A 144179-nucleotide genomic window follows, 5' to 3' on the forward strand; every position below is an offset into this window, starting at 1 on the left:
CCTATACATAATAGAAAACAACACAAACTTTTCCCAGAAAGAAGAATGTCATAAATATGGCGTCCAGGAACGAGAGACGTTCATACAATCCTCTCTGACCACATCCTCGGCAACCACCATCATCCTCATACACACAGGTACAAACGACCTCAGAGCTGAGCAGGAGAGAGTTGGTGGAGCAGAGGAGAGTTGTGGTGTGCAGCTCTGTCAAAGCCTGGGACAGTATGTTGTCAATGGTAGGACACGAGGGGCTCTTTAGGAAGATACACATTTTGTTCACCTCTTGGGAATAGTAGAGTAGATTACATTATTACAGATTTAGACCCTTTCTCTCTCAGTGCATTCACCGTTAAACCACTAACCCCTCTGTCTGACCACAGCCAAATCACTGTTCATCAGAAGGACACAGCATTGCACACTCACACACACACACACACACACACACACACACACACACACACACACACAGCCCAGTAATCTGCACAACATCCACAGACCATACAGATGAACCCAAAAGAGCACAGAAGAGTAATGGAATGCAATCGGGCACCACGACATTCAAACACTTTTAGACACCTTTCTGGACGCCACATACACTCATAGTAACGAAGGCATCAGTGAGGCACCTAAATAATCTAAATACAATCTTTAAGAAAACATCGGAAAAAATTAGGAGAACATCCAAACAACACTAACATACACCTTCTTTACTGTGAGACATTAAAACTATATAAACTCTCTGTGCTCTCAGAACACAGAAAAAGGCACAGTACACTCACAAACAACTGACACTCATTCAGGAGTCAAACCAAAACAAACCGGTTCTGGGAAAACTGGAACAACCTTAAAAAAAGATACCACAGAGAATGTGGCGAGACAAGACTGTGAAATCTAGACAAACCACTTCCAAACACTATTCAAAAACATAGAGACAGCTTCAAATCCACAGCAGAATCCTATCAACCAAAAGCTTGAGCCACTAGAACTGACTATTAAAGATAATCAAAACCCCTTAGACTCCTCAGTTACTGAGCAGGAACTCAAAGAGAACATTAACAACTAAAACCGATAAAAGAAAGCGGGCCTGACGGCATACTCCATAAAATGATCAACAGTTCAAGTTCTAAATTCCAGTGGACTGTTCTGAAGTTATTTAACATGGTTCTGAGTGTGGGTTACTTCCCTGAGATCTGGAACCGTGGACTGATGACACCCATCTTTGAAAATGGAAATAAATTCGACCTGAATAATTACAGAGGCATCTGTGTGGACAGTAACCTGGGGAAGCTGATGTGTAGCGTCTTAAATTCCAGACTTTTAAACTTCCTTATGAAGCACATTGTCATGAGTAAAAGTCAAACTGGATTTTTACCAAATCACTGCACCGCTGATCACATTTACACCCTACACACACTGATTGATAAATACGTTATCCAAAATAAAAACTACATTTTTGCATGTTTTATTGATTTCAAAAAGGCATTTGATTCAGTTTGGCTCCAAGAATGTTTAATGACCTTACAGATCAGGAATGGGCAATTTTTTATCTGAAGGGCCACACTGGGATTTAACAATCAACAGACGGACAGAGACGTGGGTGATTAATTAATTGAATCCTTTATTTATTTAATTCAATCATTTAATTATGTGAATGTTTATGCGTGAATGATTTCTTAATGTATTTCTATTTATCTTTGTTTCTGTTGGTGTATCGCAGTCTAAACAAAACCAACAGAGTTTAAAGCAGCACTTTCAACAGAAGTTACCGGTTTATGTGTGACGTCAGTCGAGTGTTTAGATCACACCGGGGTGATCAGTGACTCCAGAGGAGTAGCAGCACTCAACCTAGTGACAAAGGTGACGAACTAATAACTGTAGACAGACTCGGCTTTAACAGGGGTCAGTAGTGTTTAACGCGCGCCATCTAGTGGACTCAGTTAAATGCAGGATACTGCAGGAAAAATATTAAATTTATGTTTTGCGAAAATGTTGTAAATACTCAGAGGGCAGGATAAAGCAGCCTAATGGAGCAGTACTGTCAGATCTCAGGGAAATAAACACATTTAGATTAGTGTCGCTAGTCGAGTGAAGGAGACACGAGGAACGAAGACGTACGCTGAAGAGGACATTCAACGACACAGTATAGAACGCCATTGGGCTCTAAACGTGTGAACACATATGGAACGCCAAGAGGGTCAAAAAACGGCAAAAAAGACGTGTTTACTTTATAAAACGCCGAAAAATACGGCGTTTCTCCCGGCGTAGCGACGTTAATTACGCCGTGAAAGTATAAATACCGCCGTCTTTTACGCCGTTAAAATACCAGGGTTCAAAACGGCGTTTTTTACGCCGTTCTAAAGCCAAACCGACGGCGTTAAAAGCGGCGTTTTAAAATAAGATAATGAGCTCCACCTGCCGGCCATGAAAGCCAATCCATTTGAACTCCAATTGTCCAATCACTGACTGAGAAGATCAGACCAACTCAGTTCACTACAGAACTCAGTCATTCTGGATGGAGTTTATTATTCCAAATGTTAAAATATACATTTTAAAGATTTATCTCTCTTATTATTAACATTTTAGTAACATTTTAGTATTTTGGACAAAAAAATAAATATATATATATATTTATATATATATATATATAATCAAGCACATATTAAAAAAGCGTGAAATGAGAATTCAGATATGAAATATACTGTAGATACATTAGCTACAGTAGATGATATGATGCAAAGCATTATACTGATGTACTAAGTATTCAGTTTGCAAAATATTGTGATTTGTGGTTATATGCAACAGAAATGTTGTCTTTTGAACAGCAGATGTCAGCAAAAATGTCAGCGTGTCTGTAGTCACCTGGTTGGACGCATTTTAATTGGCCAGTGAAGCTAGTTAGCAAGTTTCACATTTAGCTTAACAAGAAAATGGCTAGACAAAACTTTATTTTGCGTTGTAGGCGGACTCTGAATGACTGCACTCGGGTCCTTTTAAATGACAATCCTGGACGTGATGTACTTCAGTCAACGTTAATTAGGTATAGTTCAATCCCCATGCAGTTAAACTTTACTTTCCTAGAGTTTGTATTATGCTTGTATTGTGCAATGATCTGTAGAGGTGGTACATTATTATGTACAGATGTAGCTACGTTATTAAAGAAATTCCTAAAATGCAGGACACCATGCTAAAGAAAAGCAATTTCACCTGGTATGACTGCTGACCCAACACAACACATCCTATTTAAGACAATTATTAGCTACGAGCTAGTAGTGGGACACGGTATTTCGGTGTTAGATGTGGGTTGGAATTGAAACATGCAGAAGGTAGATCTGTTCCCACATATTGGTCAACATGTATTACAATTTTGTTTATTTTTTATAGAATGGAAACCATGAAAAGGAGCCTGGCCTGGGCCAGGGAGAGACTGGTAAGCATTCCTGCAGCAGATCGTCTAATTAACGACATCACTGAATACTGCCAGGTGGTTCGGGAAAGCATTCAGCACCCACACCAAGGTACTGTTTAAACATTCTCATGAATAGCCATAATATTGTGCTCAGATGAATTAGTTTATTTGATAAGTGAGTGGAGTTTGTCTTCGTGTGTGAATTTGTGACCCTCCAATGAATAACCCAGATGCATGTATTATTGGTGCTAGATGTTTTATACATTAATTTTCCAAAATCTCATGCAATGTCACAATACGTAGTCACATTTATATTAGGACTGAATTACGGCTGACATGTCCACCACTGCAAAGGAAAACTGAAACATTTGTAAAGTCTCCTAGCTCCTCAGTAGAATGATCATGAACACTTTTCACATGAAATTAAAGAAAAAACTTTCATGCAAGCCCAAATATACAAGATGACAAAAAAAAACATAATATTGTTACCTCCAATTCATTTGTTAACAGAATAGATTCAAATTTAGGACAATGAGACATGATAACAGGGCTGTAGCTCATTAATAAGGGGAAACTTTGCATTTTAAATGTGTAATACCACAACCAAACTTTCCTTCTCATGGAGCAAAATGTTTATTTTCACAACTGTACAAGATAATTTTTTTCACTAATATCCTTATCACTCTGTAATATGTTTGTCATAGGTTTTATGTTTTATAGTACAATTTATATGTACAGATAACGACATGCTGAAATATCTGACATGCCCTTTTTTATGTTTACAGTATTGAAGTTTTTTCGTTAATTTAATACTGTTCATAATCTTAGTGCTGTCTAGTCACCATGTTGCTTGTGCCCTTGCTAAAACAATTTTTGTAACATGTTTGGCAAATATAAATTATTCTAATTATGTTTGTGTTATTTTAATGTGGTGTACTCTATGGGGAACAGGGCATCATTTGAACCTGGAAATTAATTTGTGCTATTGTTGCAGCCAGTTCATGTTACCAGGCACCACTGGTTTCTAGTGGCACTAGGGGTCGTCCACGTTACTCCATCACCAGAGACCAGCTGTCATTTCTCAGGTCGTGTGGTTTTACAATGCCACAGAAGGCTGATATTCTGCATGTGTCTTTGAGTACAGTAAAACGCTGTGTGAGGTGTGTAAATATATTTAACTCCTATAATGTCATTGTTGATGTAATGAAGTGAATTGTATATTTAATATGTGCATTATTTTGCCCAATGTTAATTTTGAGAAATACCTGCAGTTTTGTAACTAACTCCAGAGGTGAATATTGATTTATAACTTTTGACCATAAGATCTACACTGACAAAATCCTACTAGGAAGAAGAGAATAGAAACTTGAAATAGAAATATAATGAAATATAACTGAAGTGTGTGTGCATAGGTCTGTATGTATGTATGAAATATTTATAGTTGTATTGTCTCTGGTTTTCAGGCGCTTCAGACTCTCACATTCTGCCTCATATTCTGATATGTCAGACTCTGCTTTGGATAACATGATTAGAGACATAGTGGCTGGTAATGACAAGCTTGGACCAGAGGCTGTTAGGGCACAGTTACGTGTGAATGGAATTCGTGTGCAGAGACACAGAGTGCGTGCAAGTATGAGACGGGTCAACCCTACAGCAGCAGCACTCAGAGCAATGTCTCAGACTCTGCATCGGAGAGTGTACCATGTGGCTGGACCAAACTCTGTTTGGCACCTTGACGGAAACCACAAACTGATAAGGTACATACAGCTTAAAGGCATGATTTTTTGTTAAACAAAACACTGCTTATTTGTGTAATGTACTATTCTTAATTTCTTTTTTTTTTTTTTTTTTACAATTTTTAGATGGAGGATAGTTATTCATGGAGGCATTGATGGATATAGTCGTCTCATTGTTTTCCTAAATGCCTCCAACAACAACCGAAGTAACACTGTGATGGACAGCTTCATAAACGCAGTGGCCAAGTATGGGGTGCCCTCTAGAATCAGAACTGATCATGGTGGAGAGAACAATGCTGTGTGTTTGCTGATGAACATTTTTAGGGGCACTGAGAGAGGCAGTGCTCTTAGAGGAAGAAGCACACACAACCAGCGTATTGAGAGACTCTGGGGTGACCTGTGGAGGGGAATGACAAATGTTTACTATGATCTCTTCAGTTTCCTTGAAAGTGAAGGTATTGTGGATATCAACAATGAAGTACATCTCTGGGCTCTTCATTATGTGTACTTACCCAGGATTAACAGGGATTTGGAAGCCTTTGCCAGCCAGTGGAATAATCATGGGTTAAGGACTGAACGACACCAGAGCCCAATGCAACTTTTTGTCAGAGGTTGCTTGGAACAGCAGGGACAGACAAGCACAGCAATGCATGACCTCTTTAGGTCAAGTGCTTTAACAAGCGAAGGCAATCTGCAGGAGGCACCCAATGCTGCTGCTATGACTGGAGAAGTCCGTACTGAAGGTGGGGAACTTCTAGTGGACTGGCCAGAGAGAGTTACTGTGCCTGAAGTTCATTTCACTTTAAATCCTGCAGACATGGAGTTGCTGGTTTCTCAATTTAATCCACTTGGTGGTTCCAGAGACCAGCTTGGAATCGACATTATACAAAATGTTATCTCTTTCCTGAGATCTGTGATTCAATAAAGATAGACATCAAATACATGTATGTATATGTGTATATATGTTTGTGCATGTGTCTAATCCATGTGAAATATTCCCCCATCATTTAATAGCTCCACATGTACATTTTCATGATCTGTGATTATTATTCTTGTGAACGTTGTTTTTTTTGGTGTTGCCCAGAATAAAACCCACAGAGGGGTCCAGTATTGTGCCCTGTTTTTACCTTGCACAAAATTGAGTACAACATGTTTCTGTAACATAAACATGCTTCTGTAATTGCACAAAGGGATAGTGTGGCTGCAGATTTCCATTGCAACAGAAAAGTATATTTTTTTAATTTTGAATAACTAAAACAAATAGGGGTGGCACGGTGGTGCAGCAGGTAGTGTTGCAGTCACACAGCTCCAGGAACCTGTAGGTTGTGGGTTCGATTCCCGCTCCAGGTAACTGTATTTGAGGAGTTGGTGTGTTCTCCCCGTGTTTGTGTGGGTTTCCTCCAGGTGCTCCAGTTTCCTCCCACAGTTCAAAAACACACGTTGGTAGGTGGATTGGTGACTCAAAAGTGTCCGTAGGTGGTGAGTGAATGTGTGTGTGTGTGTCTGTGTTGCCCTGTGAAGGACTGGCGCCCCCTCCAGGGTGTATTCCCGCCTTGTGCCCAATGATTCCAGGTAGGCTCTGGACCCACCGTGACCCTGAACTGGATAAGGGTTACAGATAATGAATGAATGAATGAAACAAATAGAATGTGGTTTACACTTGATTGATTGTAATGAACATGCAGCACTTTTTTTGGGTAAGTGACACATGCCTTAATAATGGCATCCACCTGGGTAAAAACCCTAGCTAAAAATAGATACCAGAAACAATTTTAAATATTAATAAAAACTTTAATAGATTTTTTTTTAAATCTAAAAAAAAGGCAAGATGAGAAACTGTAAACTGTTAGGTGGACTTGTTACAACAATAACACTGACTTTTTAGACTATTTTGGTAGCATTGTTAAGGCAAATTCACAAATCATATTGACAGTTAGCCAAGCTAAATAAGTCTACTTTCGCAAACATTCATCTAAATCTTCTGCAGTTATAAATGTTATTTTGCTGAAATTTGGTGCAATGTTTGTAAAATAAATTTGTCATGTTCAACAAAATCACAATGTTCTTCAGTTGAAAACAAAAAAAATATTTAACTCCATAATAGAACATTTAAATGTCACAAATTAGCAACTGAATGAAAACACTAAACTTTCCCGAAACCTAGGGATCCTCGTAAAGCCATGTCCATTAGTTTATGAAATTCCTCTTCGTCTGTCATTCCTCGAGGCAAAAACAGACAGCATGCACACGTAGAGGCATATGGTAGCCTCCGGCAACTAGCCTCCTGACCATAAAAATCAATCATGCAATTTTGCTGGATCCCAAGTGGAGGAACAGAGTCTGCACCAGTCACAAATGTTAGGAGGTCTTCAAATGTGATATCCATGTTCTCTTCTGTTGACACTGAGAAAAAAAAAACATGTACCTGCACATTTATATAACATTGCAACATGTATATGGTATATAAAGAGGAGCCACATTAATAGCACAAAACATTAATACTATATGAGCAGTTTATACCTACACAGCCCAATATTCTCAGGACAGTAACATTCCCCTTACTCCTCTTGTAACCAGTATGAAATATTTGGCAATGGGCAAGTGTAAGAATTTAAGCAACATTGTCAAGGGCCAAAGTATTGGGCTCAAGCTTCTGCCAAACTGCTAGACTTGTGGAGTATGACCAGTAAGCAATGGTGAGTATCTACACTGCTCAAAAAATATATAAAAAATAAAAGTGGAAAATCAAATTACAGGCTGATCCAACTTCAGTGGAAATTCCTCAAGACAAGTTAAAATGAGGCTCAGTAGTGTGTTTGGCCTCCATGTGCCTGTCGACCTCCCTACAAAGCCTGGGTAATGGTGAATCTGCCAATCTTGGTGTTCTCTGGCAAATGCCAATCGCCCTGCACGGTGTTGGGCTGTAAGCACAAGCCCCACTTGTGGAGGTTGGGTCCTCATACCATCCTCATGGAGTCTGTTTCTGACAGTTTGTGCAAAAATATGGATATTAATGGCCTGCTGGAGACCATTTTGCAGGGCTCCAGCACTGCTCCTCCTGTTCCTCTTTGCACAAAGGAGGAAGTAGTGGTCCTGCTGCTGGGTTGTTGCCTTCCTACGGCCCCCTCCACGTCTCCTGGTGTACTGGCCTGACTCCTGGTCTCTCCTCCATGCTCTGGACACTGTGCTGACTGACACAGCAAACCTTCTTGCCACAGCAAGCATTGATGTGCCATCCTGGATGAGCTGCACTACCTGAGCAACTTCTGTGAGTTGTAGACACTGCCTCATGCTTCCTCTAGGGGTGAGAGCACTGACAGAATGCAAAAGTGTATGAGAAAAGTATGAAAACAGAAAAGTGGTCTGTGGTCACCACCTGCAGAAACACTCCTTTATAGGGGTTGTCTTGCTAATTGCCTCTCATTTTTATCTGTTGTCTGTTCCACTTGCACAACAGGTGAAATTGATTTACAATCAATTTGGCTTTCTAACTGGACCGGCTGATTTCACAGAAGTGTGAATGACTTGGAGTTACATTGTGTTGTTTAAGTGTTCCCTTTATTTTTTGAGCAGTGTATTAACAGTGATCTGAAGAGGAACACATCACGCACCCAAGAATGGATATATGAGCCTAATGAATATCCCACCTGGTCTGAACTGACAGAAGAGCTACTGTGGAAAAAGTGAGGGAAATTTTTAGTACTGCTTACAGGAAGAATTTATAAGAACATATAATATATGCTGGGTTTTTTGTATAAATATTATAATCAGGCATCACTATTTTTTTTTTTATAACAGACAGTGTACTTATGATTTGAACTGATATATCATGCTCGCCACCCTGAAAATATTAAGTAATATTATTGTAAAGTACACCTTCCAATTTACCATCAACAGCAAAAAGCCACAACATTATACCAAACACCTTAAAATCATCTAAGCCTTGTATATCCACACAGCCCAATACTCTCACTGCTCCAACTACTCCATGTTCTCAAACATTCCTTCTATAAGCAGTATTAATTTGGTCATCAGTTTGTCACCAGTTCAGTCTATAGCAGGTTCAGTCTGTACCCAGTCCAGTCCAACCTGTTGCAAATACAGTCTAGGCTGCTGCCAGTCTGTTTCCAGTAGAAATTAGTACCTCCTTTAAGGGGGACACGAGGTTATATAAGTAAGACATGTCAAACATTCTAATATACAGAAGAACATAGTAAAGACCTTTTGACTCAAACCTTTCTCAGTGTGGCAGTGCAGTAATAACAAAATCCATTAACAACTCAAGTCTTCAACCCTGGTCAATTTACATATTTTGTTTGTTTAATAAACATTTACATCAAAATACGTGATGTTTATATATGTTTAAAACCAAAAATATGAAATGTATAAAGTTTAGGAGACATTACATATGTTATGCTTACATTTTGTTCCCTGTCAGCTTCTGAAAAGAAATACGAAATGTGGACTAAAACTACAATTTCTGTAGTTTGACAAGCATATTTTGACCAGGGTTTTCAAAATGTTTGTATCAGACTGTTGGCTATCATATACTTACATGAAATCATTTACTGAATTTTCTTACCTGTGATACAGATGATGTGTGATTATCTGTTCGTATACGGTAGGCAGGTCAGTCAGTGAAGCTGTGAATATATTTGGTACACCACACTCTGCAATAAAGTCCCCCAGTGTCCTTTTGAGTTCATCAAGCTCATTATGCGTGGTACATACAGCTACCTGTAATATTTATAACATATATATTTTATTAGGAACATGAACACCTAATACTTCATACAGTTCTCTAATCATGCCAATTATGAAGCAGCAGTGCAATGCATGAAATTATGCAATAATAAGTCAGCAACTTAAATTAGTGCTCACATCATCCATCATAGAAAAATTTTTTTGATCTCAGTGATTGTGGTATAATTGTTGGCATCACACGAGCTGGCTTGACTATTTCTGTAACTGCTGATGTCAAGGGAATATATATATATATTTTTTTTTTTTTTTTTTTTACTGTGAAATATTATGTATTTGAAGTATTATAAAAGTAATTACTATATATTTTTAATTTACTAGCATAGACCACGCCCAGAGAAGCAAGCACGTAAAGCCGTGTGATGTTGTTCGATGGGGGGATGGAGTGAGAGTGAAGGGGTATAAATAGAGCTGTGGAAAGGTAATTGGGGCATGGTCTAGCTCCCAAAACTATGTCACGTGGTCACTTCACTCATTAGTAATTGCTAAGATTTTTCCAATATTACTTTAAAGAATGGTGAAAAATGATTTGCCCCATCTTCACAGATAGCCATATATAAATTTTACTCACCTTTTGTAATTTGTTTTGCAACTCCTCATCCTGGAAATTACTTAGGTCAAATGATGAGAAATCAGTCTTCTGGCCACACATGAGTAAAAACAGCTCTCGACTAAGGCTTCTCACACCTGGTCCATTGTGCACAATGGACCAGGCGATGAGTTTGCCTCCAGTATAAAACTTGTTTTGGCTTAATGCCCTTTGGTCATAGCTGAAAAGCAGTTGCCCAGGTTTCCCTACAAAGACTCCAAGTCTCTGCTGGATCTCAATCATAAGTAGTCTAAAACATAATGACAAGACGAATGTATGATTAAAATGTAATTATATGTCATTTATATGCAACAAAATCACTTTAATACTTCATTTAATACTTACCTGAAAAACTCTCTTCTTGGACCTCCGTAGTCCTCTGCCATCTCTCCAACAAATTCAACATTTGGAACTTTATGCCAGTTAAAGTAAGACCTTGAGAGGGCAGTACATGCACTCTGAAGAATGTATTTCCGTCTAACTATTACAGTGATAGTCATAGTTAAGTCAATGTGCTCTTCTCTGAATTCCTTCAAAATTTGAGCCAGGTCTTTTTCATCCTGGAAAAACAGGACAAGAGAATGATGAAACCAATCAAAAACATATAAGGGACTAACTAACTGTGAGGGAGCAAACTAAAACTACAGATGGAGCTAAAACATAAAATTCACCTAGAGACACTTTTGGGTTGCCAATCCACCTAACAATGTGTGTTTTTGGACAGTGGGAGGAAACCGGAGCACCCGGAGGAAACCCACACAGACACAGGGAGAACACACCACACTCCTCACACACAGTCACCTGGAGCAGGACTCTGGAGCATGACCCTGGAGCTGCACGACTGTGCAGCCCAAAAACTCAACATCATGTAGTGAATGTATTCATTTTTTGATAAAACACTAGATTTAGAATTATGTTGTTTTAATCTTAATATATTAAAATTACATAATTTGAAATCATAACATAAACAATAGCAATATTTTGGGTGCATGTACATACATATTCAATAATATTTTGATCTGGAGTTGCCAGGAAAACCTCTTCAATATCAGATCCACATGAGTCCACGTAGAAGTCTTCCCTGAATCATATAAAAAACAAATTTAATTATACTGTAGTATAATTTACTTTTATGTAATTATGGTGAAATATTGATTACCCATGTCTGTACATTTAATTACCAACCTTATCACCTCATTCTGGTCATAGGTAGCTGGTGGAACCTGGCTTAGAGCTTCAGTGGATTGGGGTGTAGAGGGTGGAACCTGGCTAAGAGCTGCAGTGGATTGGGTGGTAGAGGGTGGAACTTGGCTGAGAGCTGCAGTGGATTGGGGTGTACAGGGTGGAACCTGGCTGAGAGCTGCAGTGGATTGGGGTGTACAGGGTGGAACCTGGCTGAGAGCTGCAGTGGATTGGGTGGTAGAGGGTGGAACTTGGCTGAGAGCTGCAGTGGATTGGGTGGCAGTGTTAGATGGAGCTTGGCCTGAGAAACCCTGAAAAAACAAACAAACAAAGATAACAGCAATCAAAACAGCTTCTTCCCACTAGCTGTTAAGACCCTCAACCAGATGTCTGCCTATACCAAAATGAACTATGTAAAATTTATTTCCTTAAAATTAGCTACTGTCATTACATGACAATTTATTACCGTGGGATATCAACGTTCCCAGAACCCAGAATGGCTAATAAATTGATTGCTTTTGCCAGAGATTATCGTGATGCAGTCAGCAATAGGCTACCTGTTGTATATTTCACATTTTCATAAATTCTGTACATGGGTTTAAATCATAGTTCATTTACAGCAGTGTCTATGCATTCTTACTTTATATATAATATATATCATCTCAATATATGTATCTTTTTTATTAGTTCTCTCATATATATATATATACATTTTTTATTTATTTTTATTTATTTTTTTTTATTCAGCTTTAGCATGTTTGACCAATTTTAGAGCTAAGTAAATGTTCTTTGCATACCTTTGGACGAATGTATAATGCTGACCTTCCCAAAGCATTGTTGCTTTGTATTTCTCTAGGACACAAGCTTTGCAGATTTAGAGGAATTATCATTCTTTGACCATTCACTCTGCACAGTTCAAATTCTCCAGGCAGATCAGGGAAATTTTCTCTGAGTGTCTGAAAAAATTCCCTTTCATCTGAATCCAACAGCACAATAACACGACGTGGTGACGTGGAATCTGAAAATGTATTAACACCACATGGAAAACAAAAACAAAGTACTGACAAAGTATTCATACACAGAGCAGATAACGGACATAATCTAAGGCTTTGAGTATAGAATAACAGGTGTGTGTGTGTCTGTGTGTTTACCTCTGTTAGAGCTGTACCATTGGGCAGAAGGATTATGTAAGACAGAAACTCTGAAAGTTATGTCTTCTTGCCCGGTTTCTTCTGCGTTGGCAGATTGGTCCACCACCCTCAGCATTACAAAACATTTCAAATCTACACATATTATGAACATAAAGTTAAAGTTTATAAATAATATGTGTTTAGAAAAAAATGCTTTGATTATATAATTAAGACCAGAAAATGTATTTCAAAATGTATATTAGGTGATATATACGGTGACACTGAGATGGATTAAGCAGCAAAGAAAATGATGATGATATTGGATGTGGAGCAGTCTTTGAGTAATTATGGTTTGTTATCATGTAAATGTTATAAAACTTAGGAATTCTAAAATTTCACTTAATTTGACCTAAAAATATGTCAGTTAAGCCAAAAATCCACCTGGCCAGACATTAGTTCGTTATATTATAAATACCTTTGCAAAAGACTACTCTCTTCGCCTTCTGGAGAATCTTCATTTAAAAGACGATTAAACTGAGCATTCATTCTATCCCTTATATCACTAATTCTCCTTCTGAACTGAGAACGTCTCTCCGACATTTCCACTGCAGTCACAATGAAAATGACAAGAAAAAAAAAGCACGGGTACTCTAGATTTGAAAAAGTTCGGCACTGAGATACAATTTCAAAATAAATTATATTATTCTACGCTGAAATATATTTTAAAATTGTGTGTGTGTGTGTTCAGATACGGCAATTTCTGTTCAAAAATCTTATACAGTCTGATGTTAAACAGATTTGTCTCTGTACAGAATAAATAACAAAAAATATTTTTTTCATGCATTTGTTTTACACTTCAGCCAACATCAACTCCTAGCCAGCAAAATTAATTTAACTTTACATTTTTGGGAATTTTTGGCACTACACAAAAGCAATAATCTGCACTTAATTAATACATTTAACTGTAGCAAAACATGTTTTCAAAGTTTATAACAATCCTTTTGGAGCCAGGATAAAACCACTGCTGATGACCATCTGTCTATCTTTTTTTTCTATTTAAGGCAGTAAGCTGGCTTCAGTGATTAGTGATTTCATCCTAGTCGGTGACAAAAATAATCAAATCTCATGTTAACTATAAAAGTTCCCACGAACACATACAATATGCCACAATGGTAAAACTTTTTTCTAATCTAAATGGCAGCTTCGCTGTTCCACCTCGTGGTTGAACATTGTATCATTCTAATTATCATATATGAAATTGCCAAGTAACAAAATCACTTACAAAACATGTGTCCAAAAACATAAACTTGGACCTTTAGAGGCGTATAAATAGTAAACGATACGTTATATAATAATCAGCAACATGAGTTAGTTTGTATTGAACAATCAGAGAGTTGTTGAATGGAGTAATAACCGGCAGGTGGAGCTCATTATCATATCTTAAAACGCCGCTTTTAACGCCGTCGGTTTGGCTTTGGAGCGGCGTAAAACACGGCGTACTGGAGGTTCAAAACGGCGTTTTTTACGGCGTCGGCTTGGCTAGGGAGCGGCGTAAAATACGTATTTTTCGTCGTTTTATAAAGTAAATGCGTCTTTTAGATGCCTTTTTTTAGACTACCTACCAGTGCTCTAAAATATAGAGAATGTGGACTCCATTACTACATGTTTGTTTTACTATACCTTATGATCATTGTATAAATTATGGTAACTATACAGTGATTCAGTCATGTATTTACTGTAAATTAACAATGTAAAGTTAACATTGTCTGTGTCTGAAACAGTGCCCTATTGCACTATTTTTGGTGCTGCCATTTTGTAGTACTGTCTACTACTACTTGTAGTACTGAAAACATGCGCAGATTTAAGAGTGCAATCTAACAAACCCACAATTGATCAGAAAATATTGTAAAAACGGTGTAACCTAGCAGATAGTGGATGTAAGTATCCTATATGTCATATTCATTTTGTTCAAGTGTACTCTTTCACACACACACATATGTATACACACACACACACACACACATACATATATACACACAAACACACACATACATATACACACACACACACATTTATATATGAGCAGGCATGATGTGATGGTGGATCATTCTCAGCGCTGCAGTGACACTGATGTGAAGGTAATGTGTTAGTGTGTGTGGGGCAGGTACAAGTGGTTCAGACACAGCAGTGCTGCTGGAGTTTTTAAACCCTGTGTCCACTCTGAGACACTCCTCCCTTGTTGTAGATGTAAAGTCAGAGACAGTAGCTCATCCGTCGCTGCACAGTGTGTGTCGGTCATCCTCTAGCCCTTCATCAGTGACACAGGACGCTGTCGGCTGGATGTTTTTGGTTGGAAAACTATTCTCAGTCCAGACACTAAGGGGATTAAAAACTCAAGCAGCACTGCTGTGACTGATCCACTCATACCAAAACAACACACACCACCACATCAGTGTCACTCCAATGCTGAGAATGATCCACCACCCAAATCATACCGGCTCTGTGGTGGTCCTGATCTTTGAAGAGCAGGGTGAAATGGAGATAAAGTATGAAACATGTGGACAACAGTCCCCTGTAAGATCATTAGATCTGATAAAATGGACAATGAGTGCAGACACAATGTAGATGTTCCTAATCTAGTGATAATTCAAACACGGTGGGGTGATTGGAATGACCTCTTCAGAGCAAGAGGAAGAACAACTGAGAGAAATCAAGACCCAAAATAGGAAGCCATTCTCTTCCTTAACCAGGCTTTCAGTAATGTGCAGTACTCCTCTTGCTGTGAGGAGCAGACAGAGATTCTCCTTTAGTGAAAGTAGACCTCAGCAGTCACAATATTCTTCATTCTTTATTTTGCTCTCAATTGTAAAGTATCCCTGGGTATGTGAAATGCGCTATTTAAGTGTAACTTGTTATTATTAATAATTATATTATTACTACTACACTAGCAATACACCAGTCACTGTCCAGTCATTGTTAATTAAAAGAGAAGCAATATATAAAAGAAAAGCAGCATAAAGGAAGCTTACTTAAATCTCTACAAAACAAATACAACAAGACTATTTTTCTCCAAAATACTAAAATGTTAAATAATAAGAGAGAGAAATCTTTAAAATGTATATTTTAACATTTAGAACATTGGAGTTCTGTAGTGAACTGAGTTGGTCTGATCTTCTCAGTCAGTGATTGGACGATTGGAGTTCAAATGGATTGGCTTTCATGGCCGGCAGGTGGAGCTCATTATCTTATTTTAAAACGCCGCTTTTAACGCCGTCGGTTTGGCTTTAGAACGGCGTAAAATACGGCGTCCTGGAGGTTCAAAACGGCGTTTTTTACGGCGTTTTGAACCCTGGTATTTTAACGGCGTAAAAGACGGCGGTATTTATACTTTCACGGCGTAATTAACGGCGCTACGCCAGGAGAAACGCCGTATTTTTCGGCGTTTTATAAAGTAAACGCGTCTTTTGGATGCCGTTTTTTGACCCTCTTGGCGTTCCATAATCACATGCGCGTTAACACGTTATTAAAAATGTGCGTGTTAACACGTAAAACTTTGTCGTGATAACGTGACGAAAAATGACACGTTTACACGCTTCTTAAGGTTTTCGCCAATGGGAGGCCTCAAATCCGGGCGTATTTACATATTCATGATATGATTTACATCACACACTGTAACTGACACAAAACATAAATCCTTTGTGAACGTAGTCCCTACATTTCATCTGAATTATTCATAACATAGTGAGCGAAGCACTGGCCTATAGCTACGTTGAGCCCTACGTGAGCAGTGTGAAGACAGCAATACTAGTAAGCTGATCCCCACAACAACTGGAAGTTTATTTTTCACAATTAAAGACTCTGGTGTTTAATACCTTAGCATTTGTAAATATGCACATTATTATATAACTTCATTCATAACATGCTCTAAAGCTTTTCATAATTTTATATCAAACAAACATCACTATTCTCTCACACTGTGTGTGTGACACATACTGAGGCGTAATTCATTCACATTGATAAATTATGTGCATTCCTTTAATAGCATACTGCTAAACAATACATTGTTAATACAAACCCATAGTGAAATTAATTTTCCAGATCCTCCTCTTTCTGTAAACATGTATAATATGTTTAAAGATGCATTAAGTTACTCATGTTTTATTGAATTATGTGTATCTACTTCTATATATACATTAAAATGTGAGAGGTTAAATCTTCAAAATAAAACTGAACAAAAAAATCTGAATTAAAAAAGGGCTTTTTTCAGCAGTAAATTCTGTGGGGGTTGAAGTGAGGGGTTTTTATAGATATAAATGTATTATATTTATATATGTATAATGTTTTTACAAACATTTTTCAGGATATTAAACACTGGAATGTTTCCGTTATTTGGCAAGTTAATGCTTTATGTTGTTTCAGCAATACACCAGTAGGTGGCAATAAAGCCACCAATAAATACACAAACTTAACGTGTTAACACGTTCATAACGCGTTAACACGTAAATACCTTAGCGTGTTAACACGAAATTATACGCTGCGTATTAACACGGATAATCCAACACGTTTAGAGACCAACGGCGTTCCATAGACACAGACACAGGAACCCCAGCAAAAACACAACGTTATAAGAAAGTAGACAACGTTGTGACAATGTTGTAAGATGGTGGAACTGTCAACATTATCTGAACAAAGTTGTCACAACGTGGTCACAACGTCATTATCAAGTAACGTTGTTGTATGGTATAATTATCACCTACTGGCAACTTAGCAACATTCCATGCAAAATATATTTTTTCCACAGGCAAAAATTGCTTTGTATTGGACAGTCTTTGGTGGTTTTTACATGCCATGTTTACCTTCCAAGCACACATACCAACAGAACTGCTGGTGTCTTACCTTTAGAGGTGTACAAAAGAATTTAAATCTGCTTATGACTGGACATTTGCTTTGCCTCAAACTCAAGTATGAGATCAAACTAGATTCTACCATTACCTGCCACAGCACATTTCTTCCAACAATCCTGATATATGAACCCTTAAATTAATTGGATTTGGCTTTAAGTGGGATTAACATACACTGCTATAGAGAGATTCAAAAGGAACACTTACTGTTGTGACATATAAGCCCCAATATGATGCACATGACATTGGTGGAGACCTATGAATCTAACATAAAATAAATTAGATTGGATTAAAAAAACTGAACTCTCTCCCTTTTTGCACTCGTTACAAAGGTGAACTTGCATGAAATTAAATCCTTCAGCTTCACCAACACTTGGTGGATGAGACTGGTTATACCTTTCCCATCTCATCATGTAGCTGGGAACCTGCTGTCTCCATGAGTACTGTGATAGGGATAAAGGCAATTGTATATTTGACATCAAACGTAAATAGCTCATTTTGGTTTTGCTATTTGACTAAATGACTTAGATGAAAATAGTTAGTTCAAAGATTAAAAAATGTCATTCTGAAATTTTGTGATTTTGTGAAATAATTCATAGATCCTGAACTGGATAAGCGGTTACAGATAATGAATGAATTATTTAATATATTTGATATCAGCAATAAACAAATGATCAAAATAAAGGTCATATTTTTATTTTTTAAAATTTCATCAAAATGCTTTCTCCAAGTTTAACTCAAAAGCAAAAGCTTTTTAGGAGAGGCCTGAAAAAATAAGTGCTTCTCTTATTTCAGTTGGGAGGAATCACAGATGCAGAGGGGAGGAGTTCACACTCAATGTTCAGGGCCTGTAAACTCAAAAAGTACAACTGCTTATTCAATCATGATCAGTTCATGTGTTAATACCTACCGATCAATGTGTACTAGGTGTTGCAAGTGTCTGGAAATATTATTATTACTGTATAATTTGAGTGATGTAGACAAGCTTTGTTAATTTACCACTTTTATTGGGAATGGTGTGGTATAGGGCTGGTCCTCGATTAACTGGTTTATGGTCTAGTCATTGGCTGTGTCAGAAATGGCTCCCTATTTATGTTTTAGGGCACTATAACTCTTAAGTGTCTGATTTGTGAAGTCAAATTTGAGGATGATTTTGAGGGCACTATAATCTCCCAAAATGTACCTGTAATTTATAGTAAATATTTTAGTTTACTACAGCAGAATGTGGACCAAATGCTTCAATAGGTTCTATGTTACTTAACACAGAACCTCTTGAACTTCTACGGACAGTTCAAGTGTCTGAATTAAATTTTGGTTTTAATGCTAATAGTGCTTTACTATATAGTAATATATTAATGAAAAATCTATTTTCTTCCATTTGGAGCCATTTTGTTCACAGCCATTGAATCCCAGCAGAATACTACTACTAGATGCCTGTGTAGTCGGAGTGTGTATAATGTAAATGTTTAGTATATTTTTGTACAATTTCTTTGGTGTTTGTCACATTGCACAAATAAAGCACTCTTTTTTGCACATTACTTCTGAGCCTCTGGTTTGATATGTGCTGATCCACCCTCACAGACCTTGATTGCTAAGCTATATGCAAGTTCGAAATCCTCCATGCTACCACCAATTACCACCTAAAATCCTAAAATATTATTACTAATTTATCATTTTAACTTTGTGCATGTTTTATGTTTGTGATTGGTGCTGTTTTTAACATGTCCCAGCAACAACTGAAAGTCTGTCTGTAAATTAAATATGTTCATCAATCTTTAAATTAAGTCTGCTTTAGTAAAATGTGTTAGATTTGACTGATTGATAAATTGATGTCTATGACAGATTTGTTTTATGCATGATGTGCATGTTTGGGCATGTTTTATTTGCTCGTCAACTAAGAACCTGTGAAGGGAATTTTTTATATGCATGCTTTTTATCCTGTATTAGTGCTCATTGAATCACTATTATTAAATAGTAATCAATAATAATTAGTAGTAATCACTGACAATTAACAGAAGTCTTTGTTTTATATGAAGATGAGCTGTTTTATGAAACGTATGTTGCATTATTCTGTTGTCTCAAAGTGGTTTACTAACTGAGTCTCTTGTAGAAAAAGGAATGTGACAGGAGGATACGGGAGTGAAGCTTGAAAGAGTTACACTTCTGCGTACAGGAGATCAAGGATGTTTTTAATTCTAACGAGCACTGGATGAAGCTGATTCTTAGAACTCAGTTTCTGCACAAAACTGTTAACTCTTTCTTCCCTTAGAGGTGACTCAGTTACAAAATAACTCCTGTTATGATGATGAAGTGCTTATGTGTGTGTAAGGTATAAAAAGAGTTTTTCCTTTTGTTAGAGCATAGCAGAGGGTTAGTGCATGCTTTTAGCTGCTCTCAATAAAGGTCACTCAAAGACTACTTTCAGTCTGTTATTATTAGTTGGTAATTTCCATGACACACCTTATAATTCTGCCTTGTGTTTTCTGGTTCTGTCTGTGTGTGAATTACTTATCTCTTTTGAAGTCAACGTTAAACATCACCAGTGACTGCAAAAGAAATATATCCATATGGCACTATCTGGTAGATCTGCATCAAAAACAATGTTTATTAATGTATATTGTCCCTTTTAAGTAAATAATACAATCACATTGCGGTATTTTAATGGTATTCCCATTCTAAATGTTACTTACATATGTAGCCAGTCAATGTTTTTTGACTGATTTACCTTTTTTTTTTAAGTTAATCTTGAGATGACTCTGCAGATGGTGGAGGAGGACTTGTGTTCATTTAAACAATCAATCAGACCCTATTCTTCTCCATCCTGTCAAACTAATTACACTATTTGGGCTTCTTATGTTCCCTGTAGAGGATATAAAAATGTCATTATTATATTTCAACCAAACCAAAAATAAATAAATAAATAAATAAAAAACTCACACAGAGATAAATATACAACACACAAAGTTGGTGTAAATGGAAACGTCTCACCATTCATCGTTATATTTAAAATGCACAGAGGAGGGGAAATGAATGTTGGTTGGCACAGCAAATTGCTTACATAAAATACATAAAGTGGTGTTGGAGGTTTGATTGTTGGGTCATTCCTACAATTCGGTGCCTTTTGCGTCCCCATTACTAATCACTGTATTTATTATGTAAAAATGTAAACAATATAATTTCTGTAAATTTTACTGAAATAAGTAACTCTTCAAATGTTAAACATAATGCTGTCTACTCCAAAAATATATTTTTTTACAATTTACACTGTTTTTATTTATCAGACACTGTCCACCCTGTTATGTCTAAATACTGTCTCTTTAAATAAAGAGCTGTTTGCATACTGTCAAATTCCTGGAGTTCACAACATATTTTTGAAGGGAAAACAACATGTTAATGTCGGTTTTTCCTCATTTTATCCCATTAGTCAATGACAATATGTCCACACTGTCAGGAGAAATATGTAAAAAGCAGTAATTTATGATTTGAAAATCACCATATTAAACAGCATACAATTCTTTGTCTAATTTTAACTTTTTGATAGGCTGGTATTGCACACTCACTGGATAATTGCTAACTTTATGTCAGAATGTCCACCCTGTTATGAGGTTATTTAATGAGAATAATTTAAACCCTATATTTAATTGAAAATATAACAAAAAGAATGCTTAAATGTTGAAATATTTAATCAATGTTGAGATATTTTAATGTTTATTTTAAACTATACACTCATTATCAAACTTCATGCCAGCAACACATTACAAATCTACAAGTAGAAAAGAAGCCATAAAAGACTGGCAAATATACTGCTACAAAAAAAAAAAAAAAAAAAAAAAAAAAAAAAAGAGAAGCAAAGTCTTTCAAAAATAAAGATAGGGCTTGTTTTACTACTTTGTTGTAGACTGTCCAGTCCAACAATTCAAACATGCTTTGTCTTTGATTTGAAGAGGAGAAAGAAACGAGATGAATAGCTGGAGTGTAGCCCTATCACACATGTTTATGTCTCGCAAAATATATTCAGTTAATGTTCTATGAATGACCGTTATATCAGAGACAGTTCACTGATATTCAAACACAGAAACATTAGACAGATAAGAAAACTGCAGTTTCAGTACACTTCTGCACAGTTTGGGATTCATTAAGGTACATATTACAATGAAATATTTATGTATTAATCAAGTGTACGGTAACAGAAAGCAACTAAAATTGAACCTTTGTAAACCTTTACTCCACTGAATAGCTGTAAGCCAAGCCGTGGATAAACGTCTGAAAAGTTATCACAGGGTCAATTCTTGGAAAAACACAACAGGCACACCGTGAGTATTACTGGTAATTTATGTATCCGAACTGGACACATACAGTAGATAAGGTAAAGACCGTTGCTAGGAACTGTGTTTCACAATTTGATCACATACGGCAAAACAAAATTTTAGAAAAAAAAGTTTACCCAAGTACACTCAATTATATGTCCTGCATTCACAACTCAACTCAAATTAGTCCAAATAAATAGTGCAAGAACTCACTACACCGCCGAGCCCGAGATCATAGTCCAAAGCGGCCACAGTCGATTCATTTTAATACTGACTCTGCCTCACGAAACATGCTCAACCTACAAAAAGTTACAACTTAAAAAAATATCAGTCTCCGTCACAGCCGCTCTGTCCACATGCAGACTGAGTCATATATTAGTTTTTTGTGTGTTGATTCAAAGTTTATTATTTTTACACACGTTGCAGGTGGATTGCCGACTCAAAAGTGACCGTAGGTGTGAGTGTGTGAATGAATGTGTGTGTCTGTGTTGCCCTGTGAAGGACTGGCGCCCCCTCCAGGGTGTATCCCCGCCTTGCGCCCAATGATTCCAGGTAGGCTCTGGACCCACCGCGACCCTGAATTGGATAAGTGGTTACAGATAATGAATGAATGAATGAATGTGCCTGACTCAGCATTTAGTTGCCAAGATAATTAGCAGAGTGTTAGAGTTTAGTTTATGTACCAGGGAGAAAAACACCTAAAAAAAAGGTTTACTTTAAGTTCCACATAATTATTCTAAAGGCACCATTACAAACATCTGATTCAGAGAATACAACAATTCACATTATAATAAATCTAAAGGCAATGCAAACATAGATTTACACATGGATGTGATTTTTTAACAGACCACATCAATGAATATGCACAAAATCACAGGCCTCAGAACAACAGTAAGGGAGATTCTTGACAGTGAGGAGTACTTCTATATTTATGTTTTTCTCGACTCAGTAATAATGACAAACTGTAATTTACAGCTGCCTGTCCATTAGATACATCCCGGGAGAGAAACCACAATTTTAATAACTCAAGTAGTAAGTAGTATATCAAGTCTATTGTATGCAAATGACCTTCTGAATCGCTAATATGTACATCAAACTCTAAAAGCTTTCAAAAAATGTTTAGGATACATTAAACTGTAGGTTGCTGCAGTGTAAATTAAACTGCATTCTGCAATTTCTTTACAGAGAGCCAAGACATCAGACAGTCCATACACCCACAAACTGAACATGAGAGTAAGAATTTATCTGAATTATTTACATGTATGAATCTAATGCATCTTAAATCGGTTATAACATCTGAATAAACGTTTTTGTCAGCAAAATTGCATGCAAGTACTAAACACCTTGACAACTGTTTGGCTTCTTAAAGTTTTTAAATTTAAGACAAAAAAATCCCACTTGCAATTTCACATACAACATTTTGTTAGGAATGATACTTTTTTTGTTTGTTTAAGTTTCAAGTTAGTAAAAAATTATTGTGAGTAATAACCATTTCTTTCTACAACAGACCGAATGTTACACAATTTAATGAAACTGGACACAATAATGGATGTTCAAAAGAAACACACACAACTATTGGAGCAGCTACTTCAAGGAAAAAATAAAGAGGAAATTGCAACAAATGTAATTTCGAAGCCTTTTGACAGTGTGGCAGAGTTACTGTCTTTTGAGGAGAATCTTCATGATGAGTTACAGAAAAAACTAGTATGTACAACATTGCCTTTTTATCAGTATTGTTCATTTGACATGTCACATTAACCTACTTAAAAAAATTCAGAATGGTGTTCCTTCTCCCGCTAGGTCACAATTTTGGAGATGTCTTTGGACAGTGATGATGTTATTCCTATAATCTGAGTTTTAAGAACACAGTACTAATGCTGCCTTCACATGCTAGTCAGAAGACCCCAATTCCCACTTGTGAAGATGGAATTCTAAGCACATCACTTTCTAGTGTTTTGTTTTCGAAGTCTCAGCTGTGCACAAGGCAAACATAGCATTTGCTGCATCAGCTAATATAATGTTAAAAATTGCACCACGTAAGCAAAGTAGTCAATTTGCTTCGAATAGAAAGATAAACAGCATTCATTCATATAGTCAATATACATTATTCATCCTAAGTTATAGTTACATGGATTACATATTAAATAATGTGCACAAACAAACATTAACATCAGCTGCAGTGTTAAAAATACAGAATTATATAATCTAATACTCATTTTGTTTCCTCATCTGCCATGTTAAAAAGTTGAGGGTCACTTCAACTCAGAAACTCGAGTGTAAAAATTATCGCACGAGAAATTACAACTTGAGGGGGGTGTTCGTGTGCAACTTTCAAGTCATAAAATGTATTTATCATTCTGCCAATAGCACACGAAGCTGCATCAATTGCAGTTCTAAAACCTGTGTTTTGAAATAAACAAATATTTTAATATTTGAATAAATTGAAAATGATTATTGATGATTCCTACAATATTTTTCTTTAGGTTGGATGCCTGTTTAAAGTAGGAGGGTCCCGTTTAGGAGAGCTGGTGAGAAAGATGATGAAAAAAGTGTCTTGTACAAATGTATGGGCAGAATGTAGCCTTAAAGGCAAGAAGGGGAAAAGGAACCTAATGGAACTTTCAATTCATTGAGTGATCATCAGTAAGACCTTCCATTTCACTGTGTGGTACCTCATTTAGCAGCATCCTGAAAATCTGTATTTAAGATAATTGTCACGCCCTCGTCCTGTCATGTCTGTTTTCCCCGCCATGTGCTCTCTTAGCACATGGCTCTGTTTGTTGTTGTCCATGTCTCCGCCCATGTCCCGCCTTGCTTCCTCCCCATCTTTATCTGTCTCAGGTGCGTCTCATCTGTGTTGTGTATTTAAGTTCCCTTGTCTCACTTCCTTTTGTTGGTCATTCGTTCTGGTTTCATTTTCCCTTGTCATGCTGTTTTGCTTCCATTGTCATGTTGCTCAGTCCAGTCTGTTTGTCCCTTGCTTCAGTTTGTTCTCTGTCTGGTTCCTTCATTGTGTCTCTCGTTGTCAATACCGTTCAGTGTGTTTAGCTCTCCGTGTTCAGGTTTAGATCTCTGTTTAGCTCTCTGTGTCAAGGTTAGTTTGCTTAGTTTTCTCTGTCTGTTTAGTTATCTCAGTCCAGGTTTGTCTGTATCTGTATCTCAGTTTAGTTTACTCCATGTATTGTCCTTCTGTCCAAGTCTCTCTGTCTCAGTCTTTCTTTTCTGTCGGTTATGCTAGTCTCTTTCTGTTGTGTTATATTTTGTAAATAAATGTCAGTGTGTTTTAGCATGTGCGTCCGCCTCCATCAGTCCGCCCCCCGCGATCCTGACAATAATTCACACTATACAGAGTAATCTAGCCAAACTAAAACTTTACTAACAAATTTCAACAACAGTTAAAAGGGCAAGAATAAACCACTATAAAGTCTGAAAAGTTGCTTTGTGCAATTACTTGTAAAACATGCTGCTGTGATGACATTGAGTAGCCTCAAAAAATCACCAGTATTGCTTTAAGAGGCAGAGTGCAGGAAAAGATTTGTGTACTATGAAATTAAATGTGTACTTACCTGCTGTGATCTAACTAACAGCCCCAGTGATCCTGGTATTTTCTTCAGGTTCAGAAGGGTTCAAGTTGATCCAGGGGAAGTGGGAACCTGTGGAAAGAGAAAAACAGAGTGATTTAGTTAAGACATGTCAGTACTTTAAAATAGGACTGCACTTATAAAGGTTTATAAAGGTTTTGAAATTTATTTATTAATAGTTTTTAATTAAGATGTTAAAACATTAATAGTAATCAATAATCAGTTATAAGACAGACATAAAGGGCAACAGTAACTGGTAGTTTACCAAATAGTGAACACATATCCATCATCAGATGTTAAACATCAGATCTTGCCGATACTGGCCTTTGTCTTTTCCATTCCATTCGTCAGAATGAAGCCTACTGGCTTCATCACATTTTTGTTGGCAAGTTTCACCATTTAATGAATTAACTACCAACAGTGAATTAACAGATGCCAACATAGTGTCTTCTTATACATTAATGATAATGTGGTGTTTAATTTAACATATGAAATGTCTAAATTCACATTCTCAGGTCCTAGCTATTTTCAGTACGTTTCCTGACAGTATTAGACAAAAAAGAGGTCACTGTCACACTCCCTATCTCTGTGTTACAAATGTTTATTCATGACATTTAAAGTGTTTACAACAAAAATTAATATCCATGTAATAAACAGGCAAACTGTTTAAATCTTTATAAATGTAATCTTATTTTAAAGTGGTGGTGATATGTCTTGTAATATTTATGAATTGTACCATTTTGAATGTGTTTGTCCACAAATATGGGAATTATATTGTGGTGGTTTTCCATAAACACATGAAAAAAATTGTTGTTTTTGTTGTTGGAGGAAGAAAAAGAAGAAGATGAAAGAGAAGTAGAAGAAAGAGGAGGAGGGAAACAGAAGAAGGAGAAAGAGGAGAAGAGGAAGAATTGAGAGTGAAGTCTCATGAGTCTGTAACTTGCAGTAAAAGATTAGCTGGTGTGCTGGGAATAGCATCTTATTCCCTCAGAAATAACAATTTTCTTTTGTTGAAAGAGATATGACAACATACTTCTTATTCTTCTGTTGTTCCTTTTTACACTATTTATAAGAGTGTAGATATGTGTGTGTGTGTGTGTGTGTGTGTGTGTGAGTGTGAAACCTAATATACCAAAAGCACTTTTGGACTGTATTTGCGTTATCATGTCCATATTGAGCCTCCAGTACACTGAGCCAACAAAATCACCTAATCAGTGACACTAAGGTGGTGCCGTGGTGTATAAATGAGATTTAATGCAATATTAATTACTTTTTACAGATGCTGCAATGAAAGGAATGCCAGGAGTGACAGAAAGCGACACTGAGCTGCACATAAGTGAAACATTAAAACATGCACCTGCACAAATGAGAAGAAAACAAAGTGTGAGTATATTATTAAGAATAATCATTACTGATAATACCATATTCAGCCAAACAAGGTTAAAAATTTCACAGCAGGAATCACTGAAGCATAGAAAGTACAACCTGTATTATGTGACCAAAGGAGCCTCACAAAGGAAATTCATATGTATTAATTAAATGTTGCTGTTTCTGTATGCAGGCACAACTCGCTGAATATTCCAGGGCTCTGTTTGAGTAATTATAAAGTAACAACAGGGCCCACATATTTTGTTACAATTTACAAAAACAAATTAAACTAGTCCTTATTGCAACACACCAGACACCTGATCAAATTCCTAATGATTATTTGATGAGCTGGATCAGGTGTTTTGAATTAGAAAATAAATGAAACTGCTAAGAGTAATATTACTTTTTTAAAGGAACTGTAAGTAAAAAAACTTAGGGGGACCATACTTACCACCCCCTAAAAGTTACATTTTGCAATGCTGAACCCAAAGGAGCAATGACAGATGCTCTATACTCCCTATCATTGTAAAACATCAAAATGATTTTTTAAACAATCATTTTGAGGTAATTATGTAGTGTTCCTTTAAAAGATGTTCATTAGACGTCTGCATGAAAACACCCAAAACCCAATGGGCGAGATCATACACAATCAGATATGACATGTACTGTTAAATTAGAAACCAAAGAAGACCCAAACCTACTACTCCAAATTAAACTGTGACATGTTGTGTGATCAAAAACAAAACAAAAAACAAACAAAAACGTCCACGGTACAATGCAACAAGCTTAAACCAAGGGAGGATGCGGGTGTCCAGTCTTTCCTTTCTTGGGAAGAAAAGAGGGTGGCCCCCACAATATATCATTAGTATAACATTTTAAATAATGTAAGAAGAACCTGTGCTATTTATAGACACAAAACTAATTATTTTTATGCCTTTACATCACCCCGTCATATGCATATATTCATAGAAAATATTTTGCTAACGTGAATGTGTCTGAAAATGGTTACTGTGTATTTGTGATACAGCCAACAGCACAGCATTTACAAAGACCATTTTAACAGTCATATGAATAAATTAATTACAATCATATATATATTATCCATACAATAATTATATAATAAAACAAATCACAAATATATAATAATATAATATGTATAATCATTATAAATGTATTTATTTTTAAATCTGAGCTAAAACGATTTCATTTCGTAAACCTATTATTATAATAATCACTCAGTTCCACCAGTTTGACCCAGTTAAAGTGGTTCATTATAACACAGAGCGATTGGTTCGTGAGGTAGGTCTCCTCATGTAATGGAGCCTTGTGGAGGCGAGGAGGTTTGCATAAATTAATAACACTGAAAAAGCAGAATGTTTTGCTGCCTGGAGATTTAACTACTTTCTTCACGGTTCTCCTGGCAGAAAGGCTTTGGGAGAGGTGACAGAATGAACCTAGCCCCTGTGACCTGCATCCAAGTAGCTGTGAACCTCTCTGTCACAACGAGCTTCAGCAGAGGGAATGTTTCTCACCATACACCTGTTTAAGACAAGAATTCATAAAATGCAACCAATACGCAAATATACTATTAGAAACTGGTAGAACATATGACGCCTTTTCATTTTATCAGAATATAACGTGATTAAAGCAAACACAACGGTGCCTACAGCGGGGCTGGGGTTTAAAAACTGACAGGAGGCCGAGAGGTGGGGGTTATGCGGAGTGGGAACTAATTACATGTGAAACCTAAGAAGTAAATGTGTCCTTCCTACCTTTCCCTCCCGCTGCACTCTCCCTGACGAACAGAATCCGCACATTCAACCCTTTACGATTCAACATATTGAATGAATTATGAATTTTCGAATAAAAGTGAAATGCCAGACTAAAAACAGCACTTTCAACAAAAGTTAACAGTTTTTGTGTGACGTCTAAACCCAGCCGAGTGGTTACAACACTGGCGTGATCGGTGACTGCAGGAGGTAGATCTAACAGACTCGGCTTTAGCAGAGGGCAGCAGTGTTTGGGACGACATCTAGTGGCCTCAGTTAAATGCAGGATATTGGAGGGAAATTTTTAATGAATGCGGTTTTAGGACAGTTTATTTATTACTGAGAAGGCCGGATAAACAGCCCAATCATTGACCTAAACAGATAAAATGTTTAAAGAATGCTTCATACCACTGATTGTATGTATATTTCTCTTTCAGACTTCCGGCATCACTGTCTGCACAGCCCCCACAGTTAAGCAGTTCACATCTGTCCTGTTGTTTTACAAAATCCTTTTTTTGAAGTTGATGTTAATAAATACATAAAAGAAAATGAAATTAAATCATTTAGTCGTTTCAATAAATTCTTCTTGAGAAAAACAACCTGCTTCACTCTAGTTACAAGATATTTGCTCATTGCTTTACTTGTTTTATCCCAGCTCCATTGCGCTTAGACTACTGTGACAGACGACAGCTTCAAGGCAGATGACACACGACCAAATCACATCAGTTTCTTCACACACAACAACTTTCAGTGTACACATGTGATTAGACCATAGTGGTAATACCAATATTAGAATTGAATACACAAAAACCGATGAAGATGAAAGTATAATTACTCTGGTGTATTAATAATAAATAACAAAATCGATTAATAAATAGGCATATTTGTGTGTACCAATAATTTTTATTAGTAATAATAAATTGTATTAATAATAATTTTTATTAAGGGGAGGCACAGTGGCGCAGCAGGTAGTGTCGCAGTCACACAGCTCCAGGGACCTGGCGGTTGTGGGTTCGATTCTCGCTCCGGGTGACTGTCTGTGAGGAGTTGGTGTGTTCTTCCCGTGTCCGTGTGGGTTTCCTCCGGGTGCTCCGGTTTCTACCACAGTCCAAAAACACACGTTGGTAGGTGGATTGCCGACTCCAAATTGTCTGTAGGTGTGTGTGTTGCCCTGTGAAGGACTGGCGCCCCCTTCAGGGTGTATTCCCGCCTTGTGCCCAATTATTCCAGGTAGGCTCTGGACCCACCGCGACCCTGAATTGGATAAGCGGTTACAGATAATTAATACTTTTTATTAATGTAAAATATAACACCACATAAAATGCTGTACAACGGTAACAAACAAGGTTACGTTGTGACAACGTAGTGACAACCAAAAAGAAAAACAACGCTGCGGGCACGAACAAATTGTTGTAACAACCTCTCAGAAAGTTAAGTCTAATAATGTTTTCTACGACGAATGCCAGGCGGAGCACTGGTTAGCTGGCAAGCCTGTTAACATCTGCGCTTTTCCTACACGATGTCACATGGCCGTGTTATCATTCAAATAAATTCCTGTGAAATTAAAACTGTGAGAGAACAGCACCTATTATACCGCCTGATCGAGCAATATTCTATTAATGTAAGCAGTACTCATAAAGGAACAGAAGTACCTGATGTGACAGATTATTTTAAGCACAGAATTACAGAAGTGATATCATTACAGAATGTAATTAGTCCCGTTTCACTGAATTTAGTGTGTTCAGTATGTGAAAGTTTGTGTACTAATCATAGGGCTAAATGGTTTTTGATAGTCATTTTAAAAATATTTTTTGCGCCAGCTTTTCTCGGGACATGTTGCATTAAAATTTCTTATTTTAATATTACGTCTTAAGATAATAGTTAAATATCATTTATTATTACTTAAGGCTGTATGTCACAATAATGAAACGTTTATGGGATAGTGTTTGTAGTTTACTAGCTAAATAATTTATCTTACCACCAACGTTTCAAAGTGTATAGTATTCTGCATCATGCCCTTCTCTAGTGTCTCTGCTTTCATTCTGCGAGAGACAAGGTACCTCAGTCATTGCTCAAAGTTCCAGGGAGGATAGCAGGTTCAGTGACTAGGCCTTAAACCTGTGTAATTTAAAGTGCTGTGTTGTGGCACTTTTGTCTACAAATATAACAGTAATATTTTTATTTTTATTTTTTGTGGTTACACTTTGCAGGCAACAGGGAGGTCAAAAGCTATTGTATGGGTGATTTACCAGTTACCAAACAGGGAGACCCTAGCATTGCTACCAACAAAACCTAATATTTGAATCATTATATTAAAGGAAAACTATTTAGGATTTGGGGTTTTTTTGCACCTGGGTCTCCCCCAGTGTAATTCATATTTACAGGACTGTACTGAACCCAGTGGGGGAGGGAGTGGGAGGGGTTTCCTACTCTCCTCCAAAATTTGTAGTGCAGTTTTTTTTAGCAGGGACAGAGGCTCTATTCTCCCTATCACAGCTCAGTGGTACAACACAATGATCTTGAAGCTGTACTTTTAAGGTAATGTGTTATGTAGTGTTCCTTTGATGTGCCGGCAACTTGCTCTTTGTGCAGTTAAGTGAACAACTCAACCTACTGTATCCAACGCTAAAGACAATAAAAGGAGGCTGGCTTCTTTACAAAGCATCAGGTATAGATTTAATATTGGTTTTATGTAGACACTTATTTTCTTGCCTACACCCTTAAAATGATTATCCTTAAATGGTTCTTTATAGAACTGTGTGTGAACTTTGTGTGATTTTTGCATCAGGAAACGGTTCTTCAGACTGATAGAGAATATTATATATGGATGACAGTGAAAGCTTTTGGAAGAGACACTGTAACCATAGCAGAACTCTTTTTAATAAGGTTCCATATCAATCCATAGACATCACTCTCCATCAGTCTAAAGAACCCTTTCACAATGTAATGAACCATCTAATCGTGCAAAGCGTTCTCTTAATGGTTCTCTTAGTTCTGTACAGAAGAGGTTTTTTTTCTTTGCTAAAGGACCATTGAAAAACTTTAGGACAATAACTAATTTTTTTCTTCTTTATTAAGGAGGATGGTGTAATCGGAAGCTTTCTCTTGTGTCCCCAGATGATTGTGGCTATACTGGCAGAATTCTGAAAGCAGCTAGTAAAGGTCCCCTTTATATAACTCCTCTTCAAGAAGTGCTGGACACTAGTCCATTGCCCCCTACTTCTGAAGCATTCAGCAACATGCCAAAAGCTGCATGCCAAAAAGTGTGAAACATTGTACCCACTCCAAGTCCTGAACACGTAAAGTCATGTGAAGTCACAGTTGAGGAAGCATCTGACAACGTAGACAGTGATGTTAATGAACCAAATGAGAACAAATGTTAGTGCTTTTTGTATAGTTCTGAAATCACAGTTGTGACAATGTGAATTGTGTGCTTTTATTTTCTCAGCACCTATACATCAGACCTGTCCAATATGCTTGAAAGATTTCCTTTCTGAGGCTATTGAAATACATGCAAGTTCATGCGATGAAAGGTATTCACAGAATTATTAATCAGAACTGCATCTCCATTTTTGTAAATCTTACTTGATTTTGCCTACTTCCCCATAAATACAACATTTTCTAAATTAAATTGGAGTGGAATAGGAATGGTAAAAAGTTACATGAAATGTAATTTCTACATTTTAATGGATTTCAAATTGTTACCTTTTTGGTTATGTAAGATTTTGTTCTGATAGCAACAATGTATTTTCCCCCTTTTTTAATTTATTTATTTTATTTTATTTTTTTGCTCTGTTCTTTCTAATGTACTTCTGCTGATAGTTCAGAAGTTGCAGAAGAAATATTGCCCAGCTGTTATTCCAAACTTCTGGATGGCTGGTGCTTAATTGTATTACAAATTAAAAGTACTCTTAATTTTGTGTATGTTATACTGGTCATTATGGGGTGTTTGTGTTTCCCAATTTCCCAGTCTATAGAGTGGCAGTCAATCCCAGACCCCATCAAAGCTATATCACAGTTTCGAGAGACACAACTTAGTAATCATGCTACACAGGCACCCTTGAATCTACACATGGATATGAGGAGCACCCCAGAGGAACGAGATAGAGCTTCTACAAGTAGACTCATGTGGAATGGGCTCGACCTTTAAACTGCAGACTGGAAGGTACATTGCATTTACAGTAGGAATAAGTTGTTAAAGAATGCATGTTTTGTTAATAAATGAAATCATTTTCACAGGTGATTGTGCTGTTGGGGAGGGTGTTACATGGTTCTTTTTCTCAACCTGTACTAACAGACCGAAGTCTGGGTTTTCTGTGAACTTAGGTAATTCATCCTCATTTTGTAGTAAAGGATAAGAAACAGCCAGTGGGATACTTCAAGTGCTATACATATTACTTTTAAATATTCAACTTACTTTGTTGTATTTTAACAAAAATAACACTACAGCTTGACTGAATTTATTTCTCCATTTCAGCAAACACTGGGGTCACCAGACTTTTCGAGGGAGAGACAGAGCATTTGGTGCCATCTTCCTCCCACTTTCTTGTTGACAGTGACTTGTTTATTGTGGCTGGGAGAATTTTAGGACATTCATTTATACATGGAAGGCCACGTCTGTCTGGTTTAAGCCCAGCTTTCGTATACGTCCTTCTGGGAGGAAATCCTGACACAGCAACTGTGCAGCTAATTGACTGTCCAGACTTGGATATTTGTGATATACTCAAGCTTGTAAGCTAAACCTTCAGAGACTCAGTGTATCGTCATTTCATTGTACTATTGTTAACATTTGTTTGTTACAGTCATTCAGTCAAAATGCCATATCTTACCTTTTTTCTTTTTTTGTGTGTTGAAAAGCTTGAGAAGTTTGAACTTTCAGTGCAAGAAAAGAAGAGAGTCCAGGACTTGGCATATGCCTGGGATCTCCCTGGTGTAACTGATAAAAACAGGAGATGGCTTTTTGAAAAGATCCTCATTCATGCTGTAGGATTTTCACTCATACATATGCATGGATTAATACAGAATTCATTGTTTGTGCTGTATAACACTGACATTTTACCTGTATTGCTCTTTATAATTTTAAGAGGTTATTAGGACGAATCTCATGGCAAATCAAACAAATGAGACGTGGCTTTAAGGAAACCCCAGTGTGGGCTGTTTTGTCCCAATGCCAAGACACTGTGCCTCTGCTTTTCCCAAGAGAACCACTAGAGTGTTTCCCAGAGGTTTTTCCTCTATTTAATGTTCAAAATTAAACTAAACTGTTTTGCTGTGGTTTAAGTTTTTAATGTTTTTTAAAGTATCAAAATATGATCAGTGAGTTAATAGCTTTAAAAATGTATCTTTTGAGATATTCTGAACTTATTTTGAACTTATTTTCTTTTTTTTGTGTAGTTTATCCTTCAGATTGTTTGCTGGCCTGAACGAGTGTCAGGCACGAGGAGGCGGACTGACTGAGGCGGACGCACTCGCTAAAACACAACAAACTTTAATAATGAAAAATAACAAAACAAAGAGACTTTAACAGAAGGACAAGAAACGGGGAGCCAAGCAGGCTAAACGGGTCACGGGGAGCTAAACAAAGCAAACGGGACAGACAGACTAAAGAACGAAATGACAGAGGAAATGAAATGACAACGAGGAAAACAATAACGGAGGAACTTGCAGAGACAGACAGACAGACTTGATAACACGGATGACTTGACACAGTACAAAGAACTAATGACCAACAAACAGGAAGTGCAGGAAGGGGACTTAACTACAAAACACAGACGAGACGCACCTGAGATAGATAGCAAGGGGGCAGGGTAACAAATGACACAGACGAGGAGGCGGAACAAAGGCGGGACTAGAACAACAACAAACATAGCCATGTGCTAAAAGAGCACATGGCCGAGGAAAACAGACGGCATGACAAGACGAGGGCGTGACAGATGCCCCCCCCCTGAACGCGCAACTCCCGGGGAGCGTACACCTAAACCCCCCAGGAGCTGGCACAGGAGAGGGCACGAAAAACAAGACAAGACATCTAACCAACGGGTGACAGGACTCAGGACAAGACGGGAACAGACACTGGAGCTGGGGACATGACAGGAGACCGAACAAGAGACTGGACAGGTGATTTACAAAATGGAACAGGAGACGGGACTAGGGACTGGAACAGACTAGACAGGACGGGAGTGGAAACACAAGGCTTGACAGGAGACTGGGGTTGCACGTTGGACATGACACTGGATGGGAACAGGGACTGGACAGAAGACTGGACAGGTGACAGGAATTGAGACAAGACAGAGGATTGAAACGGGGACTGGACTGAAGACGGGACTTGAGACTGGATAGAGGATTGAAACAGGGACTGGACAGGAGATGGGACTTGAGACAAGACAGAGGGTTGAAACAGGGACTGGACCTGAGGCAGGACAGGTGACAGGACTGGGTGCTGGGAATGGACGGGAGCAGAGACTGGTGACGAGACAGGGGACAAGACACTGGACAGGATAGGAACAGAAACTTTAGACTGGACAGGGGTATGTGACTGGACAGAGGCTGGGTGCTGGGACTGGACAAAAGACCGGACAGAGGGTTGAAAAGGGGCCTGGACAGGACTAACAGGGGACTGGACAGGACTAGGCAGGGGAACAGGGACCAAGACGTTTACAGGAACAGACACAAACACAGTGACAGGGACCGGAACAGAGATAAAGGCTGACATAGGTACTGAGACAAGGACAGAGACAGGGACCAGGACAGGGACACACAGGGGAACCAAAATAACATGGGGGTGCCCAGGACTGGCAAATGTCTGAGGGGAAGTCTGAGGAACCAGCCTGGGCACAGTTCTGGGGATCAGCCCTGAAGTCCTTGGGGCCGTCCCACGGACACGACCAGGAGCGGCCGGGGCCATAGTCACGGGTGCAGAGACGGCCTAAGCCACAGTCAAGGGAGCAGAGGCGGCCGGGGCCACAGTCACTGGGACAGGAGCGGCTGAGGGAGCAGAGGCAGCCGGGGCCACAGTCACTGGGACAGGAGCGGCTGAGGGAGCCGCCGTCACTGGGACAGGAGCGGCTGAGGGAGCCGCCGTCACTGGGACAGGAGCGGCTGAGGGAGCCGCCGTCACAGGGACAGGAGCGGCTGAGGGAGCCGCCGTCACAGGGACAGGAGCGGCTGAGGGAGCCGCCGTCACAGGGACAGGAGCGGCTGAGGGAGCCGCCGTCACAGGGACAGGAGCGGCTGAGGGAGCCGCCGTCACAGGGACAGGAGCGGCTGAGGGAGCCGCCGTCACAGGGACAGGAGCGGCTGAGGGAGCCGCCGTCACAGGGACAGGAGCGGCTGAGGGAGCCGCCGTCACAGGGACAAGAGCGGCTGAGGGAGCCGCCGTCACAGGGACAAGAGCGGCTGAGGGAGCCGCCGTCACAGGGACAGGAGCGGCTGAGGGAGCCGCCTTCACAGGGACAGGAGCGGCTGAGGGAGCCGCCTTCACAGGGACAGGAGCTGCTGAGGGAGCCGCCTTCACAGGGACAGGAGCGGCGGGCGGCGCCATCATGAGGACAGGAGCGGCGGGCGCCACGTTCACGGAGACAGGAGCGGCGGGCGCCGCCCCCATGAAGACAGGAGCAGCTGGAGGCGCTGCTTTCACGGAGACAGGAGCGGCGGGCGCCGCGTTCACGGAGACAGGAGCGGCGGGCGCCGCGTTCACGGAGACAGGAGCGGCGAGTGCCGCATTTACGGAGACAGGAGCGGCAGGTGCCGCACTCACGGAGACAGGAGCGGCAGGTGCCGCGCTCACGGAGACAGGAGCGGCAGGTGCCGCGCTCACGGAGACAGGAGCGGCGGGCACCGCCTTCACGGAGACAGGAGCGGCGGGCGCCGCCTTCACGGAGACAGGAGCGGCTGATGCCGCTTTCACGGAGACAGGAGCGGCGGGTGCCGCGCTCACGGAGACAGGAGCGTCGGGCGCCGCATTCACGGAGACAGGAGCGACGGGCACCGCGTCCACAGAGACAGGAGGCCCTGCTGCGACGTCCACGGAGACAGGGTGCGCCCTGTTAGCCTCACTTCCTTTGTCCTGAAGTCGGAGGCTAACAGCCCCCACCCTTAACCCCCCCCAAAAAAATTTTCCTGGACCTGAGGGGGTAATCCTCCAGCGAGGGGGAGACTCCAGCCCGCTTCTTTCGCCGACTCCTACAACTCGCGCTGGAGCAATCACTCGACTCAAGAATCGACTCCTCCCGAAGGCGCTGAGCCACTGCGGCATATATCTGCTGGAGCCGGCTACTCCATTCCACAGCCCTGTTAAATGTATTTTCAGTGCTAGCTGCGATCCATATATAGGTTGGTCATTCTGTCAGGCACGAGGAGGCGGACTGACTGAGGCGGACGCACTCGCTAAAACACAACAAACTTTAATAACGAAAAATAACAAAACCAAGAGACTTTAACAGAAGGACAAGAAACGGGGAGCCAAGCAGGCTAAACGGGTCACGGGGAGCTAAACAGGGCAAACGGGACAGACAGACTAAAGAACGAAACGACAGAAGAAATGAAACAACAACGAGGAAAACAATAACGGAGGAACTTGCAGACAAAGACAGACAGACTTGATAAAACGACTGACTTGACATAGTACAAAGAACGAATGACCAACAAACAGGAAGTGCAGGAAGGGGACTTAAATACAAAATACAGACGAGACGCACCTGAGACAGAGAACAAGGGGGCAGGGTAACAAATGACACAGACGAGGAGGCGGAACAAAAGCGGGACTAGAACATAAACAAACATAGCCATGTGCTAAAAGAGCACATGGCTGGGGAAAACAGACGACATGACGAGACGAGCGCATGACAACGAGAGGAAGACGATTCTGATTCTGAACATCCACTAGCTACCAAATGTCGCATTTCTGGATTCCTCCAGCAGTTTATTGAAACTGGTAATTTTTGGGAAACTGTCCACTTATGATAAGGCTCTGGTATCATTTAAAAATTTGACACGGGTCATAAAATAACATCAAGTGATTTAAAAACTTGTTCCATTCACAGCATCAGCTGCTGAAGTCAAAAGCCTGCTGAAGTTCTGGACAGGGTGTGAGGTTCTACCTAGAAAGCTCACCTTTGAAATTGTCAAAAGTAGCCTCCCAACAGCATCTACCTGCTTTGAGGTGCTCAAGCTTCCTGGACATTATGAGGACTTTGAATCTTTCAGAAATGATTTACTGTCATGCATTGGTACACATCATACTGGGTTTGGGCTCATTTAGATATAAGTTTTATGTGGGGTGTATTAGTGTTGTCTGTCTTAAATGTTTTAACGACTACTTTTTTTAATTGCCAGCGCATGAAGGACATTGTTTAAAGTGCAGAATGCCCTTTCTGAAAGATGAGTTATTTTTGCAAGGTCAGTTTAAATATTTTTCACAAGCTTACTCATTCTGAAAATGGCAGTTTTAGCTATTAGCTATTTAGCTAAAATAAAACACAAACTCTCACCCGTGTAGCCCCCCCCCCCACCCCATGTGCATTAATGTATTGCATGTAATGGTTTTAAAAAAAAGTGTCTCCAGTCAGAAAAGGTTTAGCTCTAGTTTGATGTCGTGACTTAATTCACATCCATCTAAAAAGTAACAAAAATGTTTTCATCAATTTTTATTTGTGCTCAAACTCTCTTACTTCCACTCAATTTAAATGAGCTGATTACCTGGTTCTATGGTGCAAAGACAACTGAAATATGTATATCAGTGTGTATTCCAGCCCAGGGTTTGGAACAACTGAGTTACGTCAGCTGGGTCTTCCTGTACACTAAGGGCAGAGGACGGTGTTTTTTTTTTTTAAACTTTGTACTCTTATTTCAACTATATTCCAGAGCAGAGGTCCTAGAAAGCCAGAGTCTGGTTTGGGGATTTCCATATTATAACATGCACCAAAAATGGTTTGCGTGGTGCTGGATGTCTCTAGCATGTTCTTGGAGAAGGCACAATCCTGGCAGGACAACACCTTGGTTAGGTCCTTGGACAGTCAATCCAGAATCTTCCCCGTCAATGGCATCAATCTGAATTCCCTAAATATACACAACACAGTAATAACTTACTTGTAAGCGTTAATAATCACAAAAGCACTGAGTTTTTGTTTTTTTTTACCCCCACCCCCCCTTATCACCTCTGACATTTCTGGTTCTCTGATTGGACTCTGCATGAGGCCAAGGTGCCACAGCTGATTTGGCGTCATGTTTTGTTCAGTTCAGATTGGATGGTTATCCCAGCCACCTGCAAACCTGGATAGGTCATCTTTTAGTCGTGGCAGAAATGTGTAGTGAACACAGTAGAGATGCAAGCTGTCAGTAATGTCAAGAAGACCACTGTGGTGGAAAATTAGGACAGAAATAAGAAAGCTGAGTCTCTGAGTCCGCTACCAAATGGGTAGTCCCCTTCTACCCATTTGGTCTCAGGTATCTCCCCTCTGTGGTCTGGAGACAACGATATGTCGATATGCTGTTATTTGAAACACACACACATAAGTCTGCGGTTTCACACAGAATTAGGAATAAAACAATTTCAGTTACACAAGCATGCGTGGTCATTGCTGATTAAAAATATCTTTATTGATTATGAATCATTTCTATTAACAAATTTCCATCACCCAACGTAACCGTGTTTGCTGGGACACAACACTCCAACTAACAACAATTAACAACAAACACGAAGGGCACAAAGGGAGCTTATAATAGAGAGCACATTAGGAACACGTTTGAACCCGGTCACGTGACATGCTCAGGGCTCACAGGTGCAGGGCGTGGCTACAGGGAAAAACATCACAGACTAAACCCATGACTGTACTTCCTGTCAAAAAGGCGCAACTCTTGAGGTGTCAAAGAAAATAAAAGAGAGACTATGCTTGAAAAATAAAAATAAATAAAACAGGACAAAACATAAAAACCGGATTCCAAAAAAGTTGGGACACTAAACAAATTGTGAATAAAAACTGAATGCAATGATGTGGAGGTGCCAACATCTAATATTTTATTCAGAATAGAACACAAATCACAGATCAAAAGTTTAAACTGAGAGAATGTATCATTTTAAGGGAAAAATATGTTTCAAAATTTCATGGCGTCAACAAATCCCAAAAAAGTTGGGACAAGGCCATTTTTTACCACTGTGTGGCATCCCCCCTTCTTCTTACAACACTCAACAGATGTCTGGGGACAGAGGAGACCAGTTTCTCAAGTTTAGAAATAGGAATGCTCTCCCATTCATGTCTAATACAGGCCTCTAACTGTTCAATCATCTTGGGACTTCTTTGTCACACCTTCCTCTTTATGATGCGCCAAATGTTCTCTATAGGTGAAAGATCTGGACTGCAGGCTGGCCATTTCAGTACCCGGATCCTTCTCCTACATAGCCATGATGTTGTGACTGCTGCAGAATGTGGTCTGGCATTATCTTGTTGAAAAATGCAGGGTCTTCCCTGAAAGAGATGACGTCTAGATGGGAGCATATGTTGTTCTAGAACCTGAACATAGTTCTCTGCATTAATGGTGCCTTTCCAGACATGCAAGCTGCCCATGCCACAAGCACTCATGCAACCCCATACCATCAGTGATGCAGGCTTCTGAACGGAGCGTTGATAACAACTTGGGTTATCTTTGTCCTCTCTGGTCCAGATGACATGGCGTCCCAGTGTTCCATAAAGAACTTCAAATCATGACTCATCTCACCACAGAACAGTCTTTCATTTTGCCACACTCCATTTTAAAAGACCCCTGGCCCAGTGCAAATGTCTGAGCTTGTGGAGCTTGCTTAGAAATGGCTTCCTCTTTGCACTGTAGAGTTTCAGCTGGCAACGGCGGATGGCACAGTGGATTGTGTTCACTGACAATGCTTTCTGAAAGTATTCCTGAGCCCATTCTGTTATTTTCTTGACAGTGGCATTCCTGTTTGAGGTGCAGTGACGTTTAAGGGCCCGGAGATCACGAGCATCCAGTAAAGTTTTATGGCCTTGACCCTTACGCACAGCAATTGTTCCAGATTCTCTGAATCTTTTGATGACGTTATGCACGGTTGATGATGATAACTTAAAAGTCTTTGCTATTTTACGCTGGGTAACACCATTCTGGTATTGCTGCACTATCTTTCTGCACAACAATGGTGGAATTGGTGATCCTCTTACCATCTTGGCTTCAGAGAGACACTGACACTCTGAGAAGCTCTTTTTATACCCAATCATGTTGTCAATTGACCTAATTAGTGTTAATTGGTCTTCCAGCTGTTTGTTATATGCTCAATTTCCTTTTTGCAGCCACTTATTGCTACTTGTCCCAACTTTTTTGGGATTTGTTGACACTGTGAAATTTTGAATCAACATATTTTTCCTTTAAAATGTTACATTTACTCAGATTAAACATTTGATCTGTCATCTATGTTCTATTACGAATAAAATATTGACATTTGCCATCTCCACATCATTGCATTCAGTTTTTATTCACAATTTGATTAGTGTCCCATCATTTTTGAAATCTAGTTTGTAAAAAACACAAAAACTCAGAACCAGATCAAACACATACACAAGAGTAAACATGTAACAAAAATACCACCTGAGCAACTCCACCTCTGAGCTTTTCCACTGGAGGGTCCCTACTCGACTCCACTCTACTCTGCTATTCTCCTTCTCCATGAGGTAAATCTGATCCTGGTCCTGGAATTGGGTTCTTTTTTAGTCCCTGTTCTCTCGTGGTTCAGAGCGAGCCGAGTAGGGACTAAACCGTGGAGTAAACCTTGTAGAACACTTATTGACCAGAAAGACAATCTTATCAAAATATTCCCAATATACACTTATTATCTAGTTACCAGTTTCTAATGTAAACAAATGAGCTCCTAAAAGTGCAGAAGCAGGTGCTTTACAGATATAATAATAACCTACAGAACAGCAAAAATGCTATAAACTGACACTGAGCTTTATTTCACAGAATTTAAAACCATGTCACTGAGTGATGACGTTAACAGTCTCTAGTACAGACAAACACCATGAAATATAATGGCCATGTCAAAAATAAATAGGCTTATATTTATTTCAAACTCATAAACATCTCTGTGTAAATTTTATTAGTTTATCTAACTGTTGCCACCATGATCTTTATCATTATTATTACTATTATTATTTTCTTAATAAACATCATTTCAACTGAAATTCAGACACAAGTCACATTACAAATATTTGATCTCGTTTATTGATTTGTTCAAATATAAAACATAAAAAATCTGAAAACATTTCAGAAAATGAAAAAAATCAGACGACAACTGATGCAGTTGAGAAGAATCTTTTCTCAGAAAGAGAAGTGTCCTGATCTAATGAGATTGTCCTTTACAGGGTTTTATTGCAGAGCTCTAATAACAAAACTGTCTGCTCTGCCCCTGACCCTCAACAATCAATATTCATCTGAACCAATATATAATTATTACACAGTGAACACACAGTGATGTTAGAACAGAGAACACTCCTCTCTTTCTATAATAAATTATAAAGAGATTTACCAGTTCATTAAACACATCTACACTGTCAGAAAAACGGTCACTTTGGTGGTACCTTGTGCTGTCTCTGTGGTGGTACCCTCACGGATACGTATTCAGTATCTTTAGTCAAGGAACGTAATCTTATTCTATAACATTTGTAGATTTTAAAGTTGTCTTGATTTCATACGCCCCACTTCAACTCCAGGACTTATATTATGTTCTTTAATTTTACACAGTTCTATAATGAAATGTTACAATTATTCTCTTCTCCTTCTGGAGAATGTAATGTATCTTTAGGGAACACAACTGGACTTTAAAGCCACTGTTGTACCTTTAAAGGTACATTTACACTGTGTGAACCTTTAGTGACCAGTAATGTACCTCTACCGTACCTTTTTTCAGAGAGTGTGTAGTGTGTTGTTTGTGAATTCACCTGGTGACAGTGTGTAGTGAATAAACTACAGCCATGAAAGAAGAGTCAGCAACAATGTACATATCCAGTAAATACGTCTAATATTTATCCTTATTAGAAACTGTTGAATACTAAAAGAAAAGCAACCTTTTTACTTACTGAAAAACGTCTTATTTCACTGGCAGACCATTTGACTTGAATGGAGCTCCATCACTTTAGTAAACGCACACCTATTTCTCCACAGCCCAGTGCTGGGAGACTTTATATCCCTCTTGCTGGTTTTGGCAATAGTCATGATATGACATTTTACGTAGTGTCCAAAATGCTTAAAGCTGCTGAAGTCACTTTTTAAGTAGTGACTACCACATTTTACACTCCTTTCGAGCTCCTCTGCACTGGGCTCATACTCCTCTTCCTTTTCCACTCTCTCCATTATCATCACAATGGACAGAGGAGCTCCTTTTCTGCACGAGGGAGACTTCATACTCTGTTCATCAGAGAAACAGGTCTTTAAACCTCTGAGAGATTCCTTTAGACTCCCCTTCTGCAGCTGGAGCAGCTCCCTCTGACTCTGAGCTCCTTCTCACAGTTCTCTCATAGACCTCCTCCAGAAGTGAGTGAGTCTTCCTGAGCTCTGAGTAATTCTCTCTCAGTTTCTCCAGCTCCATGTTCTTCTCCTCCATCTGTCTGCTGAACTCCTCCTGCATCTGTGTCTTTGAAGCCAAAATGTTCCTGTGGAGTTCAGGCAGCAGGATCTTCATTAAGTTTCTCTCTGCTTCAGCTCTGGCTTCTCCTTCACACGTCTCCATGATCTCCTCCATCTCCTGTCTGTGTCTCTCCTCCATCTCACACCTGTCCCTCTGTCTCTTCTCTTTCAGTCTCTTCACCTTTTCTTCCATTTCTGTCCTTCTCTCTAACTCTCTCTCCAGCTCTCGTTCCAGTCCTCTCCTTTTCTCTTCATCCCTCTCTTCTTTCATTCTTCTCTCTAGGTCAGTTGTTCGGTCATTAAGTTGTTTTATCTCTCCTTCATGCTCTTGTACTGCTCCCTCTATCCTTCTCAGAGAGTTCTGCAGCTCCTTTTCATGTTTTTCCTTCATTTCTCTTTCTTCCTTCACCCTCTTTTCCTCCATTTCTTTCATGATCTTTGTCTCCATTGCTCTGATCTGAGCTTCTGTCTCCAGGTAGATCTCACTGCTGTAGAACTCCTCTCTGTTTCCTTCCAGCTTCTCCAGCAGCTCTGAGACCTGAGACCCCTCTCCACTCTCCTTAATGTTGAGACAGTGAAACCTGTTCCCACATTTCTCCACAAGGCTCTGGACCCCCTGGTTTCCTGGCTGGACAAACTCTTCAATCCTCTTCTCTTGGTCTTCATCAGTGACGGTGAAGAGGATTATGGTGTTCCTCCAGCATCTCTCTCCAAACATCTCCTCCATTTTCTGCAGCATGTCTCTCTCCTCTCCTGAGGTCTGCTTCACTGGTATGACTAGGAGGAAGGCATGGGGTCCTGGGGCCGACAGACGGACACAGAGCCTCACATCCTGTCTCAGCCCGTCCAGAGAGAGTCCAGGACTGAAATAGTCAGGAGTATCCACCACAGTCACCTGCCTCCCAGCCACCTGGCCCTGTCTGCTCTCACTCTGCTGCCTCACTGTAGACGCTCCAGCCCTACTCCTCTCCTCTCGGCCCAGGAGCCTGTTTCCTGCTGCACTCTTCCCACTTCCAGTCCTCCCCAGCAGAACCAGCCTCAGCTCTGATACACCACCAGACTCTGGAGGAGAATCTCCACTCACTGCAGATCAACAAGAATGAAGGGGTTCATTTATTACTGAGGGTGAGAGAATGGTCTGTCTAGAGAAATATTTCAGAAACTATATGAATGTGTGATTATTTACTGTGTGGAGGAAGTCCTTCTTTACTGTTTCTCCTCCTGAGTGGAGCTGGGTCTGGAGTCTCTTCACTGACTGAGAAACCACAGAACCACAATAAACACATGTTCTTACAGACAGTTTGTGGAAAGTTAATGCTGTGACAGTGGTCTAGAAATGAGTGTCTAGTTACAAACACAACTACTGTTTATTTACTGAATTGTGGCTGAATCAAAACATTAAACTCCAAACAGAGCAAAAAATAAAAATAAAAAATGAAACCATATCTAAACAATATATATTTTATAATCAATAACATTCATTTTTTATCATAAGTTGAATCCTCCATTATTTCCTGAACTACACACCTCTGTTCAAATCCATTACACACAGAGTGTATGCAATAAAAACATTGTAGTGAAATAAACATTATGAAAAATTTACTTACGCAGAAAGTATTTGAAGTAACCTGGTCAGTTACTTACAGTCTGGAGGATCCAACTCCTTGCTGTGTCTCTTCCTGACTGGAACTGATGATGGAGGATGTGTTCTTTCCTGCAGCTGCTTGTTTCTCTCCTCTAGAAGTCTCTCTTTCTCTTTAACCTGCTCCTCTCTCTCCATTAGCTGTGTGTGTATCTCACTTACAATCCTCTCCTTCTCTTCAAGCTGTTTGTCTTTTTCACTCACTTCAGTTTTCTGTTCTTCCAGTTGGATCTTCATCTTCTGGAGTGTGGTGCTCTTTTCCTGTAGCTCCTTTCTCTGTGTCTCCAGTTGATTTTTACAGCTGTCCACCTCTTTCACTGTGTCCTCCAGTAGAGACTCTTTCTCTCTCAGCAGTTTCCTCACATTCTCCAGCTCTGTGTCTTTCTCCTGAAGCTGTAGCTGAGTCTCTTTGGTCATTTGTTCTAATTGTTCTTTAGTTTCTTTAAGAAGTTTGTCTGTCATTTGCAATTGTCTGTTTTTTTCCAGTCGTTCTTCATTTCTCTGCTTTAAAACACTCTCTATATCTTTGAAAAGTTTGGCTTCTGTGAAAAACACATTAAAAACACATGTAAATTTCACCTATCTACACAGAAATGTAAATAAATTATCAGGATTAAGGTATGTATAGAATTTACAGCAAATTATTCTGTTGTTCCTTAAATAAATGTAACTTATACTTTAAATAGGTATCAAATTATACAGTGCAATAAACAAATAGAACAAAAAATCATTATGATAAAATGGCTTGTGCATGAGTTTCGCCACATTGTATATTTTTTGTTTTGTTTAGTATCTTCAGTTTAAGCCAGTGGTTCTCAGTCCTGGTCGTGGGTTTTTTCATCTCTCAAACAAGCTCATTTCATCTTGGGAAAGGTTTATTAATGAGCTCATGAGTTGCATCAGGTTTGTTGGGAGTAGAGGAATCTATACAATGTGCAGGCAGTAGCCCACCAGGACCAGGACCAGGACCAGTTAATTATGCAAATACAGGTGCATATCAGTAAATTAGAATATCATCAAAAAGTTAATTTATTTCAGTAATTCATTTCAAAAAGTGAAACATGTATATTATACAGATTAACTTCAAACTGAGTGATCTATTTCAAGCGTTTATTTCTATTAATGTTGATGATTAAGGCTTACAGCCAATAAAAACCCAAAAGTCATTATCTCAGAAAATTTGAATATTATATGTAGTGATGTTTAAATTGGAGTGTGGGGAGCACGGATGAAAAGGTGAAGATTCACTCAGCAAGGAGCAGACAGGACTCAAAAGTAACTCACTCAGTGATAATTTATTCAAAGTAACACATGTGATGACATCACAATCAGAGGGGTACCAGAAAAAGAAAAGAAACATCAGTTTAGGACTAAACAGACCTCATTTGTCCGTACCACAGCCCCCTTCCACCTTCACTGACTATGGCAGCCAATTACTTTGTCGGAGACTGTGAAATTTCAGACACCCTGACTACCCCCACTGTGGGTCTACCACCCGCCTTTTAGTAACTTAGCCCCGCCCCTCTTCTAATTGGGCTAACCCAACTCTGGCTAAGGGGTAACAAATGTAACTGCAGGAGGACATTCATGCACAACAATACAACCGTTGACAAATTTTATATGCCCATCTTATTCCTGCTTCACAGGTGAGTTTTTACATATGTAAATAGTTTTTAACTTGTTTACTTTTTCTCTTTTACAGGTTCCCAGATCCAGCTCCTCCCCTCCTTCTCTATACTTCACCGTGGGCCCTTTGGCTAGTACAAAGAGAGACCAAAAATTTGCCACCATTCCTCCAGGAACAGGACCAGAGACACAAGGTAAGAAATAATACAAGCATACATTCATTAATGTACATTCCACAGTCTTGGTGATGGGGCAGATTCACTGATCTCATCACATTATATAAGAGCAATTAAAAAAATGATTTTTAATACAGAAATTTTGTCCTACTGAAAAGTATGTACAGTACATGATCAATACTTGGTTGGGGCTTCTTTTATGAGAATTACTGCATCAATACGGCGTGGCATGGAGGTGATCAGCCTGTGGCAGGTGGCCAGGTTGCTTTGATAGCAGCCTTCAGCACTGTTGGGCCCGGTGTCTCTCATCTTCCTCTTGACAATACCCCATAGATTTTCTATGGTGTTTAGGTCAGGTGAGTTTGCTGGCCAATCAAGCACAGTGATACCGTGGTTATTAAACCAGGTACTGTTTTTTTTGGCAGTGTGGACAGGTGCCAAGTCCTGCTGGAAAATGAATCTCCATAAAGCTTGTCAGCAGAGGTAAGCATGGGCTCTAAAATGTTCTGGTAGATGGCTGTGCTGACTTTGGACTTGATATAACACAGTGGCCCAACACCAGCAGGTGACATGGTTCCCCAAAGCATCACTGATTGTGGAAACTTCACATCAGACTCATGCAGCTTGGAATATGTGCCTCTCCACTCTTCCTCCAGACTCTGGGACCTTAGTTTCCAAATGAAAAGCAAAATTTATTTTATCTGAAAACAAACTTTGAACCACTGAGCCACAGTCCAGTCCTTTTCCTCCTTGCCCAGGTAAGACACTTCTGGCGTTGTCTCTGGGTCATGAGTGGCTTGACACAAGGAATGCAACAGTTGTAGCCATCTGGGGGGCCATTTGCACCCCAAATTATTCTTTAAGTCACTTAACTTTTGGAATGTGGGACATTTGTTACAGCCATAAAACATTACCGAAATACAGTGCAGCATGTCTCTATGTTAAAAGGCGCATTGGTGGCTGAATAGAAATGCCTAAATGATCCAATATACGAAAAATGACATTAGCGATGAAAAACAACAGTCTGAACACGCAAGTTCCACCGAGATGCCAATTACCAGCCTTACACACCCTTCTGCTCCAGTCTCAACCCCAGCTACTCAGCACTTTAAAGAGGTTAGACATATTTCCACTTGCTCACTGCAGGCATCAGAAAAAGATCCAATTAGTGGCATATAAACCTATCTGAACTTTATTGAGAGTGGGCCATATCTAGCAATAAGATAATTTCCAGTAAAAGATGGTCAAAAGTTTAAGAAAGAATGGTATGAAATTTATAGCTGGCTCAAATACAGCCCCACAGCTGGTCTGGCTTTTTGTTTTGCCTGTCATGCATTTGGAAGCCAGGAGGGCAAGACAGACACTTTTGAAACCACTGGATTTGGAAACTGGAAAAAAGCTAATGAAAGATTCCAAGAACCCCAGAAAAGTGGCAGGCACATTTCTGCATTATTAAAGCTGAAACGATATGAACAGTCGCATAAACCTGGTAATTTTACATCTCAGATCAACTGTGAATATGCGAAAAGAGTTGATGAAAACAGGAAGTAGTGCGGGGTGATATGAGTGCAAATCAATATCATGATTAATTGTAAATTTTACCATGATTATTGAACAATTAATGAATGATTAATGAACGATTATTTTGTTTTTTAATTTTTGAACCTCATAGTTGAGTGATGAGGCGTTTACTGTAAATATGCTCCAGTATTAAATATGGGATATTTTTCTGATGTTGCTGGGAGCTTGTTCCTGTCTTGTATTTTGAGCACTGTCATCTTAATTATAGTCAAAACACAGCACATCCAAACTACAAACTCAGCTTTGAGTCACTACAAGGAATTATATTTTTATTGTACTGGACAAAACTGTTCAAGAAATCCGTGATTTGTTTCAGGAAAATTTCATGGAATGTCTGTATTGAACACCATTCTCAGCTCTAGATCACACATTGAGGAGGACCTGGCCTTTGTTTGTCAATGCTATGGTTTTCCCAAAGAGCAGACAAGTGCAGAACTGTCCTTTTTCAGTGCCATTCCATCAGAAGAAAGCTTCAATCAATGATTAGCACTTTTTAAATCATCAGATCTAGGCAATAGCCTAGTAAACGTGTGTAATCTTTTCAAGTTGTTCCTGACCGTGCCAATGAGCAGTGCATCATGTGAACAGAACTTATTTTGCTTACATCAATTAAAAACCTACTCGAGAAACACTATTGCTCAGGAGAGACTGTCTGACATTGCAGTGCTGAATATTGAGCGGGCCATTCAAGTGAACTTGGAGAAAACAGTCAGTGAATTTGATGCTGTGCCCGATGGGCGATCTCTTGCACTTCACTAAAGCAGGACATCATTTATATTACATATAGTATCTACCTATATACTAAATATCATTTGATAAATGGAGGAATTTTACTTCCATACAAATGTCAGTCATATTATATATAAACTACATTATTTTAATGATGTTGGCTGAGATGTCTTGCCCCCCCTGATATAAGTTTCAAATGTCATATGTATATTATACAGATTAATTTCAAACTGAGTGATATATTTCAAGTGTTTATTTATTTTAATGTTGATGATTAAGGCTTACAGCCAATAAAAACCCAAAAGTCATTATCTCAGAAAATTTGAATATTATATGTAGTGATGTTTAAATTGGAGTGTGGGGAGCACAGATGAAAAGGTGAAGATTCACTCAGCAAGGAGCAGACAGGACTCAAAAGTACCTCACTCAGTGATAATTTATACAAAGTAACACACGTGATGACATCACAATCAGAGGGGTACCAGAAAAAGAAAAGACAAGAATTAAAAACATCAGTTTAGGACTAAACAGACCTCATGTATCCGTACCACAGCCCCCTTCCACCTTCACTGACTATGGCAGCCAATTACCTGTGTTAATATTAAATAAAACAGAAAACCAGATCTAGTGTCTCTTTTATAACTCACCCCTCCTCAAAACAGATTCCTCCATTTTCTTTCTGTCCTCTTCTGTCCATTCTTGCTCTATCTGTAGAAGTGAATGAGAGTGTGAAATGAATGTAAAAATGTATGAAATTAATATTGATGTGATATGAACAATAACTGAGACTCTGTTTAAATCACTGTTGGTGTGTGGGTCTGAATCACTGAGCGCTGAGATCACTAACAGTTCAGACTCTGAGGACTTTCACTGATTTAAACTGAGACTGTGTTTGAAAAACTACAGCATTTAAACCAACAGGAAAGAGGTGGAACAGACAAGCTGTGGAACTACTGCAGCGCCTGAGGATCAGGATCAGTTAGAGAACTCTGATCAGCGTTTACACTAATGACACCCACATCAAACACCATGAAAGAGAAATTAACATCCAACAAACAAAGCACATTCATTTAAAGACTCTGAAAAACACACCCTGCTTAACTTTATATGCTCTAATATTTATGTCCACAGATAATATCTACTCAGTTTATTATAATAAAATGTACTCACCTGTGAAATGACAACTGTATCAGCTAGAGAATCAGATAAAACACAAAATAAGGATGTTTAAAACACAGAATGTACACAAAGAACAAAGAGTTTTTAGTGCTCTGTACTCCAAAGGACAGTATCTGACATCATCAGTTTCTGTCTTAAGCTGTAAATAATGTTGGCAGGTCCATTAGCTATTCTAAAGTGTCCAAAGGCGACAGTGTGTGAGAGAATGTGTGAGTACGTCTACAACAAACAGTCTCTGCATAAACAGCGGTGCCCACACGACTGAAGAAGAATCACACTCATCTGGGAGAACTCCAACTTCCAGAATTCCCTGAGGGTCACATGTTCAAACTGACAGCCGTACAGTCAGAGAGAAGTGTATGATGCTCTGGTTTGCAAGATTACTCATTAATTTCACCTGTGTGTTAGCCTTTATAAACTGTTTATTTTCATCTGTGCTTTGTTTTACCTGTCTCTCGATGCATGCTCTGCCTTTTTTGCAGTCATCTATATATTTATGCAGTTTTACAGAGGACAGTGACCACATTTCGTGTCAGTCACCTTTCATGAAAAAATGAAGATTTGAGAAAGCAAATTGATACAATTTTTTTTAAACTCACCTCTGCCCAGCTGTGGAAGAACATAAAATAATGTGAAGATTTTATGAATGGATTTACATGTTAATTATTATATTTAAATCAGTGGAAAGTAACCATCCAACTTTTCAAAATGAATAAAAACAAAAATACAAAACGGCAGAATTATATGATTGTTATATGTTGTCTATGTTCTCTCTCTCTAGTAATTTATTGTTTATGTGTATGTAGAATATTAATGTGTCTATATGTCATTAACATGTGTCTCTAAGTTCCTGCAGTGCAGTGGGATTATGCAACAGTTCATTGTGAGAAGGAAGGTGGGAGTTGGAAGTTAAAAGCTCTCATTTCAAGCTTTATTTAAGATATGAGCAACTGATGAAACTGGATTTAATGTGAGAGCTTGACTTGGATTAAAACTCTCCTCTGACTTTATAAACTACACAAACTACATCCAGTACTTTCAGTAGAAATACACAACATTCACTTACCGCTGTACATCCCTAAAACAGAGTTAAAAAAAGAAAGGTTATGAAGAAACATTCACAGCTCACATTAAAATAATTGATAATTCATGAAACTGTGAGAAAGTCCTGTCTCTCTTATTTACTGCAGCTCCGTCCGTTAGACTTTCAGTTCAGACCTGGGGTCATCAGTAACATCTGTGCTCTCAGACCAAAATGTTCAGGAGAACAAAGGAAAGTTTAGAAGAACACAGAGAGGTCGATCTGAACCATTTTCACTAAAATAATAAACTGGATTTACAGGAGGTTCAGTGCAGACGTGTTTGAGAACTGAGAAAATGTGGACATTGGTGAATTTAAAGTGAAGGAAAATGGATCATTGAGTGTGTTTACATTAATCAAAGCAGGGAAACGGTTTCGTTAAATTAAAGAGGGATGTTTTCACGTCTAAGAACAAAGTTTAAACAACAAAAGCTATATCTGAGGTGAGCTAATGCTAAAGCTAACACTGGATGCTCAGAGCAATGTTAGATGCAGAGGATGTGCAGGTGCATTGTGGGAAAGAATGTGAACTTGTCTTCATTCTGTGATGGGAGACTTTATCAGGTGAATATTCCCTGAAAGAACTGAGGTCACTGTCTGATTTCTGGATTAAACTGTAATAGATGTGATACGTTTATAAACACAGCAGACATTGTGATCAGTGTGAGGAGGGAGGAGTGATGTACTCACCAAGTATGAAGGATCTGTATAAAAGATAATAACAGAGCAGAGTGTAAGATAAAACCCAGTGAGTAAACACTAGCATCATTTATAAACACTTCTTGTTCCTACAACCACTGACTCCTGTTCCTGAAGTGATTAATGAGCCCAATAGAATTTGTGGCAGAAGTTCCCTGGTGTTTTTCCAGGATTTACACTGATGTGAGCTCCAGTACAAAAAGTTATTGAGCTGAATTAATGTGATTATATTTACGGCAGTTGAAATTTTGCCTCTCTGTCAGATAGTTGTTTTGGGGCTGTGTAATTCTGTGGCTGATTTGGATGTTGAGCTTCTTGAGATTTTCTTACTGAGGCTCAGAAAACAGATCCTTCTTTGGAGAGATTTAGGAAAATGAACATTAAATTTCATTCCTGTGATGAGCATGTGGCTGTTACTTGTTTGTGGGTTTGGTGTAAATATGGATCCCTTCATCTCTGACTGACTAAGAGTGTAATGGAATCGGTCAAATTATTGGTTGTGAACGTGTGTCAACAGCAAGTTTTAAAATTAGCTCTTGACCATTTGTTCAGCTGGATATGTAGGGGTTACAAAAACCTACAGTCATTTATAATTTATAAGGTGGGAAAACACCCTGGAGGGGGCGCCAGTACAGGATAACACACAGACTCACTTCTGAGTCACCAATTCACCTACCAACATGCGTTTTTGAACTATGGGAGGAAACCTAAGCACCTGGAGAAAACCCACACAGACACAGGGAGAACACACCAAACTCCTCACAGACAGTCACCAGGAACAGGAATCAAACCCCCAACCTCCAGGACTCTGGGGCTGTGTGACTGCGACACTACCTGCTGCGCCACTGTGCTGCCCACGACCACTGTACACGTTAATTTGTGTTAATACTGACTTACCACCCACTTCTACTGTACACTCCTCTGTTATTGTTCCATCAGTGACCTGACACAGGTAATGTCCTAAATCTGACAGTGTGCAGTTTCTGATCTGTAAGGAGACGTTTCCTCTCTGCAGCTCCTGAGTGAACAGACTCACTCTGTCCTCGTAGCCCCGCCCCTCTGTCACCTGTCTGTTCTTATAGAGACAAACACACTCCGTCTCCTTAAACCACCTGATCTCCAGGTCAAGAGCACTGACTTCAGGAGACAGGTGACAGGAGAGAGTGGCGGCAGAGCTAGTCTGAACCTCATCACGGGGTCCAATGAGTTTAAACTCTGTGAAGGAAAACACACACCACGATGTTCACAGTTAAACCTGTTACAGGAAACAATAACTAATCAATATTAAACACTTATCAATATCTGGATTTGGCTCACTGTTGTTTGCAGTCGCCATTTTTATCTCTTCATCTCCTCTTACAGCTTCAGGCTCAAGACCTCCTACAGACAGAGAGAGAAAGAGAGAGAAAGGAGGAGAGCTACACAAAAGCACTAAAATACTGGTAAAATTATGCTGCCATTTCAAGCTTCAAAATAAATGTTAAGACATCAGCAGAAATGTTGCAAAACCCCCATAATCCCACACTCAAACTCATCCCGATACTTCACTGCATTATAAACATATAATCCGTCTTTATCCATGCCTACACCAGCATTTTAAAAACCCAAACTACATCATAGTCCTGACCAGAGTCCCATTTTCTCTTTCTATTATAATAAATAGCAGTTTTAGCTGGAACCAACATAAACTATGACCCACAAACAAGACAAAAACGTTCCTCTCTCTGTAAAGGGAGAAATGAATGGAAAAGGGAAGGACTGAGAAAGGGGAAGAGAGAGAGATTGAAAGAATCTGGAAGAAAGAGACAGAAAGAGTCCGTTTAAATGCTTAGTTTAATGATTGTTTTCTCTTATTCAGAGGAAATGGACCCAGATCTACACATAAATGTAACACTTTTCCTCTTCTCAAATTAAACTACACACTACTTTAGGAAATGTTTACTGACCAGCCAAATACTGACCACCTTCCAGAACCTGTTAGTTTCACCTCTGCTGCTCTTTCCTTCGTCCTTCTTCAGAGTCATATCACCGCTTCAGGAGAAACCTGCTCCATTTTAAAGCAGCTCAGATCCGCTCTTTGTCTCAAACACAGAGATCCACAAAAACAAGCCAGAGTTAATCCTTCATCCACGAACCTTACACACACCTCTCTCTCCACTTCAGTGTCCAGAGCGAAGCACACTGCACTCTTTCACTTTCACCTACTGTTCAAGATACACTCTGGGTTACCACATTGGTGGAAGAGTCTCCACAATAACTAACAATTTTACCAAATTCTCCCATAAAAATGAAGATCAGTGCAGTAGTTAGACCTGTGCCCTTTAGTTTCATGGAGTAAAGCAGCTGACGGGTAAATCAGTGTACATTAGAAAACCATGTACCACTTCATCACTGATCATAATGCTCTCTCTCTCACAGAATTTTGCAAAACACCTTTAAAAAAAACATTAAAGAGACACAGCAAAGTAAATGGTATTATCACATATCACCCGTGTGCTTATTTTTATATCTGTGTATAATAATTAATGAAGTATAGTAATGCATCCCAATACCAATACCAGAATTTGTTGTTTCAGACATAAAGAGGACAGGCTGATACTATTGATCTGAACAATGTTGTAAGGAACATAATGGCATTTAAAAATCTGAAAGAAGAAGATAGAATTAACTAATTCATGAAGACAGAGAGCAATTCTGCAACCTCAAATTTTCAGAATAAAGTAATAAATTTTAATTAATAATTAATTATTAATTAAACCCTAAATAAATTCTGTCATTAAAGTAAGAAAAATTCAGAGGTAAAAAAGGAGATTAATATAAAATAATTATAAGAAAAAAGTCTGAATAATTCTAAGAATAAAGTCAGAATATTTAGAGAAACACTGTTTGGGTTATTATCTATTGTAATATTAAGACATGTGTTCTAGCCTCGTGCCCAGTGATTCCGGGTAGGCTCCGAACCAACCGCGACCCTGAACTGGTGTCACATCCTGGCCCAGTCCTGTTTTCCCCACCATGTGCTCAAGTAGCACATGGCTCTGTTTTTTGGTGTTCCTGTCTCCGCCCTAGTCCTGCCTGTCTTGTCTTGTTCTGACGTACCCCTGTGGTCCTGATGTTCCAGAGAACTGAGTATTTTTTCTCTAAATCTATACAATATTATGATATCAGCAATGCACTGCATTCCTCAATTACACTGCAAAGGGTTGTGTCTGTTTCATTAAACCTGCAGCGAAATTTGTCTGACTTATTGTCTGAATTATTCTGTGTTGAATCTAAAAAGCTTCATCATTGTCACAGCTCTGCAGCAATCCTTCATTTCAACAAACCTTCAGGACACTTACAACTTCAGAACATTTAAAATATATTATTTACATTATAACACAAACAGCACCTGTGTGTTCTGTTTCACATGACGACATCATGTAGAAGCTCTTAACTCAACTTTATTTATAGAGCACTTTAAAAAAACACCAACAGTTAAAACAAAGTGCTGTACAAAAAATGTTTATAAAACAAACTAAAAAAAAAAAAATAACCAATAAGGAAAAATAAATAACTTAAATAAAAACAACACTAATAAAATTAATAAAGGAAAAACAAACGTCTCATGCTGAGTTGAAAGCCAAGGAATAAAAATCTTAAACCTGTAGCTGTGCATCAGTTAAACACTTAAGCATTTAATAATTATAGTAGTAGTAGTAATAATAATAATACTGCTCTGTTTCTGCAGTGTTTCTAGTTTGAGAGATAAAAGTAAAGAGGACTAAAACCTCAGCTCCAGACTAAAGAGCTCAGAGTGTGAAATCTTGTGTGTAGTTTGAGACGTGCTGCTCTGGAGCTTTAGAGAACTTCTCCTGATGGGTTCCTCAGTAAGTCTGACTTTCTGATCGTCTGAATCCTGTTTGATTTCTTCACTTCACTCTGTAATAAACACATTCTTTAGCAGATCAATCGCTTCTATTCAAATCAAATTAAATTGATTCATATAGTGCTTTTTACAACTGATTTTATCACAAAGCAGCCTCACAGAATTCCAGTAAATAACCATTTCATTATCAAACAGTGTTTCCTTCATTGAACAACATTAAATATAAACACGTCTCTGCTGTTAAACACGTTAGGACGGTATTCTGATTCTATTAAATGTCACCAGTCCAAAATATTCAGAACCTCTCTCTCTTAGAATCAGTGTTTAGTGTTTTTTGTGTGTGTGTGTGTCTGCTCTGAACACAAAGCACAGCTCAATACATTCACATCCCATCAGTTTCAAAGCAGTTCCACACTCATTTAAACTCACCTCTGTTCTCTCCATGAGTAAACGCCACCTGTGGAAGTAAACAATATGAATGTGAAGATTTAATGGATGGTTTCATAAGTTACTCATTACATTAAATTAGTGGAGAGTAACCAAGACCATTTTCAATAACAGTGACATCACTCCCATCAGAGTCCACACTGCTTTTATCTGTGGGTCTTTTTTTCAGTAAACTTCACTGTTCCTGCGGTGCAGTGGGATTATGCAGTAGTGCATTGTGGGAAGGAAGGTGGCAGATGGAAGTTAAAAACTCTCATTTCAAGATTTGTTTAACCCTCCTGTTGTGTTCCAGTCAAATCAGACCGATTTACAAATTTACACTGAAAAAGTGTAGTAAATGTCATGTGTTTATCACGAGGTTCCATTACTGTGTTCAGACATGGTATTTGAACATCTAAAATATATCTGAAATGATCTAAAAATATCTATCAGTGCATAATATGCAGTTTGACAATTACTAGAATCCATGAAGACAGAGTTATTCCTGTCTTTGTCATGACTATGATATATTCATATTCTGATGAAAACTGCCACATTTGCACTTTTCACTCCTTGAAGTTTAAGAGACAGCAGAATGCTACCGGTGACTGACTGTTTATGTGCCACTCCCAACGCAGTCCATTATAAAGGGATATGAAAGGCTGTTTTAGACCCAGGACGAGAGCTCTTTTGTTTTATACATTATTCTTTCCTGACTATTCACAGGGCAGCAGGTGGTGTCGCAGTCACACAGCTCCAGGAACCTGGGGGTTGTGGGTTCGAGTCCCGCACCGGGTCACTGTCTGTGAGGTGTGTTCTCCCTGTGTCCGTGTGGGTTTCCTCCCACAGTCCAAAATCACACATTGGTAGGTGGATCGTAGACCCGCCCCTCTGTCACCTGTCTGTTCTTATAGAGACAAACACACTCCGTCTCCTTAAACCACCTGATCTCCAGGTCAACAGCACTGACTTCAGGAGACAGGTGACAGGAGAGAGTGGCAGCAGAGCCAGAGTCATATTTATCACCACGGGGTCCAATGAGTTTAAACTCTGTGAAGGAAAACACACACCACGATGTTCACAGTTAAACCTGTTGTGAGAAACAATAATTATATCAAAAAAAAAATATGTGGATTTTTGTCTCACTGTTGCTTGCAGTCTCCGTTTTATCTCTTTATCTCCTCCTAGAGAGAGAGAAAAGAGAGAGAGAGAGAGAGAGAGAGAGAGAGAGAGAGAGAGAGAGAGAGAGATGGTAATACTCAATGCGGTGAAGACCTGAAAGCAAGCCCTTCACTTTAAAGGTAAAGTTACAAACTGTGATATAACTATATTGTTTTTGAGTAAATGGTATCTATTGCTCTTAAAGATGAGTCAAATTTACTGCTTTATATCGTTATATTTAATAAGTAGCCCATACAACCATCTGATATCAGTTCAGATTTTACCACTCTATGTACATGAGATATTGAATGAAATTGCTGTACTTATTTTAAAATATAATTTAATGGAGAATACAATTACAATTGTTTGTGATTGGACGCCATTTACTCAAACTCTATACAGTAGTATATATTTCATAGGTACACAGCATGTTAGACACTGAACTGATATCTGTATTTATTAAGTAACTATTAGAAATGACCGTTTTATAAACCGCTTAAGGGCTTTCTTTCTTCTTCACGCGCACTGAGTTTTACCGCTCAGTGTCTGCGCACAAAAATATGACGTGCGGCGAGTGTAACTGTGTTTCTGAAAAGGCGGTTGATTAAACCGGATTCCCGTTACAGAAAAGAGTAACTTGTTTCTCCGTTAGTCAACGGTGCGGATTGAAACCGAGTCCTACAGCACTTCTCACAACACAACACATCCAACAAATGCTCATCGGAAACTCTGAATGTAAATGTGACGGCATTATTGTTTTTGTCCACCACAGGAATTTGAATCCCAGAAAACGGGAAACTGCTCGGCCTCTGCCGCCCTTCCTTTCGCTCTCCTTCAGAGTTATAGGACTGCTTCAGGAGAAACCTGCTCCACTTTAAAGCAGCTCAAATCCGCTCTCTCCACAAAAACGTAATAATATAATATAATATAATATAATATAAAATAGTGGGAGGCACGGTGGTGCAGCAGGTAGGTGTCGAGGTCACACAGCTCCAGGGACCTGGAGGTTGGGTTCCATTCCTGCTCCGGGTGACTGTCTGTGAGGAGTTGGTGTGTTCTCCCACAGTCCAAAAAACACACGTTGGTAGATGGATTGGTGACTCAAAAGTGTGTGTGTTGCCCTGTGAAGGATTGGCGCCCCCTCTAGTGTTAAATTCCCGCCTTGCGCCCAATGATTCCAGGTAGGCTCTGGACCCACCGCGACCCTGAATTGGATAAGTGGTTACAGATAATGAATGAATAATATAATATATCCACAAATGTAACACGCACCTCTCTCTCTTAATTCCAGCGTCCAGAGCAGAGCACTTGAGTTTCAGTTTCTCCTGCAGCTCAGTCCCGACCCTCCCTCTCCCCACTACATGTTCCTGCAGTAACCGGAGGCTACAGTTTCAGGATCACAAGGGTAGGACCCTGTGTTTTACCCTCTAATGGTATAAACAGGCGAGAAGACTGCAGCTTTAGGACCCCATTAGCGATGTATCTAAAGGCTTATTAAACAGAAAAAAATAATTAAAATATTAAAGAAAAAAATATATATTTTATTTTTAAAAATTGCAGTCTAAAGTGTTATTTATTCCGCCGATATAACTGCATATAATTTAGTTTTAAAGGTTTATTAGACCCAAAAATAAACTTTATCTGCTTACAGTTTAAAGGCTTGTTCCGCCGAATGCTCCTTTATCCAACTTCTTATAATTAATTTTTAAAGGATTTTTCCATGTAGTACTCTATATAACTAGTTTTAAGAACATATTCAACCCAAATACTCCACATTGATATAAAATAGAACGTAGTTGCCGAAGAAAGACTGGAAACTGGAATTGTCTAATTACAAGCCTATTTTTAATCTACCATTTTATTCTACATCAAAAGCTGTGGCCCAACAACTCAGTTCATATCAACATAAGAACCATACAGCTCTAGCAAAGATAACAAATGATTTTCTTCTTGCCTCTGGTTTTGTCACGGCTGAGGGGAAGATGAGGAGGCGGACGTACACACAAGGACTAACGTTTTTGACACAAACAAAAGTAAACACTAAACACAGTCTTAAAACCAACCCGAGCAGGAAAGGCAGAAACATGACCCAGTACAAAACCTAGCCAGGACCAAAAAGGGAACAGCCGCTATCTGGTGTAGACATACGGAAACATGCAGACAGAAAAGCATACATGTATGCACACAGAAACATAGACCACAGACAAGGAACACCTGGGAAGGGTAACAAGAGGGCAGGGACTGAGGCGGGGCTAGGGCGGAGACAAGAACCAAAACAAAAAAGGAGCCCATGGTAGACAAGGGAACAGAAAATACAGAAATGGAGCAGGAAGTGTGATATAACTTGGGCTACTTGAAGGGCATGTGTTGGGGCTGCACGAGGAGCAGGTGCTGGAGCTGCTGAGGGTTCAGAAGGTCCAATGTGCACATTCATGAAGAAAATCCAAAAAGTCTCCTGAAAAAGGATCCTCATGAAATGTGCCCCTGAATTACCCCCCAAAAGTTTCCCTAGACTTGAAGCGGCAACCCTCCTCCAGAGATGGGGAGACCCCAGCACGCTGCTTCCCCCGACTCCTACGGCTTCAGGTTGTGAAGGTTCCTCCTTTACATACCCAACAGGTGTGCCAGGACCTGAGCTGAAAGGAGTAAATAGCTCACCTGTCCCATAGAAGACCCACCTTGTATGACTCACTGCCAAAACATGATCATTTTCAAAATAAAAGTTTGTGGGGAAAAAAAATACTAAACATATTTTGGTTCCAGGTAAGTTACTTTTTATGGTCTCCTCTCTAGTGTTTTTTAGTATGTTTAAGGGCTATTAACGAATGCATTGTCAGTGGTTGTTTTTTATTGAGTAAGCTTTATTGGCAAAACAGAAAGACAGACATAAAACGCTCATTTCTTCTGATTCCTTGTGCCCCATCTGCAATACCTAGCCCCACACTTTGATAAACGCTGCTTTAAAGTAACACAATAACAGTCTTTAATCACAGTTTATTTCATTGCTTGTTCTTTCTGTACTTTTTGTTTGTTCAGCAACATCTCTTAACTAGTTTAATTATAAAATTATATCCAGACAATTCCCAAATACAAACATTTCTTGTTGCCGTTGTTTGCTCTAACCAAAAAAAGCTGTCCTTAAAGTGTAGAAGTAGGTTCTGTATAGAACCAGGGACAACTAAAAGAACAGGTGTTAGATAATTAACTGTTAGAGACTGACTTATTTTTAGAAACTTATTATACAGAACTTTGAACCGGACCATTTAGTGATGACATTTAGTGAGGTCTCTAGTACAGAGGTGTTTCTGCAGAAAAAAAAAACATGAAACATAATGTGTAAAATGGCCACGTAAAAGATAAATATATTTGTATCAAATAGACTCATAAAGCATAAACATCACTGTAATAACTGTGTTTAGTTTACCTAACTGTTGACACCCTGGTCTTTATCTTTATTGCTATCATTATTTTTTGAATAATAAACATGAACATTATCAAAGATCACATTACAAACATTTGATCTCGTTTGTTGATTTGTTCTCATGTAACACCTATAAATATATTTGCAAAAATGTTGGAAATTTACATGGCCCCTGATGCAGTTGAGAAGAATCTTTTCTCAGAAAGAGAAGTGTCCTGATCTAAGAAGATTGTCCTTTACAGGGTTTTATTACAGAGCTCTAATAACAAAACTGTCTGCTCTGCCCCTGACCCTCAACAATAAATATTCATCTGAACCAATATATAATTATTACACAGTGAACACACAGTGATGTTAGAACAGAGAACACTCCTCTCTTTCTGTAATAAAATATAAACAGATTTACCAGTTCATTAAACACATCTATAGTGTAGCTTGTGAATTCACCTGGTGCCAGTGTGTAGTGGATAAACTACAGCCGTGAAAGAAGGGTCAGAAATAATGTTCAGAAACGCTGCCCTGAGGAAAAAATGAAAACATCTGATATCCAGGAAATATATCTATTATTTATCATTATTAGAGACTGTTAGATATTTAAAAAATTGTTCAACCTCTAGATGTTATTTTTAATTGCTTAAGTTATTTTGTGAAAGCCACCGTTTCACTTGTAGATGGTCCACATTGTAGCTGCAAGGTCAGAGACAGTAGCTCATCTGTTACTGAACAATTTGTGTTTTCATCCTCTAGTCACAGGACACAGGACGCTGACCACAGAGCACTGCTGAATATTACTGCTGTGGCCCTGCATAGTGTTAGTCCCCTTTCTACTCTGTTCTTCACTGGTCAGGACCTCCACAGAGCAGGTATGATTTCTGTGGTGGATCAGTCTCTGTGCTGCAGTGACACTGATGTGGTGGTGGTGTGTTAGTGTGTGTGGTGCTGTCATAAGTGCTGTGGTTGTAGAACTATAAAGTGCTACTGTACGGTCAGTGGAGCTGAGAGAATGGACAGTGAATATAGAAACAATGGCTGACCAGTGTAATCTCACATTCTCTTAACATCAGACAACAACTATTTTTATTTAAAATAGTTTAAAGAATTTGTATTAAAATATTTTATTCTGTTTGTTTTTAAGAAAAAAATACAGATGTTTGTAACAAATTGAATAATCATTTACAGATTACAGTTCTGCTCAAATGTGTTTCTCAATCTACATTTTCTGATAAAACAGGAACAAATGTTGTGAGACGTCACATTAATCACAACTCCTAAGTGTCCTTAGTCATAAAGTCATCAATTATGAACTCATCATGAAGTTTCTGGTTAAAGATTTTCATCTGCTTCTTCCACATTCACAAACTGAAACAAACATTTACAGACTGACTTTACAAGAAAGGAACAGATTTAACCGACTTGACTCAAGCTGGACTCTATGTAGACAGAGCCTCTATCATTGCTACTCTGGGCTCAGCTCTGCAGAAACTGCACTATGTAATTCTTAGTGGAGGGTAGGGAACCACCACCCCCTCTCCACTGATTTCAGTACAGTGCTATAAATATGAATTACACTTGGGGGAGCCCCTGGAGAAAAAAAACACCAAATCTTATGTAGTGTTCACGTAAATGATCTTTTCATTTGCATATTTTTCTAAGCAGCATTTGTGTAGATGTGATCTGGACCTAAGCAGTCCCTCTTCTGCATCCTGCCACCACACAATATCTACTCGCAGCAGCACTGAAGCTCTAAATCCAGGCTGGAAAGCAGTGACACTCTTTGAGAGAGCCAGGGGAGAGAGCATTTGTCTTAATAAAACTGTCTCTCTTTCAACAAGCTTGCACTTTGAAATCATATCTCTATGACAATAAGTGTGGTCCAACTCTCCCCTGCTCCTCCGGTCTCCTCGTCCTGTGCAAGACCAGGAACACCCCCCTGTTGCTGATTGGCTGGAGTAGTGTTTTAATGTTCAGTCCAAACCACTTTGTGTTTCCCATTCTTAGGCTTAGGCTTTTTAGAAGGTCACTTCATTACTCCTCTACACTGAGTTCACACGCTCCTCCTGATGCCCCTCTCTCCATAATCATCACAATAAATAGAATAAATGCCTTTGTGCACAACTGAGTATAATTGTTTCATCAGTGAAATTAATCTTTAAACCTGAGATTCCTTTAGACCCTGAGGAATCCTTAATCTTTTCTCACAGTGGCTTGGTTCAAATGGCAGGGCAGGTTTGGTTTCTACTCATTTCTGATTTGAGGAAGAGGTGGTTTAATATCTGATTCAAATCTGTTATCTGGACAGACGACTGAGTTTCACTGTGGAAAGTGGATTTTGTGTGTGTTTTACCATCATGTGACATCCCTACACACTGAGGAAACCCCACCTTCTTCTAAAATTCTGAATAATCTTGAAGTGGGTGTTGACCCATGGAAACTTCATAAACACTTTTAGTAACACAGCCGAATATGTACCTCTTCTATAATAAAAAACACTGTTATTTACCACCACAAACACCTGAGCTAAAGATGAGTAGCCCACTCTGGTCAGAAGACCCTCCACACCCTCACTGTTCCACCTTAAAAGACACAGAGCTTCTGAATGAACACAAACAGCAGGGGGAGTTTGTTTTGCTGTGAGAACTGTAGATCTCTAGAACTGTAAAAGTTTCCTCACCCCAGGACCACACATTCTCACCAGCTGCTGCTCTTTGAGCAGGTCCAGATCTCTTGGTTAACTTTAGTGCACGCAGTGATTTCAGCAACAAACACGACAAAGACCACCTCCCTTTTCTGTTGTTGTCTATTTCTAAAGAACTCAGAACCATGAACACAACTGGTACTTAAATAAAAAGTAAATAAACAATAATTCATGGTCCGTTATCAATGTGGTGATTTGTTTCATTTTCCCAGGTACTGCTCCTCTTAACACCTCCACAGTTGCCTCGTTATAACAACAACTGATGTGGCTATGCACGCACATGCAACTGCTGTCCTAAAATACTGATCAGATTTGGGCCCTTGACTCTTGCAGTTAGGACACTCAGCCTTTGACTTTGAAGCCAAAATATTTCTCCGGATTTCTGGCAGCAGGATCTTCATTAAGTTTCTCTCTGCTTCAGCTCTGGCTTCTCCTTCATACGTCTCCATGATCTCCTCCATCTCCCGTCTGTGTCTCTCCTCCATCTCACACCTGTCCCTCTCTCTCTTCTCTTTCAGTCTCTTCACCTTTTCTTCCATTTCTGTCCTTCGCTCTAACTCTCTCTCCAGCTCTCGTTCCAGTCCTCTCCTTTTCTCTTCATCCCTCTCTTCTTTCATTCTTCTCTCTAGGTCAGTTGTTCTGTTGTTAAGTTGTTTTATCTCTCCTTCGTGCTCTTGTACTGCTCCCTCTATCCTTCTCAGAGAGTTCTGCAGCTCCTTTTCATGTTTTTCCTTAATTTCTCTCTCTTCTTTCACCCTCTTTTCCTCCATTTCTTTCATGATCTTTGTCTCAATTGCTCTGATCTGAGCTTCTGTCTCCAGGTAGATCTCACTGCTGTAGAACTTCTCACCGTTTCCTTCCACCATCTTCTCGATCTTCTCCAGCAGCTCTGAGACCTGAGACCCCTCTCCACTCTCCTTAATGTTGAGACAGTGAAACCTGTTCCCACATTTCTCCACAAGGCTCTGGACCTCCTGGTTTCCTGACTGGACAAACTCTTCAATCTTCTTCTCTTGGTCTTCATCAGTGACGGTGAAGAGGATCATGGTGTTCCTCCAGCATCTCTCTCCAAACATCTCCTCCATTTTCTGCAGCATGTCTCTCTCCTCTCCTGAGGTCTGCTTCACTGGTATGACTAGGAGGAAGGCGTGGGGTCCTGGGGTCGACAGACGGACACAGAGTCCCACGTCCTGTCTCAGCTCGTCCAGAGAGAGTCCAGGACTGAAATAGTCAGGAGTGTCCACCACAGTCACCTGCCTCCCAGCCACCTGACCCTGTCTGCACTCACTCTGCTGCCTCACTGTAGACGCTCCAGCCCTGCTCCTCTCCTCTCGGCCCAGAAGCCTGTTTCCTGCTGCACTCTTCCCACTTCCAGTCCTCCCCAGCAGAACCAGCCTCAGCTCTGATACACCACCAGACTCTGGAGGAGACTCTCCACTCACTGCAGATCAACAAGAATGAAGGGGTTCATTTATTACTGAGCGTGAGAGAATGGTCTGTCTAGAGGAATATTTCAGAAACTATATGAATGTGTGATTATTTACTGTGTGGAGGAAGGTCTTCTTTACTGTTTCTCCTCCTGAGTGGAGCTGGGTCTGGAGTCTTTTCACTGACTGAGGAACCACAGAACCACAATAAACACATGTTCTCACAGACAGTTTGTAGACAGTTAATGCTGTGACAGTGGTCTAGAAATGAGTGTCTATTTACAAACACAACTACTGTTTATTTACTGAATTGTGGCTGAATCAAAACATTAAACTCCAAACAGAGCAAAAAATAAAAATAAAAAATGAAACCATATCTAAACAATATATTTTTTATAATCAATAACATTCATTTTTTATCATAAGTTGAATCCTCCATTATTTCCTGAACTACACACCTCTATTCAAATCCATTACACACAGAGTGTGTGCAATAAAAACATTGTAGTGAAATAAACATTATGAAAAATGTATTTATTGCAGAACGTATATGAAGTGACCTCATCAGTTACTTACACTCTGGAGGTTCAAACTCCTTGCTGTGTCTCCTCCTGACTGGAACTGATGATGGAGGATGTGTTCTTTCCTGCAGCTGCTTGTTTCTCTCCTCTAGAAGTCTCTCTTTCTCTTTAACCTGCTCCACTCTCTCCATTAGCTGTGTGTGTATCTCACTTACAATCCTCTCCTTCTCTTCAAGCTGTTTGTCTTTTTCACTCACTTCAGTTTTCTGTTCTTCCAGTTGGATCTTCATCTTCTGGAGTGTGCTGCTCTTTTCCTGCAGCTCCTTTCTCTGTGTCTCCAGTTGATTTTTACAGCTGTCCACCTCTTTCACTGTGTCCTCCAGTAGAGACTCTTTCTCTCTCAGCAGTTTCCTCACATTCTCCAGCTCTGTGTCTTTCTCCTTAAACTGTTCACTAACACCTTCAAGTCTTTCATTTGTCTCCTTTAATAATGCGCCTCTTTTATCAATCGTCTCTAAATGTTCTTTTAGAACTGTGTCTTTCTCCTGAAGTCTTTTCTCCATCTCTTCCATTTGTATTCTATGATTCTGCTCTAATTCACTTCTGGTTTGTCTCAGTTCATCTCTGACCTCCGTGAGAAGTCTGTCTTTCTCCTGAAGCTGTGTCTCTCTCTCCATTAGCTGTGTGTCTCGTTCTGTTATAATGTTCTGTTTCTCTTTCAGCTGTTTGGCCTTTTCCTCTAAATCTGTAAGAAATCATGAATTCTACATTTTAGATCATAACAAAAACAACAAACATTCCTCATCAACTTTGATTTTGTGACAGTGACCTGCACTAGTTGTGTATTTATTGAGATAAAACACGAAATTAACTCGTGCTTGTGTTTTATCAGAGAAACAATCAACAATTCACTACAAATATGCAATGATTATGAAACTCCATCAATGCTGTGTATAATAGCTCAATAATGAGTGTATTTTCTGGATCTGTAACTGTACTGTACATCACTTTCTCTGAGGCCAGTTCTTTCTGCAATAGTGTGCACTTGTGTCCAGGTGTTCTGACGAGTTGTGCTGCCTTGTCGAAATGTGCTACTATGCAGCTCTGCACATGCTCAGACCAAACTTTTTAATGTTTTCATGTGTTTTTTGTGTTAAATATGTTTTCTCTGGTGCATTACACAATCGTAGTTCACTGTTATTATTAGTTTGAGTGTTCCAAAACTGCACATGAATTAAATGTAAAACACTATAAAACCATTTTGTCATGCCCTGGCCCTGTCCTGTGTCTGTTTTCCTCACCATGTGCTCATTTTGCACATGGCTCTGTTTGTTGTTGTTCTTGTCTCCGTCCTAGTCCTGCCTTAGCTCCACCCTCTCGTCAGTGTCTCCTTTGTAGTCCTGCCCTCTCCTTATCAGTCCCAGGTGTTCCTTGTCAGTGCTTTGTATATATACCCCTTTGTCTGCTGCGCTCCCGTGTCAGTTCATGTGTGTGTGTAGATGTGTGTTTCTGTGCCTCTGTGTCTGTATATTTACTCAGATCTACCCCAGTTCACGGCTCTCTGTCTGTCTTTGTTTAGTTCAGTTGAGTTTAATTCTGTCTGTATTCCATCTTTTCTGCCCATGTTTGTTTTGTATGTATCTTGTTTTCGTTTTGTGAATAAATTCCTTGCGTTCACGTTCACCTCCTCGTCTCCTGCCCAGCCTTGACACATTTCTTATCACCGTAGTAATCTTATAATATCTTTAATGAGGGGATTTGGGCTGTGCATATCTCCTGCTTATACTTCTGTAGGCAGCATCTTCTGATACACTACATTTATCTTACCTACTATTTTATTTAAACAACTGTACGTATAGAAGTACACCATGGCACATTTCGAAAAGAAAGCAGAACCCGTCAGAACACCGGCTGTCCCAGAGGCAAAGAAAACATGTAAAAGTTGTGTAAAGGCCTTGGAGGTCCACCAAGAATGACAGCATTTTAAAACACCCCAGTCACTTCACCTCAACAAAGAACAGTATGCACTGCACATTTACAAAGTTAACCAAAACCCTTCAGAAGTGTGTGGTTTTCTGAGATTTACGACTGAACTGAAAATCACTTTCAGGAATCAGTGCCCAAATATAGTCTCTCATCATGTTCTCACTAAACTGTGCTTGGTGACGGTGTTCAAAGTTCATTACGTCCTGGTGAAAGCGCTTGCCTTTCTCCTCTGAATAAGCTCCATGTTCTCTCTGAATTTATCAAGATGGGCATCAAGGATATGAAGTCTGAGTGACGTCCTGCACCCCACTGCAGCAGAGCTCTTTATCAGAGTCTGAACCAGCTGTGCATAGTTTTCATCAAGTATGCTTTGCAGGCCTCACACATCTTAGCAGATGCTTTCACAGAGAACTTCTTCACTCGTCTTTATGAACTCCCCACATACGTAGCAAAATGCGTCTGCTGAATGTATGCAACCTCTTGATGCCATTTAAATTAACTGTAGCTGTGTGCAGTAGTTCACTTATTCACCACAACATCGAATGAAATGATTAGTTTAAGATGACTGTATTTATACTGCCATGTACACTTCTGGACAGACCCAGAAACCTCTAGATAATTCTGGACAGATCTAGAAACGTCTTGATAGTTGTTACAGTTCCAGAAGCCTTTTGAAATCTACAGTGGTGTGAAAAAGTTTGGGCACCCCTGATAATTATCAGGATTTTCCATTGTGTGTCATTGGTTGTTTGGATCAGCAATTTCAGTTAAATATATCATGTAGCAGATGAACACAGTGATGTTTGAGAAGTGAAATGAAGTTTAAAGGATTTACAGAAAGTGTGCCATAATTATTTAAACACAATTAGACAGGTGCATACATATGGGCACCCCAACAAAAAAAAATTAGGTCAATATTACGTAGATCCTCCTTTCACAGGAATAACAGCCTCTAAACACTCCCTATAGCGTCCAATGAGAGTCTGGGTTCTGGTTGAAGGTATTTTGAAGAATTCTTCTCCAGTTCAGTCAGGTTTGATGGTTTCCGAGCATGGACAGACTGCTTTAAATCACACCACAGATTTTCAATCATATTCATGTCTGGGGACTGAGATGGCCATTCCAGAACATTGTACTTGTTCCTCTGCATGAATGCCTTAGTAGATTTTGAGCAGTGTTTAGGGTCATTGTCTTGCTGAAATATCCAGCCCTGGCACAACTTCAACTTTGTCACTGATTCTAGAACATTGTTCTCAAGAATCTGCTGATATTGACTGGAATCCATGCCACCCTCAACTTTAACAAGATTCCCAGTACCTGCACTGGTCACACAGACCCACAGCGCGATGGAACCACCACCAATTTTTACTGTGATATCAAGTGTTTGTCTTGGAATGCTGTATTCTTTTTCCACCATGCATACCACCCCTTATGTCCAAATGATGATGTTGTAGGTCTTTGGAGCTGGCCTGTGGGTTGACTATGACTGTTTTCACCATCCTTCGCCTCTGCTTATCTGAGATTTTTCTTGTCCTGCCACTCTAGAACTTGGCCTTAACTAGAACTGTGCTTGTGGCCTTCCATTTCCTCACTATGTTCCTCACAGTGGAAACTGACAGCTGAAATCTCTTAGACAGATTTTTGTATCCTTCCCCTAAACCATGATGTAGAACAATCTTTGTTTTGAGGTCATTTGAGAGTTGTTAATGAATCATTTCTCTTAATTGGATTCACCTGTGTATGTAGGTCAAGGGTCAATGAGCTTACAAAACAAATTGTGTGTTCCAATAATCAGTGCTAAAGGTATTCAAATCAATAAACAACAAGGGTGCCCAAATTTATGCACTTGTCTAATTGTGTTTAAATAATTATTGCACACTTTCTGTAAATCCTATAAACTTCATTTCACTTCTCAAATATCACTGTGTTCGTCTGCTATATGATATATTTCACTGAAATTGCTGATCCCAACAACCAATGATTTATAAAGGAAAATCATGATAATTATCAGGGGTGCCCAAACTTTTTCATACCACTGTAAATATATTTTGCGAATATACTTAAAAAATATATCTATTTTAAAATATCATTGCGCTGACCTCAAAGGCAAAGCTAATGGAGAATAATAACTATTTTCTTTTCCATTTTAGACACAAAGAAAAAACACAACACCTGGGAATAAAAAACACACGTATAATTGTTATGAAGTAATTAAACAGGTTCACACGTTCTCCACACTGAGAAACACCATCATAGAGCAGTCATCTCTGTTTTTCAGCCAGTGCAGAAACAAGAGCACTGTTTAGATTCTGTCTCTGTGTCAGGAACGGCGTGTGGAAAAGAGCAGTTAAACACATTCATGAGGAACTAATAACACAGACAATTAATGACAATTATTAGTAATTATTCACAGACATTAATTAACAGTTAATAAATACTGAGATTGATGGATTAAATGGCAAAAACTCACCAGTCTTCTGTGAAGAAACAACACTTCTCAGACTTTGAGTTTGAGTTTGTAGATCAGAATTCTGTTGTGCTGAAATGATAAAGACAGAGCATTCATTTAATCACACAGATATTGTATATGAATATTGAGCAGACGTCAGAACCATATCTCCATTAAAGCTGGATCTATACTCCACAAACACAACACATCTGAAAAGAACAACAGAGAACCTTTCCTCAAAAATAATATTCACATCTGGAATAAAGCACATCTGCATATTAAACATCCTCCTCCCATTTCTCCCACATGGGGTAGTACATGGTGCAGGGGTATATTAAGGGTTAATGAGGAGCTACAGTACCCTGCTCACACTGATATTGTATTAAAGATTCAGAGTTAAAGAGCACTGTATTTCATTTAATGTGGGACTGTGCAGAAATAAAACACACTGGAAACAGTCATTCATACAATATCAGAGACGTCTGGAGTGAAGTTTCCTCTGTGAGCTGTGTTCTGCAAATAGATCCAAAGAACTTTACTGTTAGTTCAGAACAGGGACCTCACCTGTGAGTTTAAGCTGCTGTTCTTTCTCTTCCAGCTCTTTCTGCTGAAGAGTGACTTCAGTTTTCTGTTCTTCCAGTTGGATCTTCATCTTCTGGAGTGTGCTGCTCTTTTCCTGCAGCTCCTTTCTCTGTGTCTCCAGTTGATTTTTACAGCTGTCCACCTCTTTCACTGTGTCCTCCAGTAGAGACTCTTTCTCTCTCAGCAGTTTCCTCACATTCTCCAGCTCTGTGTCTTTCTCCTTAAACTGTTCAAGTCTTCAAGTCTTTCATTTGTCTTCTTTAATAACGCGTCTCTTTTATCAATCGTCTCTAAATGTTCTTTTAGAACTGTGTCTTTCTCCTGAAGTCTTTTCTCCATCTCTACCATTTGTATTCTATGATTCTGCTCTAATTCACTTCTGGTTTGTCTCAGTTCATCTCTGAACTCCGTGAGAAGTCTGTCTTTCTCCTGAAGCTGTGTCTCTCTCTCTTCAATTTGTTTGTCTTTTTTTTTCAGTTCTTCATTTCTCTCCATTAAAAGTCTCTCTCTATCTTTAACAATGACATTCAGTCCCTTTAACTCTGTGAGAAACACATTAATAAAACACTCAGGATCAAACTGGACAGAAAATAAAAGGCAGAACTATCTGTGACTTTTATTTTGTATCTTTTCATTACTCACCCGTCCTCAGAGCAGATTCCTCCATTTTCTTTCTCTGCTCTTCTGTCCATTCTCTGTGTCTCTGTAGAAGTGAATAAAACAGTGTGAAGGTTCATGTATGAAGTTAATATTGATGAGATATGAACAATAACTGAGTCTCTGTTTAAATCACTGTTGAAGTGTGGGTCTGAATCACTGAGAGCTGAGATCACTAACAGAGAATAGAGCCTCTGTTGGGGCTACACCGGGTCCTCTGCTGGTTTACTGCACTAAACAACTTCTGAATCACAGGGCGGGGGGCTCTCGCAAGAAATGTGTAACACTTTATAGCACAAACCTCACGAGTGTTTACCTCTCTACAAGAAGAATCTAGCTCAGTATTCACAGTAATGACATAATAGCAGAGGCAGAGAGAGAGAGAGAGAGAGAGAGAGAGAGAGAGAGAGAAAAAGAGTTTGAGTTGAGTTTTTAACCAAACTTTAATCACTATTTTTTACAAAAAAAGAAAAATCAGGAATTAAATTCAGTCCTTATTTTCAGAGAATAATAAAACACCACCCTCTGTGGTGCACAGAGCCTCATCATAGTCCCACACATTCATAAAACTGTCCAAGTTCTTCATCGTCTCATAAAACAAAAAATCCACTTTGATTCTTGACTGCACCAACCCTTTAAAAATCAGACAGACATCACAATTTACACCAGAGTCCAGTTTTTTCTTTCTGCTAAAATAAATAGCAGTTTTAGCTTGACCCACAATGAAATTTATCAACTGACACTTTCTCCTTTTCCTCTGACAGTACGGAAAACCACAAATAAAAACATGAAGATTAAAACATTCACCAAAATCATGAAAAAGTGAAGTTAAAACCTTAAATAATGCGTTCAGTGTAAAACACTGTGTAAAACAATGAAACACTGTTTCTCTCAAAGAGCAAAAAGGACACTCAGAGGACACAGTGGGGTTTAAAATGAACACAAATGCATTGACAGAGACAATACCGTGTAATATTCTCCACGGCAGATCCCCAGCTGACTTGGTCAATGGTGGTTTATAGAGCGCCCTCCAGGCAGGCTTCACGTCACTGGCAAGGCCAAAATGAGCCCACCAGGTCGGGGGTCTGTTTATCCACCTTGTATAGAGTCCAGGTTTTAAAAACATTGATGTAAAAGAGAGGAAGTCCATAAAAAGACAGTTCATCAGGTTGCACTAAAAAAATGCTCTCCTCCAGGCCCAGTCCACCAGCCTTGCGCAAAACAGCCTTTGCCACGTTCCTCCACAGGGCATGCGCAGGACCGTATAAAACTTTTTGTAAAAACTAGAGCCTAAAAGTTGCCCTTCTGCTCTCAAGATGTATAACACACTGACCCCCCTCATCTCTAGATAAGTATAGGACACTTCTCTTGACCCAGTGAAGTTTGTCCCAAATAAAATCAACAATAAGAGCTTGAATCCCTATTAAAAGGCCCTGTGGAGGCTCCAGGACGGCCAAACAATGCCAGAGGGATGACTCTATTAAATTATTAACTATAAGGGTTCTTCCCCTAAAAGACATGTTTGGTAAAATCCATCTCCATTTACTCGGTCTGTTCTGCACGGCCTGTAACACACCTTCCCAATTTTTCTTTGCAGTATTTTGATTTCCTAAAAACACCCCCAAATATTTAAAACCTCCCTTGGACCAAACTAGTCCCTCTGGCAAAGCTGGCTCTCCACCGCTCCAGTCCCCCACCAGCAAACCCACACTTTTCCCCCAATTCACTTTCACAGAGGAGATAAGAGCAAAGTCCTTAAAAGTGTTGTTTAAAACAGTAATGTCTCCAGCTCCAGTGACTCCTACTACTACATCGTCTGCATATGCAGCTAAATAAAACCGTGGGATGTCCTCAGCTATTTCAACTCCACTGAGGTTTCTCCTCAAATAGTGGAGCATTGGCTCAATGGCCAGAGCATACAGCATCCCCCACAATGAACATCCCTGTCTGACTCCCCTCTGCACTGTGAAAGGGGCACACAACCCACCACTGACCTTCAGTACACTCCCAACGTCCTTATAAAGCACCTTAATCATGGAGGTAAACCCTGGTGAAAAACCAAATGCATCAAAAGTATTCCACAAATATTGATGCTCCACTCTGTCAAATGCTTTTTCTTGGTCTAAGGAGAGGAGCCCAAAAGGGTGCCCCGATTCAGACACATCCAAAATGTCTCTAACAAGCGAGATATTATCATGGATTGATCTGCGAGGGACGCAGTAAGCCTGATCCGTGTGTGTGACCTGCCCCATCACCTCCTTCAGGCGATTCGCCAGGACTTTAGAGAGGACCTTATAATCTACACACAGCAAACTCACAGGCCTCCAGTTTTTAACTTCGCTGAGGTCGTCTTTCTTGGGCAGTAGGGCGAGGACCGCTCTCCTGCAGCTCAATGGCAGTTGTCCTCCGACCAGGCTGTCACTGAGCACAGCCAGCAAATCCCCCCCGACCACGTCCCAGAAAGACTTATAAAACTCAACTGGGAGGCCATCGATGCCCGGAGCCTTCCCTGTTGCCATGCTTTGCAGCGCCCCCTGCAGTTCTTGCATGGTTATCACCCGCTCTAGCTCTTCGTTTTGCTCAGGTGATACCTGCAGTAAGCCGTCATAGAATTGCTGTGAAACTAAACTATCCTCTCTATACTCACTGGAGTACAGCTCTGAAAAAAAACCCACCGCCCGCCTTCTGATCTCTGCTGGGTCCGTCAGCTCCCGGCCGTCAGCAGAGCGGAGGCAGTGAATGAACCTGCTCTGTCCGTTCTCAAATCTGTCTCTGTTCAACCTCCAATTGTCCCAAAACAAACTGAAACAAGTTTTAAAATGAAAATCATCCACAAGAGTTGTGTTAAAATGCCAATAAGCACTTTTAGATTTAACAGAGTTAATGTAAACACTTCCAATCACCAGGGAATGATCAGTGAACCCCACAGGTAAAATACTGCAGTTTTTAAAATCCTGTGACTGGTGTTTAAAATAATAAAACCTATCTAATCTAGCTAGAGAAACAAACCCCTCCCGAGTGTGTGTCCATGTGTATTGTCAGCAGTTACATGTTTATTTCTCCACACATCAGTCAGATCGTGTCTCTCAATTAAATCATTTAAAACGCGTCTGGAAGCAGGATCAGGTTCTATATGGTTCTTGTCTAAAACCGAGGAAGTGCAGTTAAAATCACCCCCTACCACCAGGTAATGATCAGAGTCACACTTCTCTACTGTTTCTGAGAGCTTCGCCAGAAAAGCTCACCTCTCCCTCGGCAGCACAGGCGCATAAACACACACTAAAACCAGATGAACTTTCTCAAACTTAGCTGTTATTTTTAAAAGCCGTCCTTCCACCACTTCCTTGTAATCGTAAGACGGCGGTAAAAGAACTCTTAGAGAAAAGCCCAGCTACTCCAGCAGTGGTGGAACCCCCATGTCCCATCACCACCGTGACCCCCCCGAGATTTTAATGTCACACATCTCTAAAAGAAAAGCAGCTATCAAACACCCCCGCTTTACCCGCATTCTTCTCGGTGAGAGAGGAGTCCGAGGACTCGCACTTGTAATCCGACGATTAATTCTCTGACTCACTCCCCGCCGCCTGTGACTGAGATGGAGACGGAGGCGCTGAGGGTTGAGTTGGCTTAGACTTTTTAGCGCGCCTGTTAGATTTAGCCTTGTTTGCCAGCCTCTTAAACACAGACTCTTTCCCCTTCGCTTCCACACTCAGCACCTGTTCTTCCACCTCCATTTCAGTCACCTGCTCTGCCCCTACACCCCCCTGCTCCTCAGTGACATCCTGACTGTCCGTCTGCTCCTGATCCCCATTCCCTTCACCCTCACGACCACTGTGTCCTTCTCCATCATTCACCCCGAGCCCGTCCGCCCCTCCCGCCCTCCTTCAGCCGAGGCCTCCGGGTGATTCCCACCGGCGGGAGCTGTTTCGGCGCGACTCGGTCCGGGCTGAGGCTCTGCGGCCTTATTCGGACATGATCTCACCAGATATCCCTCTAATCCACATCCAAAACACGTCATAGTTGCAGTTGTGGCAAAAACGGCATAATCAAAGTTGTCAATCCTAAACCTCAAAGCTAAATTTAAATCCTCATCATTATTCTTTAACACCATAAAAACCCTCCTCCTGAACGAGACATGCTGCAGAAATGGAGATTTACAGCCTAAAGGGACTTTATGAATGGTAGAGACAATCTGTCCGTGTCGGGAGGAGCTCGCGCAGTAACATCTCGTCTTTAATAAACGGGGGGACGTTGCTGAGGATAACTTTCCTCGCCGGATTAACGAGGGGGAACAGCGCAGTGTGTGTGTCTTTCAAAACAATGCCCGTTTCTACCAGTGTTCACCTCCTCTACCTCATCCAAGAACAGAACGATGGCCCCATTCATTCTAGAGGCCCACGCATGCGCACAGAGAGAGAGAGAGAGGGAAAGAAAAAGAAAGAGAGAGAGAGAGAGAGAGAGAAAGGGAAAGAAAAAAAAGAGAGGGAAAGAGAAAGAAAGAGAGAAAGTTAGAGAGACACTTTTTTAACTTTTTAGGGTCCTTTTAATAACAAGTGGGGCTCAATAGTCGTCCAAATTCACTTTAGAAACATAAAAACAACTTGGAAACAACACACACTATAAAACCTGGGTATAAAAAAGTGCATGTAAAGGAAAACTGGATAAAAAATTAGTTCTTCATCACATACAGAACACACCCCGCCCCCACAGCACCACACCTCCTCAAACACCTCCAGATTCTTCATGCACTTATAAAAGTTAAAATCGATAAAAATCCTTGATCTCGCAATCACGCTCACAACACCCCGCTCACTCCAACGCTCACGCATGCGCACACACAGAGAGAGAGAGAGAGAAACATGCTTCACTGCAGTTCTTGAAACTTCCGAAAATGAAATAGTTTTTAAAACGAGATAAACCAAAATCTCTAGTGGAGACCAGTTATTCTACAAATAAATGTGAACTGAACAACTTTATTGGAGTAAAACAGTTCAATAAAGAAGAACTAACCTTTGCTGAAAATCGGCTAACTGAAGAGGAGCAAGAACTAAACAGAAGACAACAACTTTGAAACCAGAACAAAGACTTCAACATTTCAGATGCTAAACTTCATTCAAACTACATTCTAAGAACCACTGAGGTAAGCACCTCCAACTCAATAAAATAAACTAAAGGAAATCATAGATAACAGTTAGCTCCTGTGCTAATTTAGCAAGCTACAGAGTGAGCTATGGCTGATGTAACCATGGAGACGCCCCTCCCCCTCACAATAACGTACCCTGCAGAACTGAAAACCTCACAGAGCAGAAAAGCTTTCAAACACAGGGCACTGAAAGAAAATCCAGAAAAACTTTCTCTCTCAGTGCGTTCACCGTCAAACCACTAACCCCTCTGTCTGACCACAGCCAAATCACTGTTCCTCAGAAGGACAGAGACTAACAGCACTGCACACACACCAGGAAATTCAAACACCTTTAGACAACTTTCTGGATGCCACCTACACTCACAGTAACGAAGGCATCAATCTGGCCGTTAGAAACATAAACCACATCTTTAATAAAACTGCCAAAATATGCAAATTAAAACAACCCAAGAACAAACCCAAAAAACCAAAGGACGATCAGTGGTTTGACACAGAATGTCAAAAAATCAGGAAAGAATTAAGAAACCTATCAAATCTGAAACATAGAAACCCAAATAACTCAGATTTACGCCTTCAGTACTGTGAGACACTAAGACTGTACAAACACACACTCAGAATCAAAAAAGCACAACACACACACAACTGACACTAATTGAGGAGTCCATAAATACAAATAGGTTTTGAGAACACTGGAGCAGTCTCAGTAAATCTACAACAGAAGAATTGGTTCAAAATGGAGAGATATGGATCACACATTTCAGATCCCTCTACAGTAATATAACCCCAAATTTAACACCAGATCAAAGGAACATCACTGAAAAATTAAACTTGATAGAACTGGCAATAAAAGACTTCCAGAATCCCCTGGACTCCCCCATTACTGCGCAGGAACTTCAAAACAAAATATCCGCCCTAAAACCCAAAAAAGCAAGCGGCACCGACCGCATCCTGAATGAAATGATCCGGCACACGAGGGAAAAATTCCAATTGGCCATTCTCAAATTATTCAACATGATTCTGAGTGTGGGTCACTTCCCTGACGTCTGGAGTCAAGGTCTGATAACGCCCATCTTTAAAAGCGGAGACAAATTCGACCCTAATAATTACAGAGGCATCTGTGTGAACAGTAACCTGGGGAAGTTACTGTGTAGTGTTTTAAACTCTAGATTATTAGACTTCCTCATGAAGCACAGTGTCCTGAGCAAGAGTCAGATTGGATTCATACCAAATCACCGCACGTCTGATCACATTTACACCCTACACGCCCTGATTGACTCTCATGTTAAAAAGAATAAAAACTAAATATTTGCATGTTTTATTGACTTCAAAAAAGCATTTGACTATATTTGGCACCAAGGTCTATTCTACAAACTTATTGAGAGTGGTGTAGGGGTAAAATATATGACATTATTAAATCCATGTACACAAACAATAAGTGCGGTATAAAGATTGGCAACAAAAGGACAGGGCTGTTCTCTCAGGAGCGCGGAGTGAGACAGGGCTGCTGCTTAAGCCCAACACTATTTAACATTTATATAAACGAATTGGCCACGATTCTGGAGCGTTTTGCAGCGCCCGGTCTCACTCTGCACGACTCAGAGATTAAACTCCTGCTCTACGCAGACGACCTGGTTTTGAGAGAGAGAGAGAGAGAGAGAGAGAGAGAGGGAGAGAGAAAGAGAGAGAGAGAAAGAGAGAGATGTTTGTGTGAATTACACTCAGCAGCAGGTAGGGGGAGCTCATGAGACAAAAAGCCAATTCTTACATTGTATTCCTTTAAAGCGACAGGAAAGGAGAGGCACAGACAAGATATGAACACGATCTGACCCAACAGAGTCAAACTGAGCCAATAAAATCTAAACACAGTGTTTAATACAGACACTGTGCTGTGGTCAAAGTAACAAAGTATTTTGAAGTGAAAAGGAAAATGAAAAAGTGAGAAGAATTATTTAAAGGAGAAATGAACCTCCAACAAACAAAGTACATTCATCTAAAGACTCTGAACAACAACATGCTCTGCACCACTTTATACACTGTTTATGTCTACAGATAATATTAACTCTGATTATTATTAGATATTAGAAGATAATGTGCTCACCTGATAAATGATGACTGTAGAGAATCAGATCAGAGACAAAATTAGAAGATTTAAATACAGAAAGTACATAATAACACAAACAGATTCACCTGTAAGTTCTGTATCACATGAAGACGTGTAGAAGCTCTAAGGAACTGTAACTGAACATCTGTTACTCTCTTAGTATTTAAAATAATAATAATACTGCTCTGTTTCTACAGTGTTTCTAGTTTGAGATAAAAGTAAAGAGCACTAAAACCTCAGCTCCAGACTAAAGAGCTCAGAGTGTGAAATCTTGTGTGTAGTTTGAGACGTGCTGCTCTGGAGCTTTAGAGAACTTCTCCTGATGGGTTCCTCAGTAAGTCTGACTTTCTGATCGTCTGAATCCTGTTTGATTTCTTCACTTCACTCTGTAATAAACACATTCCCTCCATGTTTCAGCCGATCAGTCGCTTCTATTTCATTATTAAACAGTGTTTCCTTCATGGAACAGTATTAAATAGAAACACTGACATAAACACGTCTCTGCTGTTAAACACGTTAGGACAGTGCTTCTCAAACTTTTTACACCAAGTACCACTCATTGTCAAACCACCAGCTCCAAGTACCACCTATGAGTCTTATCACAGCAATACGTGTGTCCTTGGTTGTTCCTCCGCTCCAGAGTAAAAATTACAGAGAGAAAACACATACATAGGTCTAACCTGAACGTTTTAAACACAATTAAACATTTATGAGAACACACAACATCTTTGGGAAAAGGTATTAAACATTTTGAAAGAAAAGCAAAGGAGAAACGAGAGAGAGTTCAGTTTAATATTTATCAATTATGTTCTTTAGGTGAAAACAGCACAGAGCTCTGAGCAGGTCTCACAATGGCTCTCGGCGCTTGTGTTAAACTGTGTTAAGACTCTAATGACACGAAGAATGGCCACAGTTTACCTTCAGCACGTACAGAACACTCGCATTTTTTCTCTCTTTTTGCCTCTGGATGTTGCACTGCTGGACTCTGGAGTATTTCTCAGTGTGTTCTCGTGCTCGGTCTCGGCTTGTTTTCTCATTTCCACTTTGGCCATTTTGTAAATAAAGTCCAAACTGCTCACATCTGTCTCTAGCTTATGTTCAGAAAGTAAGCAGCTGAAACAGTAAGCTTTCTGTACATGGATTTAGCAAAACACTGAGGATCACGGCCCCTACCTGGAAAAAGCAGGAGAACGCCATCTTCCTCACCCTCTTCCCTTATAGACGTAATAAACTATGGTGTATGTGCAGCCCGTGTTTATTATTTTTAACACCAACAAATGTTATTAATGTATAATTATGAAAACTGTGAAAGATTATTAAATTCACACATGAATAATTTAGGTTCAGTTTTAATTAATTCCTTAATTATTAAGTAATAAGTAAATTTGGTAACACATTCTATAAACCCCACATTTATAAGCCTTTATAAGTGCAGTTATAACTGTTTATAACTCTAAAATAATAACGCTTTATTTTACATAAATAATAAACTCCAATAATACGTCAAAAACACTCTTACAATGAGCTATTATTTATTATTTTGCAAGTTATAAACATATAACACAAGTGTCAATATTCATTACACTGCCTTTCAAATGGGTAATGACCTGTGCATAATTATATAGCACCTATAATAAAAATGAATGATTTTAAATGCATTATAAATGTTTAAAATTCCATCATTGTTTACTTAGCTATTCCTCATGTTTTAAATAATAAATAATAATATAAACTGTCAGTCACTTTACTTGAAGGAGTCAGTGATGGCATTTTAAACATTTATAATGTATTTATAATTGTTTACACATTTTGTAGGTGTTTTATAATTCTGCACGAGTCATTATCCATTTAAAGGGTTTTAAAATGAAGAGTGAGACTTGTGTTAATATATGTTTATAACTTACAAAATAAACAATAATAGCTCATTATAAGAGCCACATGAGTCATTACTGGAGTTTATATGTATGCTTACAAAGCATTATTACCATGTTATAAAGGGTTATAACTGCACTTTTAAAGGCTTATAAATAGGGGCTCATAGAAAGTGTCACTGTAAATATTTCGAGGTCAATGGCGTACCACCTCTTACTGCTTCACGTACCATCAGTGGTTCTGATTCTATTAAAGGTGATCAGTCTAAAATGTTCTGAACCTCTCTCAGTATCAGTTTATAGATCAGTTATCTGTGTGTGTGTGTGTGTGTGTGTGATTGTATAAATGTTCTCTCAGTCTCTCCAGGCTGCTGTGAGCTACACACAGTGCAGAAGTGTGTGAGGAAACTCTCTGCTGATGATGTTGAGCTGAACACTGCTCTGACACAAAGCACAGCTCAATACATTCAGTCTCTACAACAAACAGCTTCTTCATAAAGAATCAACACAGCAGCATCAGAGTAGACATTTCTCTTCCACTCAGTTACACTCACCTCTGTCCAGCTGTGGAAGAGAATAATAGAATGTGAATATTCCTTTAATATTTTCATAACTAAATAATTACATTTAAATCAGTGGAAAGTGATGATGACTGTTTTCAAAATGAAATAATCTCTTCATAAAAATACATTTCTACGGAGCCCCTAAAGTCTCATGGTGTAAAAATATTATTTAGAGACTTAATCCGTTCCCTCAGTTTAGACATGACACAGGCTCTGCGTTAGGACACACGTTTGATCTCCTGTCCATTCCTTATTTACACGTTACAGCCATGTGTTAATAGACTAAAACATTAATAGTTCAGGTCGAGGAGAGAGTGAATAAAGGCAGTATTTTGAATCCGACGGGACTCGTTTTTAACTGAGCATTCAGCTGGAGGTGGGACAGTGGGCTCCTGTTGTGTGGCACATAGCCGCAGCTTTAATCACATCTCAGTCTCAAGCAAATTATTCAGTAAAATCCAATCGACCTGCAATTGTCATTGTTTTCAAGAATGAATGTTTAAAACATGAATAAAACCATGAAAAATAAGCGCGCTGTGTAGAGGATTACACCTGTCAGTGCCACTGTAAAGCTGCTTATTTGTAATGATCTGATTAATTTAGCCTATTGCATAGGTGTATGTTTATAACTATTTTCTTCATTCTCTATTGTCTGCAGCAAAGCGTAGCCTACGACATAAAGATACAATACTTTTAATAAACAGATACAAGATGAAGGTGACATATGAAAGCTGGAGCTGTCCTTTTTCCATTGGAGGAGTGTAATTTATGTGAATATTAATTACAAACATACATTGCATGGAGTGTGTTATGGACATGAGAAATTGGGCAATATTCGGTTCTGAGCAGCAATAATGGACTCACTAGGTGTGTAACTGTGTCCTTTTTGTAAAAATCGCGGTCACAAATCCCCGAAGTGTCATATTCTCACACAATGCCCCGTTACATTGAATGAGGTGTCAAATTAAATCTGAGGGTGCCCTCTTGTGGACGATATGAGGTATTGCCTGAACTCATTTTCAGGTTTAACTCTGTCCACAAAAGCCCCGTTAGGTTTTATTTAATTTTTTATGTGGTAATTGATAATGAATGATATTAATGTGTTAGTTATAAAAAGTGGTTGTAATGTGTGAATAAGGAATGGACAGGAGAGATCAAACAAGTGTCCTAGTCATGTCTGTCTGAAAAGGATTGTTAAACCGAGGGAACCAATTACTAAATTGAGGGAACAGATGAAGTCTCTAAATAATATTTTTCCACCGTGAGACTTTAGGGGCTCCGTACATTTCTGATGAAAACTGCAGATTTATTTTGACATTTTATTTGTTGCATTAGTCCTTTCTCTTTGAAAAAAGTCAGTTGAATTACAGCAGAAAAGGAAACTGAATTTACACACAGCTCTAATGTGAACTACACACTGGAACAGAGAATCTGGACGTTACAATGGTCATAAATATGAGGAGTAAGAAGTGAAGTGGAGGAGACGAGAGGATCTCAGGAATCATGTCTCTCACTGATGCTGACACTAATGCAGTCAGACAAATAGTGTGTGAGAGAGTGTGTGTGTGTGTGTGTGTGTGTGTGTGTGTCTCTGTTTAAATGTGTCTTTTGTCCTACTGCTTTCAGTAATGATGATGATGATGTAATTAGTGAAACTGAGGATTGTGATGATGATGTAACGCCTCAAATAATGCATCATCACATAAAATGACTTGGATTAAAACTCTCCTCTGACTTTATAAACTACACAAACTACATCCAGTACTTTCAGTAGAAATACACAACATTCACTTACCAGATCAAACACCTAAAACATCAAAGAGAAAGAAAGATAAAAAGATGAAATGTTAGAGAGAAATGTGGACTGTACACAATATATAAACACTATAGACAATGTATTATTTGTAAAGTGTGAGAAAGTCCTGTCTCTCTTATTTACTGCAGCTCCGTCCGTTAGACTTTCAGTTCAGACCTGGGGTCATCAGTAACATCTGTGCTCTCAGACCAAAATGTTCAGGAGAACAAAGGAAAGTTTAGAAGAACACAGAGAGGTCGATCTGAACCATTTTCACTAAAATAATAAACTGGATTTACAGGAGGTTCAGTGCAGACGTGTTTGAGAACTGAGAAAATGTGGACGTTGGTGAATTTAAAGTGAAGGAAAATGGATTATTGAGAGTGTGTTTACATTAATCAAAGCAGGGAAACGGTTTCGTTAAATTAAAGAGGGAGGTTTTCACGTCTAAAGACAATGTTTTTAAGATGGAAGCTATATCTGAGATGAGCTAATGCTAAAGCTAACACTGGCTGCTCAGAGCAATGTTAGATGCTGAGGAGGTGCAGGTGCATTGTGGGAAAGAAGGTGAACATTCTTCATTCTGTGATGGGAGACTTTATCAGGTGAATATTCCCTGAAAGAACTGAGGTCACTGTCTGATTTCTGAATTAAACTGTAATAGATGTGATACGTTTATAAACACAGCAGACATTGTGATCAGTGTGAGGAGGGAGGAGGGATTTACTCACCCAAGGAACTGTGTAAAAGAAAATAACAGAGCACAGTGTGAGATAAAACCCAATGAGAAAACACTCACATCATTTACAAACACTAGTTGAGAAACAGTCTTTAACACTTCATCTTCCTCATCAGAAATCTCCTTTATTCATCTGTGCTGGAGTTTCTCATCCTTCGCTACTGCACCGTCACCCAATGCTTTCACTACAACTCCATGAAGATGTTCAGCTAAACGCTTAAACCCTAAACCTACAGCAGACTCTCAGCCTTATAGAAATGTTTCTGTTTCCACTACATTCATTACTTCATCAGGTGTTTCTCTCTTAACAGTCCGTCCTGTGCTCCTCCATCAACTACAGTAACGTATGAGTGATAGATTCTTGTTGTGGAGGAAAAGCCGCTCACAGAAACACAAAGCTACAACACTCCCAGAGTCACTGAGAGATGTGGAAGTGTGAGAATAAACAGCTTCTGAGGTTCTGCTCTGTTCTGTAGAAATGTCTTCACCTGGATGAACTAAATGTGTGGGGTTTAGGGAAGTGTTTACAGATGCAGCACAGATGTTGGGTCACAGTTAAATCTGACCTCTACATCAGCGTCCATGCTCCTCTAACAGACTGTGGACTTTATATAAACGTATATATGACAGATACAGTGTGTGGTGTGTTAATGGTCTCTGTGTGTTTTCTCTGAGTGTAAGAGTTTGTTGTGGTCAGCACTGGATTTTAAACTCAATGACCTCATGTGAAGTGAAAGATTTGGGTCTGGGATCAGGAACAGCTCGGCTCTTTTCTAAACTGTGTTAGGAGTTACTAATAAATGTATTATGATTTTAAACATCTCAGTTTAACTCTATAAACTCCTACTGAAAGCACTGTGATGAAAGATATCTTTGAATATTATTCAGACATTTCCCTGTAGTCAGTGTATCTGAGGTTGTTCTGAGTGTGATCAGTAAAATCTAAACTCTTTATTGTACTCTTCCTATAGAAGTCTATATACAGAATTCTGACTGAGTCTCTGAGCCGTGTGGAGATTTCTATCAGAAACAGAGTTACTGTTTATTTTACTGAAATGCTCCGTCTGTCCTTCACTCCACATTAACATCATTTATCCTCTGTGTGATTTACCTCCTGTTTCTGAACACAACTCACTTCTCAACATCTGTGTTTCTCACTTCTGTCTTTTCATGTTTTATTCTGAGATGAGACACTGATGATGAGGCTGAGTTTATACAGAGGGGAGTTCTGAGATACTTACACACTCCTACTGTACACTCCTCTGTTGTGTCTCCATCAGTGACCTGACACAGGTAACGTCCTTCATCTGACCGTGTGCAGTGTCTGATCTGTAAGGAGACGTTTCCTCTCTGCAGCTCCTGAGTGAACAGACTCACTCTGCCCTCGTAGCCCCGCCCCTCTGTCACCTGTCTGTTCTTATAGAGACAAACACACTCCGTCTCCTTAAACCACCTGATCTCCAGGTCAACAGCACTGACTTCAGGAGACAGGTGACAGGAGAGAGTGGCAGCAGAGCCATAGTCACATTTATCACCACGGGGTCCAATGAGTTTAAACTCTGTGAAGGAAAACACACACCACGATGTTCACAGTTAAATCTGTTACAGGAAACAATCACAAATCAATATCAAACACTGATCAATATCTGAACGTTTGGCTCACTGTTGCTTGCAGTTGCCATCTTTATCTCTTCATCTCCTCCTACAGCTTCAGACTAATGACCTCCTACAGAGAGAGAGAGAGAGAGAGAGAGAGAGAGAGAGAGAGAGATTGTCTCTAGTTCATTAAACAAATGTTTATCAGAAAATCTAAATGTAAATTCAACTGCATTATTTTTGTTGCCCACCACAATAATCCGAATCCCCAAAAGAGAAGTTGATACCTCCGCCTCTGCAGCTCTTTCCTTCGCTCTTCTTCAGAGTTATATCACTGCTTTAGGAGAAACCTGAAGCAGAACAAATCCGCTCTTTGTCTCGAACACAACGATCCACAAAAACAAGCCCGAGTTTAAACCTTTATCCACAAATCTTACACCTCTCTCTCCATTTCAGCGCCCAGAGCGGAGCACTGCACTCTTTCACTTTCACCTGCAGCTCACTCTGGGTTGCCAGATTGGGGGAAGAGACTCCACACTAACACTTTACCAAGTCCGGTGAAAACATGGCTATAATTTAATATAATTAATTAAACCAATGGAAACGACGGAATATATAATAACAATATGAATAACATGAATCAGAATGATATAGTGTTGTCTGCAGAGCTGGAGAGTCTTCAGAGCAGGAGCTCCAGAGAGTGCAGTAGTTTTAGAGCTGCGCCCTCTAGCGTCATGGAGTGGAGCAGTAGGTGGGAGCACAGTGTTAATTGAACATAATGCTTCTTTTCTCTGATGGAAGTTTCCCAGTCACCATTTTACAGTAAAACACTATGAAGAAACATTGAGTAGTGATTGTAAGTAGCTCATTTATAAAGAGGGAGAGAGAGTAATTCTAGCCCTGTTTCCAAATTCTTCATTACTTCACATTAAATGAGACCATAGACCATTAATAAATTCTTTAGTTTGATGGAAAGTTATTTGATAAGTAACTAAAGTATGCAATTCTCAACATTACGTTACAAGCAATGATATTTTCATTTATTATTATTACTTTATGATTATTAAATAATTAATCATGATGATCTCTGTGGTCTTTATATTTATGTTCAGGTTTGTTACTGCGGTGCGGTGCTGGGGATAACAGCTGTCTGTGACTGCTCTGTTTGTATTATTCTTCATGTCCTATAGGAAATATTTTCAAACACCAAGTGAAAAGAATTCAGGTCCAGTTTCTTTGAAACAGTCAAGTTTCTCTTCAGTCGTGTCTAAGTTTAACAGCTTCACCAAGTAAATAACATTATCACTGTGCAGGATGTTTTAAATATTGCAGTCAGCAACAAACACTTTTGATCATTTCTTTGACCTTCAGGAACTACACATGAACACTGTAATTATTATTTTAACTTTTAATTTATTCTTTCACTCATTCATCTTCTGTAACTGCTGTAGTCTATCGCTGTGTGTCTGTAGCCTTCCTGAAAAGCACTGGGTTCAGAAGCAGCTCTGACTGGATTCAGTGAACACAGATCAGGAATAAAACCATCACATCATTTTAAAACAGGTGACTTTAATGGGCGTGTACTCACATCACACAGTTTAACATATGAATATTTTTTGTAAAATGTAATAAAAATTGTTTGTCTCACTGGCGATATCCAAATGTAGAGCATGTAAACAAATAAAAATGTATGTACATTACACTGAGGCACTTTTGAGAATTATATGAAAGATTTGATACTAAAAACATTCATTTGTAAATATAAATAGTTTAAAAATAACTCAAATTCTCACAGTTTACAAACAGAAATATTACATCAGAGGAACATACAGCAATATGTTAGAGTTTTCCAGCACCATCTCAAATTCAAACTGAAAAGAATGGCGCTGTTCTACATCCTGCACCTTTAGAGCAGTGTGAACTATGACCTCATTTGTGAGAGCTGTTGTTGTTGTGATTGTGGGAATCACTGAAGAATGACCATTCGTCCGGCTCTTCCAGCTCCACGAGCTCCTGCAGCTGCTGCCCTTCCTCCTCGAGCTCTAGCTCTTCCTCCTCGTGCTGTGACCATCCCACCTCTTAGTCCTCCCCTTCCTCTTCCTCCTCCTCTAATTTCTCCTCTCCCTCTCCCTCCTCTCTGACCTCGTCCTCTGACCCTCAGGCTTGTGAAGCGGTCGTGCAGAGATACTCCAGTCTGGAGATAAATGAAGAAATTAGAAACATGTGGAACACAGTTACAGTGTTCTTCAGGACTCTGATATGAATAAATCCACTCTGATCTCTCTGACTCTGTCCTACTCTGTCTCACTCCAGCCGTACACAGTAATCTGGCTGGGGGCGGTTGTACAAGGTGAGCTGGATGTTTCTAGTGGAGCTGGGTGGTGTTTCTGCTGTTTGTGGGTGTGGTCAATCACCTGGTTGGTGGAGGCTTTATAATTGAAGCGGAGCTGGATGCCCTTGGGTGAAAGTCTCCCTGCAGACAACCTTCCTCTCAGCATCACACCAGCACCACCAGACCTTACCCAGAGAGAGAGAGAGAGAATCTGTAACCAACTTTTGTGATCTTATAAACCTTGTGAACGTAATGTGAAAACATTGCAGTACTCACAGAGTGGAGGTGGGTGATTTGGCGTTGGGCAGTGACACAGTCAGCACTGTTCCAGGAAAGGATGCTGGTGTCTGACTGTTTTCAGAAGAAAAGAGAGTTAGAGGAACAAATTAATTAAAACAGTACTGAATTAATGATGCAGTGCGGAACACTGAAGGGTTTCTGTAGAGATCCACATACCTTCTTATTTTCTGATATCTTTCCAACTTCCCTGTTCCCCTTGTCGCGGCAAACTGAACACAAATTAATCTTTTCAGTTTTCATCAAATCAGATGACACAAAGTATAAACAAAGTGTAAAGCTCCCTTTCTTACTGAGAGTTGTGAATATTCTTCAGTTTAAAACAAGGGTTTCCCGCAGTGATTCACAGTTTTTGCAGCCACCTTGACAACGTCATCCAGCCCCTCCACCCCTGCCCCCATTGTAAACACTCAATAAGAAATCCTTCAAAGTTCCAAAGTACTTTTTGTGTTTTCAGTCACAAACACGTGTTCTGAAGCATCCCAGACAGTGAGCATATATCGGTCTGCTGGCACACCACTGACTGTAGACCACTGCTAGTCCACCATCTGAGCACTCAGATTACTGTCCTGTACAGAACAGAACTCATTTATAATCTCCTCAAACAGATTTTACATTCACAGAGACTTTTATTCTGGAAAACTAACTAATATAAATATCACCAACAACTATATAAGAGAGATATAATAATGTGTATAAGCCTGAGTTTATGATAAAAATGTTGACACTGTGCTGGATTTAAATTATTTACTAATCTTATTTATAAAGAATAACAAAAGAACACAATGAAGGAAAAAATGTAAATTGGACTGTGAATGGAAAAGTGCTAAAATGTAGCATTTTGTCTAAAATTCAGTTTAATCACCAGCGGTCCGCCCAGAAAACGCAGTGCAAAACACTAGTGGACCTCCAACTTTGCCCTCAGTGCTCAGTGGGCCAACAGTGGTCCGCCGTCTCCTTGCCCTCAGGGATAATCCAGCGTTTAAAGCGAGTTGTGTATCGTCTGAGTTTCCCCGCAGCTGTGTGTACAATGTTTTGAATCTGCACTCGATTCACTCAATAAGTCGACTTTTTTTTAGAGATCTTCTAGTTAGGAGAAAGTTGTTGTAGTATGGAATGGCATTGGGCTCTAAACGTTTGAACACATCCACGTGTTAACACAAAATTTTTTGTTGATAACGTGACCAAAAATTACATGTTTACACGCTTCTTAAGGTTTTCGCCAATGGGAGGCCTCAAATCCGGGCGTACTTACATATTCATAATAGGATTTACATCACACACTGAAGCTGACACGAAGAATAAATCCTTTGTGAACGTAGTCACTATGTTTCATCTGAATTATTCATAACATACTGAGCTAAGCGCTGCCCTATGGCTACGTTGAGCCCTACGTGAGCAGTGTGAAGACAGCAATACTAGTAAGCTGGTCCCCATGGCAACTGGAAATTTATTTTTCCCAATAAAAGACGTTTTATGGTGTTTAATACCTTAGCATTTGTAAACATGCATATTATTATATAACTTCATAACATGATCTAAAGCTTTTTATAATTTTATATCAAACAAACATCACTATTCTCTCACACTGTGTGTAAAACACATACTGAGGCGTATTTCATTCACACTGATAAATTATGTACATTCTTTTAATAGCATACGGCTAAACAATACGGTATCAATACAAACCCATAGTGAAATGAACTTTCCAGATCCTCCTCTTTCTGTAAACATGTATAATATGTTTAAAGATACATTAATTTACTCATGTTTTGTTTATTTATGTATATCTACTTCTATATACACATTAAAAACATGAGAGGTTAAATCTCTTTCAAAATGGAACTGAACCAAAAATCTGAATTAAAAAACATTGTTCAGAACATTAAACACTGGAATTTTTGCGTTATTTGGTTAGTTAAGGCTTTATGTTGTTTCAGCAATAACGCCATGTACCAGTAGGAGGCAGTAAAGCATCATGATTCACAAAATACACAAACTTAACGCGTTAACACGTAAATACCTTATAGAACGCCGTTGGGCTCTAAATGTGTGAACACATGTGCGTTAACACGTTATTAAAATTTTGCGTGTTAACACGTACAATTTTGTCGCGATAACGTGACCAAAAATTACACGTTTACACGCTTTTTAAGGTTTTCGCCAATGGGAGGCCTCAAATCCGGGCGTATTTACATATTCATAATGGGATTTACATCATACACTGTAGCTGACACGAAACATAAATCCTTTGTGAACGTAGTCCCTACATTTCATCTGAATTATTCATAACATAGTGAGCGAAGCACTGACCTATGGCTACGTTGAGCCCTACGTGAGCAGTGTGAAGACAGCAATACTAGTAAGCTGATCCCCATAGCAACTGGAAGTTTATTTTTTATTATTATTAATAAAATAATCTGGTGTTTAATAACTTAATTTATAAACATGCATATTATTATATAACTTAATTCATAACATGCTCTAAAGCTTTTCATAGTTTTATATCAAACAAGCCACTATTCTCTCACAGTGTGTGTGACATACTGAGGCGTAATTCATTCACACTGATAAATTATGTGCATTTTTTAATAGCATACTGCTAAAAAAAATATGGTGTCAATACAAACCCGTATTTCATATAAACAATTCCAGATCCTCCTCTTTCTGTAAACATGTATAATATGTTTAAAGTTACATTAATTTACTCATGTTTTATTTAATTATGTGTATCTACTTTATATATACATTAAAAACTTGAGAGGTTAAATCTCCTTCAAAATGGAATTGAACCAAAAAATCTGAATTAAAAATTCAGTAAATTCTGTGGTGGTTGAAGTGAGGGGTTTATATATATATATATATATATATATATATATATATATATATATATATATATATATATATATATATATATATATATATATATATATATATATATATATATATATATAAACCCCTCGTTCAACAATATAATGTATTATATTTAAATATGTATAATGGTTATGTAAAATCTCATAAAAAAAAAAAAAACATTGTTCATTACATTAAACACTGGAATGTTTCCGTTATTTGGTAAGTTAAGGCTTTATGTTGTTTCAGCAATAACGCAATACACCAGTAGGTGGCAGTAAAGAATCATGATTCACGAAATACACAAACTTAACGTGTTAACACGTTCATAACGCGTTAACACGTAAATACCTTAGCGTGTTAACACGAAATTATACGCTACGTGTTAACACAGAGAATCCAACACGTTTAGAGACCAACGGCGTTCCATAATACCTTAGCGTCTTAACACAAAATTATATGCTACGTGTTAACACGGAGAATCCAACACGTTTGGAGACCAACGGCTTTCCATATTGTAGCACACTAGGGGTTTTATTGCTCATGATGTTGTTTACTAGCATTGTAACTGTTATTGCACTTCAACTGCTTTGTTAATTCATAAATAAAGAGTAAATAACGTTAAAAGGTTGTTGCCCTGGTACCACCTTGACTAACCGATTTTCTGCGGGAAACCCTGAAACCTGTGAATCTGAATAACAAACATAAGTCAAACAGGTTAATACTCAAATTTACCCCTCTGTCTAATGTGAATGGCTGGCCTCCTCTCTGATGTCTCGCTGTAAAAGCCTCCCTGAAATATGATTAAAAACAGAAAAACAATGATTTCTTTTTACACTTTTTATATCCAAACTGCATTTCTGGAAAAGCTGGGATGCTGGACATAATGTAAATAAAAACAGATTGCAATGCTGTGCAATGATTAAGCCCTATACATTATAGAAAACAATACAAAGACAACATGTCAATTGGAAGTTTAAGTATATTGAAAGATATTTGCCCATTTTGAATCTGATGTCAGAAACACTCTCCAATAACAGTTGGGACAGGGAACAAAAGACTGGTAAAGTTGTGTAGTGCTAAGAAATTTAATGAGGTGAAGTGGCAACAGGTCAGTGACAGTGACTGGTTTCAAAAAGAGCATCTTAGAGAGGCTGAGCTTTTCAGAAGTAAAGATGGGGAGGTGTTTACTGTGTTTACTTTTTCATTACTGTGAAAAAACTGCAAAGGCAAATAATTTAAAAATTCAAGAATAATGAATCATCCAAAAATAGTAAAGATTTAGGGGATTCAAATATTGGGATCATTCAGGGAATCCAGAGAAATCTCTATATGCAAGGGACAAGCCAAAAAAAAACAGCACTGACTGACTATGACCTTCAGACTCTCAGATGGCACTGAAATAATAACAGACAGGATTCTGTAGTGGAATTCACTGCATGGGGCTGTTGCTAGATCTGTCTAACTAGACACTACAGTTTTATTTCATATAAACAGAGCCTTGTACCTGTTTAGTCCTCCTCTTCCTCTCCCCCTGCCTCTGCCTCTGAACCCTCCTCTCTGAGGCACTGTGCTTTGATCCCGCAGCTCTTCTCTCTAAAATAAAGAGAAACATCACAAAAAACTTTACCGTATTCTTCTTTTGGACTGGTTTTATCATTAAACATATTCATTTTCTTTTTCATATGTGATTTTCGCTCTGTCTCTGTGTGTGAATCCTGTGACCTTTAACACCCATCTGATTTCTGAGGCAAGGGTTTGTGCATCAAGGTGATGGGAGTCCGCTCCTGATTTACTCACTTTTGGCAATACACTGCATCCTGACTCTAACCATGCGGACTAGAGAGACGATAAGACCATTTATAGCCTTTGGGGCCACAGGCTGAGTTTACTTTTGTGAGTCTGTATTTGCTCTGGTGTGTCTGCGTTTACTTTTTTGTGTCTGGATATACTTGAGTGTCTGATGCATTTCTAGGTTTTTGCTGTGCTTCTGGATGCACATTCTGGATTCTGAATGAATACAATTTTTCTATATGTGTTCATTCTTTTTCCAACTGATGGCTTTGTGAAATGTATGAAGTCTATAGTTCTTATGTGTGTAATAATCCAGAGTCTCTCGTACTGACCGTTGTGTTGGCAGCAGTTCTGTTGAGAGGACTTCGGCCACTCCCCCTCAGTATATTTATAAAACACTTTTCAAGAATCCAAAGTGCTGACAATATTAGGACACAGAAGAAATAAACATGAATGGAGTGGAGCAGTAGGTGGGAGCACAGTGTTTATAGAACGTAATGCTTCCTTTCTCTTAAAGAAGTTTCCCAGTTACCAACTTAGGGTCATGCCTCAGATGTGCTCCTGAATTTTCTTCTATTTTTTATTTTAAAATGAGATGAACCAAGAAAATTCCTAGAACTCAAATATCACTAACAGTGAACATAAATTGATCATTATTTCATAATTTAAATTTGAGAGGACATCAATAAAGAATATTATAAATAGCAAATCATAATCTACCAGAACAACACAGGAAAACCATCACCACCCACTGCTCTTCTCCACCGAGCGCACAGACGTGTGGCACACCTCTATCTGTAAACATTATAAATGTGACAAAACATGGAATAAGCAAAGGTCATCAGATTTACATCTTTGAGAACTATGAGAAAGAACCAGATAGAAAATTCCTAACAGTCAACTTCTACCAAAACGGGACAGTCGTAATACAAGGAAACAAAGCTGCACTTACACCTTGTGAAGAGACCTTTCCCTCGCTCAAAGCACAGTGTGAAACTGAGAGAACAGCATATCACAACCTGACTGTCCCATCTGAAACACTCAGTACACAAGGAGAATCACAGCCCCCCCACAGCCACACCACAGCTGTAGAAGACATAGCCCCCAGACCCAGCACTGACCCTTTCCTAGGCCCACACCTCCACACCACTGTAACTCAGCTCAGAGACAGTCTCTCTCTGTTAGAGGCAGAGCTAGTAGGACTGAAGGAGCAGATACAAACCCACAGTTCCACCATTTTAGACATTGGACACCTCAGAGATCAGCTCAGTCAGGCCCAAATCAGCTGAGGGTCACAGTGCAGGAGCTGAGGAGAGACATTCACAGACAGCGTGGTGAAAAAGATGCCCTGAGAAATGAGCTAGCAGAACATAGGACAGTGCTGAATACAGAATTATCAGGGCTCAGACAGAACATACACCAGCACAACACTGTCCTAGAGTCCCTCACAGCACAGCTGCAGTCCCATGCAGCCCCCAAACACACTGCCCAGACGGAACATGCACAACCTGCCCCGAACATCACAGAGACTGCTCCTAGCAGCACTAAACCAGACAACACCCAGACACTGCCCCCACACAGAAAGAACACACTGAGACAGTCTCAATCACTGCCACAGCCCCCAAAAGCAGGCAAAACACCTGTCAGAGAAAACTCCTACTACACCAACCCAAGATGTCAATACCAGCAGATCAGGTGAGTCACGCAGAGACACTGACATCGCGGACCTTATAGACTCTAACAGAAAATTCTTAGAAGAAAATAAACTTTTCCCAGAAAGAAAAACGTCATAAATATGGCGTCCAAGAACGAGGGACATTCATACAATCCTCTCTAACCACATCCTCGGCAACCACCATCATCCTCGTCCACACAGGTACAAACAACCTCAGAGCCGAGCAGGAGAGAGTTGGTGGACTGGTCTCTGGAGCCGCACAGAGAGCAGCAGAGGCTTTTCCCAATGCCAACACTGATGTCCACCCTCCTGCCTCACAAGGACTTTCATCCAGCCACCATCCAGCCCCCATGTAGAGATCTCTAGAGGATGTGCCATGATCCCAACCTGCACCTGACCCACCACTCCAGCATCATTCCCCACCACCTGTATGATCACGTGCACTTCAACAGACAAGCTATCAAGATGTCTGCCAAAACGTTTAAGGGTGTGCCACTGGGTCGACACGTGTCCAAAGCTCATAATCCCATGTACAGTAGAGGAGAGCATTCAACAAAGCAGAGAGCACCAACACACACACTCCCCCGAAGACCACAGCCAGGACACCAGCCACACCACCACAACCTGCCTCAGTCTCCTCAGCACACCCCACCTGTCCGACCTGCACCTCGGTCTCCACCACCCAGACGTTCCATCAGCTCACCAGACCCAACAGTACAGCAGAGCTACAGAAGCCCCACTGTCACAGAAACACAGCCCACAGCAGCAGCGCAGCTAAGCTGACGCCCTCAGAGGAGTCCACACCACTCTAGACTTGGGTGAGGCCAAGCAGTTACTGCAGTGCATCTGCACCAGACTCGAATAAAGACTGGACAACTCCAAATGGGGACAAAAATAAATAAATTAGATTGTATATGAGTTACATTTACATGTTGAAAACTTGTTTTATAAAATGCTAATAGAAATGTACATATTTTCTTAGTTGATTTAATTTCAATAGAAAAACAAAAAAAAGGAAAAGAAACAAAAATGGCATCCCTTTCAAGCTCTATGTGGAATATCCAAGTCTTGAACTCTTCAGCCTTTGGCCTAAAAACTTTAAACAGGGAATTCCAAAACCGCACCAAAAACACTGACATCATCATCCTACAGGAGACGTGGTGCAAGGCTGATGTGGTCACTCACTGTCCTAAAAATTATAGAGAGATTAAAATACAGCCCCAGAAGCTGAGCACAGTACGTCAGGGTCGATTCTCAGGGGGAACAGTTCAAATCTGGTACAAATCAGATCTTCATCAATTTATAGACATTCTAAAAGCAGGTGAACATTAGATTTGTCTTAAAAAGAAACACTATAACTTGCTCACAGAAGGACAGTTTCCTCTCTGCCATTTACACCCTCCTCAGAGTCGCTCTACTACTCCGAAGCTATGTTTTCTGAGTTGGAGAAAGAGACCTGCCATTTTCAGGCCCAGGGAAACGGTGTCATCTGTGGGGACCTGAATGTGAGAACAGGGACACAACCTGACTTCATATACACACAAAATGATCATTTCATAACTGAGAAAATGTCTTTAATTAACAACAGTCCTCTCTATCCCCACAGAAACAACCATGACTTCATAATAAACAGAAGCGGTAAAGCCCTCCTGCAGCTCTGTCAAAGCCTGGGACAGTATATTGTCAATGGTAGGACATGAGGGGCTCTTTAGGAAGATACACATTTTGTTCACCTCTTGGGAATAGTACAGTAGATTACATAATTACAGATTTAGACCCTTTCTCTCTCAGTGCATTCACCATTTGTGATGAGGTCAGTGAATTGGCCCCATCACCAAGACTGTGGAATATACATTAAGGAATGTACACTGGTATTATTACTTACCTTGTGTTTCAGGTCCTGTTCTTGGGGGATTTGCGACGAATTTCCCGTCTCTCTTTGTGCTAGCCGAAGGGCCCACGGTGACGTACAGAGAGGGGGAGGGAAGAGCTGGATCTGGGAACCTGTGAAAGGGAAAAAGCAAATAAGTAAAAAAGTAACAAACTATGTACATAGGTACAAATACTCACCAGTGAATCCGGAATAAGATGTGCCGGGGATATCTGTTAATGGTTATATTGTAGGGAATAAATGTCTTCCTGTAAGTAACTTTGTTACCCCTTTGCCAGAGTTTGGTTAGTCCAATTAAGAGAGGGGTGGGGCTAAGTTACTAAAAGGAGGGTGATTTGGCTGCGGTAGCCAGTAGCGATGGGAATTTCGGTTCTCTTTGGGGAGCCGGCTCTTTTGGCTCGGCTCTTCATAAAGAGCCGGCTCTTTCGGCTCCTAAATGGCTCTTTGTTTTACCGCTTATTTCCACTCGTACAGAACAATATTACCTAGATTTTAAGTGACTATATGGACAAAATATTATTGTTCAACATTAAAAATAATAGAGTTGCAATGGCCAATTGTTTTATGGCTGTATTGTAATAACTCACTGATTGCATTCACACATTCAATGGTATAAATAACTGAATTTTTATTTAAACACCTTAATAAAAATCACTTGTAAACTCTGAAGTATAGCCAATGGAACCCAAAAGGTAGGTATTACAAAAGAGCTTATTAAATTAAATAATAATCGATTTCTGGGTAATAAAATAAACAAATACTCTGCAAAGTGCGAAACAGCAGCATTCAACGGTAGTGATTAAAACAACCACAACTGTCAACAAACATTTAACTGATTTAACATTTTCTTCAACTATTTTTTGGAAGGCAGATTGGCATTCGGGAAAACCAAGTGTCTCAGCTTGGGGGGGGGGGGGGGTGGAGTGTTGGAGCGTGCTTGTTGTTCTCTGATTGGTTGAATGACAAGCCTTAGAAAAAAAATGGCTCGGTCTTAGACGGGAACTGGCTCTCATCGTTCACTTACGGCTCTTTGAACCGGTTCGTTCGCGACCGACACATGACTAGTAGCCAGTGAAGGTAGATAGGTCTGCAGTACGGACAAACTAGGTTTGTTTAGTTCTAACTCGCTGTTTTTAATTATTTTATTTTCTTTCTTGGTACCTCTTATCGTGACGTCATCATGTGTGCTATGTTTGAATAAATTATCATGGAATGAGTTATTTTGAGTCCTGCCTGCTCCTTGCTGAGTGAACCCTCACTTCTTCAGCCGTACCCTCCACACTTCAATTGTAACATCCTTCTCACAAACACGTTGGGACATTACTCGGATTCTGTTAAAAGTGATCAGTCTAAAATATTCCAAACCACTCTCGGTAACAGTGTGTAGATCAAATATTTGTGTGTGTGTGTGTGATTGTAAAAATGCCCTCTCAGTCTCTCCAAGCTGTTGTGAGCACTACACACAGTGCAGAAGTTTCAAGTTACAGCTCAATACATTCAGTCTCTACAACAAACAGCTTCTTCATAAAGAATCAACACAGCAGCATCAGAGCAGACATTTCTCTTCCACTCAGCTACACTCACGTCTGGCGTCTCTATGAGATGACCCTCTCTGTAAAAAGTAAATAATATAATTTGAAGATTTCATGAATAGATGAAGTTTTCAGGGATTAAAACAAAAATATTTTTCTACAGAAACATGTGTAGATTAGCAATTAAAAGTGCAGAGGCAGTGTGTACACACCCGAAACCCTCAACACCAACTGAACAAGTCAGATTATGATATTTCCGCCCCATAGGGCACATAACCATTTCTGCTGTTCTCCAAAACCATCAAGTTGTTCAAAAGTTTTAATCAAACTTTAAATATTGGAATACCAGTAGTGATGTAAGGGAAGAATATTCTTTTGAACAGCTTTTCTGTTATTTACCTACAATACCTGATTTGATTTATGTGTATTTCTTAATCTTATAAACAAAATGTCATGACAAATAATAAACTCTGCACAGATTTTTTTCAGTGGATATGTTTTTTAATTTATTCTAGTTTTTTCTTTCACCTGATACCCATTTCAGGGTTGTTTCTGGTTATGACTCCAGAAGTAGAGGATGAAGTGTAAGAGGCTGGAGCAAGAGGCTCATCAGTAAACTTCACTGTCTGTAAGTGCAGTGGTATTATGCAGAACTGCATTGTGGGAAAGAAGGTGGGAGAAGGAGGGTTAAAGCTCCAATTTCCAGCTTAGTTTAAAGCATGAGTAACTGATGACACTGGATTTTATGTGAGAGCTTGACTTGGATTAAAACTCTCCTCTGACTTTATAAACTACACAAACTACATCCAGTACTTTCAGTAGAAATACACAACATTCACTTACAATTCAATTCATCAAGGAGTAAGAAAGAAAAAGATGAAATTTTGACTGTACACAATATATAAACACTATAGACAATGTATTATTTGTAAAGTGTGAGAAAGTCCTGTCTCTCTTATTTACTGCAGCTCCGTCCGTTAGACTTTCAGTTCAGACCTGGGGTCATCAGTAACATCTGTGCTCTCAGACCAAAATGTTCAGGAGAACAAAGGAAAGTTTAGAAGAACACAGAGAGGTCGATCTGAACCATTTTCATTAAAATAATAAACTGGATTTACAGGAGGTGCCAAAGATGGGGACTTGAGTTGCACTGAAGTTGCTCAAAAAATGACTTCAGACTTGACTTGAGACTTGCCTTCAAATACCACAGACTTGACTTGGACTCAAGATTTGGGACTTGAACAAACTTTGTGTAATGTAATTATTATTTTCTTAATGTGTATCTTGTGTTAATTTGGTGACCTGCGTTCAGCTCCCTCCCTTCCACATTCAGCACATGTGCGCAACAGATATCAGCACTGACCACAACAGCAGCAAGTTCACCTGCTAGAGCTGAGCCTTCTGTTAAATTTGTTTCTAAAATAATCTTCTGTATTAAAAAATGGACTAAGCCTACAGGCTGTATATTTACTTGTAATTGTGGTTAATTAAGCCAACTGCTGTTTATGTTTACTATGCTCTCTGCAGCAAGGCACAACCTTCCAATTAAGAAGGTACTAAGATTTTAGAGACAATGAACCAATTATTTTTGTTTCAATATTCTTATTTGGCGTTTATTAAAAAATAAGCAGCCCATTTAATAGTAAATTAATGTCAACTCACAGTGGTGTAGCAGAAACTGGTCCAAGGCCCCCTCAGCCAAGTGCTAATTCCCCGCATGAGAGTTCACACGCAATGACGCTCTCTCTGTAATAACTCCACAGTTCCACGAGTGAAACTCAGAGCCAGAGCACAAGGCACACAAGCCGACCTGTCACAGATCACGGGGCGGACTGACAGAGGCGGACGCACTTGCTAAAACACAAATACTTTAATCAAAACAAAGAAACCACACAACATGAACAGGAAGCAAAACGAAACGACTTAACTGGGAATAACAAAGACTTGACTCGGAGTAGGAAAGAAACAAAACAACATGACTTAGAAAACAAAACGACTGGAATAGGAAAGGGAAAGAGACAACACGACATGACTGGGCAACAATACAATATGAAATGAACGACAACAGGAAGTGATGGAAGGGGACATAAATACACAACATAGACGAGACGCACCTGGACAGATAACGAGGAGGACGGGTTAACACATGACACAGACGAGAAGGCGGAACAAAAAGCGGGACAAGGACGGAGATAAGAACATAAACAAAACATAGCCATGTGCTAAAAGAGCACATGACCGGGGAAAACAGAGGTTACGAGACGAGGGCGTGACATGACCACTACTTTCTTTTAGTTTCCACCAGACAGTAAACGTGTTACTCAAGGCACAGTGCCATGTGCAATAATCTCCTTTATTAATCAATATAGCCAGTCATGTAAAGTGGAATTAAAAGACATTCATCCCAGAACTTACAATTTTGTTCTTCAAACAATGGGGGGGGGTAAAAAAAAATATATCCATCCATCCATCCATTATCCACCGCTAATCCGGGTCCGGGTCGCGGGGGAAGCAGTCGGAGCAAAGAAACCCAGACCTCCCTCTCCCCAGCCACCGACGCCAGCTCCTCCGGGGGTATACCGAGGCGTTCCCAGGCCAGTCGAGACATATAGTCTCTCCAGCGTGTTCTTGGTCTGCCCCGGGGCCTCCTCCCCATTGGACATGCCCGGAACACCTCTCCAGGAAGGCGTCCAGGAGGCATCCGAACCAGATGCCCGAACCACCTCAACTGGCTCCTCTCGACGTGGAGGAGCAGCGGCTCCACTCCGAGTCTCTCCCGGATGTCCGAGCTCCTAACCCTGTCTCTAAGGGAGAGTCCAGACATCCTGCGGAGAAAACTCATTTCAGCCGCTTGTACCCGCGATCTCGTTCTTTCAGTCACTACCCAAAGCTCGTGACCATAGGTGAGGGTTGGGACGTAGATTGACCGGTAAATCGAGAGCTTTGCTTTTCTGCTCAGCTCTTTCTTCACCACAACGGACCGGTACAGAGCCCGCATTACTGCTGACGCTGCACCGATCCGCCTGTCAATCTCACGCTCCATCTTTCCCTCACTCGTGAACAAGACCCCGAGGTATTTAAACTCCTCCACTTGAGGCAGGATCTCACTTCCAACCTGGAGAGAGCACTCCACCCTTTTCCGACTGAGTACCATTGACTCGGACTTGGAGGTACTGATCCTCATCCCTACCGCTTCACACTCGGCTGCAAACTGGCCCAGCTCGATGAAGCCAACAAGACCACATCATCTGCAAAAAGCAGACATGGGATCCTGAGACCACCAAACCGGACACCCTCCGCCATTTGGCTACGCCGAGAAATTCTGTCCATAAAAATTGTGAACAGAACTGGTGACAACGGGCAGCCCTGACGGAGTCCAACTCCGACTGGAAACCAGTCGGACTTACTGCCAGCCATACGAACCAGACTCCTGCTCTGTTTGTACAGGGACTGGATAGCTCGTAACAAAGAGCCCAGTACCCCATACTCCCTGAGCACCCCCCACAGAATACCCCGAGGGACACGGTCGAATGCCTTCTCCAGATCCACAAAACACATGTAGACTGGTTGAGCAAACTCCCATGCACCCTCCAGGATCCTAGCGAGGGTAAAGAGCTGGTCCTGTGTTCCACGACCGGGGCGGAATCCGCATTGTTCCTCCTGGATCCGAGGTTCAACTATCGGTCGGACTCTCTTCTCCAGTACCCCCGCATAGACCTTACCGGGGAGGCTGAGGAGTGTGATCCCCCTATAGTTGGAACACACCCTCCGATCCCCCTTTTTAAAAAGGGGAACCACCACCCCAGTCTGCCAGTCCAGAGGCACTGCCCCCGATGTCTAGCGATGTTGCAAAGACGTGTCAACCAGGACAGCCCCACAACATCCAGAGCCTTGAGGAACCCGGGGTGAACCTCATCCACCCCCGGGGCCCTACCGCCAAGGAGTTTCCCTACCACCTTGGCCACTTCAGCCCCAGTGATAGACGAGCCCCCCCCCCCCCCCCCCCCCCCGGGGTCCCCAAGCTCTGCTTCCTCTGCGGAAGACGTGCTGGTGGGATTGAGAAGATCCTCGAAGTATTCCTTCCACCGTCTGGTGACGTCCCCAGTCGAGGTCAACAGTTCCCCACCCCCACCATATACAGTGTTGGTGGAAAACTGCTTTCCCCTCCTGAGTCGCCTGACGGTTTGCCAGAAACTTCTCGGAGCCGACCGAAAGTCGTTTTCCATGTTCTCACCGAACTCCTCCCACACCCGAGTTTTTGCCTTAGCGACTGCCGAGGCTGCGAGCCGCTTGGCTCCTCGGTACCTGTCGGCTGCCTCCGGAGTCCCCTGAGCCAACCATGCTTGATAGGACTCTTTCTTCAGCTTGACAGCCTCCCTCACCCGGGGTGTCCACCACCGAGTGCGGGGATTGCCACCCCGACAGGCACCGACAACCTTGCAGCCACAGCTCCGTTCAGCCGCCTCAACAATGGAGGTCCGGAACATGGCCCACTCGGACTCAATGTCACCAGCCTCCCCCGGGATGCAGTCGAAGCTCTGCCGGATGTGGGAGTTGAAGATCTTTCTGACAGGTTCCTCTGCCAAACGTTCCCAGCAAACCCTCAACACACGTTTGGGCCTGCCAGGTCTGTCCGGCATCCTCCCCCGCCATCTGATCCAACACACCACAAGGTGGTGATCAGTTGACAGCTCAGCGCCTCTCTTCACCCGAGTGTCCAGAACATATGGCCGCAGGTCAGATGATACGACTATAAAATCGATCATCGAAATGCGGCCTAGGGTGTCCTGATGCCAGGTGTACTTGTGGACACCCTTATGTTCGAACATGGTGTTCGTAATGGACAAACTGTGACGAGCACAGAAATCCAATAACTGAACACCACTCGGGTTCAGATCAGCGGGGCCGTTCCTCCCAATCACGCCCCTCCAGGTCTCACTGTCATTACCCACGTGAGCGTTGAAGTCCCCCAGCAGAACAATGGAGTCCCCAGAATGAGTGTTCTCCAGCACTCCCTCTAGGGTCCCCAAGAAGGCATGGTACTCTGAACTGCTGTTCGGTGCATAAGCACAAACAACAGTCAGAGCCCTTTCCCCAACTCGAAGGCGCAGGGAAATTACCCTCTCGTTCACCGGGGTAAACCCCAACGTACAGGCACTAAGCCGGGGGGCTATGAGTAAGTCCACACCTGCCTTACGCCTCTCACCCTGGGCAACTCCAGAGTGAAAGAGCATCCAGCCCCTCTCGAGGAGATTGGTTCCAGAGCCCATACTGTGTGAGCCCAACTATATCTAGTCGGTACCTCTCAGGTGAGCCCAACTATATCTAGTCGGTACCTCTCAACCTCGCGCACCAGCTCAGGCTCTTTTCCCACCAGAGAGGTTACGTTCCATGTTCCAAAAGTCAGTTTCAGTAACCGAGGATCGGAACGCCAGGGCCCCCGACCCCGACCACCACCCGATCCACAATGCACCAGACCCGGATTACTACCTCTCCCACAGGTGGTGGGCCCATGGGAGAGTGGACCCATGTATCCCCTTCGGGCTAAGCCCGGCCGGACTCCATAGGTGAAAGTCCGGCCACCAGGCGCTCGCCAAGGAGCCCCTCCCCCAGGCCTGGCTCCAGGGTGAAGCCCCGGTAACCCTGCTCCGGGCAAGGGAGGCTGTGTCCTCGTTGTCTTTTTCATCTGTGTCTTTATGGATCACTCTTTGTCTGGCCCATCACCTAGGACCAATTTGCCTTGGGAGACCCTACCAGGCACCATGAGAGGGTGCAGCTAAGGCAGACAAGAACAAAACAAAACAAAGGGCCATGTGCTTCTACGCACATGACAACCGAAGTAATTCATGACACAGGAAATGTTAAATCATAAGTGATGCTAAACACTAACAACTCCATGGGTCCCAGCTCAAATATTGAAAAATACAGTTGTAAACTTAAATGTTTTTATTTGGATTGAAATATTCTTTTAAAAGTGATCATACAACTAATCAGTTTTGAAACTGTAGATTGTGCTAAAAATTTACAGTACAGTACATGATTTAAACTCATAATAAATAGCAATACAGTGCAGAGGTGTTTGAGACACATTGGGATACTGCAACCTGTAAATAAAAACAAAATGCAATTAGGTGCAAATCAAAAATTCTAATCAAATTTCTTTGTATAGCACTTTTTACAACTGATGTTGTCACAAAACAGCTTCAAAGAATTCCAGTATAACAGAGCTCCCTCAGCTGAGGAAGAAACCTTGGGAGGAACCAAGGCTCACAAGGGGTGACCTATCCTCCTCTGGTCAATCTACTGGTAATAATAATTAGGAGTCTGTGAAAACTTCAGTGTAGGGGCAGCTCCAAGGCACTTGGTGGTGGCTGGGGCATGGGCAGCTGGTCTGAAGCATGGAGCAGGAGCTCAACAGTCATCAATCAGTGTCCAGACAGACAGGTGAGCGGTCGTTTACTCAGAAAAATGTAAAGGGATGGAATTAGTTTTAATCTGTTTGGTGTTTGTAAAGCAGAAAATGTGAACATTTCCAGAGTGTGGCTAATGACTCCGGCAGATCTGACTATCATTTTAACTATATTTTGGCACCTCATTGCATTTTCTTTTTTATTTACATGTTGCACAGTGTCCCAACTTTGTTGGAAATAGGGTCTGTACATCTCTGGGGTTTAGGGGAAGCGTTTCCAGATGCTGTGTGGAGATCAGAAACAGAGTTACTGTTTATTTTACTGAAATGCTCCGTCTGTCCTTCACTCCACATTAACATTATTTATCCTCTGTGTGATTTACCTCCTGATTTTGAACACAACTCACTTCTGAACATCTGTGTTTCTCACTTCTGTCTTTTCATGTTTTATTCTGAGATGAGACACTGGTGAGGAGGCTGAGTTCATACAGAGGGGAGTTCTGAGATACTTACCCCACACTGCTACTGTACACTCCTCTGTTTTGTCTCCATCAGTGACCTGACACAGGTAATGTCCTCTATCTGACGGTGTGCAGTTTCTGATCTGTAAGGAGACGTTTCCTCTCTGCAGCTCCTGAGTGAACAGACTCACTCTGCCCTCGTAGCCCCGCCCCTCTGTCACCTGTCTGTTCTTATAGAGACAAACACACTCCGTCCACTTAAACCACCTGATCTCCAGGTCAACAGCACTGACTTCAGGAGACAGGTGACAGGAGAGAGTGGCAGCAGAGCCAGAGTCATATTCACCACCACGGGGTCCAATGAGTTTAAACTCTGTGAAGGAAAACACACACCACAATCCATCCATCCATTATCTGTAACCACTTATCCATTTCAGGGTCAAGGTGGGTCCAGGGCCTACCTGGAATCATGGCCTACCTGGAATCATTGGGCGCAAGGCAGGAATACACCCTGGAGGGGGCGCCAGTCCTTCACAGGTACAACACAGACACAAACACACATTCACTCACACCTACGGACACTTTTGGGAGGAAACCGGAGCACCCGGAGGAAACCCACGCAGACACGGGGAGAACACACCAACTCCTCACAGACAGTCTCCTGGAGCGGGAATCGAACCCACAACCTCCATGTCCCTGGAGCTGTGTGACTGCGACACTACCTGCTGCACCACCGTGCCGCCCACACACCACGATGTTCACAGTTAAATCTGTTACAGGAAACAATAACAAGTCAATATCAATTTGGACATTTGACTCACTGGTGCTTGCAGTCACCTTCTTCTACAGCTTCAGACTAGTGACCTCCTACAGAGAGAGAGAGAGAGAGAGAGAGAGAGAGAGAGAGAGAGAGAGAGAGAGAGAGAACCAGAAAGAGAGAGAAAGAGATAGAGAGAGAGAGGCTTTTGTCTCTAGCCCATCAAACATATGCTCAGCAAAGAAACCTTTAAATCTAAATGTTATGGAATTTTTGTGCTAATCCATATAATTTAAATGCCCCCAAAGCCATGTAATCCAGGGTTACATAGTGTTCAACAGTGTTTTTTTTTTTACTAAACCCCCCGTTGTGCCGCTATGACTAGCAATCTTGGGGTGCACATGTACCCCACTAAATTCTGTGTATGCTCCTGTAGTGTAACATATACATATATTTTTATAATTTGTTTTATAGCCTTGACCTTATTCAAACTCCTCCAATCTCTGATATTTGACTTAATGAAATTAATTACGATTTATAATTGGCTTAAGCAATTAAAACATTAATAATTAGTTTGAGAATGAATAATAATCATGCTAAATGAGTACGTCAGGATTTTCAGGAAAATAATAAACAAATTGCAAACACTGTGATTTCAAATAATGAGAGTTTTATTAATAAAGAGAAGTATTTAATTAACATAGCACAACCTTGTAATCTCACGGTGTCCGGCAGGGGGAACTGATTCGAGCTTAAATTTGAGCTAGGCGCTTCTGACTTGTGGCTAAAGTTACTAGCTAAGGTTTAATTAATACAAAATTTATCAAGAACTTAATTCGGTTTTCAGCTCTGGAAATGCATAAGTTTAGCTTACTTTTTCGTCGATTTTCACCACTCGTTTGGATGCAGAGGCTCTTTGAAGTCCTGGGAGTGGAGGCGTCTCACTTAGTCTCGCGGTTCTTACCGCAGAAGCATCCAGGCTGAGTTAGCGTGGAGGTCTTTCTTCGTTGATTGAGTTGTCTCGGGCGTACCCGGAGTGTGATGACGCAGGCGGCAGGATCCTCTCTTCGGCCTTCGGTCCAGAGTGGGAGAGTCCAAAATATGGACGTCTTAGACGAAAGGTTCGCTGGTTGCTGCAGTTCCAGAACTGAAAATCGCTTCAATAAACTTACTTATTCTGAGACCTTTTGGTATCTCGGCAGTGTTTCCTTACTCTGGCCACGAATAAGTTCACCTGCTTCGATCAGTCGTGAGATTAAACTTAGATTGGGTTATAAGACATAAACACGATTAAAAGAAAAGAAGATATTCAAATTACTCGACGTATTAGTAAAACTTCATACTCTTAGCTAATTTCGAGACGTCTCTCATAAGCTTTTTCTGAAGTCTGAGATTTTCTCGGATCTCCTTGTTGTTGTTGTCGTCGGCGTCCTCTCTTTTCCGCTTTCTTTCGTGGTTCGTTACTTCTGTCGAGCTCTCGGGACTGAATTCTCGTAACTCTGTTGAACTTCGAACTGAACTGCGTTGGGCTGCTCTGTGTTTTCAAGGCTGGCGTGGTCATGCCTTAACGGGAGGAGTCCTCTTTCTGATTGGACACAAATTCAGTCTCACGTGACTCTCGCGAGGGGGAGAGAGTCGAAGGGGGTTTGAATCATTGATTCACACATAAAGAATATGAATTTCGCGTATCGAAATTCTTATACCTGTTATCAACATATAACAGTGAGTACATTGGACTATTAATATCAGACATTTACATAAGGTTCCATCTTTAGTACGTTGTTTTACGTCCAATTCATGATGACACGCTGGAAAAGTAAAATATTAATCCATTTTCTCTTATTCAGAGGTAGGACTTCTTTTCATGATAGAAACAATTCACAATATACAACATTTCATTAGGAGATAGGCATTCATCTGAGGGTACAGAAAGTGACATTAATACATCGGTTTATACACAAATAATCAGAGTTTGATTATTTTCCGCTATTGTTTTACGGCGACTCCGAGCGAGGCGTAGTTTCGCCAGTGTCCATTTGGTGTCGCTGTTGGTCCATGTGTTGGTTAACGAGAGGTTAACCCGAGTTCAATCAGTTTGACCATCTGGGCTGTCTGTTTAGTGGTTCGAGATAAGGATTGAGACATTGAGGTGCCACTTTGTCCCAAGCGGGATTATAACCCTTCCTTGTGTTTGAGGTTCCTGTCTCTTAAAAGCATTATAAAATTGGTTATCTCCTGAAGAGAGGGGGTCGTTGGGGCCATGTGTTGAAAGTGTCCTTCTCAAGTCCTTTGATGTTTTAGCTTATGTGTGTGTGCATGGTTGTAAAGTCCTTCAACCCCGCAGGTACAGACAACCCACTGGAATGTGACTTGGTCGCAGAGGAACGGTCCTATTCAGACTGGAAAAGTTTTAATTCAAAACTTTTCATTTCTTCATTTCAATCTGTCCAAATATATCTTAGGTCTATACTCCACTACACTCCACTAGAAATATTAATTTAACGAATCCCAACCCACACAGTTTTGACTGTCTTTGGCTCCTGATTCGTACAATGAACTTGATTTAATGTGAAATAAATTTTCATGTTATAAATTTTAATGGTTAATAGTTAAAAATTGATTGAATATAATATATATTTTCTGTATAAAATATAATTTCAGTAGTAAAAAAATATATTTAGCATCTGCCCCAAAACCACATTAAAACCTGCAGAGTTCTGATGAAAACCATGTGACCTGCGTATGGCACATGTCACTTCCTCTGGCGGATGTAATGGAAAAATGCAGATTAACACTAATGAGTAATGTTTAATGTTGTAATAACTAATGATATGGGGTTTTGATTAATCTTAATTAATTCTTAGTCATATAGTAGGCCTTAGTGCTTGAAGTTGTGGTTACGGTGACCTGTGGAAAATTACAGGTCTGAGCTGTTATGTGTTGTCTAATTGTCTGAAGGACATTCTCACCATTTTTCCACCAATAAGGGAATGTTTGGGTTAAAACGTTGCTGGTGTACGTGACTGGGACTCTATATGTATGACTTGATTTGTTTAATAAACTCGTGAGATTAGAGAGAATCTTTGATTGTGTGTCTTATTCCTCTGGTCTCCCCAAAGAATTCTTTGAGAATAGACCTTTCGATTTTCCTTCCTGGTTTCACATAGAGTAATTAAATATTTTCCATAACAATTTGGGGGCTCGTCCGGGATATCTCGTGTGTCTGGTGTCTTCCGGGCGGGGGAAAAAGGCGGATTGAAAAGAGCAAATCCAGCAATCCACCAGAAGCCTCCAGAGTGAGGAGGTGGCTCCGTTCTGGGTCCACCGGCACCGCTGATATTGAATTTGACAAGGGACGCCAGGAGGGAACACCGATTGAACCGCGGTAAGGTGTTGATGTTATGTTTCCAGAGCTGACGAGCTCCTAGGGCAGGACATTCTAATGAGTAAGGTACCTTTAGAAAAAGTCCGCTAGAGAGGGACATACAGGTGACGTCACAGTAATCTCTAAGAGAGAGATTGAGAGAACAAAAAAAAAAAAATGTGTATGTGTGTTGGGTTTTCCCTTCAATTTTGATCAATTCATTTAATTAACTTGAGGTTTATTTTAAAATAAAATTATGGGGTGTTGTAAAAAACTTCCAGAGCCGTTTGTAGCGGACTGTAAGGCGCAACAAATGTGGAAGGGAGAAGCAGATAAAAGAATTCAGAAAAAGAACAGAAATGCAAAGAAGAGAGAAGTTAATGAGGATGTTAAATCAAATGTTTGTGTTACTTCACCAATATCTAACCATTGTGCAAATGTTTGTGATGTTCTTCCATGTACTCCCGTGCCTGTTCTGGCCCCTCCACCCCCTCCTGAGTACGGCCTTTATCCGAAGATCAACTGGGACCTGGACGTGAATCCACATCGCCCAGCGCAGGCCTCAGCACCGCCTCTCCCACCGCAGTCACCTGCAGCTCCTCCACCCGCCGAGACGCAACCAACTTCAGCCTCAGCACCGCCTCTCCCACTGCAGTCACCTGCATTTCCTCCACCCGCTGAAACGCAACTAACCACTCAACAGCTGCAGACTCCACCAAGGGACCCTCCCTTTCAGGCAGCACGAGAGATAAGGGTGAAGGAGGACGAGACGGAGGAGGGAGAAGAGCCACTGTTCCCAGGCTCTCCCCCTCCAGACACGCCTGAGAGAATCACAGAGCCAAGCGTAAAGCCCAAAGCCAGAAAAAAGGAGATTGCTCCACTAAGCATGAAACTCCGCTCCAGGGACAACGACGAGGAGGACGAAATTCCCGGTCTAGTTGAGGCCATGAACCAGTTTAGCATGCCGATGCTTGAGGTTCCGATGGGTGAGACTATCGGACAGGTGTTCAGACCATGGACTTTTGCTGAGATCAAGAGGTGGCCGCTTCTCTCCCCGAGGTTACAAATGGGGGAGAGGAATTCTGCAAAAGCCTCAAACAGTTCTGTGAGACTTTCCGTCCGAGCCTGCATGAGCTGGGAAAAGTGCTGGCCGTACGGATGGGAGTTGACTGGACGAGAGTGCAAGGAGATCTCATGACTGGAGCGGACATTCAACCCAGCAGGACAGAGTTGGGTCAGGCGTATCTCACCAAATTTGATGCATTTTGTGGATGCATCAAAGGGAGGTATCCGCACCAACATGACCCGCGACAAATTGCAGAGGATAAGCAACAACCAGGCGAATCCGCGCGATCATTTCTTTCCCGCCTCCTGGAAGTGACAAAGAAACACGGAGGCGGCGGACCACCAACGGAGGACTGGGAGACTGCGGACATAACAGCCTGGGAAAGCCAGCTGAAATATCACTTCGTGTGCGGATTACGCCCAGATCTACGCGCCTGTGTTGAAACCAACTGTTTAGATGTGGACGTGGGTCAACTGAAAGAGGTGGAAAAGTATGCAGCGCATGCTGAAAAAATTCTGAACGCCAAGAGAGAAAAACAACGAGAAAAGGAGGAGCGCAGACTGGTTGATGCACAGCTGTGCATCCAATAAAACTCCAATATTTCCGGTGAAAAAAATCCGCGGTCCGGGGGAGCCTGATGAATGGAGGTTTGTACAGGATTTACAAGCTGTGAACTCCGCCATTCACCCGCGTGTGCCAGAGGTTCCAAATCCACACACAATCCTATCACAGGTACCTGCAAATAGTACTCATTTTTCTGTAATTGATGTAGCAAATGCATTTTTTAGCATTCCGGTTCATCCGGAAAGCCAGTACTGGTTTGCTTTTTCATTCAAGGGTAAAATGTGGACGTGGACACGCCTGCCCCAGGGGTACGCGGAGTCTCCAACCATTTTTAATGCGGCCCTTAAGGCTGATTTGGAAGATTTTGTTTTCCCAGGGAGAAGTGCACTTGTTCAATATGTTGATGATTTGTTGGTTTGTTCACCTAATGCAGAGACATGCAAAGAAGACACAATAGCTTTGTTGTGTTTCTTAGCAGAGGGGGGACACAAAGTCAGTCAGAAAAAACTCCAATTTGTCCAACAACAGGTGTCTTATTTAGGACATGACATATCTGCAGGGGGGAAATCACTGTCCTTTTCACGTGTGCAGGCAGTTTGCCAAATTCCGAAACCTGTGACTAAAAGACAGCTGATGAGTTTTCTGGGTATGACGTCTTACTGTAGACAGTGGATTCTAAATTATGCAGAGCGAGAGGCACCATTATCTGCTCTAATTCATGGGAAAGGTTTATCCACTCATGACAAATTTGAATGGACTCCTGAAGCTGATTTTGCTTTCACAGATTTGAAGACTGCTTTAACACAAACACCTACTTTGGGTTTACCAGATCCTGACAAACCTTTCTTTCAGACAGTGGATGAGAAAAATGGATTCATGACTTCTGTGTTGCTGCAAGAGCATGGAGGTCGTAAGCGCCCAGTGGCGTATTTCTCTAGTAAACTTGATTCTGTAGCACAAGGGTTGCCTAAGTGTCTGCGTGCAGTAGCAGCAGCAGAGAGAGCAGTTTTAGCTTCCCGAGATCTTGTGTTTTACAACCCTCTGACATTGTTGGTTCCACATGCAGTTTCAATGATTTTGTTGGAGCAGAAAACATCTCATTTGTCAGCAGCGAGATGGTTGCGGTATCATATTATGCTGCTCGATTCACCCAATGTCACTATTCAGCGTTGTACAATTTTAAATCCAGCAACTTTACTCCCTACATCAGATGATGGAGAACCTCATGACTGTTTAGCAGCCATTTCACAGGTGTGTTCTCCCAGGCCTGATTTGACTGATGTTCCAATTCATAACGCTGATCTCAATTTGTATGTGGACGGATCCGCATCCCGTGATGACTGCGGAAAAAAAAACAGAGTGGGATTTGCAGTTGTAACCTTGCATGAGTGTTTGTGTTCTGGCAGGCTTCCGAGTTCTCTATCAGCGCAAGCAGCAGAATTGGTGGCTCTCACGGAAGCATGCAAACTGGCTGAGGGTAAGACTGTAAATATTTGGACTGACTCTAAATATGCATATTCCTGTGTGTTTGATTTTGGGATGATATGGTCCTACAGGAATTTTCTGACATCCACAGGGAAACACATTGCACATCACACATTGGTGGCAGCATTATTAAAAGCACTCCTGCTGCCAAAAGCTGTTGCTGTGATTAAATGCCAGGCTCACACAAAAGACACTTCAGAAATGGCACGAGGGAATGCTTTTGCAGATGAAGCAGCGAAGACAGCAGCTGATAATGACCTAATGTTTTCTCTTTTCCAGGAATCCTGTGTTCCGGAGCCCCACCCTCTCACACTCTCACACACAGAACTAACCTCGCAGGCCTCAGAAGCAGAGCGTTCTGCTTGGCGCAAAGCAGGCTGTATTTTCAAGGACGGAATGTGGCAAGCTTTAGATGGTAGGCTTTGCCTACCCTCTGTTTATTTTCCCTATTTTGCAAAATTGTCTCATGGGAAAGATCATGCATCTAAAGGGGCTATGGTATCTGCAGTCCAGCGAATCTGGTACACAAAAGGGTTCACTATTTTTGCACAAAGATTTTGTGAAAAATGTCTTATATGCGCCCAGCACAATGCAGCTCGAGGCATTAAATTAACACCAGGGGCACATCCTCCACCCAATGAGCCATTTGAACATTTACAGATGGATTTCATTGAACTCAACAAGTGCGAGGGGAAAAGGTATTGTCTGGTGGTAGTGGATATGTTTTCTAAATGGGTTGAATGCTTCCCTACCAGCAAACAAGACGCTCAGGCAGTGGCCAAAGTTTTGATTCAGCACATTATTCCTCGTTGGGGTATTCCTCGACGCATTGGGAGTGACAATGGACCAGCTTTTATCAGCACAGCACTCACTCAGCTAGAAGAGAAATTGGGCATTGATGTGAAACTACACTGTGCATATCATCCACAGAGTGCAGGAGCAGTCGAGAGAGAGAATGCAACAATCAAAAGCAAGCTTCAGAAATGTTGTGTAGAAACAGGGCTCAATTGGGTGAAGGCATTACCACTGTTCTTGATGTATATGCGCATGCGAACCAGAAATAAAACGGGGTTAACACCTTTTGAAATTTTATTTGGCAGGCCACCGAGATGGGGTTTGGATCCACCAGGCCACATGGACGACATGGGACTCTTGGAAGATCACATGTTGTCCTATTGTAAGAAATTACTAACAACTTTGCGTTCTGTTCACTCACAGGCAGCAGCAGCTTTGCCTAAACCATTGGAGGGGAAGCTACACTCTCTAGAACCAGGAGATTGGGTGGTGATAAAGGATCACAGGCGTAAGCACTGGAGGAATCAACGGTGGTTGGGGCCTTTCCAAGTCCTGCTAACTACTGAAACTGCAGTGAAGGTCGAGGGACGCGCACCCTGGATCCACGTGTCGCATTGCAAAAAGGCACCAACCTTACAGAGGGACGTCAGCGACACCGCGAAGCAAGAATGAAAGATTATCAACTGTTAATCATGTGGGTAATGTTGTTGGCACCGGCATTGGCTGGGTCATTTCCAGGTTCAGGCTATCCCAGCGGCACCATACGTTCAGGTACAAATCTTTGGTATCAAAAAGCTAAATATGCTGTCACAACAGCAACAAATTCATCATGTTATGTCTGTATGGGGGCGCGGGACGTTCCAATTATCATGCCATTCCCTTACAATGCTTCCACTTGTGCCAAATACATGAAAAAAATGCATCCAGATTCAGAATGCTTACTGCAGGGGAATAAAGGTAAAATGTGTAAGGATGAACACATCCTAGATCAGTCAATAAAGGGGGTCTTTATGTGTCCTAGAGATTGTGCTCTAGCAGCTGGCTCCAAAACTTTCAACTACTCAGTTATACATCGTGAATGTCCCACATGACTTAAGTCCTTCTTAATGTTGTCCCCTACAGGAATGATTGAAAACCCAGATGATTATGTTGACAATTTGAACGCTCCCTATGAGTGTTACACTAGCAACTTGTCAAAAGATGTAATGTGTGTTGTAGCAAACCGCTTGCGCCCCTGCGCGATAGAAGTGGGACATTTTCCAGGGCATTGTTCCATCATGTGGGTGGTTGATCAAAATCAAAGGGTGTTTCAACTGGGGTCTGATCACACAACTACATTTCAGAACATGTATACTCTCTATCCCCCATGCTACACGCTCCTGGTGACTCAACGGAGACCAAGGGCTGACATATTTTGGCGGTGTGGTAACGGAGGTCGTCTTAGATCGACCCTTCCTTCAAACTGGACAGGTACATGTGCTCTGGTCATGTTGGCAGAGCCGACACTTATTTTTCCTGGATCCAAATTCTCTAACCTTCCGACTAAAAAGGTGATTCACAGGGCCAAGAGAGATTTCTTGGGGGACCGTTTGATCTACTTAGATGCAATAGGCATTCCACGTGGGGTCCCCGATGAATTTAAAGCGCGGAACCCTATAGCAGCAGGGTTTGAGTCTATTTTCATATGGGTAACGATGAACAAAAATGTGGATTGGATAAATTTCATATGGTATAATCAACAGCGTCTGGCTAATATGACTCGTGACACACTGAAAATTCTGGGGGAACAGTTGCATTACACTTCACAAATGACATATCAGAACCGAATTGCCCTAGATATGATTTTGGCCGAAAAGGGAGGTGTATGTCACATGTTTGGTGATCGCTGCTGCACTTACATTCCTAATCACACAGCAGCAAACGGGTCATTCACTGAGGCAATGAAGGAGTTAACAACTTTCACTGAGGAGTTGTATGAATATTCAGGTGTGAATAATGACTGGATGGCTTGGTTTGATTCCTATTTTGGCAAATGGGGAGCATTGGGGCTGAAGCTGGCTGTCGCGGTGATCATTTCTCTATCAGTATTTGCACTAATCGGATGTTGTATTATTCCCTGTGCCAGAAGCCTGATCATCAAAATTATTGAACGAGCTGTTGGTATACAATTCAGTATGGTGAGTGCAAATGTGTACACGGAGTTTGACCCTGCAGCTGAGAAAAATCCGCTGGATGAGATGCCTCTTGAAATGCCCCAGCCACTCCATGCCTCATTTGATGAGGAGTAAATTTTTATTTCATTTTCATTGATTTTTCATTTATTCACTTTTCATTTATAATCATTCAACATGTAATCATATCACGTGTAATCATTTAATATGTGTTTTTTTAAATGCATGAGTTATGATGCCTAGGCTGAAAGCTTAGCTAGTCTATGGTTGATGTTATCTTTTGCATTTTCTTTTTTTTTTTTTTTTAATATTATGATTAAAGATTTTAAATCATAAAAAGGGAGGAATGTAATGGAAAAATGCAGATTAACACTAATGAGTAATGTTTAATGTTGTAATAACTAATGATATGGGGTTTTGATTAATCTTAATTAATTCTTAGTCATATAGTAGGCCTTAGTGCTTGAAGTTGTGGTTACGGTGACCTGTGGAAAATTACAGGTCTGAGCTGTTATGTGTTGTCTAATTGTCTGAAGGACATTCTCACCATTTTTCCACCAATAAGGGAATGTTTGGGTTAAAACGTTGCTGGTGTACGTGACTGGGACTCTATATGTATGACTTGATTTGTTTAATAAACTCGTGAGATTAGAGAGAATCTTTGACTGTGTGTCTTATTCCTCTGGTCTCCCCAAAGAATTCTTTGAGAATAGACCTTTCGATTTTCCTTCCTGGTTTCACATAGAGTAATTAAATATTTTCCATAACAGCGGAAAACTGTTTCTTCTTCATATTATGTACAAAATGTGGAGGATGTACCAATAGTAGATTAATTATCTGTGAACTCTGTTATTGTAATATTGCAGTTAATCTCAAATTCAATAATTAAAAAAAAACTATATATTATGAAAATCCATTACATGATTTTGTGATATGTGGTTTGTGTTGAACACGGAGTCAAAGCACAAAATGGGAAATGTCAGCTCTTTGATCGTCAACTTGTTTAAACACTAACAAAAAAAACATTGTTATTCTGAACATTTTTGTAAATGTTACAAGTGTAAACACAGCAAAAGAAGAAGATGTTAAAGTGTGGGGTATGAAAATAAAAATGTTTAATTTTTAATTACACACTCACTGGAGCACCCGGAGGCAGCCCTCAGGGACATGGGAAGAACTCCTCACCGGCAGTCACCAGGAGCAGGGCTTGAGCTCACAACCCCAGGACCCTGAAACTATGTGATTTCATATATTTTCTTGACTTTCCTCTGTTGGCCTTTCAGGTGGTGTACTATCCTCGTTAATTTCTTACTTAACCGTGTATTGGGATACACAAATCAGTTACTGCTCCAGAACGTTCCCCAGGGCTCTGTTTTTGGGCCCCTGTTATTTATCAGACACGTTTTATTGTATTGTTGTGTTCTGTATTATCTGAACAAACCTGAGCAGAAGATGTTACATTAAGCTTCTGCTGCTTTAATTTAATAAAATACTGTCTGTTATTGTTTCATCAGATTTAGGCACGAACATTTCCATTTAAAGGTTTTAGATTTTAAACTTAAATGATAATAATAAGCCTTGAGCCCAGTGATTCTGGGTAGGCTCCACACCCACCGTGAACCTGAACTGGATAAGCGGTTACAGACAATAAATGAATGATAATAATACTTTAATAACATTAAAATGTAATAATAAAGTTGTTCTCCTTTAGAATGATTGGGTGATATTAGGGCAATGTTTTAGATGCATGTTTTGATGAAATATCTGTTTTTAAAATTCATATCCTACTTTTATGTACTGTTTCTCACCCTCCTCCAAAAGTTACCTAGTACAGTTTCTGCAGTGCTAGACAATATTCTCCCTATTACAGGTCAGTTCAAGGATTTTCTGGGAAGGCTGTAACAATAAGTGCCAATAGAAAGTTCTGTGTGGGGTCATGGTCAGTGTGTTGGATTTCTAAACATAGGTTTGACAATTAAAAACATTTTAGGTTCAAATTCCTTTACAGTCTGGGTTTTACATTCCTTGTTAGGTCAAATACTGATCTTCAGTTATTACTGACATTTATCATTTTAAGTTTACTGATGTATGGTTCACACTCCAGCAGTGCCTATATTAGTTTGTTCAGATCATTTCAGGAAGGGTGCAAAAGCAACATTAAAGGCAACATCGACGATTCTGGGGCACTGCTGTTCTCTGCGACATTTAAGATGGAACAGTGTGTTTGAAGATAAAAACAACACTTTTGTATGTGGCAACAGTTTAACTTTTTATTCACTTTTTGAATTACCACAGAAACTCATTTGTAACTTGAGTTGTTTAGTTTTGTAGAGAGACCTCCAAACGTTGAAAAGCATGAAAAGAGAAGAGGATATTGCTCTGTTCCTGCTCCATAAGTGAGTAACATTGACAAATTTTTTGCTGTTTTGAATTACTTATGGTGGAACTGAAATCAAATTTGTGAAACCACTAACTGCATGAAGTAAATTGGATTTGTCTGTAGTCTTGCTGCTTCTAGGCTGCCTCCATCTTTCAAACACATGACCAGTGTTTCCTCTCATTTTACTCCATCTCTGGTCATGGAGAATTATGGTAGGTCACTGAGACTTTTTAGGTCTGCTAAAATCTAACATTATCTCTGTTCACTTGGTCACTTCTTGGCTGAAGGATGCTTTGTTTATGTCAGCTATTGTGTGTACTGACAAGCCAGTGGTTTTAGTCTGTAGTGTGACAGAGGGTGGATCTGAGGCCGAAACTCCAACAGAGCTCCTCTCTGGCCTGGGCACTTCTCAAAGAGAATATACTGCTATCAGAGACACCATTGGTGACACCCCCTGGACATTTTATTATTTAGTACGGTAAATATATTATAGTTTGCTCCTGTAATAATGTTGTGATGTCTGCAGATATGGAGAGCAGCTGCAGTTCTAGAGCAGACGTTTCAGAACAGCAGCTCCAGGGTGTGCAGTAGTTTTAGAGCTGTGCACCCTCCAGCGTCGTGAAGCTTGAGGCAGTAGGTGGTGACCATTCCTTAAAATGATGATCTCTCTCTCTTTCCTTTCCCTCTCAGGGAAGTTTCCCAAAAAGAAAACTTTCAAACAAACACAGAGTAATGATTGTAAATATTTAATTAATTAACAGAGAGTGTAATTACAGTGTACAGTACTATATTGTCGCTGCAGTTTAGACAGTGTATAATCTGATCTAAAGCACCATTACTGTTTCAGCTCTGCAGTAATCCTTCAATTTCACAAAACACAGTTTTCAATGTACTTTTTGAGATAAAATATTAACTAACTACCACTTCTCTCAAACAGACAGTACTGCTTCACTGTGAGTAAAGCTCTTTAAGGTTTCAGGAGGTTTTGTATTAAACTTCATCTGCAGATATTTGAATATTTTAAAATATTCAGTCTGGTCTCTAACCACAAGAGGGCAGAAGCATCTCAATGAAATGAAGCTTCATTCTAAAGGCTTATTATATCAGAGCTACTGAGGCTTTATTGGCTTTCTTTTTCTGTGATTATATAGAAATAGTGGTGTTTGTTCATGACTGTTTCTTCCTTCAGTAGGTTAGGAATGAAATTACAAATTTTAGTTTTAACAATATTAAAATAATTTCATATTCACACTAAAAGTCACATGGTTTTTATAATCATTAATTAAAAAAAAGAAAAAAAAAGTTCAGTAATAAAAGATCAGACAGGAAATGTAAACAATTATAATAATATAAAGGTAACAAATGTTTTATTGCGAGAGGGTCAATGAGTCATGACCCTGAAGTGTCCTTAGTCACCAGCTTCATGAAAGAACTCATAAAGTTTGAGGATAAAGTTCAAATCTACATCTTGACTTCCACATTTACACGCATGCTAATACTGCTGCTAATGTTGACTGACGGAACCCATCAGTGTTAACGTCCTGCTAGTCTCGCATCGCTAGATTTTCTAGAGTGAGTCTGGTACCTTTCACCACTTAAAGGAATACTATATAAGAATAGTCGTTTTTGTCTCCTGAGCTCCCCCTACCTGCTGGAGAGTGCAATTCACAGTAACAGTACTGTGGTGAAATCAAGTCTCACACCCATCTCTCTCTCTCTCTCTCTCATTTCAATTCAGAGTAGCTTTATTGGCATGACTGATGGAGTACTGAACTGTGAAAGACACAGGATTCTAAAATATAGACTATAATCTTAAAGTAATCAACAAGGTAAAATTATAAAAAAAAATACAAACAAAATATTCATTCATTCATTCGTTGTCTGTAAACGCTTATCCAGTTCAGGGTCGCAGTGGATCCGTAGCCTACCCTGAATCATTGGCTGCAAGTCAGGAATACACCCTGGAGGGGGCACCAGTCCTTCACAGGGCAACACACACACCGGAAAAAAACGGAGCACCCACGCGGACATGGAGAGAACACACCAAACTCCTCACAGACAGTCACCTGGAGAGGAACTTGAACCCACAACCTCCAGGTCCCTGAAGCTGTGTGACTGCGACACTACCTGCTGAGCCATTGTGCCACACCAAAAAAAAATAATAATACTACTAAAAAGGAGATACTACTAAAAAGGAGAATTTTTAATTTGTTGGTTTCTTTCATAGTTTCAAAATTTGAAACAATGTTTTTGATTGTTTTGATAACATTTTTCCCAAACTGAGTTACATTTTTGACAGTTGAGGAGAAAGTGCAGCTCTGTCTCCACCTCACCGCACTCACAGTTACCACACACTCTCTGGCCTCTGGGCAGCTAGGACTGTTTATATCTGCCCTTCTCCACAGACTGTGGTCACTGAGCTGGTACTTGGTCAGGATCCGTCTCTGCTGTGGGTCTCTGACGGTGAAGAGATACTCTGCCAATTCATACTGCCATTTAGGGTCCAGTAACACTCTAATCTAGACTGGGTTCTGGTGTTATTGACCCAGTGTTCTAGTAAGGCTGATTTGCTGTGTTTAATCATTTGGTTCAGTCTGATTGGACTTTGGTCTGAGTCTGTGGTGTGTTAGGGTTTAGTGGGTTAGTCAGAACCAGCTGACAGAGGGGACTGGGTTTAGGGCAGAGCCCTTGGGTTTTCAGTGCATTGTGCTGCAGTGTGACTGAATCACTAGATTTTAGATGGAGCCAGAACTTTAAAGCTCTCTTTTGGATTGGAATAATCAGTGGAAATCGGCCTAATTCTGCCCTGCACTCACATAAACATGACCGGCTCTCGGGGATTCTACTAACACTCTCTCTCTCTCTCTCTCTCTCTCTCTCTCTCTCTCTCACTCATACACCTAGTTATAATATTTTTACATCTGTTGCGAAGGGCTCTCGGGGCTTCAGCTGATGTTGACTTGGCTGTGTGTACTCGAATAAAATGAAGTTGACTACATGATAAAACCCATATATCCCTCATAGTATACACTGGATTGTTATTTCAACCATAAAATGTAACTTTAGTATTGCTCTAGCCAGTATAACCACAGCAGCCGACAGAAAAGCACTTATTACCTGAATCGATGTTCAACGCTAAAAAGTGAGCTAATCTGGCTAAAGGTAGCAGGCGCTACTTGCTCTCTTTCATCAGTAATACTCATAAACCTTATTGTAATACTGTCCTCAACAAAGCTTGGGTTCCCCCGACACTTCTCTAGACATTTCATGTACACAGCTAGCCACAGAAAAGCACTTGTCTAATGTGAAAAAGTGAGCTAATCCAGCTAAAGTTAGCAGCCACAAACCCTGGCTCACTGTTCAGTAACTCTCAAAAACCCGATTATAACACTTATGTAAACAAAACTTATCACTAACTAACACAGCAACACATGAAGGACGCTACATTGCAATAACTTACTACACCAACTTGTGCTCAGAGAGTCCTCCGCCTCGTGATGCAGAAGTTGCTTAGTCCAGTAAACCAGCAGTGGACCCAGCGTAGCAGCCACAGAGCCTCTATTCTGCACAGTGGAACATCACAATAATTTAGATGCTGTAATTTTCAGGTAAAAACTACATAGTGTTCTTTTAACATGGCCAAGAACCTTGTACTACTGCAGGAGAAGAAATTTCCCTGACAGGCTGCTATTTTAGCATGATATTTAGAAGAAGGCAGGTAGCCAAACAGAACGTAACTGGCAGAATCCTGAGACCAACTTAATACACTGAAAATATCAGACACTCTGTCAACTTGTGGGCAGAGTGTCTGTGGCTGAGACTAACGGCCTCTTATTACTGTTGGTGACGTTGAACTAGGGAGCCCTAGGGAGCCCAAATCACAGTAACTCTGATTTACCCTGCATTGTGAACAAAGCCTGGTAAAAAACAAACAAAAGCACAGCAATACAAAGAGTATAACAGCACCAATAGCAGTGGTGGGTTAGACAGTCAAGCCAGAATTAACTCTGTGGTTTATTGCTGCTCACAGGTTTGGCTGCCTAATCTCACCACCACTATTGGTACACTTTATACTCGCTGTATTGCTGTGGTTTTGTTTGTCTTATGGGGTACTTTGTACTATGCTTAATGTAAAGCGACCTTGGGTATGAGAATGCTGCTCTATAAAAATGTATTATTACTACTACTACTACTACAACTACTACTAATAATAATACTAATAGTAATAATAATAATGATAAAAAGAAAGACATGGTTTTCACCACCTCAAATAGGTGAACTAAGGTTCGGCAGTCTATATTTTTTGCAAGGCACCACAGTGCAACTGCTATGTGCTTCCCAACAGGAACACATTATTTTAAATGTGTGTCGCAACAAGCAAATCTCAAAAACCTCAAAAGTTTCCCCAAATCATTTAAGATAGCCTGACCCCAGGATCAAATATTCCCACCAATCACTAATTATGTGACAGGTCCAGATCCCTCGGCTAACTGTATTGCACGCAGTGACTGCAACAACAAACATGGCAGATATCACTGCCTTCTTTCTGTGGTTGTTGTCTTTTTCCAGTATTAAGGAATGGTTACTGTAAGCTGCCCTTAAATAAAGATAATCCACAGACAGTTATCCATATTGGTCATGTGCTCAGTTTTTCATGTATTCCTCATGTCAACATATTTATCTCACTGTGAATGTTTTAGCACACACTGACAAAGTTTACCAGATCAGAAAATATGTGTAGTTCAGGAAATTAGGGAGCATTTAATATTACCATATTGTTGCCATAGCATCTAATGTAGTTATGCTAGCACATTTGACTAATGTGTGAACACAGACACTGGTACTGGTCACTTTTCACAGACTGAAGGAAAAATCAGATTTACCCTGCAGTTTGAACAAAGCCTGTAACAAAAACATTAGACAACTTTCTTTATAATATGGCTATGAGGGGGGAAAGTTATAATCTGCTATTGTAAGTTCTACAGTTGAAAACACTGAAGTATATATGTCAGTACACTGGTCACCAACGGAAAATATTACATTGATTTTATTGGAGCTGCAGACTGGTCAGTGGGTCTGCACAAGACAACTTATCATCTGCGTCGTGGCAAGAAACAACGCATCCAGCCACCACTGCTCCTGGAGGGCTGTGCATTAGCTTCTGCAGCTGGAGTCTTTCTAAGCTCTGAGTAATGCTCTCTCAGTTTCTCCAGCTCCATGTTCTTCTCCTCCATCTGTCTGCTGAACTCCTCCAGCATCTGTGTCTTTGAAGCCAAAATGTTTCTCTGGAGTTCAGGCAGCAGGATCTTCATTAAGTTTCTCTCTGCCTCAGCTCTGGCTTCTCCTTCATACGTCTCCATGATCTCCTCCATCTCCCGTCTGTGTCTCTCCTCCATCTCACACCTGTCCCTCTCTCTCTTCTCTTTCAGTCTCTTCACCTTTTCTTCCAGTTCTATCCTTCGGTCTAACTCTCTCTCCAGCTCTCTTTTCAGTCCTCTCCTTTTCTCTTTATCCTTCTCTTCTTTCATTCTTCTCTCTAGGTCGGTTGTTCGGTCGTTAAGTTGTTTTATCTCTCCTTCGTGCTCTTGTACTGCTCCCTCTATCCTTCTCAGAGAGTTCTGCAGCTCCTTTTCATGTTTTTCCTTCATTTCTTTCTCTTCCTTCACCCTCTTTTCCTGCATTTCTTTCATGATCTTTGTCTCCATTGCTCTGATCTGAGCTTCTGTCTCCAGGTAGATCTCACTGCTGTAGAACTTCTTTCTGTTTCCTTCCACCATCTTCTCGATCTTCTCCAGCAGTTCTGAGACCTGAGACCCCTCTCCACTCTCTTTAATGTTGAGACAGTGAAACCCGTTCCCACATTTCTCCACAAGGCTCTGGACTTCCTGGTTTCCTGACTGGACAAACTCTTCAATCTTCTTCTCTTGGTCTTCATCAGTGACGGTGAAGAGGATTATGGTGTTCCTCCAGCATCTCTCTCCAAACATCTCCTCCATTTTCTGCAGCATGTCTCTCTCCTCTCCTGAGGTCTGCTTCACTGGTATGACTAGGAGGAAGGCGTGGGGACCTGTGGCCGACAGACAGACACAGAGTCCCACGTCCTGTGTCAGCGCGTCCAGAGAGAGTCCAGGACTGAAATAGTCAGGAGTGTCCACCACAGTCACCTGCCTCCCAGCCATCTGGCCCTGTCTGCTCTCACTCTGCTGCCTCACTGTAGAAGCTCCAGCCCTGCTCCTCTCCTCTCGGCCCAGGAGCCTGTTTCCTGCTGCACTCTTCCCACTTCCAGTCCTCCCCAGCAGAACCAGCCTCAGCTCTGATACACAACCAGACTCTGGAGGAGCAGCTCCACTCACTGCATATCAACAAGTATGAAGGGGTTCATTTATTACTGAGTGTTAGTGAATGCAGTATTCTGCATGGAGAAGTATATAAGAAACTTCATGAAACTGTGATAATGTACTTTTCGGAGGAAGGGCTTCTCTACTCTTTCTCCTCCTGAGTGGAGTGGCTGGGTCTGGAGTCTCTACCCTGACTGAGAAACCACACAACTAGAATGAACACATGTTCTTAAAGACAGTTTGTGGATAACTGTACATATAGTGTAAGAATCAATATTGTATTTGTATGGTAATATTAAATGCTCCCTAATTTCCTGAACTACACACAACTTTTCTGATCTGGTAAACTTTGTCAGTGTGTGATAAAACGTTCATAGTGAAATAAATATGAAAAATGTACTTATTGCATTAAGTGTTTTAAGTGACCAGTTCAATTACTTACTCTCTGGATGAATCCCCTGCTTGCTGTGTCTCCTCCTGACTGGAACTGATGATGGAGGATGTGTTCTTTCCTGCAGCTGCTTCTTTCTCTCCTCTAGAAGTCTCTCTTTCTCTTTAACCTGCTCCTCTCTCTCCATTAGCTGTGTGTGTATCTCACTTACAATCCTCTCCTTCTCTTCAAGCTGTTTGTCTTTTTCACTCACTTCAGTTTTCTGTTCTTCCAGTTGGACCTTCATCTTCTGGAGTGTGCTGCTCTTTTCCTGCAGCTCCTTTCTCTGTGTCTCCAGTTGATTTTTACAGCTGTCCACCTCTTTCACTGTGTCCTCCAGTAGAGACTCTTTCTCTCTCAGCAGTTTCCTCACATTCTCCAGCTCTGTGTCTTTCTCCTGAAGCTGTAGCTGAGTCTCTTTGGTCATTTGTTCTAATTGTTCTTTAGTTTCTTTAAGAAGGTTTTTGTTTAGTATCTTCAGTTTAAGCCAGTGCTCTCAGTCCTGGTCGTGGGTTTTTTTCATCTCTAAAACAAGCTCATTTCATCTTGGGAAAGGTTCATTAATGAGCTCATGAGTTGCATCAGGTGTGTTGGGAGTAGAGGAATCTATACAATGTGCAGGCAGTAGCCCACCAGGACCAGGACCAGGACCAGTTAATTATGCAAATACAGGTGCATATCAGTAAATTAGAATATCATCAAAAAGTTAATTTATTTCAGTAATTCATTTCAAAAAGTGAAACATGTATTATACAGATTAACTTCAGCGTTTATTTCTTTTAATGTTGATGATTAAGGCTTACAGCCAATAAAAACCCAAAAGTCATTATCTCAGAAAATTTGAATATTATATGTAGTGATGTTTAAATTGGAGTGTGGGGAGCACAGATGAAAAGGTGAAGATTCACTCAGCAAGGAGCAGACAGGACTCAAATGTAACTCACTCAGTGATAATTTATTCAAAGTAACACGTGATGACATCACAATCAGAGGGGTACCAGAAAAAGAAAAGAAACATCAGTTTCGGACTAAACAGACCTCATTTGTCCGTACCACAGCCCCCTTCCACCTTCACTGACTATGGCAGCCAATTACTTTGTCGGAGACTGTGAAGTTTCAGACACCCTGACTACCCCCACTGTGGGTCTACCACATGCCTTTTAGTAACTTAGCCCCGCCTTTCTTCTAATTGGGCTAACCCATCTCTGGCTAAGGGGTAACAAATGTAACTGCAGGAGGACATTCATGCACAACAATACAACCGTTGACAGATATTAAATGCCCATCTTATTCCTGCTTCACAGGTGAGTATTTACATATGTAAATAGTTTTTAACTTGTTTACTGTTTCTCTTTTACAGGTTCCCAGATCCAGCTCCTCCCCTCCTTTTCTATACTTCACCGTGGGCCCTTTGGCTAGTACAAAGAGAGACCAGAAATTTGCCACCATTCCTCCAGGAACAGGACCAGAGACACAAGGTAAGAAATAATACAAGCATACATTCATTAATGTAAATTCCACAGTCTTGGTGATGGGGCAGATTCACTGACCTCATCACATTATATAAGAGCAATTAAAAACTTCTGGCATTGTCTCTGGGTCATGAGTGGCTTGACACAAGGAATGCAACAGTTGTAGCCATCTGGGGGGCCATTTGCACCCCAAATTGTTCTTTAAGTCACTTAACTTTTTGAATGTGGGACATTTGTTACAGCCATAAAACAATGAAATACTGAAATACAGTGCAGCATGTCTCTATGACACTAGTGGGCAGCCATTAAAAATTAGTCATACGTTAAAAGGCGCATTGGTGGCTGAATAGAAATGCCTAAATGATCCAATATACGAAAAATGACGTTAGCGATGAAAAACACCATACCAGCCTTACACACCCTTCTGCTCCAGTCTCAACCCCAGCTAATCAGCACTTTAAAGAGGTTAGACATATTTCCACTTGCTCACTGCAGGCATCAGAACAGGATCCAATTTGTGTCATATAAACCTCTGAACTTTATTGAGAGTGGGTCATATCTAGCAATAATATCATTTCCAGTAAAGGATGGTCGAAAGTTTAAGAAAGAATGGTATGAAATTTATAGCTGGCTCAAATACAGCCCCACAGCTGATCTGGCTTTTTGTTTTGCCTGTCATGCATTTGGAAGCCAGGAGGGCAAGACAGACACTTTTGAAACCACTGGATTTGGAGACTGGAAAAATGAAAAGATTGAGGGCTAATGAAAGATTCCAAGAACCCCAGAAAAGTGGCAGGCACATTTCTGCATTATTAAAGCTGAAACGATATGAACAGTTGCATAAAACGGGTAATTTTGCATCTCAGATCAACTGTGAATATGCAAAAAGAGTTGATGAAAACAGGAAGTAGTGCGGGTCGATATGAGTGCAAATCAATATCATGATTAATTGTACATTTTACCATGATTAATGAACAATTAATGAATGATTAATGAACGATTATTTTGTTTTTGAATTTTTGACCCTCATAGTTCAGTGACGAGGCGTGTACTGTAAATATGCTCCAGTATTAAATATGGGATATTTTTCTGATGTTGCTGGGAGCTTGTTCCTGTCTTGTATTTTGAGCACTGTCATCTTAATTATAGTCAAAACACAGCATATCCAAACTACAGACTCTGTGTTTCTCTTTGGTACTAGCTGCTCGAGTCGCTTGGTCGTCCTTAGTTTTAGGTTGCATTCATGTGCCAGATAGGGGCAGAATCACGTGACTACAGCTTGGTAGATGCTGACTCAGCTTTGGGTTACTACAAGGAATTCTATTTTGGTGTAGTGGACAAAACCGTTCAAGAAATCCGCGATATGTTTCAGGAAAATGGTGTTCAATGCAGACATTCCACGCCATTCTCAGCTCTAGATCAGCGGTCCCCAACCTTTTTTGCACCATGGACCGGTTTCATCAAAGAATTTTTTCATGGACCGGTGTTGTGGCCGATTCAGTTCCCCGTCCATTTAATGTTTCTTGAGTCTGCGAGAACGCGCATTCAAGAAATCACCCTGCGCGCGACCGAGTGCTACATCTACGGAAGCCGAAACACAACAAAAAGTACTAAATAACGGATAACACAATCCGCTTTGAAAAAAAAGAAGATTTATGCAGACTTTTCTTAATAATATGTTGACTAATATGATTAAAAAAGCTAACGGAATGATTTGTGTGTTTTATTAAGTACAATAAAGGCATTTTATGGAGACAGTGAAATACGATTTTAATATTTTTAAAATGTTAATTGAGTGAATGAAACATTTATGCACGACTGTGTAATAGACATTTACTCAGGGATTATTATCATTAAAATAAAATAAAACAAACAAACAAAAAGGAGGCTGGATTTTAGTCAGGTGAAATAGTCTGTCCAGATCTGTTCCCCCGTCATAATCACTCTAAAGTAATCTTTTGTGATCTAGTACTGATATGTGTGAGACATTTAGTCATTATTAATTAATAAAGCACAGGGATTAATGTAAGGAAATATAAAAACACAGATTTCTGTAGGGGGAACACTTTTAGACAGGATAAAAAAGCTCTGTCCAGATCTGTTCCCCTGTCATAAACACCTTAAAGTAATCTTTTGTAATCTAGTACTGATGTGTGTGAGACATTTAGTCATTATTAATTAATAAAGCACAGGGATTAATGTAAGGAAATATAAAAACACAGATTTCTGTAGGGGGAACACTTTTAGACAGGATAAAAAAGCTCTGTCCAGATCTGTTCCCCTGTCATAAACACCTTAATGTAATCTTTTGTGATCTAGTACTGATGTGTGTGAGACATTTAGTCATTATTAATTAATAAAGCACAGGGATTAATGTAAGGAAATATAAAAACACAGATTTCTGTAGGGGGAACAATTTTAGACAGGATAAAAAAGCTCTGTCCAGATCTGTTCCCCTGTCATAAACACCTTAAAGTAATCTTTTGTGATCTAGTACTGATGTGTGGGAGACATTTAGTCATTATTAATTAATAAAGCACAGGGATTAATGTAAGTGAATATAAAAACACAGATTTCTGTAAGGGGAACACTTTTAGACAGGATAAAAAAGCTCTGTCCAGATCTGTTCCCCTGTCATAAACACCTTAAAGTAATCTTTTGTGATCTAGTACTGATGTGTGGGAGACATTTAGTCATTATTAATTAATAAAGCATAGGGATTAATGTAAGTGAATATAAAAACACAGATTTCTGTAGAGGGAACACTTTTAGACAGGATAAAAAACATCTGTCCAGATCTGTTCCCCTGTCATAAACACCTTAAAGTAATCTTTTGTGATCTAGTACTGATGTGTGGGAGACATTTAGTCATTATTAATTAATAAAGCACAGGGATTAATGTAAGTGAATATAAAAACACAGATTTCTGTAGGGGGAACACTTTTAGACAGGATAAAAAAGATCTGTCCAGATCTGTTCCCCTGTCATAAACACCTTAAAGTTATCTTTTGTGATCTAGTACTGATGTGTGGGAGACATTTAGTCATTATTAATTAATAAAGCACAGGGATTAATGTAAGTGAATATAAAAACACAGATTTCTGTAGGGGGAACACTTTTAGACAGGATAAAAAAGCTCTGTCCAGATCTGTTCCCCTGTCATAAACACCTTAAAGTAATCTTTTGTGATCTAGTACTGATGTGTGTGAGACATTTAGTCATTATTAATTAATAAAGCATAGGGATTAATGTAAGTGAATATAAAAACACAGATTTCTGTAGAGGGAACACTTTTAGACAGGATAAAAAACATCTGTCCAGATCTGTTCCCCTGTCATAAACACCTTAAAGTAATCTTTTGTGATCTAGTACTGATGTGTGGGAGACATTTAGTCATTATTAATTAATAAAGCACAGGGATTAATGTAAGTGAATATAAAAACACAGATTTCTGTAGGGGGAACACTTTTAGACAGGATAAAAAAGATCTGTCCAGATCTGTTCCCCTGTCATAAACACCTTAAAGTTATCTTTTGTGATCTAGTACTGATGTGTGGGAGACATTTAGTCATTATTAATTAATAAAGCACAGGGATTAATGTAAGTGAATATAAAAACACAGATTTCTGTAGGGGGAACACTTTTAGACAGGATAAAAAAGCTCTGTCCAGATCTGTTCCCCTGTCATAAACACCTTAATGTAATCTTTTGTGATCTAGTACTGATGTGTGTGAGACATTTAGTCATTATTAATTAATAAAGCACAGGGATTAATGTAAGGAAATATAAAAACACAGATTTCTGTAGGGGGAACACTTTTAGACAGGATAAAAAAGCTCTGTCCAGATCTGTTCCCCTGTCATAAACACCTTAAAGTAATCTTTTGTGATCTAGTACTGATGTGTGGGAGACATTTAGTCATTATTAATTAATAAAGCACAGGGATTAATGTAAGTGAATATAAAAACACAGATTTCTGTAGGGGGAACACTTTTAGACAGGATAAAAAACATCTGTCCAGATCTGTTCCCCTGTCATAAACACCTTAAAGTAATCTTTTGTGATCTAGTACTGATGTGTGGGAGACATTTAGTCATTATTAATTAATAAAGCACAGGGATTAATGTAAGTGAATATAAAAACACAGATTTCTGTAGGGGGAACACTTTTAGACAGGATAAAAAAGATCTGTCCAGATCTGTTCCCCTGTCATAAACACCTTAAAGTTATCTTTTGTGATCTAGTACTGATGTGTGGGAGACATTTAGTCATTATTAATTAATAAAGCACAGGGATTAATGTAAGTGAATATAAAAACACAGATTTCTGTAGGGGGAACACTTTTAGACAGGATAAAAAAGCTCTGTCCAGATCTGTTCCCCTGTCATAAACACCTTAAAGTAATCTTTTGTGATCTAGTACTGATGTGTGTGAGACATTTAGTCATTATTAATTAATAAAGCATAGGGATTAATGTAAGTGAATATAAAAACACAGATTTCTGTAGAGGGAACACTTTTAGACAGGATAAAAAACATCTGTCCAGATCTGTTCCCCTGTCATAAACACCTTAAAGTAATCTTTTGTGATCTAGTACTGATGTGTGGGAGACATTTAGTCATTATTAATTAATAAAGCACAGGGATTAATGTAAGTGAATATAAAAACACAGATTTCTGTAGGGGGAACACTTTTAGACAGGATAAAAAAGATCTGTCCAGATCTGTTCCCCTGTCATAAACACCTTAAAGTTATCTTTTGTGATCTAGTACTGATGTGTGGGAGACATTTAGTCATTATTAATTAATAAAGCACAGGGATTAATGTAAGTGAATATAAAAACACAGATTTCTGTAGGGGGAACACTTTTAGACAGGATAAAAAAGCTCTGTCCAGATCTGTTCCCCTGTCATAAACACCTTAAAGTAATCTTTTGTGATCTAGTACTGATGTGTGGGAGACATTTAGTCATTATTAATTAATAAAGCATAGGGATTAATGTAAGTGAATATAAAAACACAGATTTCTGTAGAGGGAACACTTTTAGACAGGATAAAAAACATCTGTCCAGATCTGTTCCCCTGTCATAAACACCTTAAAGTAATCTTTTGTGATCTAGTACTGATGTGTGGGAGACATTTAGTCATTATTAATTAATAAAGCACAGGGATTAATGTAAGTGAATATAAAAACACAGATTTCTGTAGGGGGAACACTTTTAGACAGGATAAAAAAGATCTGTCCAGATCTGTTCCCCTGTCATAAACACCTTAAAGTTATCTTTTGTGATCTAGTACTGATGTGTGGGAGACATTTAGTCATTATTAATTAATAAAGCACAGGGATTAATGTAAGTGAATATAAAAACACAGATTTCTGTAGGGGGAACACTTTTAGACAGGATAAAAAAGCTCTGTCCAGATCTGTTCCCCTGTCATAAACACCTTAAAGTAATCTTTTGTGATCTAGTACTGATGTGTGTGAGACATTTAGTCATTATTAATTAATAAAGCATAGGGATTAATGTAAGTGAATATAAAAACACAGATTTCTGTAGAGGGAACACTTTTAGACAGGATAAAAAACATCTGTCCAGATCTGTTCCCCTGTCATAAACACCTTAAAGTAATCTTTTGTGATCTAGTACTGATGTGTGGGAGACATTTAGTCATTATTAATTAATAAAGCACAGGGATTAATGTAAGTGAATATAAAAACACAGATTTCTGTAGGGGGAACACTTTTAGACAGGATAAAAAAGATCTGTCCAGATCTGTTCCCCTGTCATAAACACCTTAAAGTTATCTTTTGTGATCTAGTACTGATGTGTGGGAGACATTTAGTCATTATTAATTAATAAAGCACAGGGATTAATGTAAGTGAATATAAAAACACAGATTTCTGTAGGGGGAACACTTTTAGACAGGATAAAAAAGCTCTGTCCAGATCTGTTCCCCTGTCATAAACACCTTAAAGTAATCTTTTGTGATCTAGTACTGATGTGTGGGAGACATTTAGTCATTATTAATTAATAAAGCACAGGGATTAATGTAAGTGAATATAAAAACACAGATTTCTGTAGGGGGAACACTTTTAGACAGGATAAAAAACATCTGTCCAGATCTGTTCCCCTGTCATAAACACCTTAAAGTAATCTTTTGTGATCTAGTACTGATGTGTGGGAGACATTTAGTCATTATTAATTAATAAAGCACAGGGATTAATGTAAGTGAATATAAAAACACAGATTTCTGTAGGGGGAACACTTTTAGACAGGATAAAAAAGATCTGTCCAGATCTGTTCCCCTGTCATAAACACCTTAAAGTTATCTTTTGTGATCTAGTACTGATGTGTGGGAGACATTTAGTCATTATTAATTAATAAAGCACAGGGATTAATGTAAGTGAATATAAAAACACAGATTTCTGTAGGGGGAACACTTTTAGACAGGATAAAAAAGCTCTGTCCAGATCTGTTCCCCTGTCATAAACACCTTAAAGTAATCTTTTGTGATCTAGTACTGATGTGTGTGAGACATTTAGTCATTATTAATTAATAAAGCATAGGGATTAATGTAAGTGAATATAAAAACACAGATTTCTGTAGAGGGAACACTTTTAGACAGGATAAAAAACATCTGTCCAGATCTGTTCCCCTGTCATAAACACCTTAAAGTAATCTTTTGTGATCTAGTACTGATGTGTGGGAGACATTTAGTCATTATTAATTAATAAAGCACAGGGATTAATGTAAGTGAATATAAAAACACAGATTTCTGTAGGGGGAACACTTTTAGACAGGATAAAAAAGATCTGTCCAGATCTGTTCCCCTGTCATAAACACCTTAAAGTTATCTTTTGTGATCTAGTACTGATGTGTGGGAGACATTTAGTCATTATTAATTAATAAAGCACAGGGATTAATGTAAGTGAATATAAAAACACAGATTTCTGTAGGGGGAACACTTTTAGACAGGATAAAAAAGCTCTGTCCAGATCTGTTCCCCTGTCATAAACACCTTAAAGTAATCTTTTGTGATCTAGTACTGATGTGTGTGAGACATTTAGTCATTATTAATTAATAAAGCATAGGGATTAATGTAAGTGAATATAAAAACACAGATTTCTGTAGAGGGAACACTTTTAGACAGGATAAAAAACATCTGTCCAGATCTGTTCCCCTGTCATAAACACCTTAAAGTAATCTTTTGTGATCTAGTACTGATGTGTGGGAGACATTTAGTCATTATTAATTAATAAAGCACAGGGATTAATGTAAGTGAATATAAAAACACAGATTTCTGTAGGGGGAACACTTTTAGACAGGATAAAAAAGATCTGTCCAGATCTGTTCCCCTGTCATAAACACCTTAAAGTTATCTTTTGTGATCTAGTACTGATGTGTGGGAGACATTTAGTCATTATTAATTAATAATACACTGTTATTCGTGTAAGTGAATATAAAAACACAGATTTCTGTAGGGGGAACACTTTTAGACAGGATAAAAAAGATCTGTCCAGATCTGTTCCCCTGTCAAAAACACCTTAAAGTAATCTTTTGTGATCTAGTACTGATGTGTGGGAGACATTTAGTCATTATTAATTAATAAAGCACAGGGATTAATGTAAGGGAATATAAAAACACAGATTTCTGTAGGGGGAACACTTTTAGACAGGTAAAAAAAGATCTGTCCAGATCTGTTCCCCTGTCATAAACAAGTCAGGTATTATGTTTTATTGAAATAACTCATCAATATTTATAAGTTTAAAACCCACTTGACCTAAAACAGATCTGTGACTTAAATGAATCGATTCAAAGAGTCAATTTGTTTGTGAATCTTCGCTGGTGAGTTTTTGCTGGCCTGTGTTTGGAAAAAAACAGCGTCAAAATCGTCAGGATGGATCCTACAATTTACACCGAAATTGTTAATTATAAATCACGAGGTGTTTATCCGCCCAATGCTACGAAAGAACAAAAATATGTAATTCGGAGACGGTGTTCCACCTTTCAGGTCGTCGGTAAGAACTTTAAGTTATAAAATATTATCCACCACGTTTACGGCATATTAGCCTAATAAAATTGTTCATGCTAAGATGAAGGCATTCATTTGATTTAATAGAAAATAATACATCGTTAACCAGTTTGCACAATTTGCTTCATTAATGAACTGTGTAAAACTGTGCCCATCTAATTCCCCCCCCCCAAAAAAATGCAAATCGCTTTTTGATTAGTACCCTTATTATTGTGCTTCGTTCGTGTATAATGTCTATAATTTGCTTGTTTTTTAAATAGATGGTCAGCTCTTTCATGTGAGCAAAATGAAAGATGGTTCAAAAAGACAAAGAAAAGTTGTCATTGGTCCTGAAGAGGCCAACCAGATATTTACAGAATTCCATGCAAGTGCTATAGGCTCCCACTGTGGAATTCACAAAACGAAGGATGCCATATCCAAAAGATTTTTTTGGCCTGGCATGGGTGTGGATATCGAAAAATGGGTAAGTAAGATTTCTTTTTTTGTAAATTGAGGTTAAGTATTGTAGTCTAATAATATTTTATGTTACAGGTTTCCCAGTGCAAAAATTGCCAGCTTTCCAGGGTGACCCTTAAGCAGGAGCCTGTTCACATCCCTATAACAGTATGTGTAATGCATTCAGCACATATCCACATTTATTCATTTTGTCTTAAATGTCATATTTGGCTTATGGGAATAAGATTAGGCTAGGCTTTTTGTTAAAATGCTTTGTGATAGTGCATGTTGTTAACAGCTCTTTATAAATAAAATTTAACTGAATTAATATCACCTGATTGGAAAATGTTCTGTTGACACTCTCTTTAATAATTTGTTTTACATTTTAAGGTACACAGTCCATTTGAACTTGTTGGAATGGATCTGATTGGAAAACTAACAATGACAACACGTGGCAATCAGTACATTTATGTAATGATTGATTACTACACAAAATGGACTGAAGCATTTGCCATCCCTAATAAGACAGCAGAGAAGGTCACGGAGTGCATTGTGCCGTTTTTCTACAGATTTGGTGCACCAAAAAGAATCCTAACAGATCTGGGCAAAGAATTTGTTAATCAGGTTGGTTAACACAACTATAATAATAAAACTACATATAATACATTTTTACACATCATTTAATAATATGTATATATATATATATATATATATATATATATATATATATATATATATATATATATATATATATATATATATCAGCCATATCATTAAAACCACCTCCTTGTATCTACACTCGTTGTCCATTTATCAGCTCTACTGACCATACTGGTCACTTTACAGTTCTACAGATACAGACTGTAGTCCATCTGATTCTCTTCATACTTTATTATCCTCTTTTACTCTGTTCTTCAATAATTAGGTCCCCTGCAGAACCACCACAGAGCAGTTATTATTTGGGTGGTGAATGATCATTATTACTGTAATGACCCAGTAATAGTGTTAGTGTGTGTTGTGCTGCTACAATTGAATCAGACACAGCAGTGCTGCTGAAGTTCTAAGCACTGTGTCCTCTCACTGTTCATATTATTAGACACACCTACGCTGTTGGTCCTTCTTGTAAATGTAAAGTCAAGGAAAGTAACTCATCTGCTGCTGCACAGTTTGTGTTAGTCATCCTCTAAAACACACACTAACACACCACCACCATGTCAGGGTCACTGCAGTGATCCAAATAATCTGCTCTGTGGAGGTCCTGATCATTGAAGAACAGAGTAAAAGGGGGTGATAAAGTATACAGAGAAACAGATGGACTACAGTCTGTATCTGTAGAACTGCAAAGTGACCTGTATAGTGAATGGAGCTGATAAAATGGATAAAGTGTGTAGATACAGGGAAGGTATTTTAATGAAATGTTCAGTGTGCATATACAGTCACAATACTAACTGCTAGAAACTGCTATACATTTATTATCAGATTAACAGGAAAATTTGCAGCTTTCTTGGGGTAAAGCGAAGTCTTTGCGCCCCATACCACCCTCAGACTAATGGCTTGGTTGAAAAAATGAATGGAACAATTCAAAGGTAATATTTATTTAAGATAAGGTTAATAAAAATAAAGCTTTTATGTGTGTGTACAATATATATATATGTGTACAATATTATATAATTAATAACATTTATACGGTGTATATATATATATATATATATATATATTATTTGTGTTGTCATGGTAATGATTATATAAATCTGTCTCTTAATCTCTTTCTAATAATTTATTTACTGTAGGGCCCTGTGCAAATTAGCAATTGACCGGACTGATACTTGGGACATGTATCTTGAATCTGTTGTGTTTGGCTTGAGAACAAAAACACAGATAACAACTAAGTTCTCACCATTCTACATGCTGTTTGGTGTTGAAGCACGCTACCCCTGCGAAGTCCCAGAGATGTATCAGGTATGAATTTAACTATCATTATTACAAAAGCTCTTGTCTGCATGTATGAAATATTTGTAGATAATATTAGAATATTAAAATTTTTGCATGTTTCTTTTACTTATATTTCTCATATTACAAAAGGTAAGCAACAGTGTGGAAGCAGTTATTGGTGAAGAGATTATCTCCAGGGCCATTCAGATGAGGGAACACATTGACGAGATTGTCAAATGCAGAGAACAAAAGCAGAAAGAAGAAAAGAAAATTCCAACTCAGCAGAGCCCCTTTTTTTCTGTAAATGATAGAGTGTTGCGGTTTAATGCACAAAGCCATCAGAGAAAAGGTGGTAAATTGGAAAAATCTTGGCTTGGTCCCTATACAATAACTGCCATTCAGGGAAAGAGTGCAGATATTGTAAATGATAAGGGAGTACAATTTAAAAAAATTAATATTGATTTGCTTAAGCACTTCAGAGAGGATTCTCCACACGTTCCACACAGAATACAGTCCTCCAGAGTGCAGACACAACATTTTGTATCGACTTGTACAGCATATGAACAAACAGCACTGCAAGTACAGTCGTCCCCAGTACCTGCAGCAGAGCACACAGCACTGCAAGTACAGTCGTCCCCAGTACCTGCAGCAGAGCACACAGCACTGCAAGGACAGTCGTCCCCAGTACCTGCAGCAGAGCACACAGCACTGCAAGTACAGTCATCCCCAGTACCTGCAGCAGAGCACACAGCACTACAAGTACAGATGTCCCCAGTACCTGCAGCAGAGCACACAGCAGTGCAAGGACAGTCGTCCCCAGTACCTGCAGCAGAGCTCACAGCACTTCAAGGACAGTCGTCCCCAGTACCTGCAGCAGAGCACACAGCACTTCAAGGACAGTCGTCCTCAGTACCTGCAGCAGAGCACACAGCAGTGCAAGGACAGTCGTCCCCAGTACCTGCAGCAGAGCACACAGCAGTGCAAGGACAGTCGTCCCCAGTACCTGCAGCAGAGCTCACAGCACTTCAAGGACAGTCGTCCCCAGTACCTGCAGCAGAGCACACAGCACTTCAAGGACAGTCGTCCCCAGTACCTGCAGCAGAGCACACAGCACTTCAAGGACAGTCGTCCCCAGTACCTAAAGAAAAACACACTGAACAGGCATTACAGCCTTGTTTTGTAGGTTCTGGTACTAGAAACACTTCCTTGGACAGAATTCATAACTGTAAGTTGAGTTTTCAGTTAATTGTGCTTGTAACAACAGGCATTATAACAAAATAATTAAATGTTAATGTAAATTATTACATGTATTGGTAATAATGAAAGATTTTAAATATTTTAAAGAAATTTTAAAGCATAGGTGAATCTTTAGATTAGATATTAGGTGTTATGATCTGTAAATTAAAATAATAGGATTCAAGCCTTGTGATTTATTTTGTTATGCCTTATAGCTGTACAAGCTGCCTGGTCTGGAAAAAATTGCTATGTATTGCTGTCCAAAGTAGGCCCCTACAAAATATTTTATTCGGATATTGAGAGATTTGGCCCTGGAAAAGAACTGGAAAGTGAGGTGTGAATTGTCCTGAGAATCTGTCATGATATTTTACTGTTAGTGATTACATTTGGTATGTAGCAAGTTTATTACTTATTATTTTTTCTACAGGTAATCAATGCATATATCACAATTTTGGTGAAACAACACAACGAGCGGTCTGAAGAAGAGGCATTCCTTGTGGATTCCTTTGCCATGACAGCAATTTGGAATTTCAAATTTCATAGAATCAAGGTAAATGTTTTGGTTAACTACATTTCGCTTTTGTATTCTAAATACACAGATCAGCCATAACATTGAAATCACCTCCTTGTATCTACACTCTTTGTCCATTTTATCAGCTCCACTGATCATACAGGACACTTTACAGTTCTACAGATACAGACTGTAGTTCATCTGTTACTATGTATACTTTATTACCCCCTTTTACTCTGTTCTTCAATGATCAGGACCTCCACAGGACCACCACAGAGCAGTTATTATTTGGGTGGTGGATGATTGTGATCACTGCAATGACCCTGGTGTGGTGGTGGTGTGTTAGTGTGTGTTTTGCTGGTAAATTGAATCAGTCACAGCAGTTCTGCTGAAGTTTTAAACACTGTGTCTACTCACTGTCCATGTTATCAGACACACCTACGTTGTTGATCCATCTTGTAATGTAAAGTCAAAGACAGTAACTCATCTGCTGCTGACAGTTTGTATTAGTCATCCTCTAATCCTTCATCAGTGTCACAAAATGCTACTATCAACTACACCAACATGCCACTGTAACAAAGATTCACCATCCAAATAATACCTTCTCTGTGGTGGTCCTGCAGTCTTCATCTGTAGAACTGTAAAGTGACATGTATGGTTAGTGGAGTTGATAAAATGGAAAAGAATGTAGATACAAGGAGGTGGTTTTAATGATATGGCTGATCAGTGTAAGCCCTCTAATAGCCAGTGTAATAGGTGAATGCTGCATAAAATATTTTAACACAATATTATTAGTAATAATGTTGTGTCTTGATTTTAACAGTGGGATCCATCCAGGTATAAAATCATCTTGGGTGTGGTAAATGATCAACATCACTGGTTTCTGGTTGTAAGTATGTGTTGTAATGACATTGTTGAGCCTCTCATAACAGAAGTTCACTTTTAAATATGATTTTCTGTAATTCAGGTCATGTACCCTTATAAAAGGAAGACACTTCTCCTTGATTCAATGGGTGAATCAGAGCTGAAGCTAAGAAAATGTTTGGAGAGAACTAGGTGAATTATTCTTTATTACCCTATACAATAGTAAACACGACATGTATATAATGTTACTGTGTAAATACATTTATATTATTTCAGAGCCTTTATGAGAAAAAAAGGGATAGAAGTGTCAAGGTGGACTTGTGAAACAGTCCCCCACCCACTCCAGCAAGATGGCACATCTTGTGGTGTTTTTGCGCTTAAGGTATTTCTGGTATTTCCTGCTAATGTACCAAAGTAATTTTCTTGTAAAATTATTTACCATACTTTGAAAAGTTGTAGAATGTCTTCAAATGACTACAACTGGCTTAGCAGTTAACAGACACTGAAATATAGGTATCTTATTTTATGAAAGATTAATCTTACTTTATATAGATGAATCTTCTAGACAGATTATTGATTTAAACATTTATTGACTTTTTGGATTAACTCAAGTAAGTTTTCTCACTTTTATTAATGTGCTTCTATACTAATTAAATGAATTTAGTTTGCAGATCAAGTATTGGCTGCAAAGCCATTAACTTTTCCATCAGACACCAGCTCAATAAATGCACTAAGATGGGACATGGCAGTCACACTGCTGCATGAATCTGGTATGTGGTGATGTGCATGTCGATGTAGTGACATATAGTAAATTGGTAAATTTACAGTTAAATGTATTTAGAATTATAATTAAGGCGAAGGTATTACATATACACATTTTTAAATAATCTGGCTGTATATAGAATGTGTAGTGTTTAAATGTAGTTAAAATAAACCCCACTAGACTTCCTCTTAAGAGATATTAAATTACGTAAAAAATCAGTTTGTTGAAAACATTAAAAATGTATATGGACATGGATTAACATTGTGGTAAATCATTAGATGACATTAGCAGTCTATGCCACGTCTGTGGGGAGACAGCAACAAATGATGAGTCAGCTGCAGAAGATTTGTGGGTAAGTAATAAATTGATGACTTATCAAAAATTAGCATAATGACCAATAAATATATCAGACAGTTATTGATGTTTTGAACATGAATGTGTTACACAGATTGCCTGTGACAGATGTGGAAGGTGGTTCCATACCAGCTGTGTTGATAATCCAGCACTGGATAAAGAATACATGTGCACAGCATGCGTATAAGAAAACTAAAACATGTGAAATAGTTTTAATTGTTACTAACTTAATACTGTTAATTCTGTATATAGTGTATTGTTAATACTGTTGTTTTTTTTGTTGTTCCTATAACATTGGACATATTGCTGTTCTAAATAAGACTACCTGGAAATAAAATAAAAATGTACATATAAGTACTATGCTGATCAAAGGTGAAAAGGTTTATCCTTATTATATGTATTTAAAACAAGCTTTCTGAACTAAGTACAGGTGAGAAATTTCACCTGTCTAAAAGTGTTCCCCCTACAGAAATCTGTGTTTTTATATTCACTTACATAAATAACAGTGTATTATTAATTAATAATGACTAAATGTCTCCCACACATCAGTACTAGATCACAAAAGATTACTTTAAGGTGTTTATGACAGGGGAACAGATCTGGACAGATCTTTTTTATCCTGTCTAAAAGTGTTCCCCCTACAGAAATCTGTGTTTTTATATTCACTTACATTAATCCCTGTGCTTTATTAATTAATAATGACTAAATGTTTCACACACATCAGTACTAGATCACAAAAGATTACTTTAGAGTGATTATGACGGGGGAACAGATCTGGACAGACTATTTCACCTGACTAAAATCCAGCCTCCTTTTTGTTTGTTTGTTTTATTTTATTTTAATGATAATAATCCCTGAGTAAATGTCTATTACACAGTCGTGCATAAATGTTTCATTTACTCAATTAACATTTTAAAAATATTAAAATCGTATTTCACTGTCTCCATAAAATGCCTTTATTGTACTTAATAAAACACACAAATCATTCCGTTAGCTTTTTTAATCATATTAGTCAACATATTATTAAGAAAAGTCTGCATAAATCTTATCTTTTTTCAAAGCGGATTGTGTTATCCGTTATTTAGTACTTTTTGTTGTGTTTCGGCTTCCGTAGATGTAGCACTCGGTCGCGCGCAGGGTGATTTCTTGAATGCACGTTCTCGCAGACTCAAGAAACATTAAATGGACGGGGAACTGAATCGGCCACAACACCGGCCTTCATATGCTCAGGCCTTGCTCGATAATCGTTAATGACGTAATCAAATAATAAAACATCCGCAGTGGTCTTATGTCAAATGCAAACATCAATAGACAAACAACCTTTTTTTTTTCATAATAATCAACAACATCTCTGTAAATGAAAATAATTATTTAAGAACGAAAATCCTTTCTAATTGTCACGACTGGACAGAAGGCAGACACTTGCGGTTAACAGTATAAAGAGTTTATTAACAACAATCCACAAGGGGTTAACAAAAACAAGCACGGGTCGAATGCCAGAAACAAACAGTACCTCAGAGATAATCCAACAGAGTAGTCGAAAAGCCAGGCAGAAGGGTCGAATACCGGAAACAAAAGGTACATCAGAGATAATCCAAAAGAGTAGTCGAAAAGCCAGGCAGGGGTCATGAACTGGAGAGCAAACAAATCCAAGGGGGCAGGACAAGGACGAAAACCGAAAGACGAGCATAAGGTAGGTAACTGGAATTCAGGACAGACAGGTAAGTAGAGAACGCTTTGTATTCGGATATAAATCACGCAATACTCGGCAATGACTGGTGAGTGAGTGAAGCTTAAATAGAAAGAGAAACAGGTGTTCCTGATCAGAATTCTGGTGAGTGAGAACGGTGTGGTGTCATGTGATTGTCTGATGAATTCTGGGATCTGGAGTTCAGAGAGGCCTGCGTGAGACTAATAAGAAATAATTATTATAATTATTGTCATTTCTCTATAAAAGGGTGAACACGTCAATCAAATAATAATAATGTCAATTGGTGAGAGCCCTGAGCATGTTTCTCTGCAACGAGCCGGTGTTGTGCCGAAAACAGACTCCCCGCCAGAATCCGACTCCCCTTTGCGTGCACGCGCCTGGCGCAGCAGTATATGGGCGTAAAGCGCAAATTAGAGTCGATTTTTTTTCTGTTTATGCTTAAGGGTTAAGCTTGATTTTTTCCCTTCATTGGGATATTTCATTGAACAATCTGACGTCCTTATTTTAAATAGTTTTTATATCTTTTAAGATCTTACCAAACGAATTTTTATTGCACTGCCAAAGAGGCAGACTACTGACGATTTTTAAGCTTTGTCAAATTACTTCAGGTTATCCTCAAATGCATTTTACTGTATGAGCCCATACACATACTATACATTCATTTGTTTTTTGCTATAAAGCAGCTCATCAGTGTTTCAATAATTCAAAGCAGAACTCATATTTTGCGATTTTACCGTGTAGTATGCTTTGATCATGTTTTGAAATCTTGTTTATAATAAATATCGTTGATTATCTATGTGTGTTTTTATTATTCATTTATTTTTAGTGTAGCCTTCACCAAAACAATGTAGTGTAAAAAGAAATAATAAATTAAAGGAGAAAAAACTAAACAAAAAAACAATAGGGCTCCAGCACTTTCAGTGCTTAGACCCCTAAGATTGTATCTTGCACAAAGAGACGTAACGTCGTGCATCAACATAGAGAGAGATTGGGTAGTACACTTAGCTAGTTGCATTTAACTTTCGCATATTTATTAGTCTTAATACGTTTACTATCTTGCAGACAGACGCTTCATAGATACAATTTTCAGTTTATCGTTATACCTTAACTCTGAAAATGGATCCTGTTCTGTGTAAACAGATTGTCAATTATCTTAATAACGGTACATATCCTGACAGACTAACTAAAGTGGAAAAAAACACTTTTAGGAAGAAGGCTCACAATTACGACGTTGAAGGTGAGTTGACTCTCAGTTTCTATGGATTATACAAACATTGTTTGAAACTGTGCGTGTTTGAAGATGTCTGGCCCCTACAGCAATCTCATCCACTTTGTAGCCTAGGTTTCAGCCTTATACATTGTAGTAATACTGTACATTTTAGGCCATAAACAATCCGATAACAAACCTTTTTTATACAAAGATGCCTAATTAAATCATCAAGAACAGTCAGTACCTACCCACAACATGTTTAATTTGTGAGAGTTAATACTTCGCGTTTTTGACCACAAATTTTTCCCTTAGTTGTTTTTACTCTATTACAATATTTTAGTCTGTGCAATTCCATTCAGTATTTGTATGTCTGTAGATAATTAATTTTATCTACAAGCTGGAAATTTAGTGCAAGTTTATGACTAAATCTGTTGGATTTATTCTCATCTGTTTTGATATTTTACTTTATTTTGCAGATGGTCAGTTATTTTACATCAGGTACAAAGGCACTTCCAGGGCTCTGAAAGCAAAAGTTCTGTGCGGTACAGAAGATGCAAATGCCATTTTCACAGAATTTCATGCCAGCAGCCTTGGAGCACACTGTGGGCAGAAGAAGACAAGAGATGCCATCTACAAGAGGTTTTATTGGCCTGGCATGTCTTCAGACATTGACACATGGGTGATTACAAGTTTGTTTTTTAAACAATGACTTCCTTAAATACTACATGAAGTTTAAAACAACTACTAATCTATAATGCATATACTGAACTATCACTGGATTAGGAACACCTACCTTGTATCTATATTCATTGTCCACTCTCTCAGCTCCACTGACTACACAGGAGCACTTTGTAGATGTACAATTACAGACTGTAGTCCACCTGTTCTTCAGTGGTCAGGCCCACAGAGCAGGTATGATTTGGGTGGTGGATCTTTCCCAGCGCTGCTGTGACACTGACGTGGTGGTGGTGTGTTAGTGTGTGTTGTGTTGGTATGAGTGGATAAGACACAACAGTTTCTGCTAGAGTTTTTAAACACTATGTCCACTCTCTGTTCTCCCTGTTAGACATATCTACCTCCTACATTGACCAACTTATAGATGTAAAATCAGAGACAGTAGCTCATCTGTTGCTGTTACTATGTTGGTCCTAGTTCTTCATCAGTGGACACAGGATGCTGCTGACAGGATGCTGCTGGTTTGATGTTTTTGTTTGGTGGACTAGTCTCAGTCCAGCAATGACACTGAGGCTTTAAAGACTACTGCATCACTGCTGTGTACTAAGAATGATCCACCCTGCATTGAAGAACAGGATGAAAGTGGGATATGAGAGTATGCAGAACAACATGTAGCCTACTGTCTGTAATTGTAAAACTACAAAGTGCTCCTGTATGGTAAGTGGAGCTGATACAATGGACAATGAGTGTAGAAACAAGATATGTGTTCCTAATCCAGTGATCATTTAGTGCAGTTTTCACATACAGAATGTAATTATTGTTGATAATCAAAGATCAACAACAAAGTCACAACCTACTGAGCATTTAGTTGCAGTTATTGCTTCATGGGGTCACACCAGATACTGAAAGAAAAGGTTGACATATTTTTGCCATTCATAGATATGTAATGTTGGATAATTTTCTTAATTAAATAAATGACAAAGTTCTCCTTATCAGCTTTTAGGACTTGTATGAAAATCTCCTGAAGTTTTAGGTCTATTTTAGGGTCTCTGACCAGTGCTCTCCTTGCTTGATTTGTCTGTTTGGGTGGACAGCTATGTCTTGGTAGATTTGCAGTTGTAGAATACTTTTTCCATTTTTGGATGATGGATTGCTCCTTGGGATGCTCAAAGCTTGGGATATGTTTTTTATAACCTAACCCTGCTTTAAACTTCTCAACAACTTTATCTCTGACCTGTCTGGTGAGTTCCTTGGTCTTCATGATGCTGTTTCTTCACTAGTTTTCTCTTAAATAATGAAGTGACGTCTGAATGCAATTGATTG

At 39.8% G+C, this 144179-nt stretch overlaps 4 protein-coding genes, 2 long non-coding RNA genes and 1 pseudogene across 6 annotated transcripts; 2 read left to right on the forward strand and 5 right to left on the reverse strand.

The window, feature by feature from the left end:
• The first annotated feature begins 2928 nt into the window (after positions 1-2928).
• Positions 2929-4533, forward strand: LOC136682922 (uncharacterized). The gene is made up of 3 exons (XR_010798712.1): positions 2929-3037; positions 3382-3515; positions 4401-4533. It is a non-coding gene; the product is annotated as an uncharacterized lncRNA (long non-coding RNA).
• A 2444-nt stretch (positions 4534-6977) lies between these two features.
• LOC136682839 (uncharacterized) lies at positions 6978-12985 on the reverse strand. Its single transcript, XM_066658950.1, has 8 exons — positions 12826-12985; positions 12472-12692; positions 11678-11985; positions 11492-11573; positions 10838-11052; positions 10475-10742; positions 9725-9879; positions 6978-7545 (listed from the first exon to the last, which is right to left on the reverse strand). Exons 1-8 carry the CDS (start codon positions 12974-12976, stop codon positions 7512-7514), a joined length of 1434 nt encoding a protein of 477 aa, XP_066515047.1. The 5' UTR covers positions 12977-12985; the 3' UTR covers positions 6978-7511.
• Positions 12986-25588: 12603 nt separating this feature from the next.
• On the reverse strand, positions 25589-54089 carry LOC136676444 (golgin subfamily A member 6-like protein 22). The gene is made up of 11 exons (XM_066653486.1): positions 54053-54089; positions 53383-53445; positions 52963-53280; positions 51352-51363; positions 50277-50299; positions 49767-49814; positions 44997-45393; positions 43234-44435; positions 43020-43133; positions 36013-36511; positions 25589-25665 (listed from the first exon to the last, which is right to left on the reverse strand). The coding sequence occupies exons 1-11, from the start codon at positions 54087-54089 to the stop codon at positions 25589-25591; spliced, it is 2790 nt and encodes a 929-aa protein (XP_066509583.1).
• A 7980-nt stretch (positions 54090-62069) lies between these two features.
• LOC136676451 (trichohyalin-like) lies at positions 62070-71481 on the reverse strand (annotated as a pseudogene).
• A 15166-nt stretch (positions 71482-86647) lies between these two features.
• Positions 86648-106628, reverse strand: LOC136676458 (uncharacterized). The gene is made up of 13 exons (XM_066653511.1): positions 106532-106628; positions 104363-104683; positions 104058-104133; positions 96088-96177; positions 95903-96021; positions 93063-93137; positions 92675-92760; positions 92056-92144; positions 91284-91341; positions 87855-87907; positions 87675-87749; positions 87481-87583; positions 86648-87260 (listed from the first exon to the last, which is right to left on the reverse strand). The coding sequence occupies exons 1-13, from the start codon at positions 106626-106628 to the stop codon at positions 87033-87035; spliced, it is 1470 nt and encodes a 489-aa protein (XP_066509608.1). The 3' UTR covers positions 86648-87032.
• Positions 106629-121985: 15357 nt separating this feature from the next.
• LOC136676467 (uncharacterized) lies at positions 121986-124087 on the reverse strand. The gene is made up of 3 exons (XM_066653522.1): positions 123673-124087; positions 123353-123424; positions 121986-123244 (listed from the first exon to the last, which is right to left on the reverse strand). The coding sequence occupies exons 1-3, from the start codon at positions 124085-124087 to the stop codon at positions 121986-121988; spliced, it is 1746 nt and encodes a 581-aa protein (XP_066509619.1).
• Positions 124088-138109: 14022 nt separating this feature from the next.
• LOC136682888 (uncharacterized) lies at positions 138110-138517 on the forward strand. Its single transcript, XR_010798684.1, has 3 exons — positions 138110-138168; positions 138247-138335; positions 138420-138517. It is a non-coding gene; the product is annotated as an uncharacterized lncRNA (long non-coding RNA).
• The last annotated feature ends 5662 nt before the right edge of the window (positions 138518-144179 follow it).

This window comes from Hoplias malabaricus, chromosome 2 (genome assembly GCF_029633855.1).
Source record: "Hoplias malabaricus isolate fHopMal1 chromosome 2, fHopMal1.hap1, whole genome shotgun sequence".
Taxonomy (NCBI): Eukaryota; Metazoa; Chordata; class Actinopteri; order Characiformes; family Erythrinidae; genus Hoplias; species Hoplias malabaricus.

Coding starts and splice junctions, on each gene's coding strand:
- LOC136682839 (XM_066658950.1), bottom strand. CDS start 12,976: ATGTTCATAATATGTGTAGATTTGAAATGTTTTGTAATGCTGAGGGTG. Junction 11,574..11,677: donor GACCAGAATGAGGTGATAAG/GTTGGTAATTAA, acceptor TATATGATTCAG/GGAAGACTTCTACGTGGACT. Junction 10,743..10,837: donor CCAAGAAGAGAGTTTTTCAG/GTAAGTATTAAA, acceptor ATTATGTTTTAG/ACTACTTATGATTGAGATCC.
- LOC136676444 (XM_066653486.1), bottom strand. CDS start 54,089: ATGACTCTGAAGAAGGACGAAGGAAAGAGCAGCAGAG. Junction 44,436..44,996: donor GGAGTTGGATCCTCCAGACT/GTAAGTAACTGA, acceptor GTTGATCTGCAG/TGAGTGGAGATTCTCCTCCA. Junction 36,512..43,019: donor CAGAGGAGCTCGAAAGGAGT/GTAAAATGTGGT, acceptor TGTCTCCGTGAG/CGCGGCACCTGCCGCTCCTG.
- LOC136676458 (XM_066653511.1), bottom strand. CDS start 106,628: ATGACCACGCCAGCCTTGAAAACACAGAGCAGCCCAACGCAGTTCAGT. Junction 93,138..95,902: donor AACAGGACCTGAAACACAAG/GTAAGTAATAAT, acceptor TAATGTTTACAG/ATAGAGGTGTGCCACACGTC. Junction 91,342..92,055: donor GGAAGAGGAGGACTAAACAG/GTACAAGGCTCT, acceptor ATCATATTTCAG/GGAGGCTTTTACAGCGAGAC.
- LOC136676467 (XM_066653522.1), bottom strand. CDS start 124,087: ATGACCAAAGAGACTCAGCTACAGCTTCAGGAGAAAGACACAGAGCTG. Junction 123,425..123,672: donor GCAGGGGATTCATCCAGAGA/GTAAGTAATTGA, acceptor GTGGTTTCTCAG/TCAGGGTAGAGACTCCAGAC. Junction 123,245..123,352: donor AGAAGCCCTTCCTCCGAAAA/GTACATTATCAC, acceptor GTTGATATGCAG/TGAGTGGAGCTGCTCCTCCA.